Source organism: Paroedura picta, chromosome 7 (assembly GCF_049243985.1).
Source record: "Paroedura picta isolate Pp20150507F chromosome 7, Ppicta_v3.0, whole genome shotgun sequence".
In the NCBI taxonomy this organism is placed as follows: Eukaryota; Metazoa; Chordata; class Lepidosauria; order Squamata; family Gekkonidae; genus Paroedura; species Paroedura picta.
The window spans coordinates 18120034-18263284 of record NC_135375.1 but is presented as its reverse complement, the minus strand read 5'-3'; the positions used below and the strand labels follow the sequence as shown (position 1 = coordinate 18263284).

Here is a 143251-nt window from a genome sequence, read left to right as displayed (position 1 = left end):
GTGTCTAAACAGGGCTAGCAACTCTGGCGAATCCAGCTTCAACGTGGCTTTGCGGCTTCGAAAACAGCGTTGCCACCGGTGGCCTTCTTGCCCCCAAATCCTAGATATATTTATTCAAGACGTGCCCCTGCTTTCAGTGGCAGCTAAGTGCTCTCCAGACTGGCATTTAGTGCCAGGAACGCTGCAGCACCCTGTCGCACTTAGCATTAACTAGTCTACGGAAGAGACCGGGTTTGTCATTCCCCATCTTCAGAATGAGATTAGAGTCCCCACTTTGCTCATAAGTGTGTACCAAAGAGGCAGTGAATAACCTCCGTGGCGCACTCGCAGGGGAAGAAGGCTGCCGGAGGTAACGGCTCCATGTCAAGTCTTCCCGAGTCTGTACCCAAAGGAGGTGAAAAATCCAGTTCTACCGACGTCAAGGGCTTTGGGCCATTTACGCAAATGGAATGAAACAGACATAAAATCCAAAGGACTTAAAAAGCAAGGTAATTTCTTTGATTTCACCTTCAAAAAGGTGCAGGGGGGATTGCTACTCTTATGTAAAAGATGTACCAGTAAAAAGCACCCCAAAAAATCGGGCGAGGCAGCCAGGTTGGTTTGTGGAAGCCAAAACACCCAAAATAGGAAGAGATGCAGAAGAGTGGGTTTTTTATACCTCACTTTTCTCTACCTGAAGGAATCCTAAAGTGGCTTACAATCTTCCCGTCCTCTCCCTACAACAGATACCCTGTGAGGTGGACGGGGCTGAGAGAGCCCTGAGAGAACTGTACGGTGAGAACAGGTCTAAGAAAACTGTGACTAGCCCAAGGTTACCTAGCTGGCTGCATATGAAAGAGTGGGGAAATCAAACCCAGTTCTCCAGATAAGAGTTCACCATTCTTTCCCGCTATCCCACCTTGACTCTCAGAAGAGTCTTGCAGTGCTTAAAGGCCACCAAATTGATTTGGGCATCAGCACACTCCACTTAACAAAACAATGAAGGTGACAATGAGAAAGAATCTTCCCCTCCCTGAACAATGCTGAAGGTCCTTCTTCATGCTCTCTGCTACACTAGATCTGCCAACCTCCAGGTGGTGGCTGGAGATCTCCTGGAATTACAACTGAACTCCAGGCCATGGGGATCAGTTCAGCTGGAAAGAATCACTGAGAATCAGAGTTGGAAGGGGTCATAGAGGCCATCTAGTCCAGCCCCCTGCTCCATACAGGATCAGCCACAAGCATCCAGGATAAATCTCTGTCCAGCTGCTGCTTGAAGACCGCCAGTGAGGGGGAGCTCCCCACCTCCTTAGGCAGCTGAACCACTGCAGGAAATGTTTCTCGGCTCACAGGCATGGCCAGTGCTCGTACCATAGGGTCACTCTCTGTCACTCTCCACTTCAGCCTCCCTGCGCATGGGACTGTGCGAGTAAACTCACTGAACTGGCCCGCAGGAGGTTCGCCTGGCCTTGATCAGGGACGGGGGCTTTTCGGTTCTGGCCCTGACCTGGTGGAATGAGCTCCTGGGAGAACTGAGGGCCCTGTTGGGACTCTCACAGTTCCATAGGGTCTGCAAGATGGAGCATTTTCATCAGGTCTGGGGTTGAGGGTAGGGTAGCTAAGATTGAGGGCCCCTACCTGAGACATCCAAAACAGCAGGCTACTCCCTTATCAATTCCCCCCCCCCACCCAAAGACATGAGATTATGGAAGTCTGTTGAATGAGGAAGGGGAATGTTTATACTGTATAATATACAGTATAATGTTTATACTGTTTTACTGGAGATTTTACTGTGGGGTATTTTGCTATGTAACCCGCCATCAGCCAACTAGCCTGGGAGAGGCAGGCTATGAATTAAATCAGCATTGGCATCATCTGCATGAGAAAAGAACAGCTGGGTTTCTATACCCTGCTTTTCACTATCTGAAGTGGCCCCAAAGCGGCTTCCCATCGCCTTCCCTTCCTCTCCCCACAACAGGGGCCTTGTGAGGCAGGTGGGGCTGAGAGAGCTCTGAGAGAACTGTGACTGGCCCAAGGCCACCCCGCTGGCTGCATGTGGAGGAGCAGGGAATCAAACCCAGTTCTCCGGATTAGAGGCCGTCGCTCTTTAACTAGGACACCAGGCTGGATCTACAGCAAGCAAAAGTTCTGCTCTGTATCTGGGACCCAAGAGAAATGGCCTAACCAGCTTGGTGGCAGTGGTTGAGGTGCAGCGCTAAGGCCCGGAATCCCCAAACTCAAACTCCACCTGTGCTTGTCAGGTGACCTTGAGCCACTTGAGCACGCTCTCTCAGCCGCAGCAGCAGCATAAGATTGTTACACAGGGCAGCCTTGTTGCCCTGCACAACTGCACAAAACCAAAAAGACCCGTCACTCGAAGAGAAGTGAGTGAAGAAGAACTGAGGAGGCGTCCATGCCGGCATCTCCTTTTGGCTGATGTTTTGTAATCAATGAAGCTGGATTCTTTGGTTGGATTTCGATGCCTCGTCAGTTTCCACTTTGCCCTGCAGTAGAAGAGCTGGATTCGAGTTCAGAAGCACCATAGAGACCCACATGCTTTGGAGCAGGGGTAGTCAAACTGCGGCCCTCCAGATGTCCATGGACTACAATTCCCAGAAGCCCCTGTCAGAGAATGCTGGCAGGGGCTCCTGGGAATTGTAGTCCATGGACATCTGGAGGGCCGCAGTTTGACTACCCCTGCTTTGGAGGGTATAAGCTTTCGTAAGAACATCAGAAGAGCCCTGCTGGAACATGCCAGTGGTCTATCTAGCCCAGCCTCCTGTCTCACACAGGGGCCAGCCAGACCCTCTGGAGGGCCAAGAACAGGGCAGAGAAACCCAGACCTTCCTCCGATCCTACCTCCTGACTCACCTAACTCACCAAGACTTTCGTAGACTTATCCTCCATGAATATATCTAATCCTCCTTTCAAGCTGTTTATTCCTGTGGCCAGCATTACATCCCCTGGCAGAGAGCCCCACAGTTGAATCACTCTCTGCGTAAAGTGGTATTTCCTTTTGTCTGCTCTGAACCTACTGCCCATGAGCTTCACTGGAAGCTGTGGAGTTCTAGGATTTTGGGAGAGGCAGGAAAATTTCTGCTGGTTCCCTCTCTCCACCCCACGCATAAGTCTATAAACCTCTATCACGTTCCCCACCTAGTTGCCTCTTTTCTAAACCGAAAAGTCTCATATTCTTGCTCCAACCCCTGAAACATCATGGCTGTTTTCTTCAGTACTTTTTCCAACTCCGGAAGGTCCTTTTTGAGGCCAGAACTGTACACATTATTCCAAACAAGGCCATACCATAAATTTGTATAGGGGACATTACAATATCAAATGTTGTATTCTCAGTCCCTTTCCTAAATATTCCCCAACATAGAGTTTCACTTTCTCAACGCTGCAGCACACTGGGTTCACATCTACTTCGAGCGATCCACTAGGACCCCAAGATCTTTTCCCCTCTCAGCCACAGCAGGTTCAAACCCCCCACTAGCCTATACGTGAAGCTGGTATCTTTTTTTTTGAGAGCCAGTTTGGTGTAGTGGTTAGGAGTGCGGACTTTTAATCTGGCATGCCAGGTTCGATTCCCCACTCCCCCACATGCAGCCAGCTGGGTGACCGAGCTGTTCTGACCGAGCAGGGATATCAGGGCTCTCTCAGCCTCACCCACCCCACAGAGTGTCTGTTGTGGGGAGAGGAAAGGGAAGGCAACTGTAAGCCACTTTGAGCCTCCTTCGGGTAGGGAAAAGCAGCATATAAGAACTAACTCTTCTTCTTTTTTGTCCCAATGGAGGTTAGGATATGACACTGCTGGTGTGGAAGTATGGTTTTTAGTCTCTGCTTTTCACTACCCAAAGGAGTCTCAAAGCAGTTTACAATCACCTTCCCTTCCTCTCCCCACAACAGGGAGGTAGGTGGGGCTGAGAGAGCTCGGAGAGAACTGTCCCAGCTCCAACAGGACTGTGACTGGCCCAAGGCCACCCATCTGGCTGTATGTGGAGGAAGATCAGGGAATCAAACCCGGCTCGCCAGATTAGAAGCCGCCGCTCTTAACCACGCTGGTCCCTCTAAATTCCACATCCTCTTTACTGAGGGGGAAGCAGGACCTCAGTGCAGCCATCTTTTCAGCCTTACCTCCCTCACAGGGTTGTTGTGACGATAGCATGACCAGCACCCACACTGCTGAAGAGGCTTGGTCTAGGGGAGATGTAGGGGACACCCTATTAGCAAAAGGATGTTCTCGTATGAAGTGGACTCTTGGGGGGAAGCAGCCAAAGGAGCTCTGGAGAAGCTGATCGGGCCGCCCACTGCTCTCTTGAGAGAAAAAGGGAAGTCCAGCCAGCCAGAGTTACTGGGATCGCCCCCTCTCTTGCACACCTGTACACTCCATGCGGGGAGGGAGGCGGATCGGGGCCAGACTGGGGGGGGGGACGGGATGGACAACAGACATGCAACACAGAAGGGAAATATTTAAGGAAGGTTCCCCACCCTTGAGCCGCCCCTTCCAAAATCCGAGGGAAGAACCCACCGCGTCCCCCTCGCCTCCCTTCCCGGGACTGCCGCCTCCCGCACTCACCGACGGCCCAGTGGCTGCCCCGGGGGTAGATCTTGGCCATGGGGGGCGCGTCCTCGTTGCTCTGCAGAGGAGCGGCGCTGGCGCGGCGCCCCTCGAGCAGGAGGGCCAGGGCGAAGGCGGCCAGGAGCCAGAAGAGCCCGCGGGGCTTGGGCAGCGACGGCAGCTGCGGGCGCGCCATGCCGACTCGCTTCGACGGGACGGGACGGACTCTGCGGGCAGCTGCAGGCGGCGGCGCGGTCGGCTTCCCTCCGAGCCGGGCAATGCATCCTTCGCCGCGGCTGCCCCGCCTTTATACCCCGGCCGGGCGAGGGGGCTGCAAAGGTCAGGCCCTCGACGCCTCCCCTCCAGGGGGCTCCGCCGAGGCAGGCGGGCGGGCGAGAGGAGCGCTGACTGGCTGGCAGACGGCCCTCCCCTGCCGCCCACCCCCGGCCGCCTCTACCTCCTCGCCCGCCCGCCTGCTGGAGCGCCTTTACTCGCAAGTAAGTCCCTGCCAGCGCGCCGGAGGCTGCGCTCCCGGGGCAGCCGCTCTGCAGGCGGCAGTTCAACAGGGACCGCTCGGTCTGCGGAGGGATTGGTCCCCCCCGTCCCACGACGGCCCCAAAGAGTCGGCAGAGAGGGCTTTTGCAGGGGCAGCAGAGTCCGTCTGGAGGGGCACCCGGGGGAGACGGGGAGGGGGGTTTGCTCCGGGAAATCCTCATCTAATTTAATCTCATTTTGATAAAAGTGCCATTGGGAATAGGCCAGATAGGTTCCCTCTTCTTCAAAGGGACCCTTTACACACCTGAGTTTACAGGTAAGGACATGGGACGGGGATCTCCTTCCCATCCAGGACCAGGTACTTGGTGAGCCAGCGTGGTGTAGTGGATAAATGCTGAGGTTTCTAATCTGGAGAGCCAGGCTGGATTCCCCGCTCCTCCTCTGCATGCAGCCAGCTGGGTGATCTTGGGCCAGGCACAGTTCTCTCAGAGCTGCTCTCACGAGCAGTTCTCTTAGAGCTCTCTCGGCCTCAGCTCCGTCACAGGGTGTCTGCTGTGGGGAGAGAAAGGGACGGCGATTGTAAGCCACTTTGAGTCTCTTACAGGTCGAGAAAAGTGGGGTAAAACAACTAACTCCCCCTTCTCCTCTTCCTGTTCTTAAAAAATAAAAACTCCTCAAGGAGGAATTAAATGTGCCTGGCCACCCCCCACCCCCCAAATATTGGCCTTGGTGCCTCCCCCCCCCCTCCAGATCTCTCCCAGGTTTATAATCTGACCCCCATGATATCGGAGACCTGTTAGTAGCCACTCAAGGATTTGGACAATTTTAGGGGACAGGGATTCAAAACATTCCACGATTGTCAGGGGGATGGGATTCCCAGGTATAGACATGCTCAGATATGCTCTGAGATCCAACATTAAAACATACGCGCTGCCCAATTCCCTTAGAAGAAGAAGCGTTAGTTTTATATCCCACTTTAAAGGCGTCTCAAAGCAGCTTACAATCACCTCCCTTTCTTTTCCCCGCAACAGACACCCTGTGAGGTAGGTGAGGCTGAGAGAGCTCTGAAACTGCTCTGTGAGAACAACATTAACAGGGCTGTGACTAGCCCAGGATCACCCAGCCGGCTGCACGTGGAGGAGCGGGGAATCAAACCCGGCTTGCCAAATCAGACGCCACTGCTCTTAACTACAACACTACACTTGAGGAGCACAGCTTTGAGAGCATAGCCCTGCTGGTCTGCAGTGGAGGAGCAAGAATCCAGAAGCACTTTAAAGACCCAACACTTTGACTTTCTGGAGCTTATAATTTGAAAAATCTTGTTGGTCTCCAAATTAGGATGGGACTGAAATCAAGCCCAGAATGGGGAGAAAGAGAAAGCCAGTCCTGGACCCTGCCCCTATCTCATGAAGCCCCTCCCCCCCCCAAAAAATTATGAAATTATTCACACTGGGAAAGCCCTTCCAGTGTGTGGGAACTCCAGTTATGACGTCTCTCTTTTTATAATTAAAGTCTGTGCCTATTTAGAAAGCAGCGGGATTTTCCCGTTGAGCACGTGCTGGGACGTGGACCCCTCTGATGATCCAGGCTTATTTCTGTGTTTCTTAGTGCTGATTCTCTGCTTAAGATCTTGCTTGGCTGGTGCCCTGGAGTGTGGTGCTCATATCATTTATGACAGACGGGACTCCCAATCGGAGCACAATTGACCGCCATCTCCTTTCCCTTCAAAGAACCCCCTTGTTTGCAAGCCCCTGATAGTTTGTGATGGATAGGCAAACCTCCCTCCCACGGAGGGGCCTGCTCATTCGTCTTCCATTGCGCCATCTCCCCCCTCCCCATTTCAGGACCCTCCCCCATCCATAAACCCTCCGGAGAAAAAGAGAATCATTGTTTCCCCCTTGGGGGTGGTGGGATTCGATAAGGCCAGGTATTCCCACCCTGCAGAGGTTCTTTATCAGAGCTGGGGGAAGGGGCTTTTTATTCCTGGAGTTCCTCCTGTTGTGATAATTCCGAGGGGGCGGTCATAGGTTGACACCCTTCCTGTCTGATTAATGGCGCCCTACATTGTGCCAGCTGAATTTGAAAGGTAGCCGGGGGAAACACCTCTGCTAACACCCACCGTGCAGTTGGATCTGTTCGCCCCTGGTGTTATCCGGTTTTCTAAACGCAGCTTTCATTTTGGGTGCTCCCTCCCTGTCATCTCCCCACCAATACATGCGCCTCCTTTGCACAAATACACCCTTGGAGCGCATGCTGCGTCTGGCACGTTTCCGTGGCTTCTTGGCTCTGGCAGCAGGCCCACGTTGTAAAAAGCAGACACACATCAAACTGCTTTTGAGAATTAATGTATTGTAATGGCAGCTTGGTTCATTGTGTGTGTAAAAGTTGTTGTTTTGTCTTCTCTCTGTTTTGGGGCTGTGGCTAAGGTGATCTGTGCTGGTGCTTACTGATACGCCTGCTGTTTGCTAGCTTCAATGGTGGGGGTGGGGGTCAGATTGGCAATTTTAGGAAATGAAAGCCTCTTCCGTATGACATAGATCAGGGGTAGTCAAACTGCGGCCCTCCAGATGTCCATGGACTACAATTCCCAGGAGCGAATGCTGGCAGGGGCTCCTGGGAATTGTAGTCCATGGACATCTGGAGGGCCGCAGTTTGACTACCCCTGACATAGATTGTGAACATGTTTCCTTTCTTCCTTTTCAATACTTCTTGCCACTATTTTTCTTTCACTTTTCTTTTCCTTAGCTGAATTAGTCATTTGAGCAACCCTATTCAATCAGAGATATATGGATTTGATTTGCCTGAGAGCAAGTGAGCAAAAATGAAATAGGAAGGGTAGGACCCAGTGAAGGACCAGATCCAAAGAAATATCGCAGTGGCCTATTACTTTCTTTGAGAGCAAATGAGGGCAACAGATCTATGTATTTTCTTTATTTGTCCTATGAAAACCTTTACGTCCTACCTTTCCTCGTGGTTCAGAGCGCAGTCCCAAAATTTAGACCAGGATTCCCCAACCTTTTTGAGCCTGCAGGCACATTCGGAAATTTGACAGCGTGGCTGGTGCAGCAACAAAATGGCTGCTGTGAAATGGCCACTGCAGGAGGCGGAGCAAGCCACAAAATGATTGCCATAATTTAACTTCAGTGTAGCTCCTTGTACTGTGGTGACAGCTACTGCCCCAAAAATATATTTTTTAAAAATCTGCACAGCCAATCAAATCTCTAATAGTCAGTCAGATGCATTGCTGGGGGAAAGCTCCACCTGGCCCCACCCACTTCTTAAAAACACTTGATGGGCACCAGAAAAGGGGGCTGTACTGTAGCAGAGATGGCCCATAAAAAAGAAGAAGAGCTGGTTGTTTTATATCACCCTTTTCACTACCAGGAATCTCAAAGTGGCTTACAATCGCTTTCCCTTCCTCTCCCCACGACAGACACCCTGTGAGGTAGGTGGGGCTGAGAGAGCTCTAAGAGAACTGCTTTGTGAGAACAGAAATATCAAGACTGTGACTAGCCCAAGATCATCTAGCTGTCTACATGCAGAGGAATGGGGAACCACACTGAGAGTCTGCTGCTCTTGACCACTGCACCATGCTAGCTCTCAGTTTGTCTGCATGCCAGGTTCTTCCAACTTGAACTAGGGCAGAAATGTTTCGAAAAGTGAAAAATAGCTCCATTAAAGATCGGAAACTAGAGTTTGTGTGTGATAAATGTCATCAACTTGCTTCCAACTAACCTGTGAATCAATGTCCTCCAAAATTAATAGATGTCCATAATAGACAAGTCCTAATTGACTCTTTTCCATCTTTAAAAAAAGTTCTAGCAGTACAAAAAATCCTCTATGCCATAAACTGTATTTGGTTATTCAAATAGGAACCTTAGCATCACCTTGCTGAATCAGAAGGTTTATTTGAATCAGCACCTTCTATCAACAGCTGTTGGGGAAATTGCTTGAGAATGGTATACACCTGATAGCCAACCACAATACATGAAGCTTCCTTATACTATGTCAGACCCTTCAGACATCACCGTCAATATTGCCTAATCAGGTTTTCAGTGGCTCTCCTGAAAATACTTGAATCAATGCTGATTCATATATTTTTCAGGCTTAACCAAGCTGAATCACACAGCCCATTTGTTTCAATGAGCTGAATCAGAGAAGCCTGAATTGATTTGGCCTTGATTTGCCTGATTCTGCTGATTGAGAGAGATGCCACCAAACAGCTGACCCTGAGGATCAGCTGTTTGGTGGGGTCTTTAAATGTCTTTCCAGCAGATTCCTCTGAAGCTGCGGGGAGTGGGATCCTCAGCTGTTTGTCAGGCTCTGTGCTGGGGGAAGGCATTTAAATGTTCCTAGATCTTGCCTGCCTTCCCTCCAGCATGGCCACGTCCCCCCAGCACAGAGCTCTGTCCTGAGAAGGGGAAGCATATAAATGCCCCAAACAGCTGATCCACGGAGAGAGGCTTGTCTCTGCAGATGAGCTGTTTGTTGGGCTGTGGCCTTATTGATTTGGCTGAACTTGAATCACCTGAATCCGAATGCCTATACTGTTAATAGGATTCTGGTGTACCTGAATTGATTTGGTCTAAATTGAAACAATACTGAATTCCCCCCCCCCCCCATTTTTGCCACTTTTTTCCACCTACTGTGGGATGGTAGGTGAATTTTCTCTAGACCAAGCTAGATTCTGGAGATTTTTTTTTTGGGGGGGGATCATTCGGGCATTAAATTGGGGTCACTGTAGGTAAGTAGTTGTGAGTTTTTGCACTGTGCAGGGGGTTGGACTAGATGACTCTGGAGAACTCTTCCAACTCTAATTCTATGAAAATGTCCTAGCGCCAACAGCCATTTTCTGATCTTGCAAACTGAGGATCATGGTTTCCTTGATGGAGTCCATTTCATGCTGGGTCTTCCTCTTCCTGCCACCTTCAACTTTTCCTAGTTTTACTGTCTTTTCCAGGGACTCTTGTCTTCTCATGATGTGACCAAAGTGTGATATTCTCAGTTTACTCATTTGAGCTTCGCCACAAGTTGTTCCTGGCATTGCCCTGAAAATTGAACCTGCTGCTTCCATTGAAATGTCATTCATTCTTGCATGGTAACCGTGCCTGGGAAAAGGGGCAGAGCTTGGGTGCTTAATCCTCCCTCAAAACACCTTTCTCCCCTCCCCTTCCGTCCTTGAGTGTGGCAGGGGGGACATGGCCAGCTGTCAATACTCCCAGTCTGGTTCCGGGGCTCCTTGAAGCCTTAAAAATATTTCAGGGGCTCCTCCATAAACAGAAGGTTGAAAAAGGCGAACTTGATGCAAACACAGACAGCTTCTTTTATATAGTTTAATTACATTGTAAAACGGTTTTGTGTGCCTACAGTCATAATTTTGTATTAATTTTCATAATCATTAACTCAGTGCTACCTGGCATGTAGAAAGGACCAGAGAATCCAGGTACACCTAGAATTCTGATTGACCTTAAGTGCTTTTCCTTTGACACAGTTGGGTCCTTCTTACAGATAAATGGTAGTCACATGTGGGTACAAATTCACTGGTGAGTTCTCCTAATTTTCTGAAGCCAGACTAGGCTGGGGCAAAACGTGGCCCACAACCAAGCATCTGAGTATGACGAAGAGACATCAACGGGTTTTAATTTCTATAATCACATTGGCCTTATTGTATTTTAATTTCCTTCTTTTGCATTTTAGGCAAATGGGATTTCCCCCCCCCCCCATTAAAGGAGATTTTATGGAAAAAATGAGACAAAGATTAAAATGACATTTTTTCCTGTTTGTCTCACGACTTTGGTAGCCTAAAATAAAAGCAGTATTTTAAGAAAAAAAATAGATTTAAATGACATCTATCTTTCATCATGCAGTCAGCTTTCAGAAAGCTTCAGGGAAACCAGAACTCAAGATCCAATACGCTCAACTGCATTTCACACATTCAGTAAGAACTTCCAGGGGTAGTCAAACTGTGGCCCTCCAGATGTCCATGGACTACAATTCCCAGAAGCCCCTGCCAGCAGGGGCTTCTGGGAATTGTAGTCCATGGACATCTGGAGGGCCGCAGTTTGACTACCCCTGACTTTGACAAACCCCTGCCAAATCAGCAGGGACAGATTTATCAATAGGCTGACTAGGCCAAAGCCTAGGGCCTCCAACTCTAGGCATATCTTTGACACGATTCTAGGCCTTTTTTACACATCTGGTCACAATGCACTGCTCTAAACAACCCTTCTGTAATTTATTCCATGAGCTGGTCACAGGGTGTCTGATGTGGGGAGAGGAAAGGGAAGGCGATTGTAAGCCGCTTTGAGACTCCTTCGGGGAGAGAAAAGCGGCATATAAGAACCGACCTCCTCCTCCTCCTCCTCTTTCTCCTTCTCTCCTCCTCCTCCTCCTTCTTCTTGTTCCACCTTTGCCGAATGTCAACAACAAAACTGTCGCAAGGGGACAAAGAATAAGCAAATGACAGAAGGGCGCCAGATCCTGATGCTTTGGATGAACCCTTTTCAAGAGATATGTGTAGGATAAAATCCTTAATTCCTATGGGGACGCACTTCACGCCACTGTCGGAAGCAGAGTGACTGTGTCCTGTGTTTATTGCACAAATGTTTTCCTTTCTTGCTAAGCAGGCAGCCCCTAAGAAAGAAATGGGGCAAGGTGTTGGACTGTTGATGGAAGCAAACCCAGAATGTGTTGACCTGAAAGTTTCCGAGCAACTTGGGCCTTTCCCTTGCGTGTGAGACAAAGCCATAAGCCTGCAGAAGATACTCTCTGTCTCATGCAGACCGTTATCAAATGATGCACAAGAAAAAAATTCACAGGGCCTTCCCTAATGTGGAGGCAATCTTGCAGCAATTTCTTAGCTTAATGGTCACGAACCATTTGGGAGAGAGGCCTTTTTTCAAGACGCAAAAGAATTAAAAACGAATTAAGAGCCACAACATCTCGAGAGAGGTTTCCGCACTCCGCATTCTGTGCATTGAAAGTGACAAACGTAGACAAAACAAATTTTGATGAAATTTTGGATGATTTTGTGCGGAGGGAGGCTCAAGAAAACTTATTGGATTTGATGCGTCTTGGTGAGCCAGCCTGGTGTAGTGGTTAAGAGCAGTGGCTTCTAATCTGGCAAGCCGGGTTTGATTCCCCGGTTCTCCACATGCAGCCAGCTGGGTGGCCTTGGGCCAGTCACAGCCCTTTTAGAGCTGTTCTCACAGAGCAGTTCTACAGGGCTCTCTCAGTCCCACCTACCTCACAGGGTGTCTGTTGTGGGGAGAGGAGGGGAAGGCGATTGTCAGCTGCTTGGAGGCTCCTTTGGGCGATGAAAAGCGTGGAATAAAAACCAACTCTTCTTCTTCATCTGAGTATTACAGAATTGCTTTCTGGATACTCGTATCCTGCTGGCCTGAGTGTTGTCTTCCCAAGCCATTGCTGCTTCAGACCTCCAGGCAAAGAGCTTTCTACAGGATTCCTTGTTCTCATCAATACAACTAGGGTTGAGTCTCTAAGGAAGTGCCTCAGGCAGCTGCTCCCCTCCACCAGCCAACCTTTCTACCTGGCTCTCACCTGAAAGCCTTTCCTGCCTGGGGGGAGATACTGACTATCCTCTTTCTTTGCTTCCCCAGGCCTTTGTGAAAACATCTTGGCGAGCCACACATGCCCCTTTCCCGAACTCTCGTGAGATTCCTTCTTCTCGTGAGAGCAGGAGAACCATTTCTGGTTGCCTGTTGCCAGGACAACCTCATTTCATACTTGAGCTCGTGCAACAAGCAGTAATCTTGGGAGAGTCCAGGAAGCCTATAGGGTGTAGGCTTGCAGTGCTATTTTAAAGCTGAGAAGTGTTATTTCTTTTTGCTTGGGACGGCGGGGCGGGGGGGGATTGTATGGGGAGGCTAATTTCCTCACTGGCAACAAAACACTTTGAACCACCACTGATGAGGTGGATAGACCAGGCTGTCTGTATGGGTAGTCTTCCCATATAGGTCAAGTGGGTGGCAGGTTATAGTGGATGAGCAATAGGGTTGTGAGTGTCCTGCATAGTGCAGGGGGTTGGACTAGATGACCCAGGAGGTCCCTTCCAACTCTATGATTTCCCCCCCCTCTTCTGCCACAAGCAGGGTGAGGAAGTAAGGCATCTCCAGCTTGGGAAACTCCTAGAGTGGAGCCTGGGGAGGAAAGGGACCTCAGAGTGATGCAGTCTACCCTCCAAACCACCCAAGTTCTCCAGGGGAACTGATCTTTGTCTGGAGATGAGCCGTGATTCTGGGAGTTCCCCAGGACCTACCTGGAGGCTGGCATCCCTCTTGTAAGACTTGTTCTCCTGACCTATTGAGGGTAGGTGAACATAGGGAAGGAAAAGATGTCTGGGAACAGATTGGAGAGAAGACGAGGAGAGCTGGTGAGCTCCCCCTCACTGCCTTCAAGCAGTGGCTGGGCAGATCCTTCTCCTGGATGTGTTAGGCTGTTCCTGCATTGAGCAGGGGGTTGGACTAGATGGCCTTGATGGTCACAACTCTAGGATTCTGTGAAGCAGGAGAGATTAAAGGCATTAATCGTATGGAGACTTATCTCTTTCCATCATATTCTTGCATGTCCGGCATGTATATATGTCCCTATTGTGAGAAGGTGGGGGCTGGACTGGACGGCCCTTCTAGCTCTGGGGTTAAGATCAGCTGCTTCTAATCTGGAGGGCCGGCCTTGATTTCCCGCTCCTCCACATGCAGCCAACTAGGTGATCTTGGGCTCATCACAGTCCTGTTAGAATTTGAAGGATGCCAGAATTATGGAAATACATTCCCCTTGTCTCCCTCATATGCCCAGAAGTTGGCAAATAAAAAGAGTTTTGTGCCTAGATGAGACCTTGAGGATTGTCTAAAATATTAATAAGGGACCGGGTGATTTCTGCCAAGGATGGAGAGCCAGACCAACATTCCTCCTGGTTCCTGAGGAGCCCAGAATTTTTGGCAACCGACCGATAAAGCAGATGACATCTACAGCTTTTTTCCCCTTCTCTACCTCATTCTCTGCCAAAAACAACACAGACTTTTATCCAGTCAACCAAACAGACTTTGGTTTCTTCACATTATTCATGCCAGAAGGTAGAACTATGGTCCCTGTTGATGGAAATCCTCCGAGACAAGCGTAAAGGAATAAAAATCTCTTTGCTCCGATAGACTTTCTCAAGAAGAGGAAATTTATGTTTCCCCTGAAAAAAGTCATATTATGGACTTCCTCCCTTTTGGAAGTTGCCCACCAGAATTCAGAAGGAAGAAGGTAGGATGAAGTGAGTTGAGAGAAGAGTTTTGGTTATGCTTCTTAGATACGGGGTTGCTACCTGTGCAAATTCACTCATCCTTCAGATGCTTTCTCTATAATGAACAGAGAGGTTATTGTCGACAGAATCTGTTCAAGCTTTTTGAAGATAGAATTCCGGGTCTGGACTTCATTCATTCAGTCCTGTCTTTATATATGTTTGAAGGCTAAAAAAGAAGGGTTGCTGTTTATTTGGATTGATCATTGATCTGATTTTTAGACTGCCGCTCCCTGCACAAGGGGGTCCGGGTGTCTGACATCAGATTTTATACACAGTTAAAACGTTAAAACAATTCAATAAGTAATAAATTCTGCTAATAAGAGTAGCCCTTCTGTAAATAAGTTAATGCGGTTGTTCTGTTTTAAGATCTAATACAGCCTTTCTCAATGTTTTTTCCACTGAAAAAGGGTTTCTCAGGCTTCAAGAAAACCCAGAAGTGGCACAATCATGCAGAAGATGGTTGGGAAGCAGAACTGTGTTCACGATCACTTGTCTGCCCACCTGAACCTATGCTCAGTAGCCAGCATGGTATAGTAGTTAACAAGTAGTGGCCTCTGATCTGGAGAACCTAGTTTGAATCCCCACACCTCCACATGCAGCCATCTGGGTGATCTTGAGCCAGTCACAGTTCTTTTAGAGCTCTTCTCACAACACAGTTCTTCCAGAGCTCTCTCAGTCCCACCTACCTCACAGGATGCCTGTTGTGGGGAGAAGAAGGAAAAGGAGTTTGTAAGCTGCTTTGAGACTCCTCTGGGTAGTAAAAAGGGAGGTATGCATAACCAACTCTTCTTCTTCTACTACTAATGCTTTAAAAGTATAGGTCAGGAACCCTGTCCCTTTCCCGGTTGGTCACCCTGTGAACGGTTGTGTTTCCCACAAGAGGAGGTGAAGTTGCTATCATCACAGCCCACTCCTCATGCATCTCTTTGCTTTCCCTCTCCTAAGGCGAGCAGGAGGTGATGAATATTCCAGTGACGAGGTGTCATCCCCCCCCCCCAAAGTCTTCTCAGTAGCAAGACGTACAATTGAGCAACTAGCTAGAGGGCAATTGATCCGTGTTTCATAAATCCGGCCTGCTTATGCTTCTTAATTTTTATTGCCTTCAGAAGGTCCTTCTCAATCAAACTTGGGTGGCCGCCCAAGCACACAGTGGGCTTTGCGTGTAACGGTGCGAGCAAAATCGATCGAGTGTTCCATACAGCAGGACGAGGACACAACTGGGTTATGAGGAATTCTCTCTTAAAACCCCTGCTCGTCATTCCAGGTCGGAGACCCAGGGGACAAGCCGTAATCCCCCCACAGAGTGGTTTGTTATGGACGCTTTGCAAGAATTCTGAATGGCCTAACACAGCTCTGAATCAAATAGTTCGTTCAAGCAGTTACAGGCGACTCTCTCCCTGTTTGCATTGTTCAAGGAGAATCTGCTCTTGAAGTTTCATAGCTGTGTCCTGCAAACAGAGGGGTTCCAGGTCCCAGGTGGGACCTCAGGACCCCCAGGAATTATAGCTCATCTCCAGGTGACAGAGATCAGTTCCCCTGGAGAAAAGGGCTGCTTGGGAGGGTGGACTCCGTAACCATGTACTCCACTGGGGTCCTGCCCCACCCCATATCCTGCCCATTCCTGCCTCTACCCCCAAAATCTCCAGGTATTTCCCATCCCAGAGCTGGCAACCCTGGGAATTTCCCAAGTTGGAGTTGGACCCCTACTCAACGTCCTTGCAAGGAATCACAAAAGTGTGTGTGTGTGTATTTCTAGAATTAATAGGGCTGGCTCAATAAACAGTTGGTTGTTGCTGGTGGAACGTACACCAGGTGGGATCCCCTGGAACTATAGCTCATGTCCAGGTGAGACAGAGATCAGTTCCCCTGGAGACAATGGCTGCTTGAGAGGGTAGACTTCATAGCATTACAGTACACTTGAGGTCCTTCCCTGCCCCAAATGCCAACCACCCTCAGCTTCACCCCCAAATATCCAGGTATCTGCCAACACAGGGATGGGAAGCCTATCACCCAGTGGACTTCCACAGGAAGACATAGATTTGAACCTGGGTCACCATCGTCTACTCTGCCCCGCACTGAGTTTGTTTGGGTGGCTGAACTGTAGCAAGCAGCCAGGTCTGGTTGAGTCCTGGGTACCAGATGGTATCACATCGTCCCACACTCTCCCCAAAAGCCAACATGGCTTCGTTTGACAAATGAAACAGAGAGTCAGCACTTGGATAAATGTTCATTCTAAATCGGAGGTTCAGTTGCATGTAAGTTGAATGGAACAAGGAAATTACTCAAGGCATGTATAAAGAAAACTCAGGTAGAAGAAGTTCACCTGGCCCCAACCAGGATCAAGGCCTGTCAGAACTATTCAGTAAGATGGGGCTCTTCCACCAGGCTTTTGGTTGAGGCCAGGCTGACAGATCTTGCCCCTCTTCTGGTACCCTATATTTGTAACGTCATCCCTGGAAAATGGCAGACTGAGGGAGGGTGGCAGTTTTGGGTGAGCTTAATGGGGTTGAGAATTTACATGGCTTTATGTATTTTTACTGTACTGTATTTTTAACGCCTGTTGGCCACTGTGAGCCAGCAGGCCGGGAGCAGTGTTAAACAGACAGGGAGGCAGGCAGGCAGGAAGGGTTGGCTTTTATACTCTGCTTTTCACTACCCAAAGGAGTCTCAAAGTGGTTTACATTCACCTTCCCTACCTCTCCCCACAACAGACACCCTGTGAGGTGGGTGGGGTTGAGAGAGCTCTGACAGGACTGTTCTTGCATGGATTGTACGTGTGTTCATTACAGCAGGGCTAATAGAAGGCAGATTTGTGTGTTCAGCTATAAACTATGTGCAGAGTGTGCATAGGTTAAAGGAAAGAGAATAGCTTTATAGCCAAGGGCAGGGAGTAAAGATACGAGATCTGACTAAGAGAGCCAGTTTGGTGGAGTGGTTAGGAGTGCGGACTTCTAATCTGGCATGCCGGGTTCGATTCTGCGCTCCCCCACATGCAACCAGCTGAGTGACCATGGGCTTGTCACGGCACTGAGAAAGCTGTTCTGACCAAGCAGTCATATCAGGGCTCTCTCGGCTTCACCCACCCCACAGGGTGTCTGTTGTGGGGAGAGGAATGGGAAGGCGACTGTAAGCCGCTTTGAGCCTCCTTCGGGTAGGGAAAAGCGGCATATAAGAACCAACTCTTCTTCTTCTTCTTCTTCTTCTTCTTCTTCTTCTTCTTCTTCTTCTTCTTCTTCTTCTTCTAATAAAGTATTCTGAGAGCATTGCTTCAGGCAGCAGATGGAGAGGACCGGATGTACCACTTTGGTGGAACATTCCCGATGAACTGGAAAGCCCAACAGAATTGTGTTATGAACAGATCAGAGAAAGATGGCCGGTGAAGTCGTCCATAACAAGCATAAGAAAACTCAAGAACATTTATTTTGATATTTACAAGCAGGGGACCTGCAACGACTTGCAAGGGACATCTCTATTTATTTATCTAAAACATTTTATTAGCTGCCTCTCTCCCCTGGAGAGCTCCACGCGGCTTGCAATATAATACAAATAAAAGACATAAAGTACATAAAAATACATACAGCCAAAATTATAAACTCACAAGTCAGGATGGCTTTAATCAAATGCGTTCCAGAATAACACTGGAGGGCAGGTCGACATGACCTTATATAGTCATATCACCTGATAAATGTTTAAGACATTTTAATAATATATTAAAAATTAATTAACTCCCACCCATTCAGGAAACCCTTCCAGGGCCATCACGAAACCCTGGTTGAGAAAGCCTGTCCTTACCAGTCAACATTTTATTTGACCCCCATATTCAGCTATATTTTATTGACTTAATTCGAGAATTAGATATACTGATGCCCATTTCTTCGCTCCCAATAGAGACCCAAAGTGTCTCCTTTCCTCCTACTTTATCCTCACAACAACAACCCTTTGAGGTAGGTTAGGCTGAGTAAGAGCAACTGGCCTAAGATTGCCCAGAGAGCTTTTACAGGGGTGTGGTGGCTGATCCTGCACTGAGCAGGTGGTTGGACTAGATGGCCTGGATGGCCCCTTCCCAATCTACAATTCTATGAGTCTAGTTCAGCAGTGGAAGGGGCTGCCTAAGGAGGTGGGGAGCTCCCCCTCACTGGCGGTCTTCAAGCAGCGGCTGGACAGATCCTTATCCTGGATGCTTTAGGCTGATCCTGCGTTGAGCAGAGGATGGGACTAGATTGCCTGTCTGGCCCCTTCCCACTCTAGGATTCTATGATTCTAAGCAGTGTCTGGACAGATCCTTATCCTGTATGCTTTAGGCTGATCCTGCATTGAGCAGAGGGTGGGACTAGATGGCCTGTCTGGCCCCTTTCCACTCTATGATTCTATGAACCTGCCTCTCCTAGATCCCAGTTGGACATTCTAACCACTTTGCCATGCTGACCCTACTGGAAATGCGAGAAAGAAACAAAATGTTATTTAGTTAGCATTAGAAAACTGCCAGATATCACAGGACACTGGAAGCTGCTGTGCATAAGGAAAGCTGATGACAGTCTCTTTCAGCACAAAATTTAGTAAATGTTATGTCACTATTTAGTAAATGTTATGTAATTATTAACATACAAACTATTGTAAGGGGTGAGTCAGAGGTATACATTATCTGATCTGCTCAGTTGGGTCGCAGTTTCTTTTACTGAAATGGCAAATCTAGAACAAGCATGCGATGCCTCCCAGTTGCTTTGAACACAAGAGAGAAGCTTAGGCCTTTTAAAGTACAGTATTTGCTGGCGTATAAGACGACTTTTCCCCCTGAAAAACATGCCTCCAAGTGGGGGGGGGGTCGTCTTATACGCCGGGTGCACTTCAGTTGGGATAGACATAGCTGCCCATAGTGGCCCATAGTACTGTAATGTAATGTAACAAACTCTATATTTTGAGTGGAAATGTTGGGGGGTCGTCTTATACGCCCAGTCGTCTTAAACGCCGGCAAAGTAGTTTTTAAAAAAGATTTTGCAATCTAGAAACGCACATTTAGGTAGAGCAGGATTTCTCAACCAGGGTTAGATGAAATCCTGGGGTCTCTTGACGGCCCTGGAGGGCTTTCCCGAATGGGTTGGAGTTAATTTTTATACATTTTTTATATTTGTTAAATGTTTATCAGGTGATATGACCACATATGGACATGTCAATTCCCCCCCCTCCCGAAATGGCCAATGATGGGCCTGGAGGGGTCCTGGGTGGGCGAGTCCTCAGCTCTGCTTCCCAATCACATTCTGCAGATCGTGCCACTTCTGGGGTTTCTCAAAGCCTGAAGAATATTTCAGGGGGTTCTCAGTGGTAAAAAAAATTGAGAAAGGCTGAGACAGCACATCAGAGAACCCCATCTGCTTTGGTGCTATGATATTCTATGATTCTAAGCAGCAGCTGGACAGATCCTTCTCCTGGATGCTTGAGGCTGATCCTGCATTGAGCAGGGGGTGGGACTAGGTGGCTTGTCTAGCCCCTTCCAACTCTAAGGCCCCTTTTTATGAAGGACACTGAGCCGTGCCGTACCTTACTATCCTCTCTTCACATTGCTTGGATCACCAAGAACCAAGATTTTAGAAACAGTCCTATTTTTAATGGATTCTGAAATGGCCATCATTATCGGACGAAACCCGGTATTCCCTTGATAGGTTGATTTATAGCACGGCGGCATTTGCTAGCAGGACCAATTTGGACATGAATGCAAGAAGAAAGACTGTTAGAGGACAGAATCGTGTGGAACCCGATATTCTCAGTAATGCCCTGGAACAACAAATGGCATCATAATGTGAATTTGTATTTATTTTGCATCCATGCTCGTCACCGTGTTGAACAGAAGAGGTTGCTCATGTTGTTAACAAAAGCAGCAAATGAGGACAGACCACAAACAGGGAAGGGGTGGCTACAGACTTGGGGAACTCCTCAGGAGCACACAAATATGACTTGACCAATAAGCAAAAAAAGGAGAAGAATAACAGTCAGTTCTGATAAAGATCCAGAATGTTTCAAGAGGTATAGGATACAGGGAGGGGAAGAATTAGCTAGAAATGGACTTGTTTTAATGATGCGTCATTTATATAAGTGCAAAAAGAAATTAAATATTTTAATTTAAATTAAATATTTTAGTAGGTTTTAAATTTTTGCACTTTTGTGCTGTACTTCCAATGTGAACCTCCTGGAGCCATCAGGAAAGGGCGGGATACACAGGAATCTTTTAAGGGTGTCTCTGCAGGGCCCCCGATTCAGATCAGAGGTGCCCAGCAAAGGCGGTGTGCATTTAACTTTTCCACTCCTGCAAGGTTTAGTTAATCAACACCATTACTTTGCACTACAATATCGCTGACTTTTAGACAGTCCGCTTTATAAACAGTACAACAACACGGGACATCCAGTTTTAAATAGCAGGAGGATGCAGGGGGGAAAGGGTTAAACCCCATCTCCAACCCCCCCCCCCCCGAGCGCCCCGATCCAGATTGGTCCTTTGCTTTGCTGTATTTAAGCATTAAGGGAATGTCCAGCAAGAACGACTTGTTTTGCATCCAAAGCTGTCGTTCTTCTCACCTGAACTCTGGCTGATGTTTCTCAGACCCATCCAGGCCAGTTCAAGGATGGGGCAACCGATGTTTATCCAGGAAACCACACAGCCATGGCCCCATCCAAAGCATTGCAGGCTCCCAAAGATTTGGGCAACGAGAGTCTTGGGTGTTCACACTCTTGTCTTCCCCAGGTTGGGGCACTGCTGGTGGCCCCTAGCTCAAGAACCCCCCAAAACCCTGAAGCAGATAAGGAGGCTGTGCTGCCAATTTCACATGAGCCATTTGGGTCGAATGGAGGAGTTGGAAAAACAGCAGGAAACTTTTATCCCACTGTGTATTTCACAACTGACCCAACAGCCTGCAGCCGTCATCACCAGCTGAGTTACTACCGCGCTAGCTGGGTCAGTGTCGATAAATTGGATGCATCTTCCCCCGAAATTCTGCCCCTTCTGCTGAGATTCACAAGGCAGCTGGTTTGGGGAAAGCCTTGCACATACTCGATGGAAAACAGCTTTTGTTTGTTCAATTAAAAATATCCTGGAGTCCCTGCCAATCAATACATACAGAATTGCAATGGCTTCCCCTGCCCCGATAGCAAGGAGGAGGGAAGGAAGAACAGAGTTTGATTTATGTTTCCACATTCGGGCAGGAGAAACAGAAAAACGGTTACCTGCTTCCTTGGAGATTACCGATTGCTGACGTCCGTAAGTCTCCAGGGTCACTCCAGTTTCTAAACAGCAGCCAGGGGGAAAGCTGGGGAAATATTTCACCACACACGCAGAGCCTCCAGCTGCAGTCTGGCTTACCGGATGACCTCGGGCCAGTTGTTCTCACTCGCCCCCCCCCCCCGTACGGGATAGTTATGATTTTAAGGGAGGGGGTTTCTATTTGTCTCCCTCAGTTTCTTGGGGGGGGGGGTAAAAATCTGATATGTTTCTAAGCAAGGACTTCTAAACAAAATGACGTTCAAGCATTATTTTTGCAATTGCGCATATTTGCAGTGCGCACACCACATGGAGCGTGAGACCTCACAGGCACATGCAATCTCCCCATTTTGAACCCCTTGCTTTTCCTTCAGATTATGGGGTTCAAGAGATGTGAATTTCCCCAATTCCTTGATGGCTGGAAATTTTGGCAGGCAGGATGAGAATGGCCACAACTGCAAGAGGGCCAGCGTGTAACCCACCTACCACCAAACACACAAAAATTGTTTTTTCAGTACCCGAAGGAGTCTCAAAGCAGCTTCCATTCACCTTCCCACAACAGACACCCTGCAAGGTAGATGAGGCTGAGAGAGCCCTGCTCAGTCAGAACACAAGAAGGGTTGGTTCTTATATGCCGCTTTTCTCTGCCCAAAGGAGTCTGAAAGCAGCTTACAGTCACCTTCTCTTAAAACACAACCGTGTGAGGTAGGACTGGCCCAAGGTCACCCAGCTGTTGCTGGGGGGGGGGGAGGAATTGGACCCAGTTCTCCAGATCAGAGGCTGCCATTGTTAATCACACCAGACCAGGAGGCTGATCCTGGCTGCAACCCTCCTGTGAACAGGAGAATGCAGTCAAAGGGGGGGGGGGAGGCTGCACAGCTCTGCTAACAGCGGCCATTTCCCTGCCTTTCCATCCCACAGCAGTGCAAAATGCCCCTTCAAATGGGAGGGAAGGGGATCCTCACAGGCAGGATTAATGGCAGGAAATTTCAGCCAGCAAAGACAGGGAAATTGGACTCCATGCAGTGAAACCCACGGACTTCCTAAAATGTCAGCTTTGGATCCAACCACCAAGGCGGTTAGTGGTCAGTTTCAGAGAGAAGGGCTCATAGCTCCACGTCAGAGGGGCTGATCAGTGCACAGAATGTCCCAGGTTCAATCCCTGGAATCTCCTGGAAAAAGGGTATGGCTTTAGAGAAAAGCTTGAGTTTTTGCACCCCACTTTTCACTACCCAAAAGAGCCTCCAAGTGGCTCACAATCTCCTCCCATTCCTCTCCCCACAAGACACCCAGTGAGGCAGGTGGGGCTGAGAGAGCTCTGAGAGAACTGGGACTGGCCTGAGAGCACCCAGCTGGCTCCACATGGAGGAGTGGGGATTCAAACCCGGTTCTCCAGATTAGAGGACAACACACTAAGCCACGACACCTAGCTGGCTCTCAAGGTAGCAGGTAACGTGAGCACACCCACCCAAGATCCCGGAGAGCTGTTGGCAATCCGAGCAGACCAACAGCCTGGCTCACGAGAAGGTGGCTTCATGTGTTAGTTGACTGCAGCGAACTCTTAAGCACCCAAAGGACACTGCGCTGGGGGCAAGGGGAGAGGAAAGAAAGAGGCTGAGTCATAAAACAAGGCAGGGTTTTATTGATGACATTGCATAGCGTGATAAGAGATGGGGGGAGGGGGAGTTCCTGGGGTCCGGTATTTGTTAACCACCACGACCCTGAGACCCACCGGAACATTGTTTTACATTTACAAAGTATCGCAAGTCCTTGTATCGATAAAGCAATCCCTTGGTTTGGAAAGATGGATGGGCTAATGGAATTGACACATTTACAATGAGTTTTGCAAAAAAAAAAAAGGCATATATATATATATAATCTGAAGGGGGGGTGGGGTTGGAACCCCAAAACATTCACATTGTTAAAGTGACTTCTTTAAGGCCACAAAGGGGGTGCTAAAAGCCAAGGGTGGGCCTCAAAGGCAGATTTTCTTCTACAACAGGAGAAGTTATTTGAACAGAAGATACGCAATGCTGTTGCAAAAACCGTTTCTCAGGGAAGCTCAGGAGAAGCCACGGTAGTTAAAACTGCTTTATTCCTGCAGCGTAAACGTGCCAAAGGGGGACGAGGCCTGGAGGACCTCTTCTTCCCGGAACAGCACCTTGCATCTGCGTTTTTGACTGCCCAACCTCCATCTTCTAGAGATCCGCACTCACCTGCCTTGGGGCCATTTTGTATACCACGATTCTGGTTGGGCGGGACAGTTCCCCAGAGTCGTTCCTCAAAATGAAATATGACACCTGGGGAGTCTGAACTGCGCATTTTTCGCACGCAGAGTGTGCGTCCTGCCACGGAATCGACCAATGAGCCTGAACATCTATTTCTGGCTTGGTGAACGGGCTGTGAGAAGAATGGCATTTGGCTCCCGAGAGGAAGCCCGGCCAACATAAATCGTAACCGTGAAAGCATCTTGCAACTTCCCAATCGATTGTTTCCGGAGCTCAGGGGATATTACGGCACTGGATGCCCGTGTGAACTAATTTGCACAAGGTGGGCCCAGAAAATCGGGAAGTGATTCTCGACGGATACACATGGCCATCCTTTTGATAGACAGCCAATCCCTGACAATTTGACAGCATGATACCCCGTAAGCACACTCCACCCCACTAGGCCGGCCATGTACACAGGCTCTGTTGGGGGACTGGGTTACTGTTTCTAATGAAGGAATATTTCATTCTCACTTAAGATGGCACAAGACTCTCATCTTGGAAGGTGAGCCGAGATGCCATATTGTTCTGCTTGAGAAAGACTGATTCGAAAATGCCACTCTTGCAGAATCCCTTGAAACCTACACAGAGGCATGCCTTTTTACAAACAAATTCTATATACGGCGGGATGCTTGGTATGAACTCATTCACGAGCCCTACTAAATTCACCTTGATTTGAGCGGGATCTAGGGAGAGAGAGGAAGAGCGACAGATTGAACAGGTCCCCTTTGGTCATCTTGGTCTGCAAGTATTTTTGATCTCTCCCGTAATCCTGCCCAAACCTTGCTTCACTCACTGGATATTTCCGATGCAGCCCCTTTCAAATCAAACGTTCTCAGGGAGCCCACATGGCGCATATCCCCCACCCCGCCTGCCCCCAATTTTGCATTGATCTGGGCTAACAGCAATGGTGTGAACAAAACACGAAGAAACCAAAACAACACGTGAAAGCGACGTCTTAAAGTCACAGGAATCTACGGAAACTGCAGCCCCATCCCGATGAAACCAACCGGGCTCGCCCACGGTGAGTTTTTGAAAGGGCTGCGGCACAAACAAGACAACTCGTTTGGACAAGACGATGTCATTTTTTTGCACACCACGGAGTATTATGTACAGACACGGAGACATTTCAAATATATTAGTATATCTTTGTAGATCTGTGTTCAGAGTTGTGCAAAGCCATCCCATGTTCTTTTATGATTCTCTTTTCAGCAGTACGTAGGCACCCATGACAGCCAGGAGAGCGTACTGTGAAGAGAATGCACAGATTATTATGGTACACAAGTATCTCTAGGGAATCATTAGACTGGCACACCGGAGTGCATCCAACCCTCCTCAAAGTAGCCTTCCTCCAGAGGAAGAGCCACTAAATTTGGGGGGGGGGGAGGGAGACTCTTTTGAAGGCTTCAGACTGGAGCCAAAAGGAAAATGAGGCTATAAATATTGCAATACGTAAATTACAAAACCAATAAACTTTGCCCAGTGGAGTCATTCGACAGGGTTAGGATTCACACCCATTGTTTCAAAGCACATTCTCTTTCATAAATCACTGTTTTAATGAAGAAAGCAGAGCACTGCGCAAAATCACTGAAAGCTGCAATCAGGCAGGGGAACGTTGAAGGGCAGGCTGTGGCTCAGGGGTAGAGCATCTGCTTGGCATGCAGAAGGTCCCCAGTTCAATCCCTGGCCTCTCCACCTAAAAGGGACCAGGTTGTGGGTGCTGTGAAAGAACCTGGTCTGAGACCCCGGACAGCAATGCCAGTCTGAGTAAACAACACAGACTCTGACGGACCTGTGGCCTGATTCAGCAGAAGTCAGCTTTGCAACACCTGAAAGTCTATATGTCAAGTTTTGTTGGGTCTCTTCAGGTGCTTCTGGACTCAAATTGATCTCTTCTACCAAAGACCAGCATGGCTTGCTCTCAGTAGCACCCTGAAGGGATGCTCAGGGCAGCCTGTAACTGCAGGAACCTCCAGTGAGCATTCTGGGCTTCGGACTGGAGGGCATGCGCTTCGTACAGGCTGAAGAGATCTAACAGCTGTTAGATTTGAAACTTCAGAGCCATCGGGGAAGGCACACGGCCTGCTGTGCAATTAACCACATGGGGAGAAAAGACACCCCCCAGCATTCTTCTGCAGAAGCAGGGGACATTTATGCTGCCCATGGCAACCTGGCTCCTTAAGTCAGAATTCTGTCGAGCAAAAACGGAGAACAGGTATCATCATGAGCTGCTGTAAAGCGTTGACCGTGCGCTTCCCGTTTACTTCTGTGACATAAGGGCCAGGTAAGTGGGCAATGGGTTGTCCCCATTCCATACTGATTAAAATTGTCTTAGGCCAAGCCGGTCAGGGTGTGGTCAGTGGCCTACGTACACACCCTTGAACTGTCTGGAAAAATGGGATGCCGCACGTCCAAATAAAGGAAACGACATCTTTCCTTACCTTGAATTTTGGATAGTCATTCATGATTATGGTCACCATTCCAACGTAAGGCAAAAACCTGATTGAACAAAATTGAGAAGACCGTGAACCGGGTTACAGTCGTGCTTCTGCCAGAAGTCCAGATCAGCAACACACCAGTGGGGAATTCCCAAGGCGCCTTTATGTGGCTCCCTTGTTTTTGCTAAATTACAAATCATCACTTTAGAAAGCCCAGCTGCCCCATGGCTACGGAGTTTGAGAACTGCTAAAATTAAAAAAAAAAAAAGCCAATGCTAAGCTAGAAAACTGTCAGGAAGGCCAAGCAGGGAGGTTTTCATGCTCCCTGTCAGAAAAAAACAGGATTTGATTTTGAGCAAAATATGCCTGTATAAGAATTATAATTATTATTAGCAGCTTCATTTATAGCCTACCTGTGAAGGAAAAGCTTTTTATTGAAGATACAACAATGCTTACATCTCAGCCTTTGCTAAGACTAACTACTCGGAATCCATTACTCTGTTTTAACTTCCAACCCCCTGGCTCCCCCCACCTGCCTATTTGGATGCAAATACCTCCGGATACCACCCTCTCATCCAGACTAGAAAGACACAACCGGCACCTCCTGCCTCAAGGCCAAAGAGAGAAATAACACTTTTCCATAAATCACGGCAGCAGAGCCAAAATTCCTGAGCTAGCTAAACTGTCCTAACTCAGATACAGTGCACACCTAGGGCAATCAATTATACAGGACAGAAAAAGAACAAAACAAATAGCAAAAGCAGGGTTTCATGGTTTTGACACTGACTTTCTCACTGGGACTCAAGGCGGATTACCAATAAAAAGACTACATAAACCATGATGCAATCCAAGTACCATTGCTGAACCAAGTACAGATGTCCAAAAACATCTGGGTTCTACAACTAAAGCAAGGTAGGGTATGGCGTCCCAAGCTTGTATCCCCAAGGCAGCTTGTATCCCCTGGAAGGTCGGATTGAAATTAAATCTAAAGTGATTTCTGCTAAACATTAAGAACTTCCTGACAGTCAGAGCAGTCCCTCAGTGGAACGGGCTCCCTCTCTGGAGGGAGTTAAAGGTAAAGGTATCCCCTGTGCAAGCACCAGGTCATGTCTGACCCTTGGGGTGACGCCCTCTAGCGTTTTCATGGCAGACTCAGTACAGGGTGGTTTGCCAGTGCCTTTAGTTTGTCATTACCGTTTACCCCCCAGCAAGCTGGGTACTCATTTTACCGACCTCGGAAGGACGGAAGGCTGAGTCAACCTTGAGCCGGCTGCTGGGATCGAACTCCCAGCCTCATGGGCAGAGCTTTCAGACTGCATATCTGCTGCCTTACCACTCTGCGCCACAAGAGGCTCTTGCCTGGAGGTAGTTAAGCATAGGTTAGATGGCCATTTGATCACAATGCTGATTTTGCAACTCAGTATTGAATTTAGGCAGATTTTGAGAGAGGGGGCTGGAAGAGATGAATCACTGCTTGGTTCTCATGGCCCTTCCATATATGCCCAGGGTACTGCTGATCCCCACTTAGGTCAGGAAGGAATTTTCATCCAGGTCAAACTGGCCCAGGGATATTGGAGGTATAGAATAAAGGTCACTGGGGGAGTGAGCCAAGAATCATCTGCCTTGTGCAGAGCATTGGACTAGATGACCCTTGGTGCCCCCTTACACCTCCATGTTTCTACATCCCTTCTTACAAACTGCACATTTTGTCCTTCACCGAGACAGCAAAGCACAGACAGGCGCACTTCTTACCCTCGTGCTCTTCCTACCACGTCCTTCTTTTCCAGCCAGTTCTGGCCTTCTTTGTACAAGCCTCTATCATCAACTTCGTTGTTATCGCCCTTGGTCAGAAATTTGATGTTGCCATTTTCTCTGCAAGCCAACAGGACGGCAAATTCATTAGCACCTCCGTTGAAAGCCACGGCACCGAATGTTTGCAAAACAGCCATTACGAGATTAGATACCGACAAGTACAAGCCGCCCTTCTTGAGTTTTAATAAACAGCGAGGCATTCGCTGTGTGACTTTTAATGACAGATTTTTAGGGGGGGGGAACCCTGTTTATTTCTTCCATAGCCTGTTGCTAACATACTGTGGTCAAAACAGAAGACAACCCGTCCCGTCATGAGGAATTATCTTGCATGGACACCAAGCAAAGAAGCCCTGGTACACCGCTATAGAGAAGAAGAAGAAACTACTCAATAACAGATTCTCAGCTGTCAGGAAAGTTATTCCAATTGAAGGAATTCTGAATGCAGTAGAAAGCAGACTAAAGCAGCCCACAGTTTAAAACCAGATCCTAACTCTTTGAGCAAGAGACAGAAGTTGGGACAGGACGGGGACCCATCGAGCTCTGCTCAAGGCCAAATAAATAAATAAATAAATAAAAATAAATAAAATCGGCAGGCCAAGCTGCAGCAGAAACAGGGACAAGGAAGCAACAGTGGCTTTTTCTTTCTTTCTTTTTTTTTTGGGGGGGGGAATGACTTGCAAGCAGTATATTTACAATACCAGCCTTTGGCTGTGCATACCACATGGGAGGGAGGCAGTGGCTCAGAGACAGAGCCTCTGCTTGGCGTGCAGAAAGTCCCAGGTTCGATCTCCACTTAAAAAGGACCAGGTAGGAGTAGGTGAAGTAAAGGAGCTCTGCTCAAGGCCCTGGAGGGCCACTGCCAATCTGAGTAGAGAGTACTGACTTTGATGGTGTGATTCAGCGGAAGGCAGCTTCAGGTCTACGTCTGTCCGTTACCGCTGAAGGACCCCTTCTGACATTTGCCCCTAGTGGAGTAAAGGCTGCTGCAATGTGATTAATCCCCACACCACTGGGTGACAATGCAAGACAAGAGGCCTTTCCATGCCAGTGCTGATCCAGCTCCCCAGAAGAGGGCAGTATGCAATGGCGTAAGAAAGCTGGCATGGCACAGAATTCACCCGTGCGCTCTCAGAAGGCTAATGTTACCGAGCACCGGTTGGAAGAAGCCACATGACAGCAGCTTCCACTGCGCAAAAACTAACACAGCTGATGTTGAATTACTCTTTACGGATCCATACAAATTGAAAGCATCAGCAATATGAAATAAAGGGCGGGGATCATCCCCGCATTCTCCTTTTCCGCATTTGTGCGTTTCCGTTGCTTTGGGGAGTGTTCCGCTTTGCATGTGTTTCGCTCCCTCTAGAGGTCGATTCAATATTACATTGCTTTATGTTCCACATCTCTCTGCCAGACAGAAAGTGGCGTAATTTCACATCAGCCACTAGAGGGAGCAAAAGACGTATGGAACAGAAGCCAAAATACAAAGCCACAAAACACGCCAACGAGGAAAATGAAATAAAGAACAGCCCTAAGTCCTCCAGTGAGAGCCCCTTCCTTCCAGGTACCCACTGTTACCTTACTTCCAATTCTAACATCCCACAAACAAAATCCAGTTCCATTAGACAAAAGCCATCTTATCTTATTTCTCTTCTATAATTTAGTGCTTCAATCCACACTTTTTATGAATCAACCATTACTGAAGGGGGGTAGGGGTTGGATGTTGATTTTAATATTCATCCAGGTGCCCCAGCTTCATTTTTCTGTCAGGAAAGAACATGCCTCCAGTTCTTCCTTCAATGCAAGATATCCATTCCTTCAAGAATTCTACAGCTAGAAGGGCCAAGCAATATTCCCCACAGTGCAAAAAACGCCTTAATTTGAGTGTGCGCCATATTACTTTTCGTGAACCTTGATTACTCTGTGCACGATCGGGATGTCTCTGCCTTCCACTTTAAACACGACAATTTCTCCAGCTCTGATGGGGTCGTCTCGGAAGTTTGTCAAGAACAAGAGGTCCCCCCTGTGAAAGGCTGGTTCCATACTGCCGCTGTAAGGAGACAAGGCATGAACCAGACTATATCATCTGCACGCAGAGGGCAGGAGCCCACCCCTCCACACACACCAATGTACTCAAAAGGCTTACAGAGAAAGTGCTTTGCCTGCTACCAATACAGTAAAAAAAATTTACAAATTATAAGCGACTGAAGCAGGAGGCGAGGTGGCATGCTATAGTCCAATTGCATCAGGACACTAAGCAGGGTCGGCATTTAGGATGAGAGATTACCAAAGAAGGCTCTGCAAAGGATGGCAATAGCAAAGCACCTCTTATTGACCGTTTATGCACTGGAGGTTTCATGCTGGGCTGCAGGCTGGAGTTTTAGTCGTGGCAGGTTGCCCCACCTCTTCCTGCACCCACATGGGGGAGCATTTGGCCTGGTGCACCTCATCCACCCCCGATTTGTGCTCCTGCACGGGAGCTGGGGCAGTGAAGTTCCCAGTGCATAAATGGTGATTGTTGTTACACGCCTTGAGCCAATTGGGAAGGGTGGGCTATAAATTGGTAGCTGTTATTGTTGTTACTATTAGTCCCACTTGCCTCGAAAGCCCCCTGCTAGGATTGCCATAAATCAGCTGCAACTTGACTACAAACTGCATGAAAATGACTCTGGTCTCATGGGGGAACTAAGGCAGATGGTGAGTGGGTGGGCAGAAGGCAGGATTGTGTCGGTGCTTGGCTCTTGTGGCCCTTCCTTGATTGCCCAGAGAAATACCTAAAGCCTCTTTGGGATCGGAAAGCAAAATTCTTCCAGGCCAGATAGGACAGGGATGCTTTGGGGGGGGGGGGCATAATCTGGGCACAGTACTGGGGCTCCTGTGGGTGGGCAGATAGTTGTAAATTCCCTGTGTTCTGCAGGGGGCTGATCCAGATGACCCTGGAGGTACCTTCCAACTCTAGGATTCTATGACTTTAAATGTCCTCAAGAATGGACTTGCAAGCAGTATATTTACAATACTAGCCCTTGGGCATGCATACTGCACGGGGAAGGGTAGCTGTGGCTCAGTGGTAGAGCCTCTGCTTGACATGCAGAAAGACCCAGGTTCAATCCCCCGGCATCTCCACTTAAAAAAATCAGCTAGTTGTAGTAGCTAATTAAAAGCCCCGTATCCTACCCCGTTGCTACCTCAACCACTGTGAATGGAGCTCGGTCACTGCAAGCAAAGAAAACTGCGTCCGAATGACCACAGCCCTAGAAGGCCCCTCTGCCTTCGCTTCCCCTGCAAGTTCCTCTCATTGCTTCAGACGAAGGGCTGGGGCAGGGGTAGTCAAACTGCAGCCCTCCAGATGTCCATGGACTACAATTCCCAGGAGCCCCTGCCAGCGTTCGCTGGCAGGGGCTCCTGGGAATTGTAGTCCATGGACATCTGGAGGGCCGCAGTTTGACTACCCCTGAGCTGGGGCAATCCTTATCAACGGCCGGTCGAGCTGGATTCCTCCACAGACCTACCTCAGGACGACGACGATGGGGCTCTCGCTGCCAGTGATCACAATGAGGCCCTTCCAGATCATGAGGGCCGAGGACACGATCATGGCGAAATTTAAGACTTGGTAGTAGAGCTGCAAGGAAGTGAAATCGCTGCGGTGAGCGCCACGGTGGATTGTAAATAAAACGCGGGCTTCCCCACCCAGAAACCCAGGGTACCCATTTTTGGCTGCTACATCCAGAATAATTGGGGGGAAAAATTCTCTCCAGTCATCCTCAAAGCATCACATTGACATTCGCTCTCAGTGGACCCATGAAGCCGGTGCAGTGGAAAGCAAACCATTTTGGAGAACCATTTGAGGATATATCAATGAAGGGGGAGGGGGGGAGACCTGGATACAGAAGACCTGTCATTGCTGAGTTCTGGTACCTCCGATTTCACATGTGCAACCGTCCTGCAAATTGCTAACCCACATCTATCTATATTTAATATAACTTCAACTGACCAAGGAGTGGCAGCAAGTGCAGGAAGAGCATTTGAAGAAGAAGAGTGGTTCTTATATGCGGCTTTTCCCTACCCGAAGGAGGCTCAAAGCGGCTTCCAGTTGCCTTCCCTTTCCTCTCCCCACAACAGACACCCTGTGGGGTGGGTGAGGCTGAGAGAGCCCTGATATCACTGCTCAGTCAGAACAGTTTTATCAGTGCCGTGGCGAGCCCAAGGTCACCCAGCTGGCTGCATGTGAGGGAGTGCAGAATTGGACACGGCATGCCAGATTAGAAGTCCGCACTCCTAACCACTACCCCAAACTGGCTCTCCCCTGTTTGCCAACAACAGACACCATATGATGTGTCTCTCCTCTCCCTAATAGATGAATGGGGGGGGGGGATACCGCTCTCTTATCTGTTGTTGATGACTACTGTTGTTGTTATAGCCCTTTTTAATGGGGTTTTGACGGGTTTTAACGGGGTATTAGTTGGACATATGTGAATCGCCACGAGCCTTTAGGAGTGGCGCTCAATAAATTGAAGTAATAAAATAAATAAAAACACAGAGAGAACTAATCCTCCCCCCAACCCCCCAAAATGGATGTTATTGTCTGGTCTGGGGAGGACCGAGCAACGCAAACTCAAATTATTGGCTTTAGGCAGGAGAGACACCCTGAATTTGGAGATGTAAATATCTGAGAAGTTCCGTGTTTGAAAGCGCCCCCCCCCCCAGCATCGCCAGTCCGCCCAGGGTGCCAGATCTTTATAATGAAGTAAGCAGCAGGATGGCGATTCACAAAGCGGGGCAATCGGCAATGGGCTGCCAAGAATCAGGGCGCCCTGGTCAGACCGCCGGCAGAGAGGAACAAAGCAGCACAGCGGGCCCGAGAAGCAAGACATTCAGAGCCACTGCCTGCAAAGGGGGACTGTGCATCACCCAAACTTAAGGCTGCCCCAGTTTCCGAGGTTCTTTTAGGCCAGATACTTGCTTTCAAAAAAGAAAAGGTACGCAGCGTCCTTTGGGTTTCATAACTAACTTGGCTAGGTGCAGGACTGAAAGTGGCAACCAGGAGACAGGTTAAACATAAAAGCCCCACCTACTCAAAAGTCTCTTGGGATTGCACGTTTGCAATTCTTTGTGGGACCGTGGCTGAGTGGGGCAGCACCTGCTCGGCATGCAGAAGGTCTCAGGTTCAATCCCCGGCATCCCCAGTTTAAAAGGTCCAGGCAGGAGGTGATGGGAAAGGCCTCACCCTGGACATCCACTTGGTGCTCTGAGCAGACAATACTGGCCTTGATGGAACAGTTCGGTATACGGTCGTTTCACAACAATTGCAACGATTTTATTGTTACTGTTTTAGACCAGCCACAGGCATTTAAAAAATAACTCAGCAATAAAAGAAATTCCCACTATAATCTATTTTAAGAGCAACACCTATCAGTTAATTGCAGGTCATAACAAGAAGAGTTGGTTCTTATATGCCGCTTTCCTCTACCCTAAGGAATCTCAAAGAAGCTTACAATTGCCTTCCCTTTCCTCTTCCCACAGCAGATCTCGGGCTAGTCACAGCACTGATAAAGCTGTTCTGAGCGAGCAGTAATATCAGGGCTCTCTCAGCCTCACCTTCCTCACAGTGCGTTTGTTGTGGGAAAAGGCAAAGCAACTGTCAGTCGCTTTGAGACTCCTTCTGGTAGAGAAAAGCTGGGTATAAAAACCAACTCTTCTTCAATTCTAGAATTATGCATTTTGTTACTGTGTCTTAACAGCAGGGATCACACCATTTTTCTCCCTAATTTATTTCTAAGAAACCATTTCTTTAAAAGATTCCAGCCCCCAGCGATACCAAAATTCAAATTGCAATGGGAATCCAAACATCAAAAACGACAGAACTCTGAAAGCACAATGAACAGAAATTCTTTTCAGAGTTCATCATATGTGCAAACATCACTATTTTCAAGAGGCCTCCTCACAGGGGAATAAGAAAACTAACAGGAAACGATGTATCAAAACTTCTAAAGATCAGGTTCTTAAAAAGTCAATATGCAAACAATGTTCTCACATAAGTATGATGTGGCCTCTAGTGATTGCATGGCTCAGAGCAACCTGCTTCCTTTCTTGACAGATTAGATCGTGCTCAAAAGGAAGTGCAGTTTATACACCTGCTTCTGAGGAAGTGAAGGCAAAACGAATGCATTTCTCCAGTGCACCAGGCAAGTACAAAATTCAGCACCCACACTATTCTGGCTTTCATTTACTCTTAAGCAGGTTTCTGTAATTCTAGGCAGCAGTCTTCAGTAATGCTTTAGTGAAGGATCAAGCCACACAGAAGAATTTCCAATCATCAAAAAGTAGGGGTAAAAATATAAGTCTTTCCACTATCCTACAACTAGCCTGACCTGGATAAGCCAGAGGAGGCAAAGTTAGACATGGTTACTCATGGCTAGTAAATGGAGGGTAAATCTCCAAGGAATTCCAGGATCATGACATGGAGACAGTCAATGGCAAGCTACCTCAGAATGTCTCTTGCCCTGAAAACCCTACAGGGTCACCATAAGTAAACTGTGACTTGACAGCAGTTTCCACTAGCCTAAAACTAGCAAGAGAAACATTATGCACTGTAAGCAAATCTGTTTGTAGATGGGCTGATCCTGCCTTGAGCAGGGGGTTGGACTAGATGGCCTGTATGGCCCCTTCCAACTCTATGATTCTGTGATTCTGTGTGGCTAATTTTCACAACTTCTACCAATTACAAGATTTAAAGTGCAATCCTAAACAGAGGTACACGCTTCTGAATTGAGCTTAGGTTTGCACTGTTAAGTTCTGTAATTAGCTAACAATGTAAGAGAATTTTTGCCGCACATCCCAAACCATTTGGACCTGGACGTCACTGGACGTGGCTCAAGGCTTTCACCACCTCTGGGAACCCACCCCCATTATGTGCAGTATTTTGCAGACAAAGCACAATCAGAATCCGCTCCAACCCATGCCCACGGCAAACTCCAATACAGGCACCCTTCTGCTTTACCTGGCGCTTGTTCATTCGCCGGAGGTCCCCAAAGATATCCATGGTTACCGCTGTCTGAGGAGCCAACGATGATGAGAAACAAGAAACCAAAAATGGGGAGAGGAAAAGAACATTATTTTAAAGTGGAAAGAATACCAAACTCTTCTATATTTATCATTCATAGAAGGGGTACAAAAAGAACTTAGAGATGCAGAACAACAGAACACTGACCCTTCCAACTACCCACTGTCTGGCTGAATTTAGCAAGCCATTCACTCTCAGCTTCTGACCCATCTGTAAAACAGGACTATCGTAATCTATCTCGGCATTCCAACAAGGACAAGCAAGACGACCTCTGTAAACTATCTTTATAACTTTGTAAGCTGCCTTGGGTGCAAACGCCGGAAGAAAGACGGAGCACAAACACCCCCAGACAGACAAGAGCAGTTCAAACTACACTGGAGCGTGTCGCGACCCCACAAAGAACAAGATATATTAGAGATTAACTCTAACTTTATGGTGGTACCATAAAGGCCAGTTCAGCTTCATTTCCAGCCTATGCTTTCCCAGCCCACCCCTTCAGGTGCAAGGCAGGAACCCTCCTCTGACCCACCAAAGCTTTGCTAGAAGGAAAGGGGTAGGCTTTTCACTTGCCCCCAAGCTCCTCTCTGGCAGCTCAGCTTTTCCTCTAGAAGGTGACACACCTTCCCAAGCGTGCCTGCAAGGGGCTACAGCCCTGGGCCTCCAAAGCCACCCTCCTGGACAGCCTTGCACCCCTCCCTCCCCGGCAGGAAGCAGCAAAGAGGGCTACACCCAGGACCCACCCGTTTCTCTTCCTCCTTCTGGGCTGGAGCTTGGCCCCACCAGCTGCCAAGGCGGGCCGGGGCCTGCTAGAGCCCCCCAGCCCGAGGTGGTCCCTTCCCACAGTCCAGCCCAGCCCCAGCAGGTGCCTGGCACTGAGGACCATTCACACTCCCCAGGGCAGCCCGTCTAGGAGGGACAGACCCAGGAGCCCTCGTGTTAGCGCAGGCATCTGGGAATTGTAGTTTTCGCCCTCGCCGCTGTCGCCGCAATCCCCGCACGCGGGAAAGGCCTTGGAGACTACATCGCCCAGAATGCAACTGTGCGGAGAAAGGGGCCCTTTCGGCATTCGGGCATGGTGACTTCATCGTCGCCTGAAATATCGGGTGTTTTTTTCTCCAGAGAAGGAATAGGAAGGTTTTTTTTTAAAAATTGCGACTCAAACAGGATAAAAGAAGAATGTGTTGCCGAGGTGGTTCAATAGCGAAAGAAGCTGCAACGCGGACAGGCAATTTTGGAAACAGCTATACGTTTGGCCGGTTTTGCTAAACCGTGGACGTAGATCATTGGTGAGAGGGGGAAAGATGGGGCGGGGATTAGCGGAGGCAGTGGGCGTGGCAAGGGCAGCGGAACAAGGAGGAGGGCTTAGAATAAATGGGCGTGGCTTGCCGGATGGGCGGTGACCCCTTCAAAATACAAAGTGTTTTGACGCTGTGGATCCTGACAACTTTGTAGACCGCAGCAGGCCTTTTGGGACAGGAGCACTCTTTAAACTGCAATGTAGTGGGCATATATATTTAATTTAGTTATATTTATACTCCGCCCTTCCCCGGTGCTCAGGAGGGAGTACAACAAAATAAAAATACACACAGACACACATATTTATATTTACATATACAAAGTTAAGATTTAAATTAAATTAAGTTTTAGAATGCTAAAAATAAAATTATTTATACCTTGCTTTTCTCCTCAATGAGAAACTAAAGCTGCTAGGTCATTCTCATTGCCTTTATTTTATCTTCACAACAACCCTGATGGGTAGGTTAGGCTGAGAGTAGGTCTAAGGTCACACAAGCAAGCTTCCCTGGCAGAATTGGGTTTCGAACTCAGGTCTGACTCTTTAACCCAGGGGTAGTCAAACTGCGGCCTTCCAGATGTCCATGGACTACAATTCTCATTAACCCCTGCCAGTTAACACTGGCAGGGGCTGATGGGAATTGTAGTTCATGGACATCTGGAGGGCCACAGTCTGACCATGCCTGCTTTAACCACTTCACCAGGCGGGCATAGGGATGGGCAGGGTTGGCCTGTTCATTTCTCATATAATAGCTTCTTCATATGTCACCCAGTCCCCACGTTCAGCTTTACCTTATCTTGCACTTTTGCTAGATACAGTATGTTGCTGTTGTTAGGTGCGAAGTCGTGTCCGACCCATTGCGGCCCCATGGACAAGGATCCTCCAGGCCTTCCTGTCCTCCACCATTCCCCGGAGTCCATTTAAGTTTGCACCTACTGCTTCAGTGACTCCATCCAGCCACCTCATTCTCTGTCGTCCCCTTCTTCTTTGGCCCTCGATCGCTCCCAGCATTAGGCTCTTCTCCAGGGAGTCCTTCCTTCTCATGAGGTGGCCAAAGATACAGTATACGAGCTGTGTATTGTCCTTCACTGAGAGTTTCAATTTTGGCTAGCGTCAAGCAGATGTTGCCGCCTTAGTTGTGTCCTACAGAATAACAGTTTACAGTCTTTTAATTTACCCATGGATACATTCTGCTATGTGTGTGTGCTCATTTTAGCCAACCTAAGTTGTCTGCAGCCTCCTAAATGTACCTACCTTTCCAGAAATACATAAATATGCAGACTCTACAGTTCTTGGGAAGCTTCTAGGTGCTACTGCTGTTCACCTATCAAATGAGCCTTATTTGTGTTGAAGCTGTTTGACCTTCTGAAATGCTGCTCACCCATGAATAACTAGCTGTTTTATCTGAGCTGGAAAATGTAGGTTAACAGGCAGAGTGATTACCTACGCAGAGTATTACCAGGGAAAAGACATTCACAGCCATAATTACCGGTTAGTCCGCCCTGCTTGAGAACAATTCTCTTTCATTTCCAGCCCAGTGTAGAGCTCTTGATAGAAGCAAAGAGCAGTACATGAGCAGCAGCTGAAGGCTCCCTATTGTGATACCTTAATTCAGCCCCAATTCTCCAGTTGCCAAGGCTTGACTCGGCCTTTTGGCGTCAAGGAAATGGCCCAGATAGGGCTGGAAGATCCCTAAAGATATGGGGGAGTTGAACCTGGGGAAGGGAAGGTTTGGTGATGCTAGCAGAGTTCAAATATGAAAGGGGCAAAGCACAGGATGCCTAAAAGAATAAAATAGTTTAATTGAGAAGAGGAATACATTTTGTGAGTAAGAGAGGAGAGATATAGTCCTAACAGTCTAACTGACTGACTTTCTTCTGGAGGGAAAGCAGGCAGGAACTGTACCCAAAGGGCCAAGGAGTTTCCAGATGAGCCAGTGAAGACACAGCCAGAGAGTATCTGATAAATATCAGGAAATTCATCTAAATATGATCATTACATATCTCTTCCGATGCCCCCATAGGATACTTTACTGATGCTGTTAAATCATACACATGACAGATCTTGCATATCCCAACAGGTGAGAGGAGAAGCCTCAAAGAGTTCTGCTTACAACTTCCAGGTGATGGCTGGAAATCTCCTAAGATTACAACAGATTCCTCAGGCTTCGAGAAATCCCAGAAGGTGATGTTATCGTGCCAAATATGGTTGGGAAGCACAGCTGTGCACACACACACACCTGGGGCCCCACCCCTTCCCAACCCCTCCAGGCCCATCACGGGTCATTTTGGGAGAAGAGGGCAGGTCAACATGACCATATGTGGTCATATCACCTGAAAAATCTGAGGGACCGCTTGTCTGCTTATGCCCCCCCAGCAGGGCCCTTTGCTCTGCGGGCACTAATATGTTAGTGGTCCTTGGCCCCAGAAAGATACTCCTGGCCTCGACCCAGGCCAGGGCATTTTTGGTCCTGGCCCCAACCTGGTCGAACTGTCAAAGTTCCGCAGGGCCTGTAAAAGGGAGCTCTTCCACCAGGTCTTTGGTTGAGGCCGGGTTCTTAAGATCAACGCCCCCCCACGCAGGCTATGTTATACCAATGTGTGAACCCCCTCGTGAAGGGGAGGTAGGAGGGTTCTCACAACCGTCTGGTATTTATGATAATTGTGAGACTTTTAATTTTGTTTTAAGGATTGGGGTTTTCATGGGGATTTGATTGCTATTGTAATCCGCCTTGAGTCCCTGGAGGAAGGCGGATTACAAATTCAATAGATAATTTAAACAAAATTCTTTTTAAGTTTAACAGATTTTAAAAATATATACAAAAATAATTAACTCCCACCCATCCGGGAAACCTTTCCAGGGCCATCAAGAAACCCCAGGGTTTCACAAAAGCCTGGTTGAAATAGCCTGGTCTAGGTAGACAGCGCTGGATCCGCCTAGGGCAGGGGTAGTCAAACTGCGGCGTTCGCTGGCAGGGGCTCCTGGGAATTGTAGTCCATGGACATCTGGAGGGCCGCAGTTTGACTACCCCTGGCGTAGGGCTCTGGGGTAAAGCTGTCATTAAGAATGATTTGCAAATGAAGCCAACAGACTGTGGGGGGGTTGGATATGCTGACCCTAACCCAGACTGTTGGACGCGTTTCTCCCACAGCGGGGGCTCAGGCCTGAAGGAGCGTGGGTACTTGGATGTCCCATGACCGAGGAAAGCCTGCAGCGAGAGTGGGGTGGTCTGCTGGGTGTTTTATTTCGGTGTTTACAGAGGCTACATTTTCCCACTGGGTTCACCTGCTGTCACGAAGACTGATCTTGTTTTTGCACTTGGCTTTGAGGCGACCGTCTTTCACCTCCCTTCCTAGACTCCAGAATGCTAAGTACATATTGGACAGTAATCATTTTGCTGGTATTTTTTCTAATCCCCTGGATAACTCCTCTGTCAGATGGACATAAAACTTCTTGTTGTCTCCTGTCCTGATTTCCAGTGCACACATTGGTTTTGCTATTTCTGATATACCTTTTTGAGTGTTCTTTCTGTAATTCCCCTCTGTCTCTTGATAGCTCTCTTTTGATCCCACTATTAAACCACTTGAAATATCATTTTCTCTTCACCGTCTGAATGGTGCTACCTGTCGTGTCTGTACCTCGGCCGAGGACCGAGCTTGAGGCCCAAAGAAGGATCTTAGCCAGCTTGGTGTAGCGGTTAGGAGTGCAGACTGCTAATCTGGCAATCTGATCTGATTCTTTGTTCCTCTTCCACATGCAGAAGAAGAAGAAGAGTTGGTTCTTATATGCCGCTTTTCCCTAACTGAAGGAGGCTCAAAGCGGCTTACAGTCACCTTCCCATTCCTCTCCCCACAACAAACACCCTGTGGGGTGGGTGAGGCTGAGAGAGCCCTGATATCACTGCTCGGTCAGAACAGTTTTATCAGTGCCATGGCGAGCCCAAGGTCACCCAGCTGGTTGCATGTGGAGGAGTGCAGAATCGAACCTGGCATGCCAGATTAGAAGTCCACACTCCTAACCACTACCCCAAACTGGCTCGCCACGGCACTGATAAAGCAGAACAGAGTGGGTGGGAAGGAGAGGGGCCCTGGTTGGGCGTGTTCACAACTATGCTTCCCAACCGTATTCTGCACGATAGCGCCACTTCTGGGGTTGCTCAAAGCCTGGAGAATGTTACAGGGGGTTTCTCAATGGTGAAAAAGTTGAGAAAGGCTGACATAAACAATCAGTAGGCTGCAGCCACTCATGCCTGTCCCCCGTATGAGTACATTTTGCCCATGATTCTGTTGTGATATTACCTTTTGAAGAATTCTTTGTGGAACTACGGCGCTAAAACGGTTACTAATCCTGGTCCTGAATGAAAATTGACCAGTTGCTTTGTAAAATATTCATTCGATTTTGCCACTGTAGAAAATACTTTTGAAAATACTTAATAACCAGTTTGTGTTCTAGCATACTTTATTTATGGAATTAAAGAAGACGTCACCGGTACGATCCGCAAACAGCAGCAAATTCACTTTGAGAGAATAAGAGTGAACAACAGAACGGTTAGCACTGGAAATGTGCCATTGGAGGAGGGTTTTATTGGTATAGTGGACTGTGAAACGGGCCAAGGTGGGTGCTACATCAAATCACATCCAGCCCAAACATGAAGCTAACGTGGCTGAACCAAAGCTGGGGCAGTGAAGTTCCCAGTGCATAAACGGTCTATGAGAAGACACCAATCCCTGGGAAAGACAATGAGCTCAGAAAACTGGAAGGCAGCAGGGAAAGAGGGAACCCAAGACGAAAGGGATGGATTCAGTCAAGGAAGGATTCAAGTGGCCTAGCCGTGTTGGTCTGAAGCAGCACAACAAAACGAAATCAGAGTCCAGTCGCACCTTTAAGACCAACAAAGATTTATTCAAGGCGTGAGCTTTCGAGTGCAAGCACTCTTCCTCAGACTAAGAACTACCATCATGACAGTGGGAATATCAAATTAATCCTGTTACATTAGTAAACTGTGTCACAACACCCAAATACAGCCATATGATAATTCTTTGCTAAAACAGCCAATCAGTCCCCTCGAATTCAGTTGTAGTTCACAAAACTACAACAGTTTTATTTCTTTTATTTAGCAAAGAATTATCATATGGCTGTATTTGGATGTTGTGACACCGCTTACTAATTTAATAGAATTAACTTTTGCTTTACATTCCCACTGTCATGATGGTAGTTCTTAGTCTGAGGAAGAGTGCTTGCACTCGAAAGCTCACGCCTTGAATAAATCTTTGTTGGTCTTAAAGGTGCTCCTGGACTCTGAGTTTGTTCAGTCAAGGAAGGTTTGCAAGGCCTGAGCCAGGCTGTTAATGAGAGGGGCCGTTTTGGATGTTATTAATTCATAGAGCGGCCATGAGTCAGAAGTGGCTTACTGTCACTTAAGACACCCACGGAACATTCATTGGCATCTGAATCTTTTATATGCGCAAGAAAAAGTCGTGGAATACTAGATGTTCTTTGTGAAAGAAATAAGGGGACAGAAGTTTTAGCTAAAGACTGTTCTGGTTAATCATACACTAGCTAATTAACAATAGGTCAAACACTGGCTAATTAACAAGAGGACAACGGTCAGCTACTAATGCAGTTTAGAGATAGCAGGTATCCACAGCTTCTGGGCAGCTTTCCCAGGCTGAGCTGCAGCGTTCCAGGAAATTAATTAAAGGCCAAAAGGGTTAATTAATTAAAGGTCTAAAGCATGCCTACTGGGCATGCTTAATAAGAGGTTATGCAAAGTGTAACACAGCCCTCAGTTATTATAATCTCGTTTTAATGCACATGGGATGACGTAGATTGTATGAAGTAGGCGTTTGGAGGAGATCAGGTTGTATCTCTGCCTCAGGAGGGGAAAGAGAATGGGTAGGGGGTTTGATGGAGGGGAGTAGGCTATAAAAGTAGACACTGGACTGGCTGGGCGACCTTTGAGAAGGTGTATTTTTCTCAGGTGCTGGAAAAGACTCTTGCGAGTCCCTTGGACTGCAAGGCGAACAAACCGGTCAGTCCTAGAGGAGATCGGCCCTGACTGCTCCTTAGAAGGCCAGATCCTGAAGATGAAACTCAGATACTTTGGCTACCTCATGAGAAGGAAGGACTCCCTGGAGAAGAGCCTAATGCTGGGAGCGATCGAGGGCAAAAGAAGAAGGGGATGACAGAGAACGAGGTGGCTGGATGGAGTCACTGAAGCAGTCGGTGTGAGCTTAAATGGACTCCGGGGAATGGTAGAGGACAGGAAGGCCTGGAGGATCATTGTCCATGGGGTCGCGATGGGTCGGACACGACTTCGCACGTAACAACAACAACAACAAATTTTTCTCAGGAGGGTCACTTTTTCCTTTTATTGCAATTAACTTCTTAAAAATTCTTTGACCAACTTGCTCTGTTCACTCGTCTGGCGCGTTCCAGACTCTTTTGAGTGCAGGCAGAATTTTTCTAACACTTGCCACACAAACCAAATCGTTGCTTCGTGGCTAACCAGCCTGGATACGTGAGCGAGCTCAAATCTGGGTGCATGCCCAACCCACTAGATGTGCATGAAGTGTATATAGATGTCAAACGCACATTGGCTTGATAAATAGCCCACTTGCTCCCACCATAATTAGCCTTGCTTCAGAGAATCTTTGTACGGAGTCCAACTAGCCACCCAAAGAGCAATTCTGTTGCTGGAAATTTGTTGTGGAAAATTAATGAGGCCCTAATTCAGGGCCTGGGAGACTGCAGGGATTTTGGCAAACGAAAGCTTGAGAGCTGTTCAGCTGCTAAGAAGAGAAAGAATAGCCTAGATTCAGTCTGGATTTGATGTGACAGTTTATAGAGATCTCCTCCATAGATGGGGCTGAGATCTCTGCAAGAGCTAGGGTCACCAATTCTAGACTGGAAAGGTCCTGGAGATTTTAGGCTGGAATCTGGGGTTAGTGAGGTTTGGGCACGGGGTGACCTCAGTGGGGTATAATAGCATGAAGTCAACCCTCCAGAGCAGCCATTTTTCTCCAAGGCAGGGGTAGTCAAACTGTGGCCCTCCAGAGGTCCATGGACTACAATTCCCAGGAGCCCCCTGCCAGCATTCGCTGGCACGGGGCTCCTGGGAATTGTAGTCCATGGACATCTGGAGGGCCACAGTTTGACTACCCCTGCTCCAAGGGAACTCATCTCTGTGGCCAGAAGATCGCCAGTTTGGAGTAGTGGTTAGGAGTGCGGACTTCTAATCTGGCATGCCGGGTTCGATTCTGCGCTCCCCCACATGCAGCCAGCTGGGTGACCTTGGGCTCGCCACGGCACTGATAAAACTGTTCTGACCGGGCAGTGATATCAGGGCTCTCTCAGCCTCACCCACCCCACAGGGTGTCTGTTGTGGGGAGAGGAATGGGAAGGCGACTGTAAGCCGCTTTGAGCCTCCTTTGGGTAGGGAAAAGCGGCATATAAGAACCAACTCTTCTTCTTCTTCTTCTATAATTCTGGGAGAAATTCAGGCTCTCCCCAAAGGCTGATGACCCCAGTCACTTTGCCAGGCTGATCTCCTTCCTTTCTTTCTTTGTCCGGGAAAATATACAAAAGAGGAGGAGCCAGTCTGAGAAATTATAAAAATGTGAGTGAACCAATTAGGAGAACAACAGTCGGATTTTATACCCCGCTTTTCACTGCCTGAAGGAGTCTCAAAGCGACTGACAATCACCTTCCCTTCCTCTCCCCACAGCAGACACCCTGTGAGAAAGGTGAGGCTGAGAGAGCCAACAATATCAGTACTGTGACTGGCCCAAGGTCACTCAGCAGGCTGCACGTAGAGGAACGGGGAATCAAACCTGGCTTGCTGGATTAGAAGCTGTCACTCTTAACCACTACCCCAGAATATGAGCAGAACCTCAATTGGAGCAGAAGCATTTCTGATCCAGAATGTCAAACATATGAGCATGTGACTCTACCTTAAGCTGAATCAGACCCTTGGTCCATCATGGTCAGTACTGCCTACTCAGACTGGCAGAAGTTCTCCATGTTTTCAGGCAGATGTATTTTGTATTACCTCCTGCCATCTCTTTAAGATGCCAGGGAATGAATCTGGGACCTTTTCCAAACTAACTAAATGCTCAGAAAAGTGGAAGCCACAGACCCTCCCTCTTATTACTACAAAGTTTTCTAGCAGGTCCTGGGGTTGCTGTAATGCTAGCATCATATTGTAGAATCCTAGAGTTGGAAGGGGCCAGACAGGCCATTCAGTCCAACCCCCTGCTCAATGCAGGACCAGCCTCAAGCATCCAGGGCAAGGATCTCTCCAGCTGCTACTTGAAAGCAGTGAGGGGGAGCTCACCACCTCCTTAGGCAGCTGATTCCACTGCTCAACTACTCTGACTGTGGTGATACCACTGCTGCTTAGAACATACCAGGCAGGACTTCCCACAGTCTCTGATCCTTCTGTCCTGCAGGAGTCTGATGTCCACTGTGCAGCTTCCACTGAGTCTGTGGGACTCACATCTCCTGAACGCAAATGTTTGCAAGGATATGGATTGTAGCCATGACAGATGTCCTTTAGAAATTGCCCGAGCTGTGGTGATTTGCATGCAAACAAGGATAATGCTCCGTTCTCGAAACTACAATGTGTTATAAAAACTGCCGTCTGGAAGCAGCAAACTCGGAGATAATGTGTCTGCCGATGATGGGTGAATTGCATTCTCGTGTGCTTTTTTTTTCAACTGGGGAGAAACGGCAGGACCTTAAACCAGAATTCAGTGCTCTTGTTGACCTCGAATCCCAACCGGGCTATGTCTCGTTTGCAAATCACGCAGCAGTTTTTCAGACCCAGATCTGCTTAATGCGTTAAGTGCCTCTTTATAACTCTCACAGTATCGGAATCGGCAAATACAAAACAGCTGGGTTGGGAGATATAATGTTAGCGAGCCAGGAGACAGCCTCCGTAAAATTGCATCAAGAGGATCCATTTGCAGCTACCAAGTTCAATTTAACAAGGCCAAGGCGTTATTCTTAAAAATTACTTTCCCCTTTCACTAAGTGGATAACCAAAGATTGGGGGGAAAGAGGAGGATCAAGTCATTCTGCCAGCTTTGGCCGTCTGCTCTGTTCTGAACCCCTCATTCGGACTGCTAACACGGAAGAAGCTACGGTGTCAGATGCTCTTGGTGCAGCTTGCTGGAGAGCTGAAAAAAAAATCTACAGATCTTTGCCCTCCTCTGCTGGTCCCAGAAGATAGATTTCTTCATGACATTCCTCTTCTCTTGTTTGTAGAATTCCAAAATGTAATGGCTTCAACTTTTCCCAGAGTGGGGGGAAAAAATCTCAAGATTAATTCAGCTGCATTTTGTTATGTAGGCTTTCAGGGAGTTCGTTTTCAAAGATCAAAAACAAAGTATGTTGCTCTTGCTCTCTCCATGCCATCAATTTGGGTCCTGTCCAGGATGGGTATTCGGGTGTTCTTCCATATGTCCCTCTTCCTTGGTCCACCCCCTCCCAGGTGTACTTTGTTCCTCTTGCAGTTTTTTTTTAATGAAGAAGAACAGTTGTGTTTTATACCCTGCTTTTCACTGCCTGAAGGAGTTTCAAAGCGGCTTACAATTGCCTTCCCCTCCTCTCCCCACAACAGACAACCTGTGAGGCAGGTGAGGCTGAGAGAGCTCTGACAGAACTGCTCTACGAGAACAGCACTGTCAGGACTGTTACTAGCCCAACGTCACCCAGCTGGCTGCATGTGGAGGAGTGGGGACTCAAACCTGGCTCCACCAGCCCTTATGTCTTGGTCTGAAGGTGGGAGGGGTGTTACCCAGAAGGACCAATGGCAGTCAGGGTGCAGATTTGTCATGCCAAGCATTATCTGTTTGATTCGAGCACGGAGATGGGAAATGAAGAAAATTAGCATTTGTAATAAGGTCAGAATCATGCGTCCTTATTCAGCCACAAAAGACTCCGGCCCTGATCTTGTTAATGAGCTCCAGTTCTGCAATTTCACATTGTAATTGTCCTTTGATGCCTTTCTGTCGGAGGACTTCCAGTCAGACGTAGGTGAGAAATGGAAAGTCATGGAAGACACCTCAGTGGAGAGTCAAAGCAGCTCACAACACGGTTCATTTTATCTCCACAAAAATCCCTCTGAAGTAGAGGTTAGACTAGGACAGAGCAACTGGCCCAGGATCACATCCTTCCATGGTTACTTTTGCCAGCTCTGGATTGGAAAATACCTGGAGATTTGAGGGAATGGAGCTGAGGAAGGGCAAGGACCTCAGCCGGGGATCATGTCATAGAATCCACCTCCCAAATCAGCAATTTTCTCCAGGGGAACTGGAGAGTGATTATCTGGAGAGTAATTATAAGAGCGGGAGATTTCCAGATGCCGCCTGGAGGTTGGCAACCTAACTCATGGCAGAGCTGCAGCCCAACCCTGGTTCTCCCAGATCTTAGTCTGACACGGCAACCGCTGCACTACGTTGGCTTCATCAGCCCGAAAGAGAGGCTAATACATTCGGTGAAGGAACCTCCGTCTGACATGTTTAGTGGGAAACAAAAGTACAGAACATTGGTTACAATATATTTCCGTTCTTTCTCCTCTCCTTGTGGGAATTTAGACAGGTAACCTTTAAATAGCAATCTGAAATTCAAACAGATAAAGAACCCACCCCGATCGTATTCTAATATTTGTGAAAGCTTTCAGAACAAAGTGGATTTTCCAGCGTCCCTCGTCTATGTACTCTGGATGCTCAGAGGGCGATGATATGAAGGGAATGAAAAGGTCAGAAAAGCACAGGTAATTCTTTTTCAAACTGGCTGAAGGGGCTTCCTTCCACTAGGCGTAGCACAGGAGCTTAAACGCCAGTAACATTTGGACCCCCTCGACAAGTTCAAATGGGATGGGTAGATGCTCTCCCCAAATACCCTTGGTACAGAGACCTCCCTGCATCAGGATTTATTTTAACACCTCACTCCACAAGCAGTCTCGGTAGCTCTCTCTCTCTCTCTCTGCCGAGTAGGATAATCCATGCCTTTTTCCATACAGGTAAGCTGGAGGGAAAAGGCTTATATCCTGAAGGTGGTCAAACTTTATCTATTAGTCCTTCCCCTAATTAGCAATAGATAAAATTAAAGGTAAAGGTATCCCTTGTGCAAGCACTGAGTCATGTCTGACCCTTGGGGTGATGCCCTCTAGCGTTTTCATGGCAGACTCAATACGGGGTGGTTTGCCAGTGCCTTCCCCAGTCATTACCGTTTACCCCCCAGCAAGCTGGGTACTCATTTTATCGACCTCGGAAGGATGGAAAGCTGAGTCAACCTTGAGCCGACTGCTGGGATCGAACTCCCAACCTCATGGGCAGACAGCTCCAGACAGCATTTCTTAATTGAGAACAGGGACCCGTCCTGAGTATCTGTATGAGGTGGCTTGTTCATTTAGAACAGCCTTTCTCATCTTTTTTACCATTGAGAAACCCTTGAAACATGTTTCAGGCTTTGAGAAACCCCAGAAGTGGTGCGATCGGGCAGACTATGGTTGGGAAGCAGGGCTGTGGACACGCCCACCCGGGGCCCCTTCCCTTATCAGCCCCTCCAAGCCCATCACTGGCCTTTTTTTTTGGGGGGGGGGTGCAGGGCAAGGCCAACATGATCATATGTGGTCATATCACCTGATAAATGTTTAACAAGCTTAAAACACACATAAACAATGATTTAACTCCCACCCATTTGGGAAACCCTCCCAGGGCTGTCAAGAAGCCCCTGGATTTCACGAAACCCTGGCTGAGAAAGCCTGATTTAGTAGCCCACCAACTCTGAAAGAAGGGTTGCCAGCTCTAGGTTAGGAAATACTTGGAGATTTGGGGCGTGGCGTCTGGAGAAGGTGGGGTTAGCAGAGAGGAGGGCTTTCAGTGGGGTGGAATTCCCCTAGTCCACCTTCTAAAGCCACCAAACTGACCTCTGTTGATATCCCAGGAGAGATCCTTATAAGTAGGTCACCCTTGTACCAATTTCACAATAAGGGAACTGTGTCCAAGAGAGACCATGAGGGAGCAAAAGTTTGATCCTTTGTCCTTCCCAGTTTCCTTCCAACCTCTCACCATCAAGCAGCACTGGTTTTTCGTGTCTCTGTGTCCAGGAGAGTGGCACCCATCACTCAAGGCTTCTTCCTTGTGGCGCTGTGGCAACCTCTTCAGAATTGCCTCAGCTTCCTGTGGTGCTAAATGGCTGGTTGGTGCCTGGTGGGGTCTTTTTTTCTCCCTGTGATGTCCCACTTTTCTTTCTTTTTCTGTTCCTCTCTGCAGGTTGTCATGGCACCCTTCCCCACGGTTTGCTGGTTTGTTATCCACAAGATGAATGTACTTTTGCAAGCCCTAGTTATGATGCAGAAACAGCACCCTGGGGTATTGTTTTGTTGTCACCGTGTCCCCCCCCCCCACTTTATTGCAAGCGCTTAGCCAATTTCGGTAATAAGTGGTTCAGAGACTCAGCCTCACCTTAACGTCTTATGTGGTTTAAGAAGTCAGAAAAGTATCCCCCTCTCTCAAAATACTATTTATGTATTTATTAGGTGTGTATACTGTCCTTCCTGCTTTTTCGAGAAAAGCTGGTTTTGTATGGCACTTTTAAGTATCCGAAGGAGTCTCTAAGTAGCTTCCAATCACTTTCCCTTTCCTCTCCCAACAATAGATACCCTGAGAGAGAGCCCTGATATTACTGAAGAAGAAGAAGAGTTGGTTCTTATATGCCGCTTTTCTCTACCCGAAGGAGGCTCAAAGCAGCTTCCAATCAACTTCCCTTTCCTCTCCCCACAACAGACACCCTGTGAGGTGGGTGAGGCTGAGAGAGCCCTGAGATTACTGAAGAAGAAGAAGAGTTGGTTCTTATATGCTGCTTTTCTCAACCCAAAGGAGTCTCAAAGCAGCTTACAGTCACCTCCCCTTTCCTCTCCCCAAAACAGACACCCTGTGAGGAAGGGGAGGCTGAGAGAGCCCTGATATTAATGCTTGGTCAGAACAGAATGATCAGGACTGTGACTGTACACATTTCTACTCTGTTCCATTGACAGTCTAGGTTAACGATCTTGATGGACTGATGATCCAGTTCCAGCAGAGCCAGCAGAGTCACGGGCAGGGAAAGAGGGAGGCCAAGTCAACACTTGTTTGGGGTCTTCTATGTATTGGGAAGGGGGATGCAGGAGGAGAAGGGAGAGAGATGGAAAAAGTAAGTCCTGAGGCCTTTTGGCTGTGCTGGAGCTAGAGGAGGAAAATCGGAGACCTACAGACAGCGTGGCAAGCTTTGGCGTTAGGTGCCATCCCACCCAACTTTATCTCTTTGTCCAAACTGGCCAGCACTGGAACTCTTGACAACTCTCCCGGTTTGGACTTCCTTGTCATGGTCCTTGTCCAAACCCAATAGTGCCACAGAAGAGGCTAGATGGGGCTTGTTCCTGGACCTTATTTAGCCTCTCGGTCTATCTACGGAAGGTCCACCTGTTCTATTGTGACTCAGCAAGATTTGCCTTGTCTTCTTTCATTGTGCTAAAGTAATGAGATGGTTGGAAAGTCTCCACCGAAAAATGGAAATGTTACAGAGACAAGGCTAACCAGTGCCAAAATCACATAGCAAATGAGAACTGGAATGCCAGAGGAGTTCTGTCTCTCTGCCTATAATGTCTGGAACCAGATCTGTTTGTCTACCCAGAAGCATCACCTTCTCGATCTGGGGAGGATATGGACGGAGGATTATATCCTCATCAGTGTTAAATGGAAAGTTGATCTAATCTTTACCCATGTCAAACAAACCTCCGGAGCCTTAATTAAAAGTTGTGGTTTTGAGGACTGAGTCATCTCCAAAAAGATACGAAAACAACAGCACAGTCTATGAGGAAAAGGCTGATTCCAAACCCTTATTTCCAAAGAGTGAAAACAATCATGGGCTTTCCATTGTATATCCGGATGTGGGGAACACTGGCTTTGTGCACAACAGCAGGGAAATAGTTCAATCCGGAGGGGGGGCGGGAATCTACATCCCTAGATCTCGGTTTGGGTATATATTCTTAAGAAGGGAAGGACAACATTCTGTGCTCTGATAACTGTGTCAAATAGCTGGATTTTGCATCCTGAATAATAAGATGTGTGCATTGTAGTCAGCAATTGCTCTAGCAGTTCTCCGGCCAATCATGTCTGCACAGCATCTTTCATTAAGGTATAAATGTTCTTTTGAAAAAGGCAACGTCTGGTGTACAAAGGAGGGGAAAAGAAGGCCTCACAGGAGCCAGCAAGAAGGCAATTAGATAAGAGAGTGAGGATCTTATCTGATGCTTCATCCAGCAAAGATGGAGGTCCTGTGGTTCGGTAGGAAAGAGCCAAGCGAGGAAGTGCGACTGCCCAACCTGGACGGGGTGTGACTGTCAGTTGTATGCTCTGCCAGGAACATGGGCATGAACTTTGACACCTCCCTTTCCATGGAGGAACAGACTGCAAAAGTAGCCTGGCTGGCGTTCTTCCACGTACACCAAGCCAAGCTACTACTGCCCTACCTGGCCCCAGAACACCGAGCCACAGTGATCCAGGTGACGGTCACTTCTAGGCTGGGTTTCTGCACCTTATCAGTCTCCAGATTGCTACTCTTAAGGTAATTTCCCCCTTCTTCTCTTAAGTGCCCCACTCAGTCTGACCCTCTCTCTCAGCTAGAGATGTAGTTAAAAATCCATCTCTCTCTCTCCTCTTTCCTATCAAGTATATTACTTCCTAAACAAACCTTTAGCTACTCTTTAATCAGGCTGTGCACTGTTGCTGTGTTGATTACTCCGCCAGCACTTTTGAGAGGTAAAGCTTCCTCTGTCAGAGCTTTGACTCTCAAGAGCATAGACTCTGGAAATCTTGTTGGTAAGAGCCAAGTTTCGTCTGAAGCAGGTTAAAACATTACATTGTCCCCTTGAGCTCGTCACAGTCCTGATAGCACTGTTCTGACCGAGCAGTCCTGTCAGTTGTGTACACACCCACCCAGGGCCCCTCTCCTTCCCACCCCCTCCAGGCCCATCTTTGGCCATTTTGGAAGGAGTGGGGTGGGTCGACATGACCATATATGGCTGTACCACCTGATAAATATTAACCTAATTTAAAATACATTAAAAATTAACTCCTACCCATTCAGGAAACCCTTCCAGGGCTGTCAAGAAACCTCAGGTTTTCATGAAACCCTGGTTGAGAAAGCCTGGCTTAGGAAAGACCCAGGTTCGAATCTCCCTTCTGCCAGGGAAGCTTGCTTAGGCCAGCCACACTCCCTCAGCCTAACCTACCCCACAGGGCTGTCACAAGGATAAAATGGAGGAAAGGAGAAGGATATCAGCCATTTAGATCTCCTCTGGGGAGAAAGTTGGGATATAAATGAATGAAATAAGTGAATAAATACAACCTACTGATACCCTGACACAATCAACAAGGCAGATGTTGGGATGAGCAGGCAGTGTGATGAAGCGGTAAAAAAGGCAAATGCCATTTTGGGCTATATCAACAGAGGCATCACATCAAAATCACAAGATGTCATAGTCCCATTGTATACGGCATTGGTCAGACCACACCTGAAGTACTGTGTGCAGTTCTGGAGGCCTCACTTCAAGAAGGACGTAGATAAAATTGAAAGGGTACAGAGGAGAGCGACGAAGATGATCTGGGGCCAAGGGACCAAGCCCTATGAAGATAGGTTGAGGGACTTGGGAATGTTCAGCCTGGAGAAAAGGAGGTTGAGAGGGGACATGATAGCCCTCTTTAAGTATTTGAAAGGTTGTCACTTGGAGGAGGGCAGGATGCTGTTTCTGCTGGCTGCAGAGGAGAGGACACGCAGTAATGGGTTTAAACTTCAAGTAAAACGATATAGGCTAGATATCAGGGAAAAAAATGTTCACAGTCAGAGTAGTTCAGCAGTGGAATAGGCTGCCTAAGGAGGTGGTGAGCTCCCCCTCACTGGCAGTCTTCAAGCAAAGGTTGGATACACACTTTTCTTGGATGCTTTAGGATGCTTAGGGCTGATCCTGCGTTGAGCAGGGGGTTGGACTAGATGGCCTGTGTGGCCCCTTCCAACTCTATGATTCTATGATTCTATAATAAGCAGGAATGCTGGGAAGGAAGAGACATATAAGCCGCTGTGGTTTCTTTATTCTACAGCAATGAAAGGGCAGACATGGAACATCAAGTGACGGAGGTGATTTAGCGTAGAGTGAGAGAACTTCAAAAGGAGAGATTGTTCACAGGGACAACAGACTGAAGGGCATGGCGGATAGCAGCCCCCAACCAGCCATACCTCTTTCTTTTTGCTTTCCTTCTACAGTTTATATGCCCATACCCCCACTTTTTCCACATCCATGTTGAAAGTGGCTTATAAACAGAACAAGCAAACAGAAATCTCAGCGTACTACTTAGCCAGAGGCACTGAACACAGAGCAGTAAACACAGAGTGAAAATAGAATTAAGCTTTTGGGATGAATTCAGATCAAAGGCATGAGAAAATAAAACAGTTTTGGCCTACCACCTGAACCATAGAAATGTAGACGGCAGATGAACATATCTGGGGAGGATGGTCCTAACCTGTGATGATCTGATGGATGGGCAAGCACATCCAGAAGACCTTCAGATACAGAAGCAGGTGAGGCCTACGTAGGCCCAAGCCGTCATCATTGGCTGCTTCTCAAGACCCTGCAGGTGTCCTTCTGAAAACACAGATCACGAATAAAAACAGGGCATTGGCTTCAACAAGAAGGCCCAACTTCTGCATCCTCCTTTATAACAGAACAGCTTGTCTATTGACACATGACCGCTTTAACTCTTGAAGAGGCATCTCAATCAGCACCGTCAATGCCGATCCAACAACGAATGTCATCAGGCAGTGTCCAAGGAACAAGTAGAACTAGGAAAATAAAGCACAATTGGAGTTAGAGGCGCTATCCAGGAGGAAGGAGGCTGTGGCTTCAGCAGCAGAACATCTGCTTGGCATGCAGAAGGTCCCAAGTTCAATCCTTGACATCTCCAGTTAAAAAGTACAGGTGGTAGATGATGTGAAAGACCTCTGATTGAGACCCTGGAGAGCCACTTCTGGTCAGAGAAGATAACAATCTTATTTAGAATAAAGAAGTTTAATATCCCCCTGTCCTTGGGTTAGAAGTAAGAGAGTGGTTATTCCACTGTAGTGCTGCTAAAGATACATTAACTTAGCCTGACCCCCATCTGGTAGAATGAGCTCCTTGAAAAGATCAGGGATCCCTGAACTCCCACAATTTTGCAGGGCTTGCAAAAGGGAGCTCCTGCACCAGGCGTTTGCCTAAGACCGACCACAGGTCCCTCCTCAGAAATCCCCTCCATGGCTGGAACAAGTCTGACCTCTCTAGGGGACTTAGCTAAGTTACTGTTCCTGTTATATAGTTGTTGTTAAGATCACTGAAATTCTGTTATTTAGAACAGGGGTAGTCAACCTGTGGTCCTCCAGATGTCCATGGACTACAATTCCCATGAGCCCCTGCCAGCAAATGCTGGCAGGGGCTCATGGGAATTGTAGTCCATGGACAACTGGAGGACCACAGGTTGACTACCCCTGATTTAGAACCTCTGTTAGATTTGCTGGCAGGGGCTCATGGGAATTGTAGTCCATGAACATCTGGAGGACCACAGGTTGACTACCCCTGTGTTAGATTATTGTTGTTGTATTTGACTATGTTATATGTTAGTTCGTTTCATGTATCCCCCTGTGATATTATATGCAAACCGCCCTGAGCCATATGGAAGAGTGGTATGAAAATCAAATAACAAACAAACAAACAAACAATCCATCTCACAGACAAAAGTTTCTCTATGGTATCACTTTAAAAAGACCACATTATTGACTTTTATTTGAGAAACCTGACTCTGCCTAACCTCAGAATGGGATTTAGATCAAGGTGCTTTCATTCAGACCATGCCAACAGTATATTTAACCGGTCATTATATACAAACACACCTGCATATTTGTGGTATTGTGTTTGAGGAGAATCTGTAATCCATTATATCCTCTTTTGTCCAATATATGCAGAACCTCGGGCTAAATTTCCGGACAAGTGGCTTTCAGATAGTAAAAGTCTAACAGCTGTTGATAAAAGGGTTAAGCTTTCATCTGCTCTGGAGGTCTTTGATTACCTATGATGTGTATCACGTTTTGCCTGGCTGCCAAAAGATAACTGCCAAATTAGTTAAGAGTAAACAAGATACTAACTAAACTTAATGTACAATGTCCTCTTTTAAGCCCTCTTTTCTTCTTTTTAACGATATTTTAGTTGGAAGTAGTTTAATACGTTTGTGTGTTTTCACTTTGGGACACTAAGGTACAGGAAGTCTAGGCGTGCCTACCGAAACAACAGATGGCTGTAAAACTATTCATGGTAAGATACTGTTTAGTAGCCACAATCACATTGCCATGGTTTACTGTGTTGGTGAGAGTGGAGAACAAAGAGATGTATTCTTTTTTAATTCATTGCACTTGACAGTGGCAGATATAGAACCATAGAGTTGGAAGGGACCCCCAAGGTCATCTAGTCCAGCCCCCTGCACAGTGCAGGAACTCACAACTACCTACCCACCCACAGTGACCCAAATTTCATACCCAAATGTATACCAAACAGCATACAGCCCTTTCATGATTGTACCAATTTAGATTACAAGTGCTAGATTGTGAATTGCCATAGTTTCTTTGGGGTGGGAGTGGGTGGGGGAGAAACTTCTCTTTCCCAGAAAGCAAGAGTTACCATGTTGAGGTCCGAGTAGTGCATGAGAGTTTCCTGAAGTCCGTTGTACAGCAAAATCAACATGGGATGCACCAAATAGCAGGCGTAGCTGATTTTTGCTACCACGGTCCAAATGCCCCATGACAGCAACCAGTTGATGAAACCTTTTAAGGGAAACAGAAAGCATTTACCCTAAAAGGCAAGGTCATGTCTGTCTCTCTAGGCTTTTCCGTACTCTTCTTTTTGTTCCTTGTGCAGCCGTATTGCTTTGAGAGCCAGCTTGGTGCAGTGATTAAGAGCATTGGCCTCTGATCTGGAGAACTGGGTTTGATTCCCCACTCCTCCACATGCAGCCAGCTGGGTGACCTTGGTCTAGCATAGTTCTCTTATGGCAGTTCTCACAGAACAGTAAGGCCCTGCTTGCCTTGTCTGTTGTGGGGAGAGGAAGGAAAAGGTCTATGTAAGCAGCCTCTGGACTCCTTGGGAAGTAAAAAGCAGGGTATAAAAAACTCCCATCTCTTCTTCTTCCTTGTCTTCTTCTCTCCCCCCCCCCTTTTTCATATGTATTGCTCCCCCTAGAGGTTGCTTTGGTATTGTCTCTCCGGAGTATTTCCCTGCACATTAAAAGTGGAAGGAAATAAACCGGAGATACAGTGAAGTAATATCAAGACCAACACTAAAAGGAGCCAAACACGTGTGGAAAAGAAAAAACCCAAAGCAACACGGAGACACAAGTGGTAAAAAGCAGACTATGGACATTTGATCTGTCTACATCAAAAGCTGAGTTAAAAAAACAAAAACAAAACAAAAGCTGGGTGATGGGATGGACACACATAGGCACATAAAATCATAGATGAAGTGTTAGAACTGGGCAAGCTCACAGTCCACACTGTCAATCACAGTCCATTTCACCCACCAAAATTTTAAATTTATTTATACAGTCACAGACCAGACCAGAATACAGAAGTTAAGACTTAATAAGACTTTAAGATTTTTAACCTTTTTAAGGGTATAAAAGGTAAAATGTATCCTTTTCAAGGATTTTTTGGTAGCAATAATTAAAACAACACGAGGTTAAAAAGTAAAAAATATTTTATAACCTTCCAACAGACTTGAATCATGCAAAACTTTGCTCCCTATAATGAGCCTTGGGGCTTTTTGTCCATGAGTTAAATGGATTTCAATCATCAGAAAGGCCAAAGCTGAGAGTGAGCTAAGATTGGCCAGGGAAGCCCACTGTAATAAGAAAAGATTTTTCAGTTACGTGAGGAGCAAACGTAAAGTAAAGGAGGCAATAGGCCCGCTGTTGGGTGCGGATGGACAAACTCTAACGAAAGATGCAGAGAAAGCAGAAAGGCTTAGTGCCTATTTTACATCTGTTTTTTCCCACAGGTCAAAGTGTTTAGGCACGTCTAGAGATGGCTGTAGCCAAAGGACAGTGTCTGGGTGGCAGGTTAACATGGATAGAGAGGTTGTCGAGAGGCATTTAGCTGCACTGGATGAGTTCAAATCCCCTGGTCCAGATGAAATGCACCCGAGAGTACTCAAAGAACTTTCCAGAGAACTTGCACAGCCCTTGTCCATCATCTTCGGAACCTCTTTAAAGACTGGAGATGTCCCGGAGGACTGGAAAAGAGCAAACGTTATTCCGATCTTCAAAAAAGGGAGGAAGGATGACCCGGGAAACTACAGACCAGTGAGTCTGACCTCTGTTGTGGGGAAGATAATGGAGCAGATATTAAAGGGAGCGATCTGCAAACATCTGGAGGACAATTTGGTGATCCAAGGAAGTCAGCATGGATTTGTCTCCAACAGGTCCTGCCAGACCAACCTAGTTTCCTTTTTTGACCAAGTAACAGGTTTGCTGGATCGGGGAAATTTGGTTGATGTCATTTACTTGGATTTTAGTAAAGCTTTTGACAAGGTTCCCCATGATGTTCTGATGGATAAGTTGAAGGACTGCAATCTGGATTTTCAGATCGTTAGGTGGATAGGGAATTGGTTAGAGAACCGCACTCAAAGAGTTGTTGTCAATGGTGTTTCATCAGACTGGAGAGAGGTGAGTAGCGGGGTACCTCAGGGTTCGGTGCTCGGCCCGGTACTTTTTAACATATTTATTAATGATCTAGATGAGGGGGTGGAGGGACTACTCATCAAGTTTGCAGATGACACCAAATTGGGAGGACTGGCAAATACTCCGGAAGATAGAGACAGAGTTCAACGAGATCTGAACACAATGGAAAAATGGGCAAATGAGAACAAGATGCAATTTAATAAAGATAAGTGTAAAGTTCTGCATCTGGGTCAGAAAAATGAAAAGCATGCCTACTGGATGGGGGATACGCTTCTAGGTAGCACTGTGTGTGAACGAGACCTTGGGGTACTTGTGGATTGTAAACTAAACATGAGCAGGCAGTGTGATGCAGCGGTAAAAAAGGCAAATGCCATTTTGGGCTGTATCAACAGAGGCATCACATCAAAATCACAAGATGTCATAGTCCCATTGTATACGGCACTGGTCAGACCACACCTGGAGTACTGTGTGCAGTTCTGGAGGCCTCACTTCAAGAAGGACGTAGATAAAATTGAAAGGGTACAGAGGAGAGCGACGAAGATGATCTGGGGCCAAGGGGCCAAGCCCTATGAAGATAGGTTGAGGGACTTGGGAATGTTCAGCCTGGAGAAAAGGAGGTTGAGAGGGGACATGATAGCCCTCTTTAAGTATTTGAAAGGTTGTCACTTGGAGGAGGGCAGGATGCTGTTTCTGCTGGCTGCAGAGGAAAGGACACGCAGTAATGGGTTTAAACTTCAAGTACAACGATATAGGCTAGATATCAGGAAAAAGTTTTTCACAGTCAGAGTAGTTCAGCAGTGGAATAGGCTGCCTAAGGAGGTGGTGAGCGCCCCCTCACTGGAAATCTTCAAGCAAAGGTTGGATACACACTTTTCTTGGATGCTTTAGGATGCTTAGGGCTAATCCTGCGTTGAGCAGGGGGTTGGACTAGATGGCCTGTATGGCCCCTTCCAACTCTATGATTCTATGATTCTATGATTCTATGATTCTATGATTTCCTAATCAGAAATCAAGGGGTGGGTGTGCTCTTTTCACATTTCTATCTTTACGGTCCAGACTGGATCTCAGAGAGGATTTCCCCAAACAGAAAGTTACCCCATGCTCCCACTGTCTCATACCTCCGAAGCCTTCTTCACAAGCAAAAACGATCCACCCCACAGCAGCTGCCCAAACTGTCCGATGCACAGCCTGGTAAAGGGCCGTGGACGGTGAGTAGGCATCGAGGGAGGCCTCTAAGGTGTAAGCCAGAGCGACCACCATGAACATGGAGAACATTGAGCAAACCCATCCGAGAGAAGCCTGAGTCTGCAGAGGCAAAAGAGCATCTATTATGGCAGCCTGCAGAGGGGCCATGAGTGGCAGAACAGCTGCCAAGAAGAAGAAGAAGAAGAAGAAGAAGAAGAAGAAGAAGAAGAAGAAGAAGAAGAAGAAGAAGAAGAAGAAGAAGAAGAAGAAGAAGAAGAAGAAGAAGAGCTGGTTCTTATCTGCCACTGTTCTGTATCCGAAGGAGTCTCAAAGCTGCTTTCAGTCGCCTTCCCTTTCCTCTCCTCACAACAGACACCCTGTGGGGTGGGTGAGGCTGAGAGAGCCCTGCTATCACTGCTCGGTCAGAAGAACAGCTTTATCAGTGTTGTGGCGAGCCCAAGGTCACCCAGCTGGCTGCATGTGGAGGAGAGGGGAATCGAACCTGGCTTGCTAGATTAGAAGTCCATACTCCTAACCACTACCCCAAACTGGCATATCGGCGGCCCTGAGCTCAATCCCTAGCATCTCCAGTTAAAGGGTCTCCAGTAGCAGATGTTGGGAAAGGCTGTCCAAGACTGCATTAAACAGAGTGATGGGGTGAGTCTGAATCAGAGACCTTCATATGCTGCTCTTAGGGTAACCCATTAGGCTCTTATTGAAAAATTATCATATGCACTGTACAATCTTAGGCCTTAGGCCTGATATGCTTTGGGTCTTCCTCGGATATCTAGGGGCTTTACGCACCAGGATCTTTGTAGCAAATTGGTCACTGAATGAAAAATCGCCATTTAAAATAGTGGAATTCGTCGTTATGCATACCTGCCTTTGTAGTGGAATCCAGTTGCGTTTTGTAGCGTTTCCCACAGGCTTCCGGTCTCGGCAGAAATCGCTAGAAAGGAAGCACTATTGCCAAGCTCGTCCCGCCCCTGGCCGTCAAGCAGCCAATGGGCAGCCGTTAGCATGCTCCCAAACAGCCCCTTTCCCTTTAAGAAAGGTTTTTTTTTTTAAAAAAAACAGACCCATTGCAACGAATCTGTGTAGATTCGTTGCAACGGAGAGACCCATCCAGCTGCCTAGTGTGTTTGAGCTGTCGTTTGATTGTTTGATCGTTGCCACGCTCCCTCCGAGTGAAAAAAAAAAAATCCCCCCCCCTCTCACGGGCCCGATTTTCGGCTGAATGAATGTGTAAAAAATAAAGGGAAAATACATCAGCAAACGTGCTTCTCTGTTCTGTGTGCTTAGTGACTGAAGGGGAGGGACTGAAGCCGGGGAAGCCTCTAAACTGAAAGAGGCTCGCTGGTGCGTTTATCCCCGCTCGCTCGGAGAAAAAAAATGGCGATCGCTTCGCCGGAAGATCAGAGAAGAGAGCCAGGGGGAGGGACTTTGTAGAAACCGCAACAATGTTAACGCACAGGTCTTTTTCGCTAGTGTTGCAGATTGGTTGCAGGAGTGTATCGCTTTCCGGAGGGTGAATCCACTTTTGGGGATTTCCCTGAAAGCGCTACAAGGAAGCGCTTTTTGCAGATTGGTTTCAGGTGTGTGGCAGATTGTTGACGACGTTGTGCAAAACAGCAAATCAGTAGCGTTTTCAATTGGCAACCATTGTGCTATTTTGAAGGCGTGCAAAAAGCCCCCTAATCTTGACACACATACATTGGTAAAATACAAAGTACACCAAGCAGCCAGTAACTGGAGACCTAGGGATTGAACCTGGGGCCTTGTGCATGCTGAGCAGATGCTCTACCATTGAGCTACAGCCCTTCCCTAAAGTGAGTCTTCTTGCACCCTAATCCCTAGGTAGAGCCTCTTGTGGCGCAGAGTGGCAAGGCAGCAGACATGCAGTCTGAAAGCTCTGCCCATGAGGCTGGGAGTTCGATTCCAGCAGCTGGCTCAAGGTCGACTCAGCCTTCCATCTTTCCGAGGTCGGTAAAATGAGTACCCAGCTTGCTGGGGGGTAAACGGTAATGACTGGGGAAGGCACTGGCAAACCACCCCGTATTGAGTCTGCCATGAAAACACTAGAGGGCATCACCCCAAGGGTCAGACATGACCTGGTGCTTGCACTGGGGATACCTTTACCTTTACCTCTAATCCCTAGGTAGTAGCCCTAAATGGTAAGCGTAAACTATCCGGCCTGAAGCAACATGACTAATGAAATTAATGAAACAAGGAAGGTATGAATCAAACTTCTCCCCTGGAAGAATTCTGGTGGGACCATCCAGTGATGAAGGATGCTCAAGGTCTTGTTTTTAAAGTGGGGAGATGAAAAGCCAGCTTTGATTTCAAACATTCTTGCCTTCTTGAAATGATGTGCAGAATGACACATCCAGGCTGCGTTTTGCCTTGAAGTGTTCCCGTCACAAACCCAGAGAGAGCGAAGGAACCTTGAGAGGGCACGAGGGAGACTCCTGGCAGAGGGTCAGTTTTATCAATTAGAGAGAAGTTGGCAAGGAAAGCACAGAGATCAGGTAAGAGAAAGGCAGAGTGAAATTTGTTGCTTCCCTTCACTTACCTTGGTTCTTAAGATCGGGGTTTGCTGCTGGGAGGTGAAGAGTCCTAAGAGGATGCCAACTAGAAACGGACCATATCGGCAATAAGGTTTCGAATAATACTCCATGAAATACATCACGGTGGATGCTTTCCTACAAGCAGAAGGGTAATAATTGGACTGGGGTTTCGAATGGATGTTAATAAATAATCACTCCCAGTATATCAGGGGTAGTCAACATGTGGTCCTCCAGAGGTTCATGGACTACAATTCCCACGAGCCTCATGGGAATTGTAGTCCATGAACCTCTGGGGGACCACAGGTTGACTACCCCTGCAGTATATGACCCCAATGGCAAATCACTCCAAGGGATTGACTCCACTGATGTATAACAAATGTTCCCCAAGCCTGAATGTTACTGTTGGAGTATATTGCAAGAGCACAGATCTAGGTAGCCCATGCTCACCTGATCTCCTTTGATCTCAGAAGCTAAGCCAGGTTGGCACTGGCTTGTATTTGGATGGGAGACCATCAAGGAATATCAAGAACAAAACATGGGTGGAAGGCAATGGCAAATCACCTCTGGGGTTGCCATAAGCTGGTGGTGGCTTGAAAGTCCCCCCCCCCAAAATCCCCAAATGGCATCATTCAACATCTCTGCTCTGAAATAAAGTATAATGACACCCCCTGCTAATTTGCATGGTGAAAGCTGTAGATTTTTGCTGTTTTAAAAGCAGCAGAAAGAAAACTAGAGTTATGACTCAGCCATGGTATGAAACTCTCCATTCAAAACTGCTATCTTGTAGGTCTGGTGGGTTTGAAATTCTGGCACCTCAAGCATACCTCTGAGCATGCACTGAGTTATTGTCCTGATGCACATGCTTAAATGTTGATGGAATTTGAATATGCAAAACTGGCTTTATAAAAGCTTTTATTGTGAAGAGAAAACAATTTGGTAGATAAAGAGGGAAGAGAGAGTCCTAACTAACTGTTCTGTCCGCTTGTTCAATGTGTTGTGGAGGCAAACAGAGAGGAAGTGAGCTCAATGGAGCAGGAAGTCTCCAATAAGCCAATCAGGACACAGAGATTACCTGAAAAACATCAGGAAATTCCTAATCTAAATATGTTAGCTACATAGCACTTCTGATGCCCTCCGTAAGAGCTTCCTTACTCCAACATTAAACTTGTCCTTCTGAAACCAATAGACCTGAAAACTGCTTAATTTTGATTGTATCAAACCCCAAGTTCCTAGTCCCTAAGGTTTAGGAGGACTGAAAATACACAGGCAATACCTAATTATGTGCATGGTGGTGTGTGGTGTCTGGTCATGTGGTGTCTGGTTGTTCCCGGCCCCAAAGAAGCCCGTCTGGCCTCAACCAGGGCCAGGGCCTTTTCAGTCCTGGCTCCAACCTGGTGGAACCAGCTCCCAGGTGAGCTGCGGGCTCTGCAGGCTCTTCCAGAGTTCCGCAGGGCCTGCAAAATGGAACTCTTCTGCCAGGTCTATGGTTGAGGCTAGGGCAGTGGGGGGGAAGATCGATGGGCCCCCCTGGTGTCTAGCTACAACTTTGGGTATCTTGACTCTCCTGCCTCCTCCCTCTGAAGGTAGTAGTAGTAGTTGGGAATGGTGGGGAGGGTTCTCCGCCATGTTCTTGAGTTGTTGGTTATAGTATCAGTATTTCTTGTCTGTTTTAATGGGGTTTTAATAGGAGTTTTAACTGGACACCTGTAACCCGCCACGAGCCTCCTTGGGAGTGGCGGATAAATTTTTAATAATGATAATGATAATAATAATGATGATGATAATAATAATAATAATAATAATAATAATAATAATAAGAAGAAGAAGAAGAATAAGAATAAGAATAAGAATAAGAATAATAGCGAGATACCTCCCACCAACACCTGGAGGTCGGCCAATCCAGGAGCAGTGTGCAAGCAATCTACTTACAGGAGTGAATGTAGAGATCCTTACCTCATGTCCCGTGGGTTTGCAATGGGAAGTCTGTAAAATGACGACACCAGCGCCGTGACCACAAACGTTGCCAGGAAAAGGAAAGTCCCCAAGGCCACCAGCGCAGGCGTACTTCTGCCAAGAAGACAGAAGCAGGAAGCAACAAATGGGACTATCTTTCCCATCTCTTGACCTAGAAAGTGAGGCATCAGCCCTGGAAGGGACACAGCATAACGGGACTGTTTCATGTCCCATCAAATACTTGCCTGGTGTAGAAAAAAACCAGCAGGGGGGTTGTTGAATAGAACTGGAAGTCATTGGCCAGGTACCACGTCCATTCGTTGCACTGAAAACAGGGCGAGGGGTGGGGAGAAAAAGAGATGTGTGTTAAATTTGTATTAGAGGATGCATACACTGCCTCCCCCAAGGTCTGTATAAGGCAGCTCACAAGGGGAAAATAAAGGCAACAAAGAGTTGGTTCTTATATGCCACTTTTCTCTACACGAAGTAGTCTCAAAGCACCTTACATACCCACAACAGACACCCTGTGAGGGAGGGGAGGCTGAGAGAGCCCTGATATTACTGAAGACGAAGAGTTGGTTGTTATATGCCGCTTTTCTCTACCCGAAGGAGTCTCAAAGCGGCTTCCAATCCCCTTCCTTTTCCCAGGTATTCTTATCCTGCTTTCTGCATCTTCATCAGTGATTGCCAGTGAATATCTGAATAAAGCTTCATAGTTATCGCATTTCACTTGGAATATGAGCCAATAGTATGTATCACTTAGGCAAGAGCTTGTGAGGAGAAGTGGCCCTGTCAAAAGCAGAGCTCTTGGCTAAGTGATATGTTTGTTTGTTGGTTTGTTCGTTCATTCATATTTACATACCGCCCTCCCTAAAGGCTCATATGTGCTAGTGGCTCATATTCCAAGTGGGAATAAGAATACCTGGGACCCCGTTGGTTGCCGATATTTGGAAATTAATGGAAACTGACAAGTTGCCAATTTGAAATACATTCATTAAATAAGAAAAAAAAAGACTTCAATACATTTGTGTCATTTGGATTTCATTGTTTGCCTTCGGGTAGATAACAATTTGAGAATAATCTTTAGGCCAAACCTGGAGATTCGTGGAGACATGTGAATTTTATCTTAAAAGTTCTAGCCCTTGGCTAAAGGTCTGGTAGCCGTCTTCTTAATGTTGCTTCTTGCAGGCCCTTGATAGCCACTCTGCCGTGCTAATTCTGTTTTTCAGGCGACTGAAAATTAACACACCTCCCTGTCCCCATACAGACTTACTGATTCTGTCCCAGCAATTAAATTGTTGATGAGCAACAGGTTGGCCCACCACACTCTTCGACAGTTGTCCACCTGAAGCTTTGAAGGCTCCCAAAATGCTCCCCAGGGAACGACGGAATATAAGCCAACCAGAAGACACACAGAATACATGTGCAGTGGCTGAAGTCTGAAACCCCAAAAGAAGGTCATTAGGTCATATAGAAGGAATATACTTTTTCAACACCAAGCAAGGCACTGCAACACTTGAAACTGGTTTCATTTGCAAGGCAGACTCTCCTCCTCTACCTCTGTTCTTGAATGCATTTGAAATTCAATTCAATTCAGAACATTCTCTGTCCTGGCCCCCACCTGATGGAAAGAGCTCCCGGAGGAGATCAGGGCCCTGACGGAGCTTAAACAGTTCCGCAGGGCCTGCAAAAAGGAGCTCCTCCGCCAGGCATTTGGTTGAGACCAGGCACAACCAACAGCGAATGAAGGGCCCCCGCTCCCCCGCTCCCCCCATCTCCCCCTTCCTCCCAGAACTCCACCAGAGCGCTCTGGACCTGTTGTGGTATTGCACCGTTCCATCGTTATATTATTTTATTATATTGTTATACTGTTACATTCTGTTATATGGTTACAACCACTGTTATTAATTACTGTATGTTTTTAACGAAGACTGTTTCATGTATCGTTGACTAGTTTTAATGTAAACCGCCCTGAGCCTTCGGGGAGGGCGGTATATAAATCTAAATAAATAAATAAATAAATAAATAATAAAATTGCCTTACAAAGTTAATAACCTAACTTTAAAAATTGCAAATATTTGCAGCTCAGCTCGAATGTGCAAGGGTTATATGGTAGGTTACTTTAAGGGGCCAGCTTGGTGTAGTGGTTAAGAGCAGCAGCCTCTAATCTGGAGAGCAGGATTTGATTCCCTGCTCCTCCACATATAGCCAGCTGGGTGATCTTGGGCCTATCACAGTTCTGATAGAGCTCTCTGAGCTGCACCTACCTCACAGAGTGTCTGTTGTGCGGAGAGGAAAGGGAAGGTGATTGTAAGCTGCTTTGAGACTCCTTCGGGAAGTGTAAAGTAGGGCATAAAAACCAACTCTTCTTCTTACCAGTAGAGGTGGGCCTCTCAGCTGTCCATCAGCTACCAGTAGAAAGAGGGAAACCGCTGCAATGTTGTCAAGGCAGCGCAAAAACTGACATCATCATGCCAGTGACTTCCGGACAATGCATCTGATATGTGGGCAAAACCTCTATGGTTTTACCATAGAGTTTTTGCTGAAATACCAGAGCATCGCCCAGAAGTCGCTGGTGTGATGACATCATTTCCTATCTGGCATTGAGAACATGGACTGGGTTTTTCTCTTTTTCCTGGTAAGTCTCTCCACTGGTCAGCTGATGATCTGGGGGTGGGGGACCCTTGCAATCTCTGGGGGTTTATATAGGGATGTATGTCTCTACATATAATATTTGCACATTGAAGGTGAGCTGCAAATATCTGAAATTTAAAAAAGTTAGGTTGTGTCTTGCAGGAGAGACCTGGCAACTCTAGTTATACGGCGGATATGTTGGAGTTCCTTGACAGATATCATTATGGGGAGGGGTCCCCTGATGATAAGAAATTTGAAAACCATTGGTTCCCCCTGTAAAAAAAATTCACCTTTAGCTTCATTGATTCAGATATCTAAACAGGGGAGAGACAAATAATCTAGCTTGCTAGCATGGCTCATAATACTACGACAGCTGGTTTCCTTGGTGCCCTTTGGGCTAAACACAGAAAACTCTTGCAAACTGTACCGGAGAAGTCGGCCGCAGAGATACTTGAGTGTGACGGAAAAGGTGATTTCTTTTCCTGATCTGCGCAGCATGTTCAAGAGAGATCGGGAACTCAACAAGCCACTGGTGGGGGTTAAAAAACATTCTATTATTAATTCCACTTGCCCAAGGTTTGTTTTGTGAAACAGCTAGTGCATAGTGTGCTGGTTACAATGTCGGAAGACCCAGGTTCTAATTCCTGCTTGGAAGTTACTAGATGGCCTGTGACTAGCCACAATCTAATCTGCCTCACAGGCTTCTTGTAGACTTCCTAGGTAGCGGACAACTGCTCTCACCTGTTCTGGCAGTGGGAGGGAATAGGCGAATGGCATCACAAAACAGTGATATCACTTCCGAAAGCTGGGTCAAGGAATCACCAGTGATCCTACAGAATTCTGGTGTTTAATTGCTTTGCTGTCTGAATCTTTTCGGTGTGTCTGGCTTTAGTGTTTCAAATTGTAAACCACCTTCAGTGTGTTGGCAGATAGGTCCCCCATAAAAGCAGTAATAAATATCCATTTACTTACCTGATCAGGAAAAACGTGTCGACGCCTAAATAAAAGGGCCCACTTTGAGAATATATGTAAAGAGGGTTTTTCAGCACTTTCTCTTCCCATTCCAGCACATTATCTGCAGCAACATCAAAGCAACATGTGTGGACATGATTCAGAGCTAGAAGATGCTGGGGCACCTTTACACTGTAGTTATGCCAGAAAGGCAATTGTTGTTAGTTTGTAAAAGCTAAATACAGAGGTGTTCTGTGGCACCCTGGGGCCCAGGTTGTTGGAACTGCTGTTCTGGCTTATAAAGCAGAAGAGCTGGGGGTTTTGGACACCACTTTTTAGTACTCAAAGAAGTCTCAAAGCAGCTTACAATTGCCTACCCCTTCCCTCCCCACAACAGGCAGCCTCTGATTGTATACGGCACTGGTCAGACCACACCTGGAGTACTGTGTGCAGTTCTGGAGGCCTCACTTCAAGAAGGACGTAGATAAAATTGAAAGGGTACAGAGGAGAGCGACGAAGGTGATCTGGGGCCAAGGGACCAAGCCCTATGAAGATAGGTTGAAGGACTTGGGAATGTTCAGCCTGGAGAAAAGGAGGTTGAGAGGGGACATGATAGCCCTCTTTAAGTATTTGAAAGGTTGTCATTTGGAGGAGGGCAGGATGCTGTTTCTGTTGGCTGCAGAGGAGAGGACACGCAGTAATGGGTTTAAACTTCAAGTACAATGATATAGGCTAGATATCAGGAAAAAAATTTTCACAGAGTAGTTCAGCAGTGGAATAGGCTGCCTAAGGAGGGGGTGAGCTCCCCCTCACTGGCAGTCTTCAAGCAAAGGTTGGATACACACTTTTCTTGGATGCTTTAGGATGCTTTGGGCTGATCCTGCGTTGAGCAGGGGGTTGGACTAGATGGCCTGTATGGCCCCTTCCAACTCTATGATTCTATGATTCTATGAAGTAGGTGGGGTTGAAAGAGTTCTGAGAAAACTGTGAGTGGCTCAAGGTCACCTTGTTGTCTGCATGTGGGGGAGCAGTGGGGAATCAATTCCAGTTCTCCAGATTAGAGGCCACCTCTCCTATTTCCAAGCAACAGAGATCAGTTCACCTGGAGAAAATAGCTGCTTTGGAAGGTGGATTCTATGGCCTTATACACCCATGAAATACCTCCCCTCACTAAACCCCACCCACTGCAGGGTCAGGCTCCACCCCCCAAATCCCCAGGTATTTCCTAATCCATAGCAGGCAACCCAGGGCCCATTTTGCACAGGCTAGATAATGTGTTTTCAATACACTTTCAAAGTAGATTTTCCTGTTCTGCACAGGAAAATCCAGCTCCTAAAGCACATTGAAAGTGCATTATCCAGCGTGTGCAGAATGGGCCCAGGACTCTTTATACAGGGGTTTGGTTTTTCATGCGAGTGAACGCATCCTCACAACCAACCAACCAACCAGGGTCTGTGTTGACATAACTAGGATTAAACAGAGGTTTAGAACCCCATTCTGCTGGGAAGAATCAAACTCCAGCACATGCAGGAACTGCTTCAAGGCTTCCCAGGATGTTTCTGATCTCATTTCACAGATGATGGAAGTAAAGTTGCCAGCTCTGGGCACGGAAATAGCTGGAGATTTGGGGGTGGAGCCTGGGAAGGGTGCGATTTGGGGAAGGAAGGTAACTCAGCAGCATATAATGCCATAAATGCCTCCCTCCAAAACAGCCAGGGCTATTCCGCACCAGGATCTATGTAGCAAATTGGTTGCGGAACAAAAAAACGCCATTTTAAATAGTGGAATTCATCGTTATGCATACCTGCCTTTGTAGTGAAATCCAGTTGCGTTTCTATCGTTTCCCACAGGTTTCCGGTCTCGGCAAAAATCGCTAGCCAGGAAGCGATATTGCCGAGCTTTGTCCCGCCCTTGGCCATCAAGCAGCCAACGGGCAGCTGTTATCATGCTCCCGAAAAGCCCCTTTCCCTTTAAGGAAGGTTTAAAAAAAAAAACCACGTTGCAACGAATCTGCGTTGATTTGTTGCAACGGAGAGACCCATCTAGCTAGCAGGTGGTGTTTGAGCTGCCGTCTCATCATTACCACGCACCCCCCGAGTGAAAAAAAAATACCCCCCCCATAGGGGCACGATTTTCGGCCGAAAATAGAGTGAAAAATAAAGGGAAAATAAACCAGCAAATGGGGCTGTGTGTTGCTTGGTGCTTGGTGACTGGACAGCTCTGGAGAGGGACTGCAGCCGGGGAAGCCTCGCTGGGTAAACGGAGGCTGGCCGGTGCATTGATCTCCGCTCGCTCCGAGAAAAAAAATGGCGATCGCTTTGCCGGAAGATCAGAGGAAAGAGCCGGGGGGGGGGGACTTTGCAGAAACCGCAACAATGGTAACGCACAGAACTTTCCCGCTAGTGTTGCAGATTGGTTGCAAGAGTGTAGCGCTTTCCGGAGGGTGAATCCACTTTTGGGGATTTCCCTGAAAGCGCTACAACGAAGCGCTTTTTGCAGATCGGTTTCAGGAGTATTGCAGATTGTCAACGACGTTGTGCATAACAGCAAATCAGTAGCGATTTCAATTTGCAACCATTGTGCAATTTTGAACGAGTGCGGAATGGCCCCCATTTTCTCCTGGAGAAATTATTTATGTCATCTGGAGCTCAATTGTAATAGTAGGGGATCTCCAGGCCCCACCGGAGGCGAGCAGCCCTAGACAGGGTGGGGGTGGGAGAAGAGCAGAATTCGGGTGGACAGGAACATGCTGGTGCTCATCGGGTAGTGCAAAGTGGGGCATAAACCAAATCCCTGTTGGTTACAACCTGTAGACGTGGCCAAAGTGATGAACTACTTTATAGCTTTTTCCAGGCTCTCGTCGTCCTGCACGGCCTCTTCACAATTGATTATGCCCTGTAAAAGCAGAGCACGAAGTCTATGCCAGTGGGTCTCAGCCCACGAAGCCGGAGCCCTGGATGTCAAGCGTGGAATAAAACAGCCATTGACTTGATAAGCGAGGGCATAAAGAGAACATTGAGTCTGTTCTAAATCAGAAGTATATCTGCATCGGTAACTGCGCGGCCCATACCTAAATTCTGCCAGGCCGCCATCTGACTGGTGTGTCCGGAAATAATCCACAGGAGACTCAGGGCTCGGATCCCGTTTACAGCGGAGGAGACTTCCCTGGGAGGCTTTGTCAGCCAGACGGCTGAAAGATTCTTTTGCAAGGAAAAGCAACGGAGAACCCAGTCCAAGGTACCTGGGAAAGTGAAACGACAAGAAACGAATCCACCAGGAGTTTTTATTCCTTTGCTACAGCCCATGTTCACACACATTCTGTCCCGAAATTGCCAACCACCAGGTGGGGCCTGGGATCTCAGCAGATGACAATTGATCTCCAGATTATAGAGATCACTTCCTTGGTGTAGTGGTTAGGAGCGCCAACTTCTAATCTGGCATGCTGTGTTTGATTCTGCGCTCCCCCAGCTGGGTGACCTTGGGCTCACCACAGGACTGAGAAAGCTGTTCTGACCGGGCAGTGATATCAGGGCTCTCTCAGCCTCTCCTCCCTCACAGGGTGTCTGTTGTGGGGAGAGGAAAGGGAAGGCGACTGTAAGCCGCTTTGAGCCTCCTTCGGGTAGAGAAAAGAGGCATATACGAACCAACTCTTCTTCTACTTCTGGAGAAAATGGCTGCTTTACACCCTGCTGAGGTTCTACCCTTCCCCAAACCCCACCTTCCAAAATAGTCCCCACCCCCAAATCTCAAGGAATTTCTCAACCTAGATTGGCAACCCCAGAAAGTTCTCTTTTAAAGGCTGGGTACAGCCTGGTATTGCAAGGGGAAACAGCAGCATTGATAAATGGGAAATCCATAACAACAAGCAATCTTTTCCTGAGAGGTCTGGAAGTCACATCCTGGTCAAAGTACACCATGGGCTGAGAACAGGTGTGGGGAGAAGGGAGGTCACTGTCCCTCACCCTCCTGGACACTCACATTGCCTCCTGGTTCCCCAGCTGTTCAGACATGCGACGGTGACAGTGGCACCCTCTTTCTCCTTCACACTCATTCATTCTATCTACCAGAAAAGGCTATCAATTCATTCATTCATTCATTCATTCATTCATTCACTCACTCACTCACTTCTTCCAAGGCCAGGACATCTTTCCTTTCAGAGCTGCATGCACAAGGCAGCCCAACAGGTTCCCAATCCACATGCCAGCCTCCTCCTCTCTCCCCTGCTAGCCTTTTGGATACCAGTGGCAGTGGCAGATTACATTCATCACACAACTTTAAATCTGTGTCCCATGATCAGGCTGTAGCAGTATGAATTTAACATTATTCTCTGGCAGCAGCAAGGCTGGAGCAAAACCTCCCTCTGGAAGTAGCCACTGTGGACTAGCATGCTAACTTCCCTTCTTCCTGCCCTCCCTTTTGTCTAAAAGTAGGTTTTAAACTCCTCAGGGCACGAACCTGCCTTTTCATGTTCCTCTATAACACACCATGTTCACCGATGGCCTCGCAGTAAAAATAAAATGGATTCCTATTAATAAAAGCACAACTTTGCCACAAACTGGGTCAAACTCAACCAAATCAGAGTCCAATTGTACCTTGAAGACCAACAAAGATTTATTCAGGGTGTGAGCTTTTGAGTGCAAGCACTCAAAAGCTCACACCCTGAGTAAATCTTTGTTGGTCTTCAAGGTGCTATTGGACTCTGATTTTATTGTGCTACTTCAGACCAACACTGCTACCCATTTGATTCTAAGCTCAACCAACAATGTGGAAACCCATTCACGGCTTCTCTTCTTTAGATTTACCCCCATATTCTTCCTCTGAAGACATACTCCCATAATTTGTGGAAGACAGTTCTGAGGGGTTGCGTTTCGCTTTCCTCCATGCTTCAGAAATGGTCCCAGCGCTTGCCAAGACGAGCACGGAGATGCTAACAAAACTGGAAGAAACAAGAGACTCATTACTGCAGGGTGACCGGTGCTTCTAGAAGTTTCCACGGTGAGCCCCTCCCACCTTCCTACTTACAGACAAACCACTACAAACACATCCAAGGGGAAAAGGTCTTTTGCGCATCTGGCCACAAACGTGTAGGAGAGCGTTGAATTCAGAGCAAACGGAGCGGGGATAGGCGACAGGAAAGAGATGGTCTTGAACTGAAATGTATCTGTCAAGAAAGAATACATGAATCTCTCTCAGGCAGGATGTTATGTTATGTATGTTATGATTGCTGTTCTTAGCGGCTCATTCAAGAAAGGGATTGGAAAGGTTTGTTCTTTGATGTTCCGGAAAACGTTTCCATTTGGCACAAAGACATTTTATTATCCTCACTGTAAACACATTTCTTCCCTCCCTGTTTAGAAGAATAAGAGTTGGCTTTTAACCCCCTTTTTTCACTGCCCGAAGGAGCCTCCAAGTGGCTTACAATCACCTTCAAATGAAACCAGGGCCTAGTCTGCACACAAAGGATAATGCACTTTCAATGTGCTTTGGCAGCTGGATTTCCCAGTGCAGAACAGGAAAATCTACTTCTAAAGTGCATTGAAAGTGCATTATCTATTGTGTGCAGACTAGGCCCTGGATGCCGCTCTTAACCACGAAACCACGCCGGCTCTCAGGAAAAGTCGAAGGCCGCGGGAAAAAGGAAAGACCTAACATGAGATGGATTGACTTGATCAAGGAAGCCACGGCCCGCTGTTTACGCTACCTGAGCAAGGCTGTCAATGACAAGGCATTTTGGAGGTCTTTAATTCAGAGGGTTACCATAAGCTGGAAAAGACCTGACAGCACATAATGTGCACTTGATGGGGTAAAGTGCAAAGGTAGTGACACCAGCATTAGTTGACCAAACCAGGATTTCAGTGTTTGGCTTTGTGGTGAAACCTGATTTCAGAAATGAACTGGAGTTAAAGTAAGCCATGGTTTTGTGCTGCATCTGAACTGAGCTGTGTAACTTCTCTGTCTCCTCTACATCGCTTTGAGAAAAATGGAAGGCATGAGAGAAGGGGATTGACTAGCAGGTGGCGACCAGCCCAATGAGGACGTGACTCTCCTTTTCGGCGATGAAATGGCCACAGTCCTTATTGCAACCACCAATGGAGAGTTGGCCCAATGCCTGGTAAGCGAGCCTGACCCATCAGCAGTCTGGCTGCTTAATGTCCTGGACCATGATGCTTGGGGGCCTTTCTTCCAGCAGGGAAGGCAGATCACACCATGTCATGGTACCTTATATCAGGGGTAGTCCAGACCTCCAGATGTCCTGTGGACCTCCAGATGTCCATGGACTACAATTCCATGTAGTGGACCTCCAGATGTCCATGGACTACAATTCCCATGAGCCCCTGCCAGCAAATGCTGGCAGGGGCTCATGGGAATTGTAGTCCATGGGCATCTGGAGGACCACAGGTTGACTACCCCTGCCTTGTATGACCTTATATGTTTAACAATTTCTTTAAAAACTCTCAGCTCAGCCGATGGTCATTTCCCTTGGCAAGCTTTTGCATCTTTAATCCTTTCATCTTAGTAAACTTTATCGTTACCAGGAATAAAACTGGCCTTGTTATGAGGCTAAAAGTGCTAATCTCACAAGAGCAATGAAAACATACGGTCGTCCTACAAACTTTGGAGCTTGAAGTTTACTATTGTAGTAGTGGCAGATAATAAAGTAAAAGGAGTAAAGCTTGCAGAGCAGCAATCCTTTCCCCCAGCACCCGGGACCCCTCTTTAAAATAAATAAATACATAAACACATAACTCCCGCCCATTTGGGAAACCTTTCCAGGGCCTGCTATAGACAGAGGGCTTTCAATTACCTAGGCCGGCTAGTTCTGTGACGTCTTCATCAGAGCAGGAGCTGGGGACGCAAAGTCCACTGTAGTAATCAGTGCTGTCCTAGGAGGCAGAATTCTCTTTAGTAGTTACCGTCTGAATAAACTGAGGGCAAAATTGGGTTGATATAGACCAGTGGTCTCCAACCCCCGGTCTGGGGACCGGAACCGGTCCGTGGATCGGTCGGTACTGGGCCGTGGCTCCTCGTCCTCCTGCCCGACTGCTGCCTCGGGGGCTGCCCTGCCACTCTACCACCGGCTCACCTTTGGTGCTCTCCAGGGCCACCATGGCTGGGGCTCCCCCTCGGCATGGCACTGCACAGCTGCTGCTGGCAGCCCCCCCAGTGGGAGGTGGGAAGTCAGGGGCGCCGGCAGGAAAGCAAGTGGAGTAGGGGCTCAGGTGGCAGCAGCGACGTCCCTCGGCAAAAGACTGCCCCTTCCCCCGGGCCTCAGTAAAATTGTCAAGCATTGACCGGTCCCCGGTGATAAAAAGGTTGGGGACCACTGATATAGACCAGGGGTAGTCAAACTGCGGCCCTCCAGATGTCCATGGACTACAATTCCCAGAAGCCCCTGCCAGCATTTGCTGGCAGGGGCTTCTGGGAATTGTAGTCCATGGACATCTGGAGGGCCGCAGTTTGACTACCCCTGATATAGACAAAAGCAGACACAGGCTCTTGTTTCAATGACTGGAAAGGGACAACATATCACAGCCCTTCACCAAACCACAGCTGTTTACTAAAGTGGCACACCTGCTGTACTTGGAGTTTGCAGTACTGCCCTCGGAATCTTCCGGAAGGAGCCTCTGCAGTCACGCATTCGCTGTAAGAGCCCAGTCTGTCCGTATTCCCACCGAGGACATTGCTGCCGAGTTTCCCAACAGAATCATACACTGCAAATGTCAAAGCAAAGAGGCTCCGTGTTGTCCACCCACTAGCTGAACAAAAGCTTCCATTTTATTAAACTGTTTTAATCCTGCCTTCACCCGTCATTCGCTGGGCCTCAGGGCAGTCCGCCTTCACCAGCCAAAGCTAGGAAACGCGTTCAAAGTGATATAACAGCTTTTCACACCTAATAGCACAAAGCTCTCAAGCACTGCAAGGTACCACCATCTTTACGCCAAAGTCTTGCCTAGGTAAGTTGGCCTTACACCTGGGTGCTGTTTGCAGAGTTTAAACATGCAAAGTCGGGCCGAGCACCAAGATGCTTGAAAGAACAAAACAGTTATATTAGGAAGAGAAACAACATTGTAAAGAAAGCGGGGAAAGAGATGTCTGCCTAACTCTTCTGTTCTGTATTCACTCGTTCTGTTTTAGAGGCAAGCAGGAAGGAATGATAATAGTCATCCATGGAAAAAAAGTATGAATTGATTTAATGCAATTAACATTTTTGGTCTGCATCTAAAGGCAGGCTGTTTAAAGAACGGTGCATGACATCTGTGATGTCCTCATTCAGTAGCTGTAGCTCTTTTCGGTCACAATGTTTTGGCACCCCAACCGCTCATGAGAGGAGATTGTGCTGGGTGCCAATACATGCGGTTGCAGTTTGTATGAACGGGACAATCCACATCTTCTCTCTTTTGGGCACATTTTAAAAGTACTCGTGAAAACCTTTCAATCGCATGCACCAAGGTTGGAAAATTGCCTGTTTTGAACTGCTCACACAATTTGGCAACCGCGTGTGTTGAAAGGATCATACAAACACAATCTCCAAAAATGTAAGAACTGAAAGAGGTTATTCAACCCAAGCATAATTAGGTCTTTTGGTACCCAAGACAGAAAGAACCAACACTCCCCTCCCTGCCGCCAATGTTTGTAACTTGTTATGTGCGAAGTCGTGTCCGACCCATCGCGACCCCATGGACAATGATCCTCCAGGCCTTCCTGTCCTCTACCATTCCCCGGAGTCCATGTTTGTAACTACAGAACAATAAATAACAGACAATTTTTGCCCTTTACAATTGACCTCTAGATTCCTCTACCTCAGCTTGCCTCACTCTGGTCTTGAAACAGAAGAAACACTTCGTGCAGATTCTACTTACTCCTTACAGCATAAGCTTTGGGCTTCGCTGCATTCAGGTCAGAAAGGAAAGTGGCAACGTCTTCCCAACATCCCTGAGAGAGATTTCCGGCAAAGGAGGGGAAAGGAAGCAACAAGAAGACCAAAAGCTTGAGCATGGGTACCTCCATTTCATCACCTCTCTTGTTTATCTCCAGGCTTCGTTCTTTTGGCAGGAGGGTATATTTAAGGACCTCAGGGACGACCTGCTTCATGTTTGTGGGCAACTCCGTCATCTCCCCTTAATTGGAAGAGGCTTAATCGACAACTGCGGCATGATGGAAATTGCACGGAGCGTGGAAAAGTTATTTAGGCCCCGACGTCTTCTTGAATCGGACGGCTTGCGTGTTTCCTCTCTGCCCTTTTCCGCACCTGCTTCAATTCGTTACACAGATCAAGAAGAGGCTCCTTTGCCTTTTGGTGGCACTCCGTCACAGCTTCGTAATTATACTTCCAGGCATACATTTCAGGAATTTTCGGTTGTCACAGATGGTGCCGAACCGGAGATGGAAGAGCCCGATTTGCCCACATTAGGTGACAGTGTAGTGGCAATTGGGGATGCTTCGCTGCCAGCATCCTGACTATCACATTTCTGTCTTGCTCTTCATTCAGTGTCCATCATTCTCCTCTTGCTCTGTCACTCTCAAAACAAGCCAGGGAGGTAGCATACTGTAGTAGTTGGGGAACAGACCATGAGAGAGGAAATCTGAGTTCAAATAGCCGTTCCACCTTGGAAATCCCTCAGTAAACTCTCAGGCCCAACTCTCAGCCTGACATGGTTGCCATGCGGGTAAAAATGAAGGCTGGGAGAAAAAATGTGCCAGATGAGACAGCGACTCTCTGCCTAAGGTCACCAGTGAGTTTTATAGCAGGATGGGGATTTGAACCTGGGATGTCTAAAACAACAGTCTAATCCAGGGATTCCCAACTAGGGGTCCACGGATCCCCAGGGAGCTCCGGAGGGGGTTTGCAGCCTTTACCCTCCTGCCTTAATGGACTTGGCCACAAGCTATGGACTTGCCCACTTCCATTGCTCTGCCTCCCTGTCTCCCAAGCATGAGTGATTTCTCTCATGGTTTCTGTGCCTGGGAGAGGGCGGAGCCTGCACACCTACTCCTGTCTTGAACTGCCTGTCTCCTCCCCCAGAACTCCTTGAACCTGCTTGTTAACATGGGTGGTGATGTCACTTCCAGTGATATGTCACTTCCGGGGGCACGGCAAGGAGGCGTGGCAAGCTGACATCATTTCCAGAGCTCCTTGAAGCCTGAAGAATTATTTCAGGGGTTTCTCCATGGTCAAAAGGATGAAAAAGGCTGCAAAGCTGAAATCTACTGATCATGAGATCCACTAAGCTGCAAGGACATGACAGGATGTCCCAAGTCATGTGACAGGAAGAGGGGACAGAGATATCAATGGAGGTATTTGAAGGGTTTTCAAATGAGCCCAAACCATTTCCTAGGTGCTACAATGGCTTCTCAGAACAGCACTTTAGTACTTACCAAAGTATTAGAATAACTTCTCAGAGATAAATTCAAGAGTGTAGCCATGTTGGTCTGAAGCAACAGAACGAAGTAAGAGTCCAGTGGCACCTTTAAGTCTAACAAAGCTTTATTCAATGTATGAGCTTTCATATGATAAAGCATGCATGCACATGAAAGCTTATACCTCGAATAAAACTACTACTTCTCTTGTGAGGGGAATTCTGCTCAACGTGGCAAAATCATTTTACATGATGAGGGATGGGAGTTGTGGCCTAGGATCACTGTAGGGTTCGTCCATAAACACCTAGGTTGAATCTGCACTTAGTTTATTCCGTTGTGGATCCTGCTGAATCCAGATTGATTTGAACTCGGGTCTTCCTCTTCCCCCCCCCCCATTGAAACAGAAAAGTGTTCTGCATGTGATTAGGGACGCTCAGAAGGGGAGGGGGGAGCCAAGCACAGCAGGAGCCTCTTTCTTTCTTTTCTTGAAGAGGGGGGGGGGGGGAGGAGAGGATTGGAGACAGCAGAGGAGAGAGCTTCTGCCAAGATAAGTTAGGACTTCCCCTTTAAGCCTGGGAACCAGGAACTGACGCCCTGACCAATCAGGGCTTCTCTACCACGGAGATCAGCAGCAAATTCGGAACAGGCAGAGCTCCGCTTGCTTTCTCATTCAGATTCTTCAAATATTGAGGGTTAAAACCACTCCAGGATACTGCAGGAAAAAGGTAGGGTCACTCCAGATCAATCATGTTTGTTGCAGAGGGAAAATTTAAATCAGACAAAATCAAAATGGAAATCGCATTCAGTGAAGATGACAGGGACTAAATCAACCTGGGATTGGAGTAAAAGCTCCATGCAGATTCAGCCCGTTTCTTTAAATGAGACCTTACCCTTCCGCATCCTCTTTTACCATGTAGGCCACAGATAACAGGAAGGCCATGGGTTAGATCCAGTCAGTTCTTCCGCAGTGCAAGAACAAGTCTTCTTTTGATCCCCAAGGCTACAGGTCCCATAGGTCACAGTAGGATCACTTCCTCTGTCCCTCCATCTCCCCAACATTCTTCATCTCCTCACTATCACATCAATAGGCCATGAAGCATCCATCATTGGTGCTAACAGCTGCTTTTAAAGTATAATTTTTAATTTTATGCTGATTTAGAGCCCCTTGCCCCCTTCAAGGATCGCTGCCTTGTTGTGGCAAGGGGGCTTGCGTAGTTCAGTGAAGCTATGAGCTATGCCGTGCAGGGCCACCCAAGACGGACAGGTCATAGCTGAGAGCTCTGACAAAAGGTGATCCACTGGAGAAGGCAATGGCAAACCACTCCAGTATCTTTGCCATGAAAACTCTATGGACAGTTCCAATAGGCATAACGATATGACGCTGGAAGATGAGCCCCTCAGGTCGGAAGGTGTCCAATATGCTACTGGGGATGAGCAGACGGCTAGTACGAGTAGCGCCAGAATGAATGAAGCGGCTGGGCCAAAGCCGAAAGGACGCTCAGTTGTGGAAGTAACTGGTGGCGAAAAGACAGTCCGATGCTGTAAAGATTTTTATTCCATAGGAACCTGGAACGTCAGATCCATGAATCAAGGCAAGCTGGACGTGGTTAAACAAGAAATGAGAAGACTGAACATCGACATTTTAGGAATCAGTGAACTAAAATGGACAGGAATGGGTGAATTTAATTCAGATGACCATCAGGTATACTACTGTGGACAAGAATCTCGCAGAAGAAATGGAGTAGCATTCATAATCAATAAGAGAGTAGGAAAAGCAGTCTTGGGATACAATCCCCAAAATGACAGAATGATCTCAGTTCGAATCCAAGGCAAACCATTCAACATCACAGTGATCCAGGTCTACGCCCCAACCACTGCTGCTGAAGAGGATGAAGTTGATCAGTTCTATGAAGCCCTACAACACCTTCTAGAAGCAACGCCCAAAAATGATGTGCTTATCATCATGGGGGATTGGAATGCTAAAGTAGGAAGCCAAAAGATAACCGGGATAACAGGCAAGTTTGGCCTTGGAGTACAAAATGAAGCAGGGCACAGGCTGGTAGAATTTTGTCAAGAGAATACAATGGTCATAGCAAACACTCTTTTCCAGCAACCCAAGAGACGACTCTACACATGGACATCACCAGACGGTCAACACAGAAATCAGATTGACTATGTGCTCTGCAGCCAAAGATGGAAAAGTTCTATCCAGTCAATAAAAACAAGACCAGGAGCTGATTGTGGTTCAGATCATGAGCTTCTTATTGCAAAATTTAGGCTTAAATTGAAGAAAGTAGGGAAAAGCACTAGGCCACTCAGGTATGAACTAAATCATATCCCTGACGAATACACAGTGGAGGTGACAAATAGATTTAAGGAATTAGATCTGATAGACAGAGTGCCTGAAGAACTATGGACGGAGGTTCGCAACATTGTACAAGAGGTAGCAACTAAAACCATCCCAAAGAAAAAGAAATGCAAGAAATCAAAATGGCTGTCTGAGGAAGCTTTACAAATAGCTAAGGAGAGAAGGGAAGTGAAAGGCAAGGGAGAAAGAGAAAGATACACCCAATTGAATGCAGAATTCCAGAGAAAAGCTAGAAGAGATAAGAATGCCTTCTTAAATGAACAGTGCAAACAAATAGAAGAAAACAATAGAATGGGGAGGACCAGAGATCTTTTCAAGAAAATTGGAGATATGAAGAGAACGTTTCATGCAAAGATGGGTATGATAAGGGACCAAAATGGTAGGGACCTCACAGAAGCAGAAGAGATCAAACAAAGGTGGCAAAATTATACAGAAGAACTATACAAGAGCGAGCTTAACATCCCTGATGACCACAATGGGGTAGTTACTGACCTGGAGCCAGACATCCTGGAATGTGAAGTCAAATGGGCCTTAGGAAGTCTGAGCAACAATAAAGCTAGTGGTAGTGACAGCATTCCAGTTGAACTATTCAAAATCTTAAAGGACGATGCAGTAAAAGTGCTACACTCAATATGCCAGCAAATTTGGAAAACTCAACAATGGCCACAGGATTGGAAAAGGTCAGTTTACATTCCAATCCCAAAGAAGGGCAATGCCAAAGAATGTTCAAACTACCGCACCATCGCACTAATTTCTCATGCTAGCAAAGTTATGCTCAAAATCCTACAAGCTAGGCTCCAGCAATATGTGGACCGAGAACTTCCAGAAGTACAGGCAGGATTTCGAAGAGGCAGAGGAACTAGAGATCAAATTGCCAACATACGCTGGATCATGGAGAAAGCTAGGGAGTACCAGAAGAACGTCTACTTCTGCTTCATTGACTATGCTAAAGCCTTTGATTGTGTGGAGCACAACAAATTGTGGCAAGTTCTTAAAGAGATGGGAATACCAGAGCATCTTATTTGTCTCTTGAGAAATTTATATGCAGGTCAAGAAGCAACAGTGAGAACTGAACATGGAATCACTGACTGGTTCAAAATTGAGAAAGGAGTTCGGCAAGGCTGTATACTGTCGCCTTGCCTATTTAACTTGTATGCAGAGCACATCATGAGAAATGCGGGATTAGAGGAGTCACAAATTGGGATCAAGATTGCAGGGAGAAATATCAACAACCTCAGATATGCAGATGATACCACTCTAATGGCAGAAAGTGAAGAGGAACTAAAGAGCCTGTTGATGCGGGTGAAGGAGGAGAGTGCCAAAGTTGGCTTGAAACTCAACATCAAGAAAACAAAGATCATGGCATCCGGCCCTCTCAATTCCTGGCAAATAGAAGGGGAAGAAATGGAGATAGTGACAGATTTTATTTTCCTGGGCTCCAAGATCACTGCAGATGGGGACTGCAGCAAAGAAATTAAAAGACGCTTGCTCCTGGGGAGGAAAGCTATGGCAAATCTAGACAGCATCCTAAAAAGCAGAGACATCACCCTGCCAACAAAAGTGCGTTTAGTCAAGGCTATGGTCTTCCCAGTTGCAATGTATGGCTGCGAAAGTTGGACCATAAGGAAGGCCGAGCGTCAAAGAATTGAGGCTTTTGAACTCTGGTGCTGGAGAAGACTCTTGCGAGTCCCTTGGACTGCAAGGCGAACAAACCAGTCAGTCCTAGAGGAGATCAGCCCTGACTGCTCTTTAGAAGGCCAGATCCTGAAGATGAAACTCAAATATTTTGGCCACCTCATGAGAAGGAAGGACTCCCTGGAGAAGAGCCTAATGCTGGGAGAGATCGAGGGCAAAAGAAGAAGGGGACGACAGAGAATGAGGTGGATGGATGGAGTCACTGAAGCAGTAGGTGCAAACTTAAATGGACTCCGGGGAATGGTAGAGGACAGGAAGGCCTGGAGGATCATTGTCCATGGGGTCGCGATGGGTCGGACACGACTTCGCACATAACAACAACAACAAGAGCCCCTTGTGGCGCAGGGTGGTAAGGCAACCGACATGCTGTCTGAAGCTCTGACCGTGAGGCTGGGAGTTCTATTCCAGCAGCCGGCTCAAAGTTGACTCAGCCTTCCATCCTTCCGAAGTCGGTAAAATGAGTACCAAGCTTTCGGGGAGGTAAACAGTAATGACTGGGGAAGGAAATGGCAAACCCCTCTGTATTGAGTCAGCCATGAAAATGCTAGAGGGCATCACCCCAAGGGTCAGCCATGACTCGGTGGTTGCACAGGGGATACCCTTACCTTTATTGTCCTATTTGTTTTATTGTCGTTGAAATGAATTGTATGTCTGATGAAATAAAGGATGAAAATCGGACAAGATTACCCCTTTTCCTTCTTGCGTTCACGGAACAGCTGGTGGGATTTAACCCGTTATACAGGTATACAAAAAATAACCACTAGGAACAAGCCCTGTATTAAAAAGGTAGCCTTTATTATTTCATTCACTCTGTACAAAAAAAAAGAGAGAAAAGAAAAAAAAAATCCACACTATCACCGCATAGTGACAAACCCATTTGATATACAAGTCAAAAAGTGCACGTCAACAAGCGTGAGGGTTTCAAGAGGTACACATGTGTATTTTTAAAAAGGCAGTGATAAGCTAGCACACATCACTGACATAATGGGTAACGGAATCCCAAGTATACTCTGCTAGAGTTTTTTGTTTTTTGAAATATAAATCCAGAAGTTCTCTGTAACCCCCCAACACTTGATGAGTCTAAAGAGAAAGGGAGGGGCCGAAAAACTAGCATTCGGTCATCCGCAAATGAAGAGCACAGAAGGGATAACAATTCTTCTCCGTGTATCTAGAATAGGGGTAGTCAAACTGCGGCCCTCCAGATGTCCATGGACTACAATTCCCAGGAGCCCCTGCCAGCGAATGCTGGCAGGGGCTCCTGGGAATTGTAGTCCATGGACATCTGGAGGGCCGCAGTTTGACTACCCCTGATCTAGAACCTTTAGAAGGACCAGCAGTTCCTCTGTTCCCGCCCATCCAAAACCGATGAACCGTTTTCACCAATAAATAACAGAATCCCACAATTCCTTAGCCCCCCAGCAGAAAATCCCCCGACATTTATTTACATCTGAAATGTGTTTCATACAGTTATGAAAAATGGATTTAACCCAGAGAGCGGTGACACCTTCCCTTTCAGAACGAAACGTTTACCTATTTTATAATCATGCAATTCTCTCTCTCTCTCTCTATGGATATATACATACATACAAACATCATTTTGCTTTTTTAATTTTAAAAAAGTACAAAACTGGTTTTGGGGAATACTTACAGACATGGTATAAAAGCAAACAAAAAGAAGAAACAAAACGTTAAGTCACAGGCAGCTCAATGCCAAGTAGGCAGTGAACCGGACGTCGTATTTCCCCGGACGTCCTGAAAGCGTTCACTAGTGAAACAGGTACACTCAGAAGTGTTCAAAAAAAGCACCAGACTTTGCACCAAGGAAATCCAGAGTGGAAACTCATAAAATGCCAATCAAGTGATATTGATTAACACATTTCCACCAGAAGAGTAGGGGTCAAAAGCCACAGGGGGGGGGGGCAAAGGTTATGAGCGACTCCTCTTTTCTCCTCCCGTTGCCCGATCAGGCCGTCTTTTGAAAACATTAACATGGTTTTGGTGGCAACAGTATTTCGGTGAATGAAACTCCATGCTCAAGAGTTTGCACAGAATAAGGATTCCTGGTTATGAGAACGTTTGCCAACAAGAACGGTAGTTACTCCTGTGCCTAGCATCTCCGTTTCAGTAGTTAGTCCAAAGTTGAAATCAGAAGGCCAAAGTTTTAAATCTCTCATTCCACTTTTATTGGATATATTAATCAGTCAGCATCTCAACGACCAGAACAGGGTCCCGGGTAAATACCTCCCGTTTTCTGACTCTTCCTCAGTGATGGCCAATCCAATACCTACAAGTAGGCAGTATCAAAATAATTAACCCAATAATATAAATGTGTACAAAGTAATATAAGCCGACCTGGATCCCTCTGCCAACATACCTATGTTCCATTTAGCAGTTATCATAAATCAAGTAAGTCGTATTGCCATACTTGATTTATGATCACTGCTAAATGGAACAGAGATATTGGATTGGCCATCACTGCGGAAGAGTCAGAAAACTGGAGGTATTTACCCGGGACCCTGTTCTGGTTGCTGAGATGCTGACTGATTAATATATATATCCAATAAAAGTGGAATGAGAGATTTATAACTTCTGATTTTGACTCTGGACTAACTACTGATGCTATGAAATCAACGATGCATCTTCTTTTCTTTATAGCATGGGCGACTGCAAACCTCTGGATTATATCAACCAGCAGCAGTGTTTCATGATATACTATATATCATGAAAAACTCATATACCAATTCCAGCCGTTTTTCCAATCCGCAGTGTGCACGTATCTCTGATTAAAAGATAACATGTTGGAACACTTGATGCATGGCGAATGCAGCTTGAAGGCTTAGCCTAGACTGGGTTCAATGATTGTCAAATCTCACTGCTCCTGCACTTTGTATGGTCTACATCAGGGGTAGTCAAACTGCGGCCCTCCAGAGGTCCATGGACTACAATTCCCAGAAGCCCCTGCCAGCGAATGCTGGCAGGGGCTTCTGGGAATTGTAGTCCATGGACATCTGGAGGGCCGCAGTTCGAATGCTGGCAGGGGCTTCTGGGAATTGTAGTCCATGGACATCTGGAGGGCCGCAGTTCGAATGCTGGCAGGGGCTTCTGGGAATTGTAGTCCATGGACATCTGGAGGGCCGCAGTTCGAATGCTGGCAGGGGCTTCTGGGAATTGTAGTCCATGGACATCTGGAGGGCCGCAGTTCGAATGCTGGCAGGGGCTTCTGGGAATTGTAGTCCATGGACATCTGGAGGGCCGCAGTTCGAATGCTGGCAGGGGCTTCTGGGAATTGTAGTCCATGGACATCTGGAGGGCCGCAGTTCGAATGCTGGCAGGGGCTTCTGGGAATTGTAGTCCATGGACATCTGGAGGGCCGCAGTTCGAATGCTGGCAGGGGCTTCTGGGAATTGTAGTCCATGGACATCTGGAGGGCCGCAGTTCGAATGCTGGCAGGGGCTTCTGGGAATTGTAGTCCATGGACATCTGGAGGGCCGCAGTTCGAATGCTGGCAGGGGCTTCTGGGAATTGTAGTCCATGGACATCTGGAGGGCCGCAGTTCGAATGCTGGCAGGGGCTTCTGGGAATTGTAGTCCATGGACATCTGGAGGGCCACAGTTCGAATGCTGGCATGGGCTTCTGGGAATTGTAGTCCATGGACATCTGGAGGGCCGCAGTTCGAATGCTGGCAGGGGCTTCTGGGAATTGTAGTCCATGGACATCTGGAGGGCCGCAGTTTGACTACCCCTGGTCTATATACTTGTATTAAAAAAAAAACATTCTCAGGAGGAACCCAAATTCTGCACTCGGTACCATATTTTAGCAGAGAATTCGGGGCATTAGGAACTATGTAAGACGCGTGGCTCGGGCTATGGTTTTGGAAAGGACTAAGCTAACACCATTTCACATGATTTTGGGTCCAATGGAACTTGGGCAGGAGCTGGCCTACCTTGCTGGAGAAGAGTTTAAGTCAGGAAAGGTCAAGTTCAAATCCCATCCCTGAATTCAAGATATGGCAAACAACCCACTAAGTGCTAGCATCAGTGTAGAGAGCCAGCTTGATGTAGTGGTTAAAAGCTGGAGAACTGGGCTTGATTCCTTCCTCCTCCACAGCAGCCAGCTGGGTGACCTTGGGTCAGTCACAGTTCTCTCAGAGCTCTCTCAGCCTCATCCACCTTACAGGATGTCGTTTGTGCGAAAGGGAAGGCAATTGTAAGCCACTCTGAGGCTCTTCCGGGTATAAAGGGGCAGGGTTCAAAAAAACAATTCTTCCTCCCTCGACCCTGCAGCATGCACAAGATGGGGATAATAATACATTGTTGCTATAAGGCAGGTTTTCTCATCCAGGGTTTCCTGAAACCCTGGGGTTTCTTGACAGCTCTGGAAGGGTTTCCTGAATGGCTGGGTGTAAATTTTTTAAAATATATTTTTTAATTTAGTAAGCATTTATCAGGTGATATGACTATATTCCACCCCCCCATTGGCCCAAGATGGGCCTGGAGGGGGTGGGAAGGGGAGGAGCCCGGGGTGGGCGTGTACACAGCTATGCTCCCCAACTATATTCTGCAAAATTGTGGCATTTCTGTTGTTTCTCAAAGCCTGAAGACTATTTCAGGGGACTCTCAACAGTAGAAAAATTGAGGAAGGATGCAAGTTTCATCCCAGAAATGTAAAAATATACACAATCTGTCACCCTAAACTGCTTTTTTTGGGGGGGGGGGAGAACTCGATCTTCCTTGTGTTTTCGGAGTACCATGGAAGAATTATTCCTTTATGAAATACTTGATATATTCAAAGTGCTTTACAATGCTTAGACTGCAAATCCCCGTGAGATGTCTAAAAATGCCCATAAGGCTACTGCCTCTTTTAATGCACAACTTTAGAAGTCTCCGTTCCTTCTATGTATTTGACTTCCACGAATCCCTGGGCGCTTTCAAACACACTAAATTAATGCATTTTCAGCCCACTTTTCGTGCCCTTTGAAACTGGACTTTGCTGTGTGAAATAGCAAAATCCACCCGCAAAGGGTCGCTGACGCGGACTGAAAATGCATTATTTTGCAAGTGTGAAGGCAGCACCATCTGTCTCATTTACATAACCAGGAGGCCAAACAGCTATTGGTTATGAGAAGCTTGGGCTCACCTCTGGTTTTAATTCAGAGAGAAGCTGCCACGAAAACAAGATCCTGGTCCAGCTCAGAATTCAAAGCAAAAAACACAAGAAATTGCATGAGAAATTATAACACAAAGGGATACATTATGCTGAAAAGCAGCTGGTAACAGGTAGCAACCTTCTCTCAACAGACATCTAAAGCAGGGGTAGTCAACCTGCGGTCCTCCAGATGTCCATGGACTACAATTCCCATGAGCCCCTGCCAGCATCTGCTGGCAGGGGCTCATGGGAACTGTAGTCCATGGACATCTGGAGGACCGCAGGTTGACTACCCCTGATCTAAAGTATTCTGAGCAAGATTCCAGTCCAGTAGCATCTTAAAGACCAACAAGATTTCCAGGGCATAAACTTCAGAGAGTCACAGCTCTCTCCGGACAAAGGGCGAGCCATTTACCCTTTAAGTATCAGAATAGCCAGCTTTAGCAGAAAAGAGTGACCCCATACCCCATACCAAGCCATGTGTCAAGGCTTACAATACCTCCAATCAAGTTAACACAGATAATGGTTCCGATATAAGCATTTTAGGAAATTACACGATGCGCCACTTTCCCCTCCCACCCCCATAACCCGCCGTCACTGTAAACGTATTCACAGAACTGTACACAATTTGATCCGTCAAGAGCAGCTGAGCTTAATTCCACATTCTATTTTGCAGGAAAATGCTAGCTTAAATACTGGCTTTACCGATGTTTAACGAGGCTTATGGAGAGTCCACGAGCCCTATTCAGAAAGTGCAACAGAGGAGCTAAGGAGAGAGACGGCTAAGGAACATGAGCAGGACAACCCACGCACGTGTTCTCCTGTGCAAAGTCTACTGAAGGGATTAACAAGAGGTTTTTGTGTGGTTCCTATGGATTTCAGTGGGGGCTTTAGGGGAAGAGAACCTACAAATGGATTAGGTCCCATGTAATATGCTATATATGCAGAGACCTGCATTCCGATAACCTCCCTGGATAATGCAAGCAAGTCTCTCCAATTAGGTTGGAGACATCTGAGGTGGGTAGATCCATCCTGCTATAGCTTCCACAGCAATTGTCCTATGATACCTATTCATTTCAAAGGCCCTTTTTTGGTAAAAGAACAGCCAGGTGGTTTCCACCCAATGTGCTCTCTACGGGTGGAGAGACTCTCTTATATGGATACCCAGTTTACAAAGAAGCACCAGAAAGTCTTATGCAAGAGATTAAAGTAACATGATTCCAAATACTCTCTTTTTGGTCATGAAAAAACCAAAACAAAAACAAAACAATAAATGCGCGACATAATTTGGGGCTCTGGTCAAATGGAAAATAAAACCCAGCTTGCTTTTCTTTCCCCTGATTCAGTTTAATCTGGCACAACCTTCTTCTGAAAATGCTCCTTTCGGCCCCTTCTGACTTTAACTTACAAGGTGTGGAGGAGGCTGATCTTGCATCTGTCCTTCCGACAGCCTTGGAAAATTCAGAAGTTCTTACATTACGTGGGGTCGCTACCAAAAGCAGCACCGCCACTGCCCTGCAGGGGGAGTGCTGGCACAGGAAGGAATCATGTGATAAGCCACAGGGGTTCAAGGGAATTGTAGTCCATGGACACCTGGAGGGCCATAGTTTGACTACCCCTGAGGGATCTGGAAACCGACATCCTCAAAGCCCTTTAGGAAAAAAAGCGGTGCAAGTTCGCCTCCCACACTGCTCAAGTAACGCTAGAAAGAGACCATGTGCGAAGCGGCTGAACAGAAGAAGAAGAAGAAGAAGAAGAAGAAGAAGAAGAAGAAGAAGAAGAAGAAGAAGAAGAAGAAGAAGAAGAAGAAGAAGAAGAAGAAGAGTTGGTTCTTATATGCCGCTTTTCCCTACCCGAAGGAGGCTCAAAGCGGCTTACAGTCGCCTTCCCTTTCCTCTCCCCACAACAGACACCCTGTGGGGTGGGTGAGGCTGAGAGAGCCCTGAGATTACTGAAGAAGAAGAAGAAAAGTTGGTTCTTATATGCCGCTTTTCTCTACCCAAAGGAGTCTCAAAGCAGCTTAAAGTTGCCTTCCCATTCCTCTCTCCACAACAGACACCCTGTGGGGTGGGTGAGGCTGAGAGAGCCCTGATATCACTGCCCGGTCAGAACAGTTTTATCAGTGCCGTGGCGAGCCCAAGGTCACCCCGCTGGATGCATGTGGGGGAGCGCAGAATCGAACCCGGCATGCCAGATTAGAAGTCTGCACTCCTAACCACTACACCAAACTCCTAACCACTATACCAAGAACCCTTGGTATCGCCCCGATATGAAGAACTCTGCTTTAAAGGAAATATTTAAAGACAGAACAAAAAAAACAGGGTTTTCCTAGTAAATACCAGTACAGACATATAACAAAGAGTATAAAAATCATCTGTTTAAATATATACATACTCTGTTCAACTCAAATACTGCTTCCTTTAATGCCGTATTTTTGGGAGGGGGGTAGACTTGGTGCGGGCGCACGTCTATAAGGATATAAAGACGCACGCGCACGCTGTCCAAATATATCTATCTCTCTACATATATCTACTCTCTATATTGGAGAAGTGAGGAAGATTATATATAGACTATATTGCAACCGCTTGGCCAGAACCGTTAACACTCTTATGGTAGGTGAACTTTCTGTACTGCCCCCCCCCCCCCCAAATTGTTTATCTTTTGAAGTAGAGACGGGTGAGGGTTTTTTGCTTTCGAACCACACGTGTGAGACGTAGGAGAGGGAACGCTATTTCTCAGCCGAACTCATCCGTTTTGATTTGATGAAGGCCATCCCATGGGTCCGCATGTGAGTGTTTAAGGCAGCTTCTGTTTCGAAGGTCTTTGAGCAAACTTTGCACTTCCGGTCGGGCGCGGCGTTGTCGGAGGCCTCCTCCTGGCGGCTGGGCTTGTTCTCCTGCTGGCCGTCCTCCCCGGATCCGTTCTGTTTGGAGACGAGCTGAGGCTCCTTCAGCTTATGCACGATGAAGAGGTGCCGGGACAGGGAGACGTGGGAGGTGTAGCAGAGGCCGCATTCCCGGCACTGGTAGGAAGAGCCGTCGGATTTATGCTGGGGGATGTGTTCGTGGAACTGGAGGAGGTTCTCGGTCGTGAAGCCGCACACCGCGCACTTGTGGACTTTGAAAACGTTGATCTTCAGCTTCTTCAGGGGCTGCGTGATGGCTCCTCGTGGGGGTCTCAGCTCCAGCACGGGCTCCTCCAATTTACGCTTTGGACTGGGGACCTGAAGTTGAGAAGACAGCCCATTGATAAAAACCCAATAACTGTGCTGTCATGCTTAGTAATATTTGTTGTTTCTATACTTCGGAAGAAGCAGCAAACCGCTATTGGAGCTGGGGCCTGTTTATACCCTCTTTAGCCCTCTTTAAGTATTTGAAAGGTTGTCACTTGGAGGAGGGCAGGATGCTGTTTCTGTTGGCTGCAGAGGAGAGGACACGCAGTAATGGGTTTAAACTGCAAGTACAACGATATAGGCTAGATATTAGGAAAACAATTTTCACAGTCAGAGTAGTTCAGCAGTGGAATAGGCTGCCTAAGGAGGTGGTGAGCTCCCCTCACTGGCAGTCTTCAAGCAAAGGTTGGATACACACTTTTCTTGGATGCTTTAGGATGCTTTGGGCTGATCCTGCGTTGAGCAGGGGGTTGGACTAGATGGCCTGTATGGCCCCTTCCAACTCTATGATTCTATGATTCTATGATTCTATGATTCTATGATCCTGCGTTGAGCAGGGGGTTGGACTAGATGGCCTGTGTGGCCCCTTCCAACTCTATGATTCTATGATTCTATACAACGGATCAACCAAAATGGCCACCAGTAAAGTTCAGAACAGAGAAAATTAAAGTGATTTTCACACAAGTGCGCTGGTCGTCCACACCAGTGGTTGATCTAATCAACTGTTCCGATTCCTACAGAGACTATCCAAATGACTTGGAAGGCACAGAAGTCAAAGCCTGTCCCTTTCTGAGTGATATTACCTTAAAGCATGGAGGTCACAATTATCATCAAGGCTAAATCCAGCTTGGTGGAGTGGCTACAAGTGGCGGCCTCTAACCTGGAGAGCCGGGTTTGATTCCCTGCTTCTGTACATGCAGCCATCTGGGTGACCTTGGGCTAGTCACAGTCCTGATAGTCCTGATAGTGCTGTTCTCACAGAGCCGTTCTGTCAGAGCTCTCTCAGCCTCACCTACCTCACAGGATGTCTGTTATGGGAAGAGGAAGGGAAGGCAATTGTAAGCCACTGAGACTCCTTTGGGTGGTGAAAAGCAGAGTATAAAAACCAACTCCTGGGGCAGAGAGTTCAAATAATAATCAGAATCACAGAATCATAGAGTTGGAAGGGACCTCCTGGGTCATCTAGTCCAACCCCCTGCACTATGCAGGACACTCACATCCCTATCGCCTTAATATTAAATTAAATATTAAATATTAAATTAAAAGCAATGGAGTTACAGTGACCCTGTGAAAAGCTACCTCATGGGGTTCTCAAGGCATGAACAGAGGGGGTTTGCCACTGCCTTCTTCTGTAGTTTTCCTTGATGGCTCCCAATCTGAGCCCTGACCAGCTTCCAAGCTCCGACAAGTTCAGCCTAGTCTGGGCTATTTCGGCTGCCAGGGCCAAGTTCTACAAGACAATTACGTGCTGTTTGAAAATCCCCTGTCCTGAATCTACGCCTCATCAATGCGGCACTGCGAACGAGCCAAAGCAAGGCGGAACAGCTTTGGACATAAACCACCATTACATTACGAATAGCCAGAGTGAGTGGGAGCATCAAGCCAGCTGCCTAGTATTTTATGGCCTCTGCATTGTCTTCTCCAATGGAGTTTGTGGAGTCCTATGCCACGAAATAAGAGCCTCTTGTGGCGCAGAGTGGTAAGGCAGCCGCCTGAAAGCTTTGCCCATGAGGCTGGGAGTTCGATCCCAGCAGCCGGCTCAAGGTTGACTCAGCCTTCCATCCTTCCGAGGTCGGTAAAATGAGTACCCAGCTTGCTGGGGGGTAAACAGTAATGACTGGGGAAGGCACTGGCAAACCACCCCGTATTGAGTCTGCCATGAAAACGCTAGAGGGCGTCACCCCAAGGGTCAGACATGACTCGGTGCTTGCACAGGGGATACCTTTACCTTTACCTTTTTATGCCACAAAACTCATGTGGTTGTCGCTAGCCAAAATGGTGCAAAGGTCAAGGTCAAGGTATCCCCTGTGCAAGCACTGGGTCATGTCTGACCCCCAGCTGGGTACTCATTTTACCAACCTTGGAAGGATGGAAGGCTGAGTCAACCTTGAGCCGGCTGCTGGGATTGAACTCCCAGCCTCACGTCTGCTGCTTAACCACTCTGCGCCACAAGAGGCTCTATAAAATGGTGCAAGCAAACCACAAAAGACCTGGACAGGGAGGAGAAGGCCTGCAGTGACTACCAGATAGGCTTTCTTGATTAATTTAGAACAGTTACACTACACTGTTCTCCTGAAGGGGAACTCAAAGCCGCTTATGTTGTTCTCTTCCCCTCCATCTTATCCTCAGAGCACAGAACTGGCCCAAGCTCACCCAATGAACTTCCGTGGACGAAAGAAGGATTCGAACCAGTCTGTCTATAAGGGACCCTGACCTTGTTTGAGCCTCTGGGCACCGCTGGAATTCTGACATAAGATGATGGGCCCAGCAACAAAATGGCTTCCACAAAACAGCTCCCGGTACAGGCAGAAAACGGCTGCCCCAGCTTACCTTCCATCACACAGAGAAGAACCTCCCGCGACAGTGGCAGCGATTGCCAAAACAAGGTTTTGAAAGATCTACGTGGCCAATCAAAAGACTTGCTGGCCCTGCCTGCTTCCTAAAAACTATAGGTGGATGCCAGCAGAAGTGCCGGCAGGCACAGTGGCACACAAGGGAACCTATTTTAGGGACCCCTGCATGACACCACAGCTAAATGAAGCACCATATTCATAACCAGGTTACTGGATGCTAGTGACAAGGCAAGGCAAGCCCTGTTTAGCTTTCGAGAGCTGATGAGATCAGGCTAGCCTGAGCCATCAAAGAGGTCCCATTTAAGCATGAGAACTGTGCCAATCTTTTCAGTGGGCCACAAATTGAAATTGCAAAGAGGCTTTATCATAGAATCATAGAGTTGGAAGGGTCCATGCAGGCCATCTAGCCCCACCCCCTCCTATGTGCAGGATCAGCCTAAAGCATCCAGGATAATGATCTGTCCAGCCTTGGCTTGAAGACTGCCAGTGAGGGGGAGCCCACCATCTCCTTAGGCAGCCCATTCCACTGCTGAACTACTCTGACTGTGAATTTCCCTGCCCTGATATCTAGCCGATATCATTCCACAAGAAGTTTAAAACCATTACCCTGGGAAGAATCCTCTGCTGCCCACAGGAACCTTTCCCTGCCCAAGTGACGACCTTTCAAATACTTAAAGACAGCAATCATGTCCTTCTCCAGATTCATGCGTCCTCTACTCTTTCTAACTCTGGCTCGTTGTTGAAGGGACAAGATTCCAGCAACAAAAGCATCCTTAAGAGAAATGATCCTGCTTGTGTCTCTCTCACCTTGGTGTCTTCCTTGACTTCACTTTCTCCTACGTTGGTTGATTCTGTCATCTCTTTCACGTCGGGCTCCTTAATGCCATGCATCAGCTGAATGTGTTTCTCTAGCATCAATCGCTTGGTGAAAGTACGTCTTGAATCTGGGCAGTGCCTGTAAAAAAGGCACAGCAGGGATAAGTAGGTGCAGGTACTTTGTGCCAGCTGAATCGCACGAGATCAAGAAGGGCAAGAGATGCAAAACCAGCACACATGTGACTAATGATGAATTCAGGTAGTTAGCCGTGTTGGTCTGAAGCAGCAGAACCACCTTTAAGACCAAGAAAGTTTCATTCTGGGCATAAGCTTTCATGTGTACAAAAGTTTAATGGTGCCACTGGACTTAAACTTTGTTCTGTGACTAATAAGGGAATATTTGAGCGTGTTCATGTGAGGGGCACAACAACAACAAGAAGAGTTGGTTCTTATATGCTGCTTTTCTCTACCTGAAGGAGTCTTAAAGCGGCTTACAATCGCCTTCCCTTTCCTCTCCCCACAACCGACACCCTGTGAGGGAGGTGAGGCTGAGAGAGCCCTGATATTACTGAAGAAGAAGAAAAGTTGGTTCTTAGATGCCGCTTTTCTCTACCCAAAGGAGTCTCAAAGCGGCTGAGAGAGCCCTGATATTACTGCTGGGTCAGAACAGTTTTATCAGTGCTGTGGCGAGCCCAAGGTCACCCAGCTGGCTGCATGTGGGGGAAGTGCAGAATTGAACCCAGTTCGTCAGATTAGAAATCTGCACTCCTAACCACTACACCAAGCTGGCTCTTCTAGACCTTCTAGATGAGGATCCAACAGACTTAAGTCAAGGAATCGCAAAACAGATAATTTTATACTCATGCCCACATGAAAACAACCTGGACCAGAACTTAGGGAACACCCACTGAAGTTAATACTCAACAGATTCAGGACAGACAAAAAAAGGAAGTGTTTTCTTCTGTCAATTGGTAATTAAATTGTGGAATTCAAGGTCAGTGGGCGTAGCGACAGTCATTCATAATGACGGTGTGCCAAAGAGGCTGTTTGAGCCATTCCGGGTTTTTCATCAGAGAATTATAAACGCATTAAAAAAATCTTCATCACAATGACTAAGCATTCAGCCATTCATATTTTGTATTAATGGAATATATTTATGTTGCCTAGGACATTGTCTAATTAAGCAACACTTAAAATAAAACCAGCAAAACCAGCTCGGATTTAGCCTCAAGGATCTTTGCACAGCTAGCCCAATGATTAGGAGATGCGCAGGGGGGAGGAGATGTTTGTACTGTCTGGCACATTTCGTGGCAGGCAGAGAAGAAAAGCTAGGGGCTACGAGAGCAAGAGCTAGGGGCTATTCTCAAATTCACTGCTAGTGTCTAAGCAAACTTTCTGGCTTGGGGAAATCCTATAATCTACTCATTACTCTCACCTTACACTCTGAATCTCCAACCCAGACTAACTCCTCACTGGCTTGTTTTTGCTCTGAATGAGGGGAGGGAATCCTTTTCCTAAATCATCACCTGGAAGGCAGGAGCTATTTTGCTTGGTGAACCACCCCTGAAAGGAGACCAATAAGCACACAAAGAAACCCACGGGAAGTGGGTTCAAAGCATGTTCTGACCACTCTGCAAAAGCCAACCAGAGGCCTGACGATGAGATCGTAGAGACAAGCAGTGCTGGAAGACTTTGATCAAATATCCTGAAACTAGAAATTAAGCCTGCTGTAAATATAATACAGCAGGTGTTAGCCCCCCTGCTCCCCGGGTCACAGCCGTTCCCAAGCGGGTGGGCAGGGTGATCGGCGGCTCTCTGAGCCGGCGATCGCTCTGGCCAGCCATCTGGGAAGGGCTCCCCCCCCCCCTGGGCAGCCGCCTTTGCGAGCTGTCCGGGCAGGGCGATCGGCCAGGCCGGCCAGGTGGGAATAGTCCCCCCCCCCCCCCCGGGCAGCCGAGGAACCTGCTTCTGGGTCGGGGAAGAGTCAGGGCCGGCGCGCTTCCCTCCCCCTGCCGCCTCCCGGGTGAGGCCCGCCGCCTATCTGCTGTGTTGGCGGGTAGGAGGGTAATGGTGACCGTGAGCCGAAGGCAGCGGACGTTGGGGAGTTGGGCGGGTCGGGAGGCGCTTTGCGTCTCCCGGTTCGTCAGACCAGGGCCAAGGGACCAATTGGACTGATATTCGGAGGGCCCAATCGGCAGGTGCTTTGCCCAGTGGGAATGGCCCAATGGGTACCCTTCCTCATCCCAGACAGGGCCCACCCTATGGGCCCTTACTCTTTTATTTATACCGCTCCCGCGGAGCGGTTAAATTTATGCAGCCACCGAGACGAGCCAGGGTGCCCGTTCAGAGGTGGCATATAAATGCTGAAAATAATGACTAAAGCACAGCATCAATGGAAGCAGAACTTACGAGCAGGTATATACTTTCCTAATGCCTTTGTGCTTGATGCGGTTGTGGCGGCAGAGGCTGTGGGAGGAGCTGAAAGATTTGTCACACTGGCGGCAAGGATGCTTCTTCATTTGCTTCAAAAGAAAAGCGAAGACACTTTGAACAGGAAATAGACAGAGTTACACAGTAACAGTAACACAGAGACGGGGTTACTTTCGAGGCTGTAGATTTTCCCGCCCACCTTCCCTCTACCATTCAGGTGGCAGAAAGGGATGCCAAGTCACGACCGATTTACGGCAACCCCCTAGGGCAGCCCTTCTCAACTCTTTTTTACCATTTTACCTGAAACATTCCTCAGGCTTTGAGAAACCCCAGAAGTGGTGCGGTCATGCAGAATACAATTGGGAAACATAGCTGTGCACATGCTCACTGGGGGCCCCTCCCCCTTCCCAGCCCCTCCAGGCCCATCACTGGCCATTTGGGGAGGGGAGGACGGGTTGACATGACTACATATGGCCATATCATTCAAGGAATGTTTAACAAATCCAAAACACATATTAAAAATGAATTAACTTCCTCGGGAAACCCTTCCACGACTATCAAGAAACCCCAGGGTTTCACCAAGCCCTGGTTGAGAATGCCCGTCGTAAGGTTTCAAGGCAACAGAATGGCAGAGGTGGCTATGCCCTTGCCTGTCTCCACATCATGGCCCTGGCATTCCTTAGAAGTCTCCCATCCAAAGACTTCTGAGATCAGACTAGCCTGGCCTACCTATCTTTCGACATCATAATGTGGCGCAGAGAACTGTTCCAAAGGGATACATACTAGGGTTGTGTGCGGTGGCGTCCGAATCGGCCGTTACAGGCCGCTCCAGCTAGCGCCATGCACACTCCCCTCCCCCCCACGGCGCTGGCTGCAGCAGCCTGGAACGGCCAATTCGGATGCCGCCGCACACAACCCTAACGTACCCTAGAGCAGGGGTAGTCAACCTGTGGTCCTCCAGATGTCCATGGACTACAATTCCCATGAGCAAACGCTGGCAGGGGCTCATGGGAATTGTAGTACATGGACATCTGGAGGACCACAGGTTGACTACCCCTGCCTTAGAGGGAGTTTGGATGATAAAGACAGTCCTGATCACACAGCTGTGAGAGAAGCTTCCAGCTTCTTGGGGCATTAGTTATAGAAACCTGCCTTCTAGTCCTGGTCCTCGGACAGCCCATGCTGTTCTACTGATGGTGTTGGGTTATGGTTTTTTTGGACTCTTAGACAGGATTTCTTCCACCTTACTACCAGCAATCCTTTGGCTGGGGATTAAACTTGGGACCTTTGGCAGACGAATGGGTGCTCCAGCACCAAGCTATAGTATCTTCCTTCTCCAGCACCAAGCTATAGTATCTTCCACAACAGTGGTTGTTGTTGTTGCTGCTGTTATTTAATTTGTTACCTGCTACTCCCAAGCAGGCTCATGGCGGATTACAGATGCCCAGTTAAAAGCCCGCGTTAAAAACCCCATTAAACTGGACACAAACTACAAAATACAACAGATCAACAAACCCAACAATATGGTGAACCCTGCCCCCCATCCCCTACCCCTACCTCTAGAGGGAGGAGGAAGAAGAGACGAGGTGACGAAGACACCAGGGGACCCCATCCATCTTCCCCCACTGCCCCAGCCTCAACCGTAGACCTGGGTGAAAACCGCACGGAGCTTTTATTCCAACCCCAGATTGATTCAGTCCCTGCCCTCTACACAGAATGCGATTTCCGTTTGGATTTGGGGCGATTTAAAATTTCCTTCTACAGCAAGAAGGATTGATCCGGAGTGACCCTACCTTTATTGTGTGATATCTTTGAGTGCTTTTAATGCTCAGTATTTAAAGGCTGTTTTGAATCTGGGCTCTTCTCCTGGTAGAGGACCCGTGATTGGCCACAGGTGGTCATGTGACAAACTTGCCTTAAAGGAGAAGCCCCTAATTTCTTTCAACTTCTGTCGGCCTTGGATTTTTTTTTGTGCTTTCTTCGTTCCCCCCCCCCCCCCCAACTTCAAGAAAGTACAGGATTTTTTTCCTCCCTCCTCTGACTTCTTGGATCCTCTCCCCCCCCCTTCAAGAAAACAAAGAAAGAGTCTCCATTCCCCCCCCTCTTCTGAGCCACCCTATCCACGTGCAGAAGACTTTCCTATTTCAATGGGGAGGGGGGGAAGAGGAAGACTCGAGTTCAAAGCCATCTGAATTCAACAGGATTGACAATGGAATAAAAAAAGTAAGTGCAGACTCTGCCCTGGTGGAAGAGCTCCGTTTTACAGGCCCTGCGGAATGCTGGAAGGTCCCGCAGGGCCCGCAGCTCACCCGGGAGCTCATTCCACCAGGTCGGGGCCAGGACCGAAAAGGCCCTGGTCCTGGTCGAGGCCAGGCGTGCTTCTTTGGGGCCGGGAATGACCAGTGTCGCTCTTCATCACAAAACAAATGATAAACACCTAGAAGGATCTACATAAGATCTACACAATCCAAGCCACGGGTTGCAAAGGGTTTGAGGGATGTGCTGAAATCCTGCCAACTTCCCCAAGGAATGTAGTGGCCAAAAGCACATATTCAAGAATGTACCTTGAATTGCTACAATTCGCTCCTGCCCTTTTCGTCTCCCGCCTTGGAAAGCGGCAATCTATGAGGGCATTTCAATATACTCCTCCTTCACCACCAGGTCCTGTTTTTTTTACAAGGTTTCGGCTGCGCTAACACCTATGAACTTATTACATTTTCACGAGATTTCCCACTTGGCATCTGCAGCTTTCTCCCTTTGCTATCTCAGGCAGCAAAACGGAGCATGTTTTTTATTAGTTCTTCTCGTGCCCAGGGGTTTCTGCAGGATATCAGCCATGGAAATTATGGGTCGGTTATTTCTCTGCTCTCCTCTTTCGTTTGACTACTGTGAAAACACGCTTGTTAGGGGGAGCCAAAAAAAGCAAACAGGCTGAAGGCCACAGATATATTGCCTTACAAAATAACATGGAGGGAGCGGGGAGAGAAACAGCATCTTCGGGCAGCTCTAAGCCCTGCTGATGGGCACCTTTTCATTTTCTCCTTGTATACCGAAAAACACAGCCATCTATTTACCTTTCCATGCTCCTTCCTCATGTGGGATATGTAAACATCTCTCTGTGTAAACAGCCGGTCGCATTCCCAGCACGTCCAGCCGGGGTTGGGTACTTTTTTGGGCTCGGCTTTCTTTACAGGGGAGGGGGATTTCTTCTCCGTCTTTTCTGTCCCGTTCACAGACTTGGAGTCCTCTTTGTTTTGACCCACTGAGTTCTGAGTGGTGGGCTTCGTGCTCAGCGGCAGATTGATGCCCAGGTTCGGAGGCCCCTCGACGCTCTTCAGAGTCCCGTGCATAGACTAAGATAAATATTAAAAACAAACAGGCATTCGCTATTTGGAGAGGATCCAATGAGCTACCATACGCTGGCGCAAGGTCACAAGCCAAAACAGTGACTCAGAAGTTCAGCTTCACTGTCCCAAAGGCCCATGTGCAGCACATTCATACGATAGAGGAACAGGACCACTCTGGACAGCAGGTGTGCACTGCAAAGCTGAACTGTGCCCCACAAAAGAAACAAGCCCATGTGTTGAAATTTTAGAAAAATGGCACATCAGGACGAAGAACAAGAGTTGGTTCTTATATGCTGCTTTTTTCTACCCGAAGGAGTCTCAAAGCAGCTTACAGTCGCCTTCCCTTTCCTCTCCCCACAACAGACCCCCTGTGGGGTGGGTGAGGCTGAGAGAGCCCTGATATCACTGCTCGATCAGAACAGCTTTAACAGTGCCATGGCGAGCCCAAGGTCACCCAGCTGGTTGCACGTGGGGGAGTGAGGAATCAAACCTGGCTCGCCAGATTAGAAGTCCACACTCCTAACCACTACATCAATCTGGCTCTAGGCTGTTGTCACCATTCCATTCCTGGGTTTTGACATCCTAATATCAAAAGGGATCCCACCCTACTTGCAATCCCATCAGCACAAATGCAGTTGGTTACATCTTGTCAAATATTGAATAAATTTTTAAAGCGCACTAATCCACAACATCTTAGGTTGATATAAAATGCTGTTAAAGCATTAACGTGTTGAAAGGCTCATAGAATCCTAGAACCATAGAGTTGGACGGGGCCATACAGGCCATCTAGTCCAACCCCCTGCTCAACGCAGGATCAGCCCAAAGCATCCTGTTATTTGCTGTAACAGACTAATGATGCCATCTCAAACGCCCTCCTAAGCTCAACATTTAGGATTATCCTGGCAAGACAGCTACCCGCCTTATAAAAGGAAAAGTGTCACAAACAGGATGTAAATGACATCTGTTGGCAGAGTTTGAACATACTGAGGAAATGGAGCACGGGGCTGCTTAAAGAGGAAAACAGTTTTTATTTATGAAGAGAAACAACTATGTATAGAAAGAGAGAAAGACCTAACTATTTAGCTAGCTGTTGTCAGCAGTCATTCTTCTGTTCAACTGCTACTCTGGAGGCAAGCAGGGAGGAAGTGTGCTCAAACAGTAGGAAGTCTCCTTTTAAGACAATCAGGACACTGGACGAGATAATTCTCAAATTATCCTAGTCCAGCTATGCTAAATATACATCTCTTCTGATACCCCCCCCCCTGCAGGACACCCATTATATTCAGTGCTCCACTGCCACCAAACAGCTAAGGATCCCTGGCCTTAAAAAAGTCCATCTGGTCTCAAGCAGGGCCAGAGCATTTTCTGTTCTAGCCCCCACCTGATCGAATGAGTTCCCGGAGGAGATCAGGGCCCTGACGGAGCTTCAACAGTTCTGCAGGGCCTGCAAAAAGGAGCTCTTCCGCCAGGCATTTGGCTGAGACCAGACGTAATCAACAGCAACCAAAGGGCCCCTGCTCCCCCCCACACACACACACACAATTCCACCAATATGCTCTGGACCTGTTTGCATTGTTGCACTGTTGTATTGTTATAGTGTTTTTACTGTTACATTGTTATATGGTTACAACTATTAGTTATTATTATTATAAGGTTATTCACTTGTTTTTATAGACCGTTTTATGTATTGTTCCTTGTTTTTATGTAAACTGTCCTGAGCCTCCGGGGAGGGCGGTTTATAAATTAATGAATTAATGAAAGAAAGAAAGAAAGAAAGAAAGAAAGAAAGAAAGAAAGAAAGAAAGAAAGAAAGAAAGAAAGGAAAGCAAGGAAGGAAGGAAGGAAGGAAGGAAGGAAGGAAGGAAGGAAGGAAGGAAGGAAGGAAGGAAGGAAGGAAGGAAGGAAGGAAGGAAGGAAGGAAGGAAGGAAGAATGCACATTTCAGATTATGCCTATTTCAAAGACTCCGTGTTTGTTCCTGGTAAATTGTTTTTCAGCCCAGTGCTATGAAATTATATTCAGAAGTTCCGCTGAATTAAAGAGGCTGCCAACCTCATGAGAACGGTGTCTACCACCAAATTAGGCAGCTTCCCCGTAATTAACTGACTTCCAACCCTGCTGTGTGCAACAGTCTAATATCCAAGCAAAATAAGGTGACCACATACCTTGATATGATCCATCATCAGCTGCTTCTGTGCATACAAGAGAGAACAGTCCGGACACTTGAAGACTGAGACCTTCTGGTTCTCAAGGTGTTGGTCAAAGTGGCGATACAGCAAAGGTTGCAGAGTAAACACTGTGTCGCACATGGAACATTTGTATATTATTCTAGAAACAAAGACGAAAGACCAAGAAATAAAGCCAGTCACTCGCTTAACTTACTCCTTGGAATTGGTGACATGGCAGTATTTCTTTATTTATCGGATTTATATAGCAGCCTCTCCTGGCATGCTGGCTTGGAGCAGTCCATAACAACATGAAACATCTAACACCCATCTCTTAAGAACAGTTAAAACAATAACTGACTCCTTTCCTTATGCCCCCAAATTATTGTAGAAAATGGGAGGGGCAAGGTGGGTTTTTTCCCCTAGCAAGGCTTCTGATTGGTTGCTGCAGACTTGATGGTCTGTGTAGATTATTGGTATTTTTTGAGCATGAATTCAGCCAGGTTTTGGCTGGCCCAAAAATTCCTGAAAATATTTGAGATTTTTTGGGACCACTGAATAGTCACAGTTGAAGTGGGTTTAAAGTGCTCTCAGTCCCTTTAAATGCCTTCAGAGTTCACTCTTGCACCATTGCAAAAGGCATTTAAATTTTAAAAGGACCAAATTCCCTTAGATTAAATGGCTTTTCTCCATTGGAAACAATAGAAGAAGAAGAGTTGGTTCTTATATGCCGCTTTTCCCTACCCAAAGGAGGCTCAAAGCGGCTTACAATCGCCTTCCCATTCCTCTCCCCACAACCGACACCCTGTGGGGTGGGTGAGGCTGAGAGAGCCCTGATATTACTGCTCGGTCAGAACAGCTTCATCAGTGTTGTGGTGAGCCCAAGGGCACCCAGCTGGTTGCATGTGGGGGAGCGCAGAATCGAAATTGGCATACCAGATTAGAAGTCCGCACTCCTAACCACTACACCAAACTGGCTCTCAGAGGATGAGGGTCACCTTCTTTGGGTCTGTCTAAAGTAGTACCTCTGGTTCAATCTTTTTCAAACCGGGTGAGTGTATGTATGTGGGGAGGCACCAGCAGCTATGCTGCAAAAAAACAGCCTTCCCCCAAACCCCAGACACCATCAGATTGATGCTCTATTGGAGCCTAATATAACAGTCTACACAGGCTATAATGGAGCCAAACAATTGGGCATTCCCAAATATTTACCATACTGATATTTGGATCCGGAAATAATGATATTTTTTGCATTCAACATCCCAGAACCTGAAAAATACTGGGAAGTTGTGGGGGGAGGGGGAGGTTGCACACCCCTACTTGATATTGTTCCGATACAGTAAAACAAAATGAATCATGGTATAATTATTTAATTTTCCGCCTGAAAGGACATTGCTCCCTAGTGATGACGTCTGATAAAAGGGAGAATGGCAGCGGAGAATGGGGCGCATTTTGGCACGGACCCCCCAGTTGGGGAAAATAAGGGATTTTTATGATTTTTGCGTCGCATTACATCTTGAACTGTGATTAATGGGGTTTTAGCTTAGTTTTAAGGGGTATTTTATTAGGGGATTTTAAGTTGTATTGTATGTTGTATATTGTGTTGTGACCGCCTCGAGCCTCCGGGGAGGGAAGGGATATAAATCAAATTAATTAATTAATTAATTGATTAAAAAAATGGAGGCCTTCAAAAGGTCACATGTCTTAATATTCATAATACTATTTTAAGGACACAGTCGGTGCTTATCCAGTTTCACCCCAGTAGCCAAAAGGCACTTGGCTTTCAAATAAATGTCAAAGACAACATTTTCAAGAGAAACATTAAAGCTAGCTGTTTTCATGGCCCCTCCCCTTCCAAGTTAATTAAAACAATGCAAACCCAGGGAGCCTACACCAGCAGAAAGCCCAAGGGAGACAGGTGTGTGCTCCAGCATCAAACAAATTGAAAAACTGTACAAAACTGGACTAAAAGGAGGAAAAGACCCTGGAAGGAGGCCAAGCCTTAGCCCCTGCTTGTGTCATCTGTTTAGGGAAGCCCACACAATGCTCCGAAGAAATCAAAACAGAAAATCATTTCCTTACAGATCTGTTCATCTCCTAAGGCAGCCTTTTCCAACCTTTTGACCCTGGAGGAACCCCTGAAATAATTTTGCAGGAGTCCCGGAAGTGATGTCATTTGGCCACGCCTCTGATGACTATACTTCCATAAAGGACATTCCAAACTTCTCTCATCCACACATTACCCTTCAAGGGCACATTTGGGGGAAGGGTGCAAGTATTTCCCATTTCAGCGACATAAGCAGACGAGGGAAAACAGAGTAACCGAGTCACCCTAGCTTCACCTTTGCCTGCTTCTCTTAATAGCATATTAGTTGGCCTTCAGTCAGGTTCTACAGGCAATACAGACTGAGCAGCATTAGAAGCACATGAGTGAGCAGCATTTGTCTAGCGCAGGAGTGGCCAAACTGAGGGTCTCCAGATGTCCATGGACTACAGTTACCATCAGCACATGCTAGCATGACCAATTGGCATGGGCTCATGGAAATTGTAGGCCACGGGCATCTGGAGAGCCAGAGTTTGGCCAACCCTGTTCTTGCAGCTATTAAAAGATAACAAGTGGGAAGGCCAAATGGCTCGTGCTTACTTCGGCTCCCCTATCTTGATCCCGGGGTGTTGCGTATAGGCATGGGAATGCGTGCTGGGTGCCGACTTGAACGCCATTGGGCAGATGGGGCATTTGTAGAACACTTCACAGTGAGAACCTTGGATGTGAGACTTGAGCGCCGCCACGTCCGAGTAGACCACGTTGCAATGGACGCAGCTGTGAGGGAGATGGAAAATAAAGACCACTTCAGCGCATCGCAAGCCCTGAAGGGCCACGTTAGAACAGCCGTCTTGTAGAAAGAGAAGCCAAGTCAAGGGTGTTGCTGAGGAGCCATTCCAAAAATCATAGTTGTTCTACACAGGAACGTATGTCAGCTACGGAGTCTCCGTGTTATTTCTCTCCCCACCCAGCCTTCCCAATACCAGCGTGCCTTGTGAAATGTCAATAATGCTCAGAGTGTCTTCTTCACGCTAGGGAGGCAGACTGGGACGTGGCTCTTGTGATAAAGCCGTCTGCAAGACAGATGGGCCGATTAAAAAAGAGGCATTTGATACCAGAGGATGTAGAGATGATCACAGGAATAGATGGTTTTAAAAGGGGATTAGATAAGATCCATGGAAGGCAGGCCTATCAGTGACTGATGAGAACCTCCATATTCAGAAGCACTAAGCCTCTGAATCCTAGAGTCAGGAGGCAGCATCAGGGGAAGGCCTTGGCCTCCGTGCCCTATTGTTGGGCCTCCTGAAGAACTGGTTGACCACTGTGTGACACAGGATGCTGGACGAGATGGATTAGAGGTCTGATCCAGCAGAGCTCTTCTGATATTCTTATGAAGGCCTCAGCCTCTATGCCCTGTTGTTGGCCCTCCAGAGGAACTGGTTGGCCACTGTGTGAGACAGGATGCTGGATTAGATGGACTATTGGTCTTATCCAGCAGGGCTTTTCTTATGTCCTTAAGGCTGAATGGCTGCCAGATGCTGAAAGCTAAAAACTGGACTGTTTTTCCCAGAACTCTTCCCAAGAGACTCGCTTTCTAGCAGGACAATTGCAAGGGAAATAGAATTCTTTCAACACAAATTAATAGCTTTAAAAAAAAATAGAACACCCTCAAACCTACATTTATTTTCAAGTAGGAAACAACGTAATAGAAAAATATTGCAAACAAATACAATAATAACCAGAAAATAAAAAGACAGAGAAACGTTACAAAAGAATAAATGGTTTTTAAAATAATCAAACAATAAATATAACAGAACAGTAACCCGCTAACTGTTCTCCTACCCCCTTGGCATCAATTTTTTTTTTAAGCCCCAACAAATTCTCCCCCCCCCCAACACACACACACAAAGAGAGAAAGAGTACAAAAATACAGATTAGACTGGACTGTATGGACCATGGTAACCATAATGATTCAATAAATATATTGTATATCAAAGAATGAGTCTCTTGTGGCGCAGAGTGGTAAGGCAGCCAACATGCTGTCTAAAGCTGTCTGCCCATGAGGCTGGGAGATCGATCCCAGCAGCCGGCTCAAGGTTGACTGAACCTTCCATCCTTCCGAGGTCGGTAAAATGAGTACCCAGCTTGCTGGGGGGTAAACGGCAATGACTGGGGAAGGCACTGGCAAACCACCCTGTATTGAGTCTGCCATGAAAACGCTAGAGGGCGTCACCCCAAGGGTCAGACATGATTCGGTGCTTGCACAGGGGATACCTTTACCTTTACCTTTACATCAAAGAATACTTGCTGAACACCACAACAGACCATATTGGCAGTCTTAGTTTATTCCAGAAAATGCAATTGAATCAATAAGAAATCAGCTATGCTGCCCCCTTTAATCTATGGCAGCCTTTCTCAACTTTTTTAATGTTGAGAAGCCCCTGAAACATTCTTCAGACTTCGAGAAACCCCAGAAGTGGTACAATGGTGCAGAATATGGTTGGGAGGCAGAGCTGTGCACACATCCCCCCCTCTTCCCACCCCCTCCAGGCCCATCATTAGCCATGGGGGGGGATGGGTCAGCGACCATATATGGTCAAATCACCCAATAAATGTTTAACCAATTAAATTTTTTTATAAAAGGTGAATTAATTCCTACCCATTCAGGAAACCCTTCCAGGGCCGTCAAGAAACCCCAGGATTTCACAAAACCCTGGTTGAGAATGCCTGATCTAGGGTGTGTGTAGGTGGGATGTATGTATAAACTTTCCCATAACTCTTAGTACATTTTTTAGTTGGGCAAGAGCCTCTGCTTTCCAATATCTGACTTTCACCAACTTGGTCCTATTATGCCGATTCGGTTCAGACACACCACCAAATCATAGTTTGACGGCCCTGTATCAGTGGGGTTTGAGCACCCCCCACCTCATGCCGTGCATTAAAATCCCGCCCTCCCTGTTGCTTGGTAAACCAAAATTCACCATTATTTATCAAGCAGACAAATTATAGTTAACGCAGAAACTAGAATTGCATCCCACAATCAAAAGGCAGGTTGCTCTGTAGTTTCCAGGGAAGCTTTGTCTGGGTTCTTTTGCATGTAATAGGAAACTTATCATGGGCTGAAAGTGAGGGATACAAAATAAACATCCACTGTGAAAAATATTGCTGCATTTTTATATAATCACATAAGATTACATGTAGTTCTTGCAGATAAAATTATCACAATGTCAGTGATATAATGATATACACAGAGGAAGGTCCTGGCCTTGTAATGTTACAGAGCAGCGTCCGTTTTGAACTGTGCAAAACAGCTTCGTGAATGAACTGTCTCTGTAATAAAGGGTGAGCCATTCACTTTTAGGTTTACAAATTGTAAAATGAAATAAGCCGGTTGTATACACTGAAGGGGCACATAGAAGAGTTACCACATTCGTAATGTCCAGATGGACTCCGTTTGGCTGATTATGGTGAAAATCAGATCTGATTACTATATAGTATTAGAGTATTAGAATATCTCTAATTCAGGTTTTCCTGAATCCAATAAGAGTTCTATAATTATATCCTGGCAAAACTGCAATCATATGCCACTGTCTATTTATTATCTGTCCAATGGAATTGGCTAAAGGTATATGGCGCAGAGTGGTAAGGCAGCCGTCTGAAAACTTTGCCCATGAGGTTGGGAGTTCAATCCCAGCAGCCGGCTCAAGGTTGACTCAGCCTTCCATCCTTCCGAGGTCGGTAAAATGAGTACCCAGCTTGCTGCTGGGGGGTAAACGGTAATGACTGGGGAAGGCACTGGCAAACCACCCCGTGTTGAGTCTGCCATGAAGACGCTGGAGGGCGTCACCCCAAGGGTCAGACATGACTCGGTGCTTGCACAGGGGATACCTTTACCTTTACCTATATACTGAATAGCCCATATTAAACCTTTCTCATTTATCACTAAATAGGGTACTTCTCCAGGGAGTCCTTCCTTCTCATGAGGTGGCCAAACTATTTGAGTTTCATCTTCAGGATCTGGCCTTCTAAGGAGCAATCAGGGCTGATCTCCTCTAGGACTGACCGGTTTGTTCGCCTTGCAGTCCAAGGGACTCGCAAGAGTCTTCTCCAGCACCAGAGTTCAAAAGCCTCAGTTCTTTGACGCTCGGCCTTCCTTATGGTCCAACTTTCGCAGCCATACATTGCAACTGGGAAGACCATAGCCTTGACTAAACGCACTTTTGTTGGCAGGGTGATGTCTCTGCTTTTTAGGATGTTGTCTAGATTTGCCATAGCTTTCCTCCCTTTCCTCCTTGCTTATCAAACCTAAAATAACAGTTCTCTAAGATAATGCTAATTCCATTAGAAAAAAAGTAAGGGAGTTTCTTTATTGAACGAAAAGTAAGATTTTTTTCTAATACAATCCTTGTTTCCTCATGAGGTATACCATAGTGAAGTTACATCCATAGATACTAGATCTGAGTCTTCAGAAGTGACCATCTCCAAAATCATTGGTATCCTTAATGTAAAAACACTCCAAAAAGGAATCTGTATATAGGAATGATTCCTTGATTTGTGTATTTTAGGCACTGCATAGAATGCATAGAATACAGGTATTTTAGGGTAATGATTAATCAAAAATATAGAGGTTGGTTCTCAATGTAACCCATAACTGAAAATTGATCTAATACAATATGTATTAAATGTTAAAATATAGTCTTTAGGTTCCTTCGCAATAGTAATATAACAAGTGCGATCTTCTAGTTGATGTTGAACCTTATTATAATAATCCTCTGTATTCATTAACACAATAGCCCCACTCTTGTCTGCCTCTTTAATTACAGTCGATGTATCACTAGCCAAATTATCTATGATTCTACGTTCCTGGATGAGCCACTGCTGGTCCGAATTCACAATGCTGACCTTGATGGACCAGTTGTCGGATTCAGAATAAGGCAGCTTAATGTGCTCATTAACCCACCCAGTTTGAAACAATAAAACATCTATGGCCCCCCGACAAAACACCCCCTATAGAGATGTCCACCCTGGGAAGACTTACCAGCAGTGACCAGTTTCTAGGTGGAAAGCCAATAATCATTGCTGTTAATTAGATGCTGCTGGACTGTTAATGGATTTTAAATTGTTGGATGGTTATTAATGTTTTATTGTGTTTTAATTGCTATTATTGATCATTTGTGCACGTACCCTGCCCTGAGCCACTCTAGAGGGTAGTCTAGAAATTTAATAAATAATAAATAATAATAAAGCCGTTCCTCATCTGCTTATGATGTATCACTGTTTCCACAACTCTTCCAGCCACTGTTCCAGCTCCAGTTCCTAAGATACTGCACATCTGTATGGCCCCCCCATTCCAGGATACAGCTGTGTGAACGGCGGCTTGCTGGTTCCATCTGCGCCCCTCTTCCCACCCCCCTCTATGAGATTTTTATTGGGGGAATGATAGTGATTCGAGTTAGTTTTTTCCACCGTATCTCCTTTTTTGTTACTGTGATTAGTTGGATCTGTGTTGTGTTTTTATGTCTGGGGGTTTTAATGGGGGGTTTAATGGGGTTTTATGCAGACTATTGTAAGCTGCCACGAGCCCCTTGGGAGTGTTGGGTAAAAAACTGAAATAACAACAACAACAAAAACAGCAACATTCTATCAGGCCAAAATCAGATAAAGAGTGTTTGTCGATTTCACAGGACGAGTCTTTCATTGGAACTTTCATTGGAACTTTCAGGACAAGTTCACTGGAATTGGCCAATCCTGTGCCAATCTCCCTTGCTAAATACTGTTGGATTGATAACGGCTTGATATTATCGACAATGGAATTTTAAGGAATCGTTTTAATTGTTTTTTCTAATTAATTTATGACTGCAAAATCGTTTTTATTCTGTAATTCTTTTTATGGCATTATCTACCCCGAACCAGCTTGCCAGGAGAGGTGGGATATAAATCCAATGATAAAAATAAATAAATAAACACTCTGGGAACCAGTTTACTGACAACCTGCCTTCAGGCCTGGCAATATTCTTGACACGCATTTTCTTCTGAGAAAGTTTATAAACCCCAGATACGAGAAGCTAATTTGAGGCAGAGCAGCAATACCAAAAGTTTTGAAGTGCATTTAATTCCTTAGAAATTTAATGTCCTTCTGACTTAAGAGACTGTCCGTCTGCCAATGCCACAGCTTTATGAAGAAATGTTATCTAATTTCTCCTGCCACTGTGCTAGAGGTAAAATTTAATACTCAAATTATCCAGAAACCCACTTTGTTTTGGTTTGTTTTACATCCAGGTTTCCCCAACTCAAGGTGGCCAAATCCTGCATATTTTTACTCAAAAGCAAGTCCCTCTGAGTTCAGTAGGGTTTTAACTTTCTCATAAAAGATCCCAAGGCCATGGTGTTGAAAGATTACAGCGCTGGAGTCCGCTGGAGTCTTCCTTCCTTCCTTCCTTCCTTCCTTCCTTCCTTCCTTCCTTCCTTCCTTCCTTCCTTCCTTCCTTCCTTCCTTCCTTCCTTCCTTCCTTCCTTCCTTCCTTCCTTCCTTCCTTCCTTCCTTCTCCTCCTCCTCCTCCTCCTCCTCCTCCTCCTCCTCCTCCTCCTCCTCCTCCTCCTCCTCCTCCTCCTCCTCCTCCTCCTCCTCCTCCTCTTCTTCTTCTTCTTCTTCTTCTTCTTCTTCTTCTTCTTCTTCTTCTTCTTCTTCTTCTTCTTCTTCTTTTGAGCCAATGAGTAATCCAGCTATTTATCCAGCAGGGGGAACTTGGTTTCCTTTCAAAAATGCTGGAAGTTGAAAGAAGAAAGGCACACAGGATCTAGCAGGTTCAAGTGGATAGCCATGTTGGTCTGAAGTAGTACAACAAAATTTGAGTCCAGACAAAATGTGAGTTTAAGACTGACGAAGAGGACTGCTTTCTCCCTGATATTTCTGGCACACTTTTCTTATTCAGTCAATTCCCAGTATGCCTAGCTCAGAAAACCTGCCTCCTGGAAAATATTATATGGTTTATTCATTGCCACAGATCTTTCCCATCTGTAATGACTCATGAGATTCAATCAGGAAGCGTTAAGTCAACCCAAACAGTTTTCATCCTTATTAAATGACACAAGCTAATACAGAAACATATTTTGAGGTCTTTTTCAAGGCTAAACTTTTTAACTCTGTCTTACTCTCTCCCCATTCAAGGGACTACTGAAGCCTGTAGGAATCAGAACTGACAACGGGTTCATCCAAAAATGCAACATAAGAGCCCTTCCTACATTATAAGTCTGCAAAGACGCACTCTGCAATCATAGAATCATAGAGCTGGAAGGGACCTCCTGGGTCATCTAGCCCAACCCCCTGCACCATGCAGGACACCCACAACCCTATCGCCGACACTGTCACCTGCCACCCCCTAGAATCTTCACAGAACCAATGTTGCATCAGATTATTTCTTTGGTGGAGGGAGAAGGCAGAAGGATATTACACACGTTGAAATCAAACTGCACGGAGCAGCTAGCATGAGGGCAGTGACCTGGCCTCTGGCCCACACAGAATCACTCACTCATGACCATGAAGTTTACATGTGTAATTTTTAAAAATTATTTTACAGAATTTATGCCCTGACTTTCTGCCTTCAGAAGGGCCATCAAAAGTATTGTAGGCCTAATACTACAGATGAAGGTTCCTCCCCGATACCCTTTGAAGCTTGCTGTTGCCATGGGTGCCATTGGGTGGAAGGAATTTGGGGGTGGAAGGAATTTCGCAGTCTGCAAAAACTTTACGGCAAAACCACAGAGTTTGTGTGAAATGCTAGAATGTCCCCCTGTGTGTGTCACTTCTGGTTTAAACTTCCGGGTGGAGGTGCGCTGGCATGATCCTGTGGATTGCCAGTTGTGGCCTGGCAACCCTACCAAGGCAGCTGACCGATGAAAACGTACATAATAAAACCACATTTTAGAAACATTAAAACCAACAAATACACATCATTAAAACAATTAAAACCAGAGTTAAATGCCATGCGTATGAACATGCATAGGCACTGTGTCCATGATTGGGAACACTTTTTTCCAAACTTTCTTGATCACGGGTTTGGCCCTGTGTGGGTTGACTCTGAGCCATGAACCAGCAACCACACAAAGGCAGGGGCTGGAGCCAAGGCACTTGCCTTTGTGTACACTGGTTTCAGTGCTTGCAGTACTGTCTACCCAGGGCTAGGGACACAGCAGACACAAGAACCAACACATTTAGAAAATCCATTTTGTTGATGCGCTATATACATGCAAGGCATTTTTTTAATACTGCAGAACATTTTTTGGAAAAAAAAACACATTACTTCAGGCTGTCACCTCATTCTCTTTTTTAAAATATAAATGTTTAATTCTCATGTCATCTCATCCTCTATGCTTAAAAAAATCTCACCCTTTATCCATGGGGCTGAGGGTACTATTCATAGCTTTCCACTCCTGCATTTTATCTTCACAACCACCTTGAGAGAGCATGTGTCTAGCCCTGGGTCAGTCCGTAATGCTCACAGCAGCATGGGGGCTCACACTGGGTATTTCTGGTTCTAGTGGTATGCTCTGCAAACCCTAGATCACTGTCCCTCTTGGACTAACCAGGCCTGCAGTTAGGTTTACCAAGCCTTCTCAAGGCCCTAGAATACCAAAACAGTGGCCTAGACCAGATGTCCCCAACCCTCGGTCCAAGGACCGGGACCAGTCCGTGGATCAGTTTGTACCGGGCCGCGGGTCCTCCTCGACCTCCTCCCCGGCTGCTGCCTCGGGGGCTGCCCTGCCACTCTGCCACTGGCTCACCTTTGGTGCTCTCCGGCGGCCACCATGGCTGGGGCTCCCCCTCAGCATGGCACTGCGCAGCTGCTGCTGGCAGCGCCCCCCAGTGAGCAGCGGGAAATCAGGGGCGCCAGTGGGAAAGCAAGCAGAGCAGGGGCTCAGGCGGCGGCAGCAATGTCCGTCGGCCGAAGACTTTGCTTGATTCATCCATTGGGTGCATGGGTTATTTACATGCAAGATGTGTGTTTCACTTGCAGGCCTGTTGATTGATTGGATGAATCAACAGGACTGCACACCTGCCATTGGGAGGGGCAGTCTTGTGGGCTTTATGTCTCACCACACACAGAGGTATGTATTGTATTGTTTTCCCCCCCTATGGCCCAGTACTTTGCCAATTTATTAAACCATTTCCACCTCTGAGCATTCATGCTGGCTAGAATGAATGTCTTTCCATCGGCAGTACTATTTTGGGAGATATCACATTCCTTGTGACCAAAGCTTGTGTGCTTGCTACATTGATGAACCGGAATCCATCTTTCACATGCTCTTTTCTTGCCCTTTATTTTATAAACAACGCTCTTTCTTGTTAGGCCTTCTCTTGCAGACTAACAAATCATCTGATCACGATATTAAAACATTATTAGCAGACACCTCCTCTACGGTAACAGAACGTGTAGCAGAATCTTTAGCCATCGTGCTCCATAAAAGGGCACAAATTTGTACTTCTAAGGATCCGGGCAATCTGTTTTCTAACGGCAAGTGAGAGAACACCTAAATGTTTGGGGTTTCCATGGTTACTGTAGACAGTGAGTAAAGCTGCTGGATTTTTAAAAAAATAATTTGTATTTTTGTTATACACTTTGTATCTTAACCCTAGGAAATTATACTTTTGTATGCCAATAAAGGTTTATTGAATTGAATATTGTTATTATTAAATAAACACCTAAAAGCACTAGGCACTGCACAAAAAAACCCCAAACAAAACAAACGAAAACCCCCAAAACAAGACAGGCCCTGCCCACAGACTTACAATCAGAGCGAAATAATTTATAAGTTATCTTCCTTCACCATCTGAAAGAGAGACACCTATATGGAGGATCTGGTGATGTGCAGAGATATCAGTTAATTGGCTGTAGTTGAGCGGTAGAGCACCTGTTTTTGCATGCAGAAGGTTCCAGGTTCAATTCCCGGCATCTCCACTTAAAGGATCAGGTAGCGGGGGATGTGAAAGACCTGCAAATATGCAAACTGCTAAATCTAGGAAAGGCAAACTTAAGGCTTGCTAGCAACGTCTGGTATAAAATAACATCAGGAATATAAATGGCTGATGACATTAACTGCCCGAATTAACAATGCACCAAAATTATTCTTACATAATGAACTGTTCAGAAAAATGGGATTCCCTGATTATCACTTAGCAACTCCATGAAAAGGGAATCAGCACACACCTTAAATGACTGAGATGCATATAGAGCTACATATTCAAGGGTCTTTTTGTAAAAGTCATGGAAAGCACTTTATGGCTTATGGCACAACCTATATTGGGGAGCCCTGATCAGTCCCCCAAATCACTTTGAATTGCTGTCGTTATACTGACCGGAATCCAACCCTCCGCGTGTAATGGAGGCAGTTCTTGGTGACGTGGGTCTGGAAATGGACCGATCTGCAGATGGCGCCACATTCCGGGCAAGTGTAGGGTGATTTATGCTGATGAATTCTCTGGTGCGATGCAAAACTGCACAAGTTGGGAAGCAGCATCTGGCAGATACTGCAGGTTTTCTAAAAGCAAGAGAGGTGAGACAAGAGACGTCTTAGATGTGAACCAACCTTTGAAAACCGCTTACATTCATGGGCATGTCAGATTCTTTAAAACAGTGGTTCTCTTTGAAGGGAATTTCAAAGGAGGGTTAGAAAGAGACAGAAACCGCAATTGATAATGAAGCTTAGAGCAACGCATCCACCTGGACTTAATGGAGACCTTGGTTTCCTGTCTCATTACCAATGCTCATCTCTGAATGCCTACTACACCTGTGCATATTACAACAAATCCAATCATGCCTGCTAGTGTCATTCACCCGCTATTGTCATTCAGCATTTGAAATCACTCAACCGTTCCAATGGAGAAGACAGGTGGACTCAAACTTTAGCAAAGTGACTCACAAAAACTCATAAATGTTTATAGAGTTTAAGGTACAACTGGACTCTTGTTCTTTCTCACTGAAGACAAAGACAGAACCAGCCTAAATAAAATAACATTATCAATTCCAAAATGTGGAGCCTTTTCACACCATACCGACATTCAGTAGCTCCCCATAAAACAAATCATGTGCAAACAGAATAAGAATCTGCTGATGATCCCAGGACCCCAGGAGGCACGCCTGGCCTCGACAAGGGCCAGGGCCTTTTCGGTCCTGGCCCCTACCTGGTGGAATGAGCTCCCTGAAGAGCTGCGGGCCCTGTCGGAGCTCTCTGAGTTCCGCAGAGCCTGCAAAACGGAGCTCTTCCGCCAGGCGTTTGTCTAAGGCCGGGTGATGGCCCGGGGCTAAGATCGGACCCCTCTCCCCGGAGGGGGGAGGCCAGTACTAGACTGACCTGGTTCCCCAGAGTGTTCCATCCTATGCCCAATTATCCTCCGTTCCTTTCTGCTCATCCAGCGGGCCTGTATGGGAATAGTTTTTTTTTTTTTTTTTTTTAATCGCCATCATTGTGACTTAGTCATTGTTTTAATGGGGTTTTAATGGGGTTTTAATGGGGAATTTTTAATGGTTAATATATTGTATTTGTATTAAAATATTGTGAATCGCCGCGAGCCGGTTTCCGAGAGCAGCGGTCATACAAATCAAATAAATAAATAAATAAATAAATAAATAAATAAATAACATAATTCACATTATATCCTGACGGTTCCAAAGAATGTCCATACACCCGAAGAGTCTATAGGAGAATGACATAACTAAAAAATCTTGATGATCAAGCTCCAGATACTGTTTAGATATTGACAAAAACAAGAATGAAGCTCTTTGTCATAGAAACTCCTCCGCCAGGCATTTGGATGAGGTTGATCTGAATTCAATCACTTCCCATTGGTCCCAGAGCCCCCTCCCATGAAAATCACCACCGGTATGTCCATCCCACGGGGCCGTCAACATGTTACAATTAAATGGATGTTCTCACCATGTTTGTTCCATTATTATATTGCTCTACTGGTATGACTGTATTGCTATTGTTCAATTTATTATTATTATTATTATTATTATTATTATTATTATTATTATTAGATTTATATCCTGCCACTCCCCTGCGGCTCATGGCGGATATCGTATTATATTGTACTGTTTTTCTCCAGTTCCATGTAAACTGCCCTGAACCTCAGGGGAGGATGGTATATAAATATAATAAATAAATAAATCACTCCCACCAATGCTAAGTAGTCATACTTGTTCATTACACATTTTTAGTTAAATCGCTGTTTGAAGACATGGACATTATTCCATGAGCCAGTTTGGTGTAGTGGTTAGGAGTGCAGACTTCTAATCTGGCATGCCATGTTCGATTCTGCACTCCCCCACATGCAGCCAGCTGGGTAACCTTGGGCTCATCACAGCACTGATAAAACTGTTCTGACCGGGCAGTGATATCTGGGCTCCCTCAGCCTCACCTCCCTCACATGGTGCTCGTTGTGGGGAGAGGAATGGGAAGGTGACTATAAGCCGCTTTGAGCCTCCTTCGGGTAGGGAAAAGCGGCATATAAGAACCAACTCTTCTTCTTCTTCTTCAAAGGAATAAAAACTCTTCTTCTTCTTTTACTCATCTGAAACGTATTTTTATTTGTAGAATAGTGCTGAGAAAATAAGCTTTATGAATTACACATGAAGTTGTCATATTGAATCTGACCACAGTTTCATGTAGCCCAGCATTTTCTATGGACGACTGGCAGCAGCTCCCTGAAGACTCAGGAAGAGATAGGTCTTTCCTGACACCTGCTAGCTCAGATCCTTTTACCTGGAGATGACCAGGAGCTGAATCCAAGCAGGTGGCATACTGCTGAAGCTCGGATCCTACCCTAAGACTCACATCTGAGAGGGTACATAGATTGCATTCATCACTCACTGGGGATGACTGTGTATTTGATTTGGACCCATTATGCACGGCGACAGCTACACCGCACTGCCGCTGTGCCGTTAGCTACACCACACTGCCGCTGTGCCGTTAGGACAAGGCCAGAAGCGCCGGGAGCAGTGTGAAGCGCCGGCAGTGGTGGCAGAGGGGCATTGAGGACAGGGGGGCCCTCACTGCAAGATGGTGGGGAGCAACATGCTGCTGTCCCACTGTGGCGGGGGGTCACCCCAGTCAGCTCCATGGAGCTGGCAGGGGCGAGAGGCATCCTTGCAGGGACTCCATAGGTCGGGGGAGGAGCTGGGCCAAAAGCCCGGATCCTCCAATTATGCACAGGGCTAGCCTGACCTAATCCTTGCCAGCGCCCTTGGAGGACTCAGGACTCTGGAGGAATCCGCATTTCGTTCACGCGGTTCTTCCAAGGGCCTGGGTTGGGTCAGGCCCTGGATGGCGGCGACATCGGGCATAATCGGGGATTTTCCCCGAAGCCCTGTTGCCGCCATTTTGGGCATTGTGGCCCATGTATAATGGGTCTTGGAGAGCTCTCTCTTTTGGGAGGGAAAGCTGAATGGTATAGCTTGATCTCATCCCATCTTTGAAGCTAAACAAGGACAGCACTTGGAAGGGACACCTCCAAGGAAGACTCTGAAGAGGAAGACAATAGAAATCTTCTCAGCTTCTCGCCTGCCTTGAAATCCCCTTGTTGGGGTCATATGTCAGCTGCATCTTAGCAGTACTCCACACACATGCTCTTTTGGGATGAGATAGGGACCTAGTTCTTACGCTCCAGACCACCCGTCCTCTTCCTGTGGAGGACACAAGTCATGCAAGAGTATTCTACGCCAAGATTCCCACTGCCCCCCTTCACTTCTTTGACCTCATTAAAAGGCCCCTGTCACACTGATCCTCTACACATGTGGCAACACAGATATCTGCATACACAAGCCCTTCGACATGACAGGTCAGGGCGCTACTGAATGGGCTTTGTTCCCCCTCTTGTAACCCAGTGAAAAAGATTCTAAGAACTGTCCTTCAGTCATGTTGTTCCCCATAGATGGACTGAAGAAGAGGAAAAGGCTGGGGAGAAACGGACAGGTTACTGAGTTTTTAAAACGGGAGTCATCAGCAGCTGCAAAAAGTTATCAAAACATTTTGATAGGTTATTACTCTGCTATTACTCTGTATTACTACAAAGCGAGCAATCTAATAGTCAGCTTTTCTTTCTTTTTTTGTAGTAAACTAAGTTCTGCTTGGTTGGTTTTTTAATTCTGCCCTCTTTACTTCTTCACATCCAATCACCAGCACAACAGTATAGTCTGTTTTGTTTTCCCTTACAATGTCATTCAATTCTCTCTCTCACATCTATCTTAAATTTTTGTATCTGTGAAATTGCACAAAGATTTTTCTGTCTTGAGGATGAGTGTGTTTAAATTTCAATTGAGAAGTTAGAATGTTTGTGAGCATTCCCTGGCATCAAAGAAATTCAGGCAATGGATAGGGAGGACTTGTACAGTGACAGCTAAGTACCACACTGCTATACATCATTTTATTCTTTATCAGCTTTTCCTAACATAAAACTTCTGCATCCTGGAACAACCTGGTTTTTTTTTTTACATGTTCAGGTCTCTAAGTTACAGCAATTACTTCCATTATAGGAAGAAGAGTTGGTTCTTATATGCCACTCTTCTCTACCCGAAGGAGTCTCAAAGCGCCTTCCCTTTCCTCTCCCCACAACAGACAACCTGTGAGGTGGGTGAGGCTGAGAGAGCCCTGATATCACGGCTCGGTCAGAGCAGCTTTATCAGTGCTGTGACAAGCCCAAGGTCACCCAGCCGGCTGCATGTGGGGGAGCGCAGAATCAAACCCAGCTCGCCAGATTAGAAGTCCACACTCCTAACCACTACACGAAGCTGGCAGGGAGGGGAGGATTTTTAATGCATTTTTTTTTAATGCATCAATGCATTTTAAAGAATATTTCAGGTTTTTCTGCAAACCTAGGGCATCCTCCAGCTTTGTGGAAAAATCTCCTTTCTGCCCTTGGCCCCATTGTGAGGATTTTTTAATCCATACCCTAGGATTCCGCTCAGAATTAGATATGATTTTCCAGTTGTTTAAGCAGCCTTGAGAAACAGTAGTAGGTTTCAGTGGAAATGAACAGACTTCTACCATATCTGACATGCTAGCCCAGCAAGCCCTCCAGCCCCAGGTGTTAAGACAGCCTTCCTCTTTTTCTGATATCACAAGGAAGACCGCCAAGAACAAACAGCTTCAAAGAGTCATTGACCTGCCGAAGGTCAGCTGTGTTTGGTTTAGCAGATCAGAAACTTCAAATCTGGAACTGAGGTTAACCAAAGGTGATGTCTGAGGTTCTGTGTCCCAGAGGTGATCATCACAGACCCTGATAATACCAATCCCACTGAAGTGAAGTGGAGCATTCTAAAGCAGGAAGTGTTGGAATACATTCTAGGAGCACTGTTCTCAAACAACAAGCTAGTGAACTTAACTTAATGTCAAACAATGTCTGATGAAGATGTATCTGGGGAAACTCAGAATGAATCTCCCTCTATCACTACTTATATACTAAACTACTGAGGAAGTTCTTGGAAATCGGAGGCACACTGGTATTGAACTAGGCAGACCACTTTGGATAAGGCACACTTGAGATACTCTTCTTACCCATGTTCCACAACTCCCAAAGTGGTTGTATGCTCTCACCAACTGCAAACTACGTGCACATGCAGAGGGAAGCACAGAGCATTTTCCACGGTGCCTATCTCCCTAGAACCCTTAGTATGACAATTTTCATACAAAGTAATCTTCCAGCATGCAAAAATCGATAATTCTAGTGAATACTGTAAATGAAGACAATATTTTCAAGAATGCATTCCATGTTTAAACATGACTCCTTTTACACAGACTACTGAAGAGTGTGATGTTTTCAATGTTACCAAGTTTACCTCGATATCCAAATACTCTTTTAGCCTTCTTGAGGCTGCATGAGGCTACTTCTTTCCAAAAAATGCACTTTATTTTGTTCGCTACAAAAACTTAAAATTTTCTATTGTCACCTTTCATTTTCCGCTCTTCCCTCAGAGGGCAAAACCTAAGGCAAAAAGACAGCGCAGGGTGCAGTCATCTGCAGCTGTATTTGCAATTTTGGCTTACTGAAAACTAAGGTATTTATGCTTTTTAAATGTCATGCATATGGCAAACAGTCCAATTTGTACACGAGCTTATATGTTATGCATTTCATACTGTTCAGCTGAGTATAACGAGAAAACATATAATCGCGTGGATTTCAATCTTCTCACCCATCCTGAGAAAAACAGCTTTTCCCATGGCTTCGACATTTCTGAAAATGTTATGCAAGGGTGATTCTCCAAGCTGACAATGAGGGTTCAAGTGCTTTATTTTGGGTGCCCACCTGGATCAGACCTGTGACCGACCAACATACCGTCACATCCAAAGCAAATCCAGATCTTTAGATGCTGCCAAGTCTTGGCATGTGACAAGGACATCACCATCTCGGTGTCAGTCTACGATATGGGGGAGCAAAGTTCAAACACCCTCATTGTCTTGGAAACCTACAGAGTAATGCTGCACCAGTCAGCCTAACCTACCTGACAGAGCAGTTGTGAAGATAAAAGGGAGAAGGGGAGAACAATGTTATAGCCCTTTTGGATTCTCACTGGGGAGAAAAGTGGTCCAGAATGCAACTGTTGCAGAATGCAGCTGCCAGGGTCCTCACAGCAATATCTTGGAGGTCCCACTTTCAGCCTGTCTTCCAGCAGCTGCACTGGCTTCCGACTGAATTCCGGATCAGGCTTAAGGTTCTGGTTATCACCTTTAAGGCCATACGTGGATCGCCTCTCTGCTTACACTCCCAAAGAGCCTTATGCTCTAGCACTTCCAACTTCCTGGTGATCCCTGGCCCCAGGGAAGCTCGCTTGACCTCAACTAGGGCCAGAGCTTTCTCCATGCTGGCCCCCACCTGGTGGAACGAGCTCTCAGAGGAGATCAGGGTCCTGACGGAACTTGAACAGTTCTGCAGGGCCTGCAAAAGGGAGCTCCTCCACCAGGCATTTGGTTGAGGTTGACCTGAACCACCACTTCCTATGGGCTCTCCCCCTGAATCTCTCTCCTATGGCACCCACTACAATTCCGCCCCCCCCCAGCCCACTGGGCTATCATTAATTAAGTGTTCTCCATATTTTTCTACTGTTCTATGTTGCTTGTTGTTATCACTTTATTATTGCTAATAATAATCTAAGTTATCTGTATTGTTTCTACTTTATGTGAACCACCCTGAGCCTTCGGGGAGGGTGGTATATAAATATAATAAATAAATAAGTATCCAAATAAATAAGACCTCTTGGCCTCATGGCTACTAGTCGTAATCTTCAGACAACAAATGGACTCCTCTCCCTTTCAACTGCTTGCCAGAGGCAGGAAAAATGCTTTCTATTTGTCTATCCAGAGCAAGAGACTTCATCAAGTTCCAGAGGTTTCTTGGGCATTCATGGCACATCTTGAACTACTACTCAAGAGTCACGGGAGTTACAGCTTAGATAAGGCTCTGTTATTCTGGATGCACAAGGACAGGGCAACAGCCAAGGTCCAACACCCAGGTGTAGATTTTGGGCCACAAACCAAGCTCCAGTGAGGAACATGGAACAGGCTGGACCTCATTAATGGTGCTGAAAAAGGATGCCACTGCAATGGCCGTACATATCCGGTCTGGAGTCTAGATTAATTTTACTGGCACTTCCAGATTAGGTATTACAGACAAACCGATCTGGAGGCTGAAGACGACATCTTGAGAATCACAGCTGCTTCTAGATTTCAAGAGAAATGAGATGAACTCCACAGCAACCACCACAACAATAGAAATCAACCACAGTTTTGGGAATTTGGTAAGAGATTTTTCTATGAATACTTATTTGCTAGAGGGTTCACCTAGCCTCAGCTTTTACATTGTCATATACCACCCTACTTTTTTTTAAACACGGGCCAAGATCAAAATCCAAACAGATGGAAAAACCACCTCCCTGATACTATTGGTTCACTGCCACAGGAGTGCCACTGGTCAAGAGTTCTTCAGACCATTATGTTCTTTAAAGAAATAACTAAGGTGCTCTTGCAGTTTCCAAACATCTCATGCCTCACCCCTCCCTTCACAATACAAAGAACCTTCTTCCAATCTCTCAGCAAACTAAAGATAACAAAGGAGAAAACCGGAACCCGGTGACAACTAAAGACTAACAAAATTTATTCCAGAGGAAGTTGGCCCAAATTTTGTTGGTCTTTATGACACCACTGGACTCCGGTTTTATATTGCTGCTGCCCCAGACTACTACAGCTACCCACGATAAAAACGAAGAATGCGCATGGAAAAGGCGAAATGACAAAACTGCCCATGTATATGCAAAAATGTGCAATACTGTACTTGTCCACTTGAGTCTGCAGCATGCTGGAAGTGAGTGGCGAGAGACGTTTCGTCTTGGAAAACTTCGTTACACTCCAAACACTTCAGGCTATGCCGGCACAGCTTGGATGAGTCTTCATCTAGAGGCATAGCTGGAGGAACCGGGGTGCTCGCTGGAGCCGATATGACTGTCCCAGTAATGCCGGACTGTATCTTGGCTACAGTATGGGTGCCGACGCCAACGGGGCTTTGAAGAACCGACGAGGCAACGGAAGAATTGCTCGCCGGGGAAGCAATCATTTGATCAGTTGGAACCGGTTTCAGAATCAAATGGGAACACTGCATCACCACCCCTTTCTCCTTATGTCCCCGAGCGTGGGAGAGGAGGCTGCATTTGTTGTAGAAAACGAGGTTTTTTGTGCAATGGTTGCAGGTGACCTCAATCCGCACGCTCCTCCGATCGTAGTGCTGGGTCAGACTCTTTTCAAGAGCAAACGAGTCCCCGCACTCCAAACACTTGTAACCGCGCGTGGGCAAAGTGATGCCTGCGTTGGCGGGGGGGCTGAGGTTCGGGACGTAAACGGGGACGGGGTTAACACTGCTGAGCACCTTGTTGAAAGCTTCAACGACCGAGCTCTGTAAAGACGACACCACCTGGACTCGAGAGACCTTTTTGGAAGGCTGCGAAGCTGCCGCGGAAATTATTGCCTGCTTGATCTGTTGCTGAGGTTTCGTTAGCACTTGGCGGAGTTCGGAACTGGCCTGAGCACTTTGAGGCAATAGGTTAAGGTTGGCAAGATGGACTGTCTTTGGCACAAGTTTCGCGCTGGCAAGGCTCGAGGCTGGCACCACAACAGTCTGCTGCTGTATCGCATTGGCGGCTTTGATAATGGCACTGCTGGCACTCTGCACTGACGCAGCGGATATGACCGTGGCTTTCACCGTGGTGTTGTTGGCCAGTTTCAGATTGATAACTTGCGACCCGGCTGTCTTAACCGCCGACACTGGAAGAAAAGCAGTAGCCACGGGCTTAATGGTGACCTGCTTTGGAGTGAGTTCCGCCGATGCGACGGCGTTGGCGACAACTGTTGACTGGAGGGGCGCCCGAGGGGGAGAAGAAAGGACTGCAGAGGTCGGAGAGGACAACAGCGACGTCACGGAAGCCACCATAGAACCGGGTTGGTCCGGTTTCCTCCCGAGGTCCAAATCAATTTCCGGCAACACTCTCGTCACCGTTCTCTTGATCTCCCCGGACGACGTCTTGATGGTTTTTATGCGTACTTTTGGAATTGCTGGTGTTGAGCCTGCAGGCGATGGGGGAGACCCTTTACTGCTATTTTCACTTGATACGCTCCTAGGACTATCTGGCGGTTTCGCCGAGGATTTTTTAGCACAATCAATGAGACTCTGGGATTCTGGGGATTTGTCCAAGGCCCGAGGACTTTCATTCATATCTTTCGGCAATGGAGAAGATTCTCTTGAATTGGACTGCGGGTCTTTACTGGTGTCCGTTGCCGCTTTTTTAGCACTGAGCGCTGCAATTGCAGCAATACAGGAGGAAAGTTTCGCTGAGGATTTCGCTTTAGACTGTGAAACACTGGCAAGGGTTACTTCTCCTTTTTCCAGGCCCATTTTCCCATCAAGTGTCCTGTTTTCAAGGAGTTTTTCAGAATTTTCTTTAAGCAGCTTATCATCCGTTTTCCTCGTTTTAAAAGGTTCGTTCATACCTAAAGGCGTTGAGTTTGCGTCAGAGTCTCTTTTGACAACTTTGTTTTTATCTGCATTACCCGAACCTGCAACTCCAGGTTTAAGGAGGTTTTCTCCTCCGAGTACCTTTAGCTTCTCGTATTCCTGTTGGGAGACGGAACCCGTTAGTACATTTGCTCTAAAGCTTCCACGCAGGTCTTCTTTATCTGGAGGATCATCCACCTCGATTTTTTCGTCGTCATCGAACTCTTCGGCACTTGAAATCGGACTAAACTGATTGAAGGCCGACTCTTTGAGCGTGGACTCTGAAACGGGGCTCTCATCCTTCAGAGGTTTCCCTTCCTCTTTATTATAACCTTCCAGAGGTGATACGGTTAGAAACCCATTGTGCAAGCCATTGCCTGTGGAATGATGGCCATCTTTCTCTGCTCCTTCAGAAGAATCGATAGTCCGCACGTTTTTCACAATCACGCTCACGCCAACGTCGGATGACGAGGGTGCATGGGAATCATCATCAGTATGTACGTTCTGCTTTATGTGGCTTTCATGATCATCATGTCCAGATTCAATAGCAGCTTTAGGGTCAACCATATCTGGGATGTCAAATGCCGCAAGGAGGTCATCAAAGTCTGGGGTCTTCATATCGCCCATGGTCACGTTAATTGTTTAGAAGTAAATCTACAAAATGAACAGATGTTTTCTATGAGTACTGCAATATGGAGTTCTCCCAAACATCTCATCTACATGCATTACTCATTTAAAGGTAAAGGTATCCCCTGTGCAAGCACCGAGTCATGTCTGACCCTTGGGGTGACGCCCTCTAGCGTTTTCATGGCAGACTCAATATGGGGTGGTTTGCCAGTGCCTTCCCCAGTCATGACCATTTACCCCCCAGCAAGCTAGGTACTCATTTTACCGACCTCGGAAGGATGGAAGGCTGAGTCAACCTTGAGCTGGCTGCTGGGATCGAACTCCCAGCCTCATGGGCAAAGCTTTCAGATGGCTGCCTTACCACTCTGCGCCACAAGAGGCTCTTTTACTCATTTAACAGCGCCCTAATTAGCAGCACAGAGTTTTCGTAGAGCATGAAATCATCTCATACAAACAATTTTTTTCATATGAAGAATCCTTATACTGATTCAGACCACGCAACCATCTATCTCAGGACTATCTACACTAACCAGAAGTGACTCTCCAGGATCTCGGACAAAGAAAGGTTTTTCCCGATAGGAGTTACCTGAGATCATTTAACTGGGGAAGTTAGGGACTTCACCTGGAAACTTCTGCTCTGCTATGAGCTATACTCCCCTCCTCTCCCCAGTCTTCACTATACCATACTTACATAACTTCCTCTGTTTTTCCATTGATAAAGTATGGGAATCAATTTAAGCCCAAAGTAACATGATCATATAATGCTGATAATGGGAGACTTTGGTGCTGATCGGCATAGCTTCCCTCCCCCCCCCCCCATTTCCTGTAGATGAACAGTTTTGCAAGAGAAAGATATATTTCTCTCCAGAGACAGGAGGCAAGCAAATTTTAAATGGACGATCGCATAACCAATTCTCCAAGCATAAGGAAAAGCCCAAGAGGAAAAACCATAAGAACTAGCAAATTCAGATTAAAAAAATAATAAAATTGCCTTCAAGTTGCAGCTTATGTAGCAACCCTGTAGAACAGGGGTAGTCAAACTGCGGCCCTCCAGATGTCCATGGACTACAATTCCCAGGAGCCCCTGTCAGCTGGCAGGGGCTCCTGGGAATTGTAGTCCATGGACATCTGGAGGGCCGCAGTTTGACTACCCCTGCTGTAGAATGTTCAAGGCAAGACACATTAGAGGTGGTTTGTCATAGCCCTGTCTGAATAGCAACCCTGGTATACCTTGGTGATTTCCCACCCAAATATGCTTCATGGCCAACCTTGCTTAGCTTCCAAGATCTGACAACATCAGACTAGCCTAGGATATAGTTGTTATTGTTGTTGTTGTTATTATTACTTATAACCCGCCGCCCCCGAAGGCTCGATGCGGATCACATAAAACCCCCCCAAATCATTTAAAACCAATAAATGACTGACCCTTTGCAGTCAGTATTCAGTACTGAACTTCGTCCCCAAAAGAAAGAATTTGCTACCCTTTTTACAGCCCTAGTAGATATGACATTTCTGCAAGGTGTGAGATGGTAAACGTGTTGTTCTTTACTTTGGTCAATGCTGTTTGCATAACAAAGTTCTTACGTGCTCTGGCCTTGGGAGAGAAATTACTAATTTCCTATCGTTTTCCTGTTTTCTAGGTAGAAACTTCCAAGACTTCAGTTCCTATTATTTAATTAATTTGCAGTGAATACGATAAATTTCTCCACAGTCTACAACAGTCTAAACGAGAATGAATGTCTGTGTGCAAGCCGAGTTAAAAAAAGAAAAGATGTACTCGAAGGGTCTAAGAAACCAACAGACAACAGGAAGTAATTCGTAACAATGGCCTAAGTCTCCAAATCTAATTCCAAGGATGGACTGGTCATCCTTGTGACGTCTTCGAGTCCATTTAATGTTGTGATTCAGCACTTGCAAATAGGCAACGTTTCAATTTTAATTCAGAGATGCTTTGAATGTTCATAGCAACTGAGGACAATACTGGCATAGAATCAGAATAACAGAGTTGGAAGGAACTTCCTGGGTCATCTAGCCCAACCCCCTGCACTATGCAAGACATTCACATCCCTATCGCTCATCTGCTGTAACCTGCCACCCCCTTGAGCCTTCACAGAATCAGCTTCTCCATCAGATGGCTACCCAGCCTCTGTTTAAAGATTTCCAAAGATGGAGAACCCACCACCTCCCGAGGAAGCCTGTTCCACTGAGAAACCACTCTAACTGTCAGGAACTTCTTCCGGATGTTGAGATGGAATTTCTTTTGAATTAATTTCATACTGTTGGTTCTGGTCCATCCCTCCAGGGCAAGAGAGAACAATTCTGCTCCATCCTCTACATAGCATCCTATTAAATACTTGAAGATGGTTATCAGATCCCCTCTCAGTCATCTCCTCTCCAGGCTAAACAGACCAAGCTCCCCCAACCTTTCTTCATACATCATAGTCTCAAAACCCCTCACCATCTTTGTTGCCCTCCTCTGGACACACTCCAGTGTGCATGCAATACAATACTGTGCATGCCGACCAATTCCCATTAAAGAAAAATTGGTTTACCACCATCAGTTGTAGATCCTAAAACATCTAGAAAGCCACAGTTTGGCGACTCGTGGCACAAGGTTAAATCATTTCAATACTAAAGACATCTGCTTAATGCCCCAAAGTCACAATCTGTACAAGGTAAAGTGAAGGGCCAGGATCAAGTTTGCAGCTCACACACAAGAAATATCAAGTCCTCTAAACCGGTGGTCCCCAACCACCGGGCCGTGGCGTCTGCAGGGCTGGGCATGCGCATTTGCGCCATGCGCGGCCGCAAACATGCATGCACGTTTGAGGCCACGCATGCGCAAATGCACGGCCGGGCGGTCGCCCTCCCCGCCGCCACCGGTCTGCAGCTTAAAGAAGGTTGCGGACCACTGCTCTAAACCAGTGGTCCCCCACCTTTTTATCACAGGGGACCAGTCAACGTTTGACAATTTTACTGAGGCCCGGGGCGGGGTAGCCTTTTGCTGAGGGACGTTGCCACCGCTGCCTGAGCCCCTGATCCACTTGCTTTCCCGCCGGTGCCCCTGACTTCCCGCCATCCGCTGGGGGGCCCTGCAAGCAGCAGCTGCGCAGTGCCACACCAAGGGGGAGCCCCTGCCATGGCGGCCGCCGGAGAACACCAAAGGTAAGCCAGCAGCAGAGTGGCAGGGCAGCCTCTGAGGCAGCAGCCGGGGAAGAGGAAGAGGAGGAGCTGCGGCCCGGTATCGGTCCCAGAACCGGGGGTTGGGGACACCTGCTCTAAACAGAAAGTTGCAGCTTGTTTTTTCCCCCAAAGTTTTTCTATGTACCACTTCCACATTTCCCCTTACAACCCCCAAAAGCAATACTCCACAATCTATGTTTTTAAAAGGACCTTCCTAGCTCTAGAACAACTAAACCAGATGTTGACATCAGTCACTCATCTTTTCAAATACCCCAAAGATTTAATTCAGCTCTGTTGTTATAATGGATATGCATCTTATTTTTGCCTGAGATTATTGCAAAAGCAAGATTATCATAATTACATTTGCTGAAGCACGGAGCTGGTATAAGATGCCAAGGAGATAAAAGAACCTATCAAATGAAATCTATTTAAACAGCCATTCCAAGAGTTCTTTGAAAGCGAGAATTCAAATACTGTAGCAACTATCACCCCACACAATTTGAGGACAAAACTCTAATAAGTGGGAAATTAATCATCAAGTTACGACATAATACTGAACTAGCAATTAAAACAAGCAATTCCTGTTATTTATTTATTACAGCTAATGCTGTAACCTTACCCATCTAGAAACTGCCTTGCAAAAGGAAGCAAAACGTAACATAACTCTGCTAATATCTCTTTGGTCTCCTACAGCCTTCTATTTATTGGAAACCAGTGACCTCCTCATATGATTCCTTGTCCATCCATTGGACGCCTAAAACAAAACTTTGCTGGTCTTAAAGGTGCCAATGGACTCAAAGACTGACACAACTAGGCCCCTGAATAGATTCAGGAAATACTCATTCACTCAGTAAGTGTAGATTTCACTGCCAGTCAATGCAATGACGGCCATAGGCATAGATGGCTTTAAAAGATTCATGGTGGAGAGGTCCATCAATGACTATTAGCTATGATGACTAAAGAAAAACCTCCATGTCCAGAGGCATGCTGGAAGGCCCTTACTTTTATTCTGTTTGCTGTTCCTCTGGGGTTGAACTCTGTGGGAAGCAGGAATACATGGAGCACTGGTCTGATCCAACAGGGCTCTTCTTATCTCTGTAGTATTGCAAGTCAGACAGCTGCAAACTCATTGCTGGGTCCGAATATTTCTGGCTTTTGACAGACGCTGCTGCTACTTTATTCTAATATCTCTATAGCACGGACACGTCCATATTCTTAAACTTTCTCTTGACGACACACCATGAAGTAGGGTAGGCAATGGTTTTCAAATCTCCTGAGCCCCCATGGCTAAAACACCACAGCCAAAGGAGACAGACAATGCAGTCCCTACCAATGGTCTCATAATTTAAACCATTAACAGAAGAAGAAGAAGAGTTGGTTCTTATATGCCGCTTTTCTCTACCAGAAGGAGTCTCAAAGCGTCTTACATTCGCCTTCTCTTTCCTCTCCCCACAACAGACACCCTGTGAGGGAGATGAGGCTTAGAGAGCCCTGAGATTACTGAAGAAGAGTTAGTTCTTATATGCCGCTTTTCCCTACCAGAAGGAGTCTCAAAGCATCTTACATTCACCTTCCCTTTCCTCTCCCCACAACAGACACCCTGTGAGGGAGATGAGGCTGAGAGAGCCCTGAGATTTCTGAAGAAGAACTGGTTCTTATATGCTGCTTTTCTGTACCTGAAGGAGTCTCAAAGCGGCTTACAATCACCTTCCCTTTCCTCTCCCCACAACAGACACCCTGTGAGGTAGGTGGAACTGAGAGAGCCCTGATATTACTGCTCGATCAGAACAGCTTTATCAGTGCCGTGGCGAGTCCAAAGTCACCCAGCTGGTTGCATGTGGGGGAGCGGGGAATCAAACCCGGCTTGCCAGATTAGAAGTCCGCACTCCTAACCACTACACCAAGCTGGCTCTATGCTTAACTCTGAAGGTAGGCCTTGAGAGAATATCCCAAAAAAGGCTAAAGAGGGAGAAAGAACCTTTTCACAGCACAGACATCCTTCCCCAAAATACAGAGAAAGCACATCCATGGTCTGTCATCTGCATAAACAGAAGGGACTGAGGGACAACTCATACTTTTCTTATGACTGAAAGGTAGCCTGTCATGAGGTAAAAAAAAGGCGAGGCATCACCCACCATCACCAGTGGTGGAAACCAAAAAGGACAGCAGAGCACAGCTCAGATACCTGAGGCATAATTTGTTTATTTCACCATAGTCTGTCACTCCTGCTAAGAGACAATGAGGCTCTCTTGTCAAAGATCCACTAAACCAGGGGTAGTCAAACTGCAGCCCTCCAGATATCCATGGACTACAAATCCCATGAGCCCCTGCCAGCGTTCGCTGGCATGGGAATTGCAGTCCATGGACATCTGGAGGGCCGCACTTTGACTACCCCTGCAAACAGTGTGGGAAGGTAACACAAGAATGCTCCTGCACAGTTCTGGTTTTGGTTCATTTCAGTGATGTGGGTCCAAGAGCTCAGTGGACTGTGGAAGAGAGGGTGCCTTTCAGATACTTTATCTCAGGAAGTAAAAATGTCTCGGCCTAGTTTGCGAAATGCCGGAAAGCAGACCGCAGTTGCCATCTTAGGCTCCTTACGTCCATTTTCAAAGAGGCCTCTGGACCTCTGTTTTGAGTATTAGGATTTCATGGGGGCTGTTTTTTGTTTTGTGATTAAAGATTTTAATAATATTTGAACTGGGTTTTTTAGTTGTATTGTGAGACAGGGCTCTTGAAACAGACTTTGTGAGCTGCTTTAAGAACTGGGTTTGTTTTTTTTGGGGGGGGGTGATCCGGTGGAATATGAAATGCTAGAATGAACCCATGAACAATTAACAAATCAACAGGTAAAGATATTGCTCACAAATACAGATGTTGGCGACAGATGCTGAGGCAAAAAATAAATTCCCCCTCAACCCCAGCCTGGTTGTCTTGAATAAGTAATACAGCTTCTTGGTGAATCATTTACTGTGAACTTGGTGAACTGATTTACTGTGAGCCTGGTAAAAGGAAACCGAATTTCTTAATCAGCCTGCATTCTTTCAATCCGCTTCCTGGCATGCCAGGAAGAACTGTATGTAAGGCGGCCCATTACAGGAAAAATTGGATGGGAAATTCTATTGAATGCTCATCTTTCATGCCTGGTCCAGACAGTGTTATTGCTCACTATTTAAACCACAAACCAGACTGAGCTGAAATCAAACAAATGCATATTTTATGGCATGATAAAAGCTGGCTTAACTAGCAGATTTCTTCTACCCTTGTTGTTTCGTATTTGTCTAGAGCTAAGAGCAAGTGTGGTTAATTCATTGTGACTACAGGACTCAGTTGTTGAAATCTTGGAGTGTTAACAAGCGTTGTAAGCAAAATGGTGCCAGACAATGAGAAATTTGTGATCATGTACGCCAGGGGTGGCCAAATTGTGGCTTTCCAGGTGTCCATGGACTACAATTGCCATGAACCCCTGCCAGCATTCTTGCAGAGGCTCATGGTAATTGTAGTCCATGGTAATTGTAGTCCATGGACATCTGGAGAGCCAGTTTGGCCACCACTGATATATAGGAGCCAGTAAAATCTATGGTTGTCATCTTCTAGGTGAGGCCTGGGATCTGATCTCCATACATAGATCAGTTACCCAGGAGGAAATGAATGCTTCAGAGGATGGAGTGCATGATATTATGTCCCTACTGAACTTCCTTACCTCCCCAAGCTCACCTTCTTCAGGCATTGAACCCAAATCTCTTGGAAGTTTGTAAACTGGATTCTGTGACCTTAACCAGGTCTGCACGATGGGGGCACAATCTGAATTGTAGAATGCACACCACCATTGCCCATATGAAGTCTACCTGGGACCTTCTCCTTACAAAGCAGGTGCTCCATCACCGAACAATGTGACTGACCCAGTGACTGACCCTACTCAGAACTGTCTTTATTGCTGGAGGGGGTCAGGGAAGAGAAGGTTGGGGACTTATTGTGCTGGTTTTAAGTTATGATGCTTTTAATTACAATTGCAAGCAGCCCTTAGCCACAAGGAGAGGAGTGGCGTGTATTATATATACGTAAACCCTGATGGTCTCCCATCTGAAGACCCTCCTTAGCTTCTGAGATCTGACAAGATAGGACTAGCCTGGGTTATCTATGTGAGGGCAGGACAATATACATGCCTGGCCTTTCTGTCCAAAAGAACTTACAGATTGCTCCCTGATTTGCTGGCAGGGGCTCATGGGAATTGTAGTCCATAGACATCTGGAGGACCACAGGTTGACTACCCCTGATCTAGATGTTCTACAGTTTTTCACAGTCCTAGGAAAATACATGGTTCATTTGTTCAGAAATGCCTTTTTGCATGTATCGTTTGATTGCTCCATACCTGAATGCTTTGCAGTGAAGACCAGGATGAAAAAAGACTGTCTTCTTGGCAACTTCTTCTCAGGGATCCTGGTCTATCACTCAGGATGTAGGACACCCAAGAGAAAAGCAAGTAACGGTTCCCATTGGGTAAGCCACTGTCCTAACTGCCCTCAGAACGGGTCCCTGGCTACTTGACTGCACATGGGTTTCTTCCTTGGCTTCAGCACATGGATTCCCTTCCTTGACACTCAATTTCCCCCCCTTTCTCACTGGTGCTCCCCTGCACCAGTGTGCCTTTTTCTTTAGGGTGCGCCGTAGCCCTACTGCTGGCACTTCCTGTCAGTGGGGTTTCTTTGGAGTCACCAATCCCTCCACCACTGTCTCAGGCCTTACTGGCCCACAGCAGGCCATCTGTTTTCCTGGCATCCTAGGTTCCCCACTTGGGGTTGTGCTTGGGCCCAGCAGGGTAGGTGCCACTGCCCCTTTGCAGCCTCAGGTCCTGAGGCATCCCATCTTCACTTCAACCTCAGCCATCAGGAGTGTCCCGACACCACCTGGGCTCCACAAGACTGCTTGGATGGCTACAACCAGCTATAAAACCTCAAGGACAATCTGTCATGATTGCTTCACATCCTCTTCATAGTGCAAGGGATCATGTAACAGCCCATTATCAAGCCCAGCAGAGCCCAACTTAGACATTCCTTTTCTCTTTAAGACCAAAGTCTTACATGGGTTTTCTTCTGCCCAGTCTTTTATCACTTTTCTCCTTCCACCTGCAGTGCTGCACACCTGGAGCTTCACAACTGGAGGAAGACCAAGTTGAGAGAAGCCATGACTGCTTCATCTCCCATTTCTCAGGTTATCTTAAAAGGACAGCGTGCAGCATTGCAGCAGTAGCCCTGGCTGGGCTTCAGAAAGCGACGTCTCATTAAAAACCAAAATGCTCGTGAGCCCAAGGACTTCCAGCCTTCTAGAAGAGGCATCCCGGAAAATCAAATTGGAACTTCCAATTGGAACGTCTAATGTTCTTTTTCTAGGACCAAAACAGACCAGGAACCAAACTAACTATGCTCCCAGTTTCTGGTTTTTATGCGGAGCAATTCCGGAAACAGAACTATGTAAGTTTTCCAATTACTATGGTTCTAACATCAAACCCCTAGATTTCTAGCCAACAAGGTCACTAGTATTATTCCAGCCCTCCGGTATGTGGATTTTAGTTTCAGAATTTCTTATCTATCCCAAATATTATTATAAGGACTTGCCTGTACAAGCCATGGCTATAAGACATCTATTCAGCCACCATCAGAAAGTGAAACTTTCTAAATCTTTGAAAAAGATGTTATGCTAGCCTTTCCAAGTCCTGTTAAGCACCAGGAGAAATGGAGCAATAGCAAACAGCTCCAGCCTTAAAAGAGCTGCACCCTTCAAAGTCCAAAGTGACTTCGGTGCATGCGTGCATAACTTGTTCCACAACCATGTACCGCTTTACTGTGAACCAATTCACAACACCAACAAGAAGTTATAGGCTTTAAAAAGCCTAGAAAGATCAGAAGTGGTGCTTCTGTGCGTCACCAAGCCTGCTCGTCGTTCCCCCCCCCCCCATCAGATGGCCCATCCTCAAATGTCAGGGAATCCTCGGGAGAACAGTTGTGGTGGTTTCAGTGGAAAAGGAAATTGGAAAAGCAAGCATGCACCCAATGATCAGGCATCGAGGGCGGGGGCTGCAGTGTGAGGAACAGCCTAGGATAGCTCGACCTCGTCAGATTTCAGGAGCTGAGCAGGGTTGGCCCCAGTTAGTATTTATTTTTATTATTTATTATATATTTCTGTACCGCCCTCCCTGAAGGTTCAGGGCGGTTCACATAAAACCAGAAACAATACAGATAACTTAGTCTAACAATAAAGTGATGACAACGAGCATCATAGAACAGTAGAAAAAAATGGAGAACATTAAATTAACGCATACTGATAGCCTAGTGGGTTGGGGGGGAATTGTAGTGGGTGCCATAGGTGGAAGGCTCAGGAGGAGGGCCCATGGGAAGTGTGGTTCAGGTCGACCTCAACCAAATGCCTGGCGGAGGAGCTCCCTTTTGCAGGCCCTGCAGAACTGTTTGAGTTCCGTGAGGGCCCTGATCTCCTCTGGGAGCTCGTTCCACCAGGTGGGGGCCAGCATGGAGAAAGCTCTGGCCCTGGTTGAGGTCAAGCGAGCTTCCCTGGGGCCACGGATCACCAGGAAGTTGGACGTGCTGGAGCGTAAGGCTCTCTGGGGGGGTGTAAGCAGAGAGGCGATCCGTCAGGTACACTGGGCCCAGACCACATATGGCCTGAAAGGTGATAACCAGAACCTTAAGTCCACTGGAATGGGAGCCCATGAAGAAATACTAGGGGTACCACGCAGAGGCAGGATATAGCAAACCACTTCTGTACATATCTTGAAAACCGTACAGGGTCGCTGTAAGTCAGCTGCAAAAATAAAAAAGGTAAAAAAGAACATTGGGAAAGCTTCTATGCATGAACCTTTGTGATCAGGCCTCTCTGAGGGGTATGTGGGAGGGTCTTTAGATGCAGACTTCTAAACATAACAAATACTAATAGTGTTTTCTAAGGGCTTACTTCCCCTCTGAAGTGGATGGGTGACACCCCCCCCCCCAACAAGAATCCCGATGACCTTTAGGAAATAAGTAGGCCCCAGAAACCCTGGGTGAACATTTTCAACCTGCTCGGGCAAATCAGTAGCCAGGTGTACCTGCTATTCTGTGTCATTATTTTGAGGGGGGGGAAACAAAGAAAAATAATTTCGTTTGGGGAGGGGGAATCTAAAACCCATTAAAATATTATTTCCCCTGTCCAGGATCCACTATGGCAACCGGGCAGATTCCAACGTGATCTCCTAATAAGGCCAGCTCTCAAATATCAATCTGCATTTTCAGGTTTAAAAGATGGCCTATATGGAGTGGGAGAAAACACGCTCAGAAATCCTCCTAGCGAACAGACTGTTTGAATATATTATACAGAAACATCCAAAGGATCAGAAAACAAAATTTGCTCAGGTTCCTCCTATTACAGCAAACAGTTCCTACCACAATATTTAAAGGGGAATAAAATCCCCTCTGCAGAGAGAAGAAATAAAGGCAATACAACCCACTCACTCACTCACACACACACACACACACGGCCGGTACAATGCTACTTCCCAAACCCAAATTCCGAATACCACCACAAAATGAAGCGTTCGTACTTACAGATTTTAAAAAACAGCCTACCAATACAGTGGTGATCTCATGTAACCCTATGGATTTTAGGTGACCCTTGGAAAGAAAAGCCACAAAACAAAGAGACCCAATGTACAGCAGGCATCAATAATCTCCCCCATCATGTATCATGGACTAGCGGCTTCTGGAAAAAAACAGTTATCAACAGCCAAGCACTGAAGAAACCCTCCCCGGACACTGATACGAAACGTTAAAGCACACACAAAAATGAAATCTCTCCATGCTGGGCTCTTTTGTGCAAGCTATTTAAATGTCCTGTCAAGTACTGAGAAAGCACTGTTGCTTATACCTGACTGGGGAAAAAAATGCCACAGATACACACAATTTTTCCAGCCTTAACTGATTGCATGCTCTTTTCCAGTCCACTCCCATCTAGCCCTTTAAATACCTTAAGTCATCTTCCACACAATCAGGAAACAGAGGTTCCTTAGTGCTAGTGTCACCCTCTGAATGCAGCCAACCCTGCCTGACACCAACCTCCATGAAACTTACCCAATCAAAATACTCCCAGGGCTTTTAAAGACTCTTTTACTTTATTCCGCTTGACTACAACGGACAACCTAAATTTCAAGCTGGGATCAGAACACATTCTCCCCACCCACCCACCTTCTCCCCACGGTTTATCCTCCATCTTTGTTTGTGTTCCCCCTCCTCTGGTTGCAGATTTATACCAGGGGGCTGCCAGCTGGATTTTAGTAGCTTCAGAATGCATACTGGATTCCAGAGGTGTTGATGGCTTCCTGTTTTAGGAAGTTACAGTTTCTAGCAAAAGAAACTCTTCCCCCCCCCCAGGCAAAAACGCATAGTGTTCCAACATAATCTGAGCAGCTTTGTTCCTTTCCCTTTACCACATTCATCACTGGTTTCTCCGGCCTCTCCTTCCCCCCCCCCCCCCCCGCACACACACCCCTGTGCTCTTTCTCTAAAGCTGGAAGATTCAGTATCAAATGCAAAATGCCTGCTCTAATCTAAGTATACCGTCATTTTTTCCGAACGAAGAGGGGAAAATCTTATCCATTAACCGGTGCTCTGAAGTCTGAAGCCAGGAGGAGATATTCCTTACCAGCTGATGTGGTGTCCATCCGGTTTCCTATTCGCAGGCAATTTATGCTCGGTATTGAAATTTATGCCCCTACTAATCCACTGGGATTCTACGAAACCTTTAAAACACATCCCCTCTGCTGGACAGGGGGGAAAAACTTCATTGCAACATGCTTTGACAAACAAAATTATTATTATTTGTAGGAAAACGTGTGTGTGTGTGTGTGTGTGTGTGTACAGTTGAATACTCTTTTCTCTTTCGAATACAGGTTAGAATGTAGAAGGGGTAAAAGACAGGCTTTTACACACACACACACACACACACAAACTTCTAATTCCTCCATCATAACAGAGCTGCAAGGCAAACAGCTCTCTGCCATGTGTTCTCCAATTTATGGCAGTCATGCAAGGGCCTGTGCTTTTAAGATTTAACAGGGAGAAGGAAATGTCTGCCAGCCTACCGGGTGTATCACAGGAAGGCTTTATCCTTTGCCTGGTGATAGAAGAAGCCTTTATAAACAATAGCTTTAATCCTGTTAAACCTGGATGAGGTTAGCCTGCAGTATTTCTTTGCCTTGTTCAGGCCCCTGCTTATTCATCCCCTGCGCCTGGAGGGGGAAGAGGCGTGGGGTGGGAAATTATAAGCAACATTTAAGATTTTGTATACATCATCAGGCTATTGTGATGGCACTAAAAAAAGGATGTACCTCACCGTGTGTACTTTGACCCTGGGATAGATTTTGGTTTTTTTTTTAAATGCCAAAGATCAGCCGGAGATGCATAGCCACTGCAAACTGGAAAGGGTTAAAGGCAGCCTCAATCAATAGGCCTACAAGGAAAACAGAAAGAGGATGCCTGGTAGCCTTTTTAAAGAACGCAAATGCTTTCCATGCACAATTCTAAAACAATAGTTCGTTCTTGGCCTTCAACAGACACAACACACACAGAGACACATATTCTTAATGTCTGAGATTTCTTTTTCCCTGACAATACCTTAGAAATACCAGCATGCAAACCAGAAACCCTGAGTCACAAAGCCTAGCAAGAAATACGAATGGTTTAAATGCATTTCTTTGTTTTTATTTTGTTCAGCCTTGTCAACAACGAATCTTGCATAGCCAAGTGTCCCACCTAGCAAACAAAGGAAAGATTTTTAATAAGGGTGATAATCTCAGATCCTGTCCGTCCCATCAGCAAAAAAAAAAAAAAGAGAAACAAATGAGGAAAAAAAGACCCAAAGGAAGCAAAAAAGCCATGAATAGTCCAACGTAATCCCAGTTACTGCAAATCTGTACATAGATACACAGAATCCTTTATGACCATGTTAGCCACATACCAGCGCTGTGTGTCAAAAATGTGCATTCACATATTGTTAAGGGAAGAAAAATCTTTTTTCCTGCAAGATCCTCTCCTTTTGGCTTGCATGAAGGGAGGAAGCTATCCCACTGTAGCAGCTCAGTGACTGCATTGTATTCAGGAGCTGATCTGCCTCAAACCAGTTTCAGCCGGTTCTGGTCACCCTACATAAAAAAGCTATGGCAACCCTCCCTGAGTTGCCAACAAGTCCCTGAAAAAAAACACACACACACACAATCAAGAGGGGTTTGGTTGTTTTCTTCATTCGTGTGAGGGAATTTCTATTTGGTCCCCCCTTTTAGAGTGCAGCCCCACTATCTACACCACCTCCCTCCCCACACAATTGCATTGTACACAGAAACATTCCTTTTTTTCCCTCCCCTTCCATCTCCCCTTCCCAACTTACCTCCCAGAAACCTGGCTGAAAAGCTTTCTCTGTGTGTGTGTGTGTGCGTGTAGCTAACAAAGAAAGACCGCAATAAAAAAAAAATCCTCACAGGATCTCCTTTTGCAGCACAAAGGCTACTCGGCCACAAGAGCAAGTAGGGTGACTGCTAAGCAGGGTCCTGTCCCCCCGTCCCCCCTCCCCGTTCTGCTCCCTCAAGAACATGAGATGTTCAAATCGACGCCATGTCTACCCACTGTCCTCAGTGCCTAGGGAACTAGAAAACAAGGATTTCTTACTCAGAAAACCGACCTGGGCATGCACATCCTGGCGAGGTTTCGGGGTGGCTGTTAAATATTCTCTCTGCCGTCCCGATGGTGATCGTAGGTCTTTCCTAGCCATCGGGAACGTGCATGTCAAATGCACGGCCAGAACGTTCTCTGCAAGTTGGTTGGACAACAAGGCCTTCTCCTCACTTACCTGAATCCCCCTCTAACCTAGAGTAGCTCACTGGCTCTCCTTTGCACAAGGACATTATTGCCTAAACAGCTACACAGAAACATTTTAGAACCTTACCTGGATACCGGAGGCCACCCCCTACCTGCAATCCATTGTGACAAGAGGGGATTTCGGCTGCTGCTTGTTTCCACAGACAGGAAACGTTCCGCCATGACAGGCTTAAATTCCTTCCTCCGCACTAGGGAAGGACAGGATCCCTGCCTCTTAAGCTTGACATACCAAACGGCCCAGGCCTTTTACAGTTCATCAGAATAACCTTTTAACCTGGATCTGAGGTCTTTTAACGCCTTTGTTCCCCGGCACAAATTTGGCCCTTTGACCCAGTCATCGCTTTGCATCGGTACCAAGATGACTTCACCACATAATTTTCTGCAGGGGCAGACAGTTTAACACCGTCTTCATCAACTCAACCTTTCATAGGGAGACAGCTCCTGAATAAAACCTTTTAAATAGTCTCTTCTCTCACCCTCCCCTCCCCGATGTGCAAGGAGGGTCACTCACGGCCATTTTTAACCGCTTCCCAGGGCTGTGTGTTTATGTTGCTTTGGTGGGTTGTCAATCTGTGTCATTCAGCGCAAGCTTTTGGGGGCAGAAGGCATCGTTTTGTGAACAGCCTACGGCAAGGCCTAAAGCAAAACCAAAATCCACAGCCAGGGTGCCAAGGCAGTGCAGTGGATAATATTGATTTTCTCCATCTAGCAGCCTCCATCAGCCTTGGACATCTTCTAAATGCTTTATCAACCTCTCCCCAAGTTTAATTTTCATACTCTGATGTTCCCTTGTCTACGACGGAGTGCTTTGGCGAGAGGTTGCCCAGTGGCTGGCTACCATGTCATATCAATCCTTTGAGCGTTTCCCATGCTACCATCCTCAGTAATATCTCCACTGAGCAGCACACATGACAGAAAAGTGATGAATGGAAGCTGGTTATGGCTTGGTCATGATTGCTTTCACTGTGGCAGATAATGCCCACCTTCTCTTTGTGGTAGTTTCCATGTTCTTTGTCATGCTCATTCTATTCTCCTCCCATATATGCTTTTCCTACCATCTTTCGCTTTTCCTTACCAGCTGTGGTTCCTCCAAGATGGCTACCATTCTGGCTCGAAACAGAAATATGACTCAAATCGTATGGTACAGTACTTGGACAGGGGTTCCCCGTGTTTTTGAGCCTGCCAGCATCTTTGGAATTCTGACACAAGATGGTGGGCACCACCACAAAAATGGCCACCACAGGAGGCGGAGCCAGTCACAACATAACAGGGAACAAGGCTATGCCTACTCTTACAGTCATTTTTCAACATTTCAGGCTGAAGCTCTATTTAAGAGGATATTTTTTAAAAGGATAATATTTAAAATATTTTCTGGCATAAGCACAACTGACTTTCAGTCTTGCAGTAAAGATCCCTGTGCAGTGATGGCACCTACTCCCAAAAAATCTGCACAGCCAAACAGATCTCCGATGGCCAATCAAAGGCTCCATGCGGCTGCACTCACTTTCTGAAAACATCTGGTGGGCACCAGGTATGACAATTGCCCAGTTGCTACATTCCTAGGCTAGGAGCTTGGAGACCAAAGTCAAAGCCTAGTTTACTACGGAAGCTGGGTGGCCTAGGAGGGTCAGTCATTCTCTCTTAGCCTACTGCAAAAAAAAAGTTGTTGACATGAGGATAAAACAGAGGAGGGGGAAATGATGTTGTCAGCTGCTTTGGGTCCACACTGGGAACAAAAGTAGGGTATAAATATCTTGACAAGTAAAACAAAAGAATGTGGCAGCTGTTAAAGAACTCCCTCTACAAGGTACGGGTTTCAGGTCATGACATGTGAGTACCAGTCATGGTTAATCCCCATAGAAGTAGGACTACATCATCAGAGTCACTGGTGGGGAAAGGAACTGTGAAATCCAAATGAACACCATGACTGCAGCTTACATACTGAAACACTGAGCCCCACTATGTTCCAGTGAGCTTTGGTGCTAGGTTCTACCCCCAAAATATTACCATAATGACATTCTTCTATGGCAAAGAGCTCAGGACAACATGGATGGCCTCTCCCTTTCCCATTTATCAGTGCAGAACCTTGGGAGAAAATGCCGGAAGGTTCCCAGGTACCCACAAGGGCAACAGATGGAAGAAGGTTTGCCAGCTCCCACTTGGGAAATGCCTGAAGATTTGGGGGTGAAGCCTACGCAGGATAGTGACCTCAATGGGGTACAATGTCATGAAGCCCATCCTCCATAGCAGGGGTAGTCAAACTGCGGCCCTCCAGATGTCCATGGACTACAATTCCCAGGAACCCCTGCCAGCGAATGCTGGCAGGGGCTCCTGGGAATTGTAGTCCATGGACATCTGGAGGGCCACAGTTTGACTACCCCTGCTCCATAGCATTCATTTTCTTTAAGGGAACTGATCTCTGTAGTCTGAAGATGAGTTGTAACTCTGGGAGATCCCTCCTTCTTGGAGGTTGGCCATCCTTAGGCTGAAGTGTGCTTCATGGTGGAATGGGAATATGAACTTGGGTGTCACTGGTTCAGACCCAACAGAGAGATTGGACGGCAACCCAAAGCCACCTGCCCAAAAGCCAGGAGGTCAACGGTGTGGATATGGTCAAAACTTGGATTATCTCCTCTCTGTGGACACATGGAGCGCTGAGAAGGGGTCAAGATAGAATGCATAACTCCACAGACAGCCACTTCCGCCCACTTGCAGGCGCAGTGTGTGAAATTCTGAGAACTTGTATGGTTTATGAGAGCCAGTTTGGTTAGGAGTGCGAACTTCTCATCTGGCGTGCCGGGTTCAATTCCGTGCTCCCCCACGTGCAGGCAGCTGGGTGGCCTTAGGCTCACCACGGCACTGATAAAACTGTTCTGACCAAGCAGTGATATCAGGGCTCTCTCAGCCTCACCCACCTCACAGGGTGTCAGTTGTGGAGAGAGGAAAGGGAAGGCGACTGTAGGCCACTTTGAGCCTCCTTCGGGTAGAGAAAATCGGCATATAAGAACCAACTCTTCTTCTTTACAGTCCTCTTAATCCAACTGCTAACAAAGACTAGAACAGAGATCCCATTTTCTGTTTTTTTTTTTTTAATGGGTGGGACCAGGCTGAACTTCACCCCAACAAGGCTTCTGATTGGTGACTGAAGATTTTGGCTGGGCAGAAATTTCAAAACACTGCTTTGGCAGAACCTGCCACCTTAACAAAAGGATCTTCACCATGTGTCTGAAGGGAAGCTGTGGCAGCCATTTTGTGGCTGCACCCACCACGCTGTGTCAAAGCAAAAACAGTTCCCAGGGATTCTAAACGCTGGCAGGGGCTCATGGGAATTGTAGTTCATGGACATCTGGAGGGCCGCTGTTTGACTACCCCTGCTCTAAACAGTTGGGGCCTCCTGGACTACCACATCCACCACCCATATCTCATGCACCAAGCCCGCAGGCTCCATCCCCGAAGCACCCCTCCTTGCAAGACTCCCATTCTTTCCTACAGGATGTGCCAAGCCAAGTCAGTATCAGAAAGGCCACGATTCCAAAACTGACCTCTGGCCCTCTCTCCCCAGGTCAACTACCACCACGCCCTCCAATCCCCCAGTCGAAATCACAAGAGGAGGCAACACCCAAGGCACCCCGTGGGTCAAGACTAAGGGACAGAAGAAGCCCACCTTCAAGGTCAGGCGACAGACAGGGTTGCCAGCTAGTCTGGAAACCCACGCGTGCATTTTGCAAGGCGTGTTTGGCTGGGCTCTAGGGGCACACCGTGGTGGGCTGCATCAGCAGAGGCCCCCGACGGGAGAAGGCGAGCAGGACCCGCCAGCCCCTTCCCAAGAGCCAGGTACAGATAACCCCACCCTCGCACGGGGCAAAAAGGCCAGCACACACAACACACACACACACACACACACACACACAAACACAGGCACCAGAAAAGAACAGCCTGGGCAATCCAGCAAGCAAACACCCCTGTCCCGAGGCAAGCACGTTTACCCCACCCGGGCTCTGCAAGCGTCCTTCCTGCCTCGCTGGCCTAGCCTCTTCGGCAGCAAAACCTGCCTATTCCACCCATCCACCCCCGCTGGAGAGAAAAGCTCCAGCGGCCTGCTTGGCTGGCGCACCCGGGGCCCTTGCCTGGCTATTCCCCCGGTCCCTTTGGGCGGAGGCCGCGGCTGCCAGCCTCCCCGCCCGCGGCTGCTTCCCTCCCTTCCGCGTAGGCACGGCAGGGCCAAAGCAACGCGGGCGGAGGCTGCATGGAGCAAGCGGGATCTGTCATGCGGGGCCTGCAAATATGTCTTTCCCCTTCTTTTGTGTGTGTTTCTGTGCGTGCGGGAGAGGCGGAAGGGGGGGGGGCATGATCTCTCGGAGCTGCAGCAGCAGCAGCAGCAGCAGCAGCCAGGCCCCACCAAGGAAACAAAAGGCGAGAGAGAAAAGATCCCCCCCCCGGCCCCAAGTCCCCAACGTTGCATGCAAACGCCTCACACCCCCATGCAAACAGACCTGCTGCTGCTGCTGCTGGTAGCCTTGAGCAAGAGGCCAGTGTGTGCTGCAAGCCGGGGAGGGGCTGATCCTGCCAAGGGTGCTTTTTCAGGCAGACATGTTTAAAGGCTCCCTCTCACTGCCACAGCAGCCTGCAGAGAGAGAGAGAGAGAGGAGAGAGAGAGAGAGGCGAGAGGCGAGAGAGAGGCCTGGCTTTAAAAGATGGTTGCACATAATGGCAGGCAGGCAGGCAGGCAGACAGAGGGAGAGGCTCTTGCTGGGACTAAGGAAAAGGTGGGGGTGGGGGGATGCCTCTGGCTTGGGAAGGGAGGGGGGGGAAGGGATGGATGGGGGTGTGTGGAAGAGATCTCCCCTGTGGATTCAATTTAAAACTTGTCACTGGAGTGTGAAGGGGGGGGGACCACGGGAGGAGGGTGTGTGTGTGTGTGTGTGTGTTTTGCACAAAAAATATTTATTAGTGGTTCATCTGAGGCATTTGCTTTGCAAACCAAGGAATTCCCTCGTGTGGAGGGGGGGGAACAGGAGAGGGAGGGAGCTAAAAGCCAGCCCCCCTTCCTTTGCCCGTTTTAATTACAGGCAAGGAAGAAAAGGGGGAAAGCAGTAATGGGACCCGCAGTGGTACCTCAGCGGGAAGAGGTGTATGTGTGTGTGTGTGGGGTTTAGAAATCCCCTTCATGAAGGCAGATTGAACGAGACGGAGAGGTATCGGGTTTGGATGGATCAAAAACAGCCTCTGCTTCTCTCCCCCCACTACCCCTTCCTAAAGTCACCAGAATACAGGGTGAATTGAGCAAAAATTTTAAAAATGAACTTTTTGGGAGGTGGGGATTCCATTTTTAAATGGCTCCTGGTGCCTCCGAGGCTAGCCAATTTATTGTGGGATTCCCCCCCCCCTCCCCAAGTCGCAGCCCACTTTATTCAAAAGAGGCCACCGGCAATAATTGTGATTCTTTAGATATCGCGAGGTTGTTTGGCCCGCCAGAGTGTATCATTGCGACCCTTGGGTGGGTCGGGAGAGAAAGGTCTGAACTGGGAATTTGACATTTTATGTCCTCTGGGTATGCATTAAGGGCCATCTATATCAGAAGCAGAAATGAAGGAATAAAAAAGCATATATTGAATATAAAATATCAAGTAAAGTGTTTTCCGTATTTCACTAATATTCTCTGCAGCTTGTGTGCGTGGTGGGGCGGGGGCTCGTTTTATAAGTGTCCCCCAGTGCCAGCACAGAGAATAAAATCTTACAGCTAAGATAGCAGGTGTGAGAACAACACAGCTCTCGCAGTTGAATGGCACTCTTAAAGGCACATTGATAATTCATCTAATTTTTGCCCATGTTTATTCATGTC

At 46.9% G+C, this 143251-nt stretch overlaps 4 protein-coding genes across 15 annotated transcripts in view; all 4 read right to left on the bottom strand.

The window, feature by feature from the left end:
* Positions 1-4850, bottom strand: part of GRP (gastrin releasing peptide) — a 10180-nt gene extending 5330 nt beyond the window's left edge. The window contains exon 1 of the mRNA XM_077346401.1: positions 4556-4850. Coding sequence (XP_077202516.1) covers positions 4556-4733 — 178 coding nt within the window. The 5' untranslated portion in view covers positions 4734-4850. The remainder of the gene's footprint in view (positions 1-4555) is intronic.
* An 18357-nt stretch (positions 4851-23207) lies between these two features.
* SEC11C (SEC11 homolog C, signal peptidase complex subunit) lies at positions 23208-36096 on the bottom strand. Its single transcript, XM_077346904.1, has 7 exons — positions 35900-36096; positions 35097-35150; positions 31609-31718; positions 30000-30149; positions 28043-28162; positions 26294-26351; positions 23208-25100 (listed from the first exon to the last, which is right to left on the bottom strand). Exons 2-7 carry the CDS (start codon positions 35136-35138, stop codon positions 25047-25049), a joined length of 534 nt encoding a protein of 177 aa, XP_077203019.1. The 5' UTR covers positions 35139-35150; positions 35900-36096; the 3' UTR covers positions 23208-25046.
* A 16591-nt stretch (positions 36097-52687) lies between these two features.
* LOC143841727 (O-acyltransferase like protein-like) lies at positions 52688-71598 on the bottom strand. The gene is made up of 10 exons (XM_077346400.1): positions 71347-71598; positions 69615-69785; positions 66566-66668; positions 66021-66122; positions 64233-64398; positions 62960-63284; positions 61012-61141; positions 58373-58559; positions 55202-55344; positions 52688-53337 (listed from the first exon to the last, which is right to left on the bottom strand). The coding sequence occupies exons 6-10, from the start codon at positions 63184-63186 to the stop codon at positions 53212-53214; spliced, it is 813 nt and encodes a 270-aa protein (XP_077202515.1). The 5' UTR covers positions 63187-63284; positions 64233-64398; positions 66021-66122; positions 66566-66668; positions 69615-69785; positions 71347-71598; the 3' UTR covers positions 52688-53211.
* A 15867-nt stretch (positions 71599-87465) lies between these two features.
* Positions 87466-142152, bottom strand: ZNF532 (zinc finger protein 532). 12 transcript variants are annotated; one of them, XM_077346894.1, is made up of 11 exons: positions 136922-137066; positions 136496-136726; positions 135872-136290; positions 120977-123340; positions 113012-113193; positions 103258-103434; positions 100614-100776; positions 98177-98455; positions 95082-95194; positions 92664-92811; positions 87466-89334 (listed from the first exon to the last, which is right to left on the bottom strand). In XM_077346894.1, the coding sequence occupies exons 4-11, from the start codon at positions 123311-123313 to the stop codon at positions 88840-88842; spliced, it is 3894 nt and encodes a 1297-aa protein (XP_077203009.1). In that variant the 5' UTR covers positions 123314-123340; positions 135872-136290; positions 136496-136726; positions 136922-137066; the 3' UTR covers positions 87466-88839. The 12 variants fall into 12 exon arrangements, with proteins under 12 accessions (XP_077203009.1, XP_077203007.1, XP_077203010.1 ...); XM_077346892.1 differs by having other exon boundaries at positions 135872-136726; XM_077346895.1 differs by lacking the exon at positions 135872-136290.
* Between the last annotated feature and the right edge of the window lie 1099 nt (positions 142153-143251).

Excerpts from the sequence above, each read along its gene's own strand:
- ZNF532 (XM_077346891.1), bottom strand. The coding sequence starts at position 123,313 with ATGGGCGATATGAAGACCCCAGACTTTGATGACCTCCTTGCGGCATTT. Across the intron at positions 103,435-113,011 it reads ACGCGGAGGGTTGGATTCCG|CTGCGTCCATTGCAACGTGG; the intron begins GTCAGTATAACG and ends TCTCCCTCACAG. Across the intron at positions 92,812-95,081 it reads AGGAAAGTATATACCTGCTC|GCACTGCCCAGATTCAAGAC; the intron begins GTAAGTTCTGCT and ends CCTTTTTTACAG.
- LOC143841727 (XM_077346400.1), bottom strand. The coding sequence starts at position 63,186 with ATGAAACAGTCCCGTTATGCTGTGTCCCTTCCAGGGCTGATGCCTCAC. Across the intron at positions 61,142-62,959 it reads GCAAACCCACGGGACATGAG|GAAAGCATCCACCGTGATGT; the intron begins GTAAGGATCTCT and ends TTCTGCTTGTAG. Across the intron at positions 58,560-61,011 it reads CCCCGATCTTAAGAACCAAG|ACTCAGGCTTCTCTCGGATG; the intron begins GTAAGTGAAGGG and ends TTGCCTCTGCAG.
- SEC11C (XM_077346904.1), bottom strand. The coding sequence starts at position 35,138 with ATGGATATCTTTGGGGACCTCCGGCGAATGAACAAGCGCCAG. Across the intron at positions 30,150-31,608 it reads CCCATCGTCGTCGTCCTGAG|CGGCAGTATGGAACCAGCCT; the intron begins GTAGGTCTGTGG and ends GTCTCCTTACAG. Across the intron at positions 25,101-26,293 it reads ATGACTATCCAAAATTCAAG|TACGCTCTCCTGGCTGTCAT; the intron begins GTAAGGAAAGAT and ends TTCTCTTCACAG.